The 141703-nt window shown below is 47.6% G+C and overlaps 3 protein-coding genes across 12 annotated transcripts in view; 2 read left to right on the plus strand and 1 right to left on the minus strand.

The window, feature by feature from the left end:
- Nucleotides 1-31487: 31487 nt before the first annotated feature.
- On the plus strand, nucleotides 31488-72459 carry CSNK2A2 (casein kinase 2 alpha 2). Of its 7 annotated transcripts, none has more exons than XR_010408210.1 (14): nucleotides 31488-31715; nucleotides 32511-32622; nucleotides 41369-41467; nucleotides 42036-42137; nucleotides 44497-44547; nucleotides 53839-53898; nucleotides 58916-58999; nucleotides 59807-59917; nucleotides 60174-60275; nucleotides 60804-60904; nucleotides 61742-61890; nucleotides 63769-63863; nucleotides 69604-69852; nucleotides 70919-72459. XR_010408210.1 is itself a non-coding variant. In XM_064581256.1 (13 exons), the coding sequence occupies exons 1-12, from the start codon at nucleotides 31612-31614 to the stop codon at nucleotides 63843-63845; spliced, it is 1152 nt and encodes a 383-aa protein (XP_064437326.1). In that variant the 5' UTR covers nucleotides 31488-31611; the 3' UTR covers nucleotides 63846-63863; nucleotides 69604-70055. The 7 variants fall into 7 exon arrangements, 4 of the variants coding, with proteins under 4 accessions (XP_064437326.1, XP_064437327.1, XP_064437328.1 ...); XR_010408211.1 differs by lacking the exon at nucleotides 70919-72459 and adding an exon at nucleotides 68183-68269 and having other exon boundaries at nucleotides 69604-70055; XM_064581256.1 differs by lacking the exon at nucleotides 70919-72459 and having other exon boundaries at nucleotides 69604-70055.
- A 4925-nt stretch (nucleotides 72460-77384) lies between these two features.
- CFAP20 (cilia and flagella associated protein 20) lies at nucleotides 77385-90532 on the plus strand. 4 transcript variants are annotated; one of them, XM_045891029.3, is made up of 6 exons: nucleotides 77385-77780; nucleotides 87009-87088; nucleotides 87832-87943; nucleotides 88728-88916; nucleotides 89481-89591; nucleotides 90090-90532. In XM_045891029.3, exons 1-6 carry the CDS (start codon nucleotides 77697-77699, stop codon nucleotides 90093-90095), a joined length of 582 nt encoding a protein of 193 aa, XP_045746985.1. In that variant the 5' UTR covers nucleotides 77385-77696; the 3' UTR covers nucleotides 90096-90532. The 4 variants fall into 4 exon arrangements, with proteins under 4 accessions (XP_045746985.1, XP_064438080.1, XP_064438078.1 ...); XM_064582008.1 differs by having other exon boundaries at nucleotides 77720-77780; nucleotides 87687-87943; XM_064582010.1 differs by lacking the exons at nucleotides 89481-89591; nucleotides 90090-90532 and adding an exon at nucleotides 89262-89474 and having other exon boundaries at nucleotides 77421-77780.
- Nucleotides 90533-130278: 39746 nt separating this feature from the next.
- The window catches only part of MMP15 (matrix metallopeptidase 15), a 21614-nt gene continuing 10189 nt past the window's right edge, over nucleotides 130279-141703 (minus strand). The window contains exons 2-10 of the mRNA XM_045891030.3: nucleotides 140727-140875; nucleotides 139913-140041; nucleotides 138320-138627; nucleotides 137803-137964; nucleotides 136549-136802; nucleotides 136038-136176; nucleotides 134971-135121; nucleotides 134767-134882; nucleotides 130279-133604 (exon numbers count right to left, since the gene is read on the minus strand). Of these exons, the coding sequence (XP_045746986.2) occupies nucleotides 133153-133604; nucleotides 134767-134882; nucleotides 134971-135121; nucleotides 136038-136176; nucleotides 136549-136802; nucleotides 137803-137964; nucleotides 138320-138627; nucleotides 139913-140041; nucleotides 140727-140875 (1860 nt within the window). The 3' untranslated portion in view covers nucleotides 130279-133152. The remainder of the gene's footprint in view (nucleotides 133605-134766; nucleotides 134883-134970; nucleotides 135122-136037; nucleotides 136177-136548; nucleotides 136803-137802; nucleotides 137965-138319; nucleotides 138628-139912; nucleotides 140042-140726; nucleotides 140876-141703) is intronic.

Consider the following 141703-nt stretch of genomic DNA (forward strand, 5'->3'; position numbering starts at 1 on the left):
CTTCAGTCCATCGTAAAATGGAAAAGTTCTGTCCAGGATCAAGTCCCACTAGGACCAGACAGCATGAGTAAGCTGCATGAGCAGGAAGTCCAAGCCAACTTGTCATCCACCACACTTGCACCAGCTTAGACTCATGACCACATTAAGGGAGGGGAGAGGGTCACGACCAGCTAAAAAGGAGGGAAAAGCCTGAGCTTGGTTTAGAGATGGGCTGGCTTAGAATGTGGGTACAAGTCAAACATGGAGGGTGGCTGCATCACAACCACATTCGTGGGAGGCCCTGAAAGACAGTAAAGCAGGAAAATCTTTTCAAGGGGCAAAGCTGTGAGTGGTTCACCTGGTCATCTATTTTGTATGGAAGGAGAAGTGATCTCAGGTGAGAAGTGGTTACAGGGACTCATCTAATGGGCAACTTTGGCTTAGGGACTCCCCATCTGCCTGGCTGAAATGCTGTTAGATGCTATCATCTGAAAAATTTCCTCTCCAATCCTCCCTCTTTTCTTTCCGTGACCTGTATTATGGTCTGAACACTCTCACTGGCTACTCCAGCTTCATCTCCTTTGTCCATCACAGGCATTTCCCCCATTAAATAAATTTCTTCTTTTGAATTCCATCTTGGCTTAGAGGACCTGAACTAATCCAAATAATAAATTTCCATCATAAAGATATTATTCAAATTGAGCTAACAACATAGTACATGTATGAACTGAAATCTGCAGTTACCAAAAAAATACCTTGCTCTTTGCACTCTGTTTCACTGCATTACTTTTTAAATTGTGGTAAAAAACACATAACATAAAATTTAACAACCATTTCTAAGTGTGCAGTTCAGTAGTGTTTAGTATATTCACATTGTTGTGCAACCAATCGCCAGAGCTTTTTTATGTTGCAAAGCTGAAACTCTGTACCCATTAAACAATAACTCTCCATTCCCCGCCCTCCTCCCAGCCTCTGCCAACCATCATTCTACGTTCTGTCTCTAAGCCCTTTGTGACTGCTTTAAATTCCTCATATAAGCTCAATCAGAAAGTATTTGTATTTTTGAGACTGGCTTTTTCACTTAGCATGATGTTCTCGAGGTTCATTCATATATAGCATGTGTCAATTTCCTTCCTATTAAAGGCTGAATAATATTCCATTGTATGTACATACCACATTTTGCTTCTCTATTCAGATGAATGGACACTTGGGTTGCATTCATAGTGCTTTAAGTTTTAAACACAAATAAACACAAAATTTCAAAACTTATTAAGTAGTACACTGTTCAATATTTAAATGTGTGCAGTGTATTGTATGTCAATTATACCTTAGTAAAGCTGTAAAGCAACCAAGCAAACAAACACACTCTCTTCTCTACCCCAGCCTTATACATCAAAACACCTACTCAGTAGCTGCACTCAGATGTGTAGTGAGCATGTCAAACTTGACATACAGCCACTAAACTCATCATTTTTCTCCTCCCTCCAAATCTGCTTTTCACCCATTCTTCTCCATCTCAATAACTGGCAACTCCATCCTTCCAGGGACTCAGGCCAGAAAACGGGGAGTAATCCCCAATTACCCTTGACTCCCCTCTTTTTCTCACCCTTATATTGGAACTGTGAGCAGATCCCACTGGCTGTGCATTCAGAATAAATCTAGAACTCTGCTCATTACTATGACCACCCTAGTCCAACCTACCATCATCTTTTGCCTGAATTATTGTAGTTGACCCCTCACTGTGCAGTTTGTTACATGTCAGTCATACCCCTTATAAAACCTAGGGTGAGGAGGAGAAAACACTACCTATTTGCCAAATTTTCACCCCTTTTGTACTTCACCTCCTTTGGGTCTTTGCTTAAATTAGTATCTGCAATGAGTCTCTCTTCATCACCGTTGGTAAAATTAAGCCCCCTTCCTACACCCTTCTCCACCCCACCCTTGGTATTCTCTATCCTTTATTTTTCCTGTAATGCTTATCATAAATAAATTACCGTATATGTTATTCTTTTTTAAAAAAGTATTTATTTATTTAGTTTGAGAGAGAGAACGTGCAAACGGGGAGGGGTAAAGGGAGAGAGAGAATCTGAAGCAGACTCCCTCCTGAGCATGGAGCCCGACTCAGGGCTCAATCCCACAACCCTGAGATCATGACCTGAGCTGAAATCAAGAGTCGGAGGACGCTTAACCAACTGACCCACCCAGGTGCCCCTTACCGATTAACTTTTTTAAAGATTTATTTATTTATTTATTTGACAGAGAGAGAGATAGCGAGAGCAGGAACACAAGCAGGGGGAGTGGGAGAGCGAGAAGCAGGCTTCCTGCCGAGCAGGGAGCCCGATGCGGGACTCGATCCCAGGACCCTGGGACCATGACCTGAGTCGAAGGCAGACGCTTAACGACTGAGCCACCCAGGCGCCCCCGATTAACTTTTTAAAAGATTTTATTTTATTTATTTATTTATTTATTTATTTGAGAGAGAGCACGCGTGAGCATGAGCAGGGAGGAGGGAGAGGAAGAGGGAAAGAACCCCAAGTAGACTCCTTGCTGAGTGTGGAGCCCAATGCAGGCTCCATCTCACGATGAGATCATGACCTGAGCCAAAACCAAGAGTCAGACCGCTTCACCAACTGAGCCATGCAAGCGCCCCACTTATTCATTTATCTGTCTTTCCTCCCCAGTCCCACCCTACCCCTAGCAACTAAAATATAAGCTCCACGGGGGCAGGGAATTTTGTTCCTTTTGCACACAACTTTATCCCCAGGACCTAAAACAGCATCTGGCATATAGTAGATGCCTGATATTTGTTAAATAAATGCAAGAATGCGAAGGCAAGACTATGAGGGGTTTAAGAGCTCAGGGTCTGGGATCAAACAGATTCAGGATGGAATCTGGGCATAGTCATTCCATTGTTGTATGAGTGACTCTGGGCAAGTCCCTCATCACCTCCGTCCCAAGGTCTCTTCCTTCAGAGAAAGGTCAATAAATGGGATAAATACCTAGCTCATGGGCAGCCGGGGAGATTGACTAAGGCAGAGGGGAGGTTTAGAAGAGAGGTGACAGAAGATGTCATTCTTGATCTAATTCTGACACTGCATTGCCACTGTCTTTACTCCCACCTGGGAGGGGACAGTAAACCTTGGGGACCAGCAGGGAGGCCATTGAGCTAGCACCAAGTTGAGAATTTCTAGACACTAGGGAGGAAAGCTAAGTCAACTGGGCATGCCTCCCTCTTCTGGGCTTAAATCAGATGTCAAATCCTCCCCTGAGGTGGGCTGGTAAGGAAGGAGAGGTGGAGGCTGCTCCCAAAGACAACCTTCCATGCTCAACCCCTTTTACCTCCTTCCATTTGTAATCCAGAATCCAGCCTTGCCAGATAAATGACAGTAGGTTCCTCTCCCCAGGATGGGTGGGTGTAGCTGGTCTCAGAAAGCATTTGCTTCTTCACAAGAGCACCGCCAAACTCAGCCATCTGACTGCCAGCTTCCCTGGCTCTCCCTGCACACTCACATCCCCACCCCCCCCCACCATCTATGCCCTTCAAAAAGCCAATTAAAGCACATAATCTCCTCACACCCCTTGTGAGCACCAGTTAACTGGACAGCTTGTTTTCAGAGGACATAAATTACTAGATTCAATTATCTTTCAAGGATATCTCCTTTTTCTTGCCCCCTATAGAGTCCTGGCAATTTAGCAAGCAAAATTGGTTGGCTTTGAAATAAACATTTAGGATACAAAAGATGGAGTCAATATGTTCAGGCTTCCTGCACATGACCAAAGAGTTCACACAAATATAGCCCACCATCACATCAACTCCTCACCTGTGCTGCTTGCTGATTCTACCTCTGCCCCCTTCACATCAGCACCCCTCCATCTTTGTGCTGGTGTATTTTCCACTCCTGCAACCCTATCCCTCCATCCTCTATGCCCTGGGAGACTAGTTCCTGTGGACTCCATTTCCCAGGCTCCCTTGCTGGCTGACTTCCTGCAGGCTTCAACCAATGAGAGGCACCCACAGGAGACAGGAGGGTGGGAAGAGAGAGCATCTGGGGGATTTCTTCCCTGCTGCTTGCCTGCTTGAGCACCACAGTCCTGGTGGGGCATAACCCCTCTGTGACCACACCTTCTGTCTGGCATCCCCTCAATCACAGTACCAGCCATTGATAGACACTGGTTTCACCATCCCTTCCCTTCCTTTCATATCTAAAGTGCTGCTGGTCCCTGGATACCTCACCATCCTTGTTGGTTCCTTAGCTCTGCCCACATGAGTGTAAATAGTCCCTTCACTAAGGTTGAACTGAGTGGAATTCCATTTCATTAGTCAGTGGAATTCTGACTAATAAATACAACTGGACTCCACCTTCCTGAAGAGTTCATTTCAGCTCCAAAAACTATCTGCCCAGTAGCCACAGATGTTTGCTGTGAAGATATCCTTGGGAGAGACAATTGTTAAATATGAAGATACTCAAAACAGTAGGCCATCAGCTCCCTTTCTATGAGTCAAGTCTTGTTAGGCAGGTAGTATCAGATATCTAAAAGAAGTGGGAAAGGGAGTAACTTAGAGGTGGGGGAGTCAGGAGAGGAGTGGTTTAGTTGGTTAGGGTTCCAGGCTGGCTTGGCTACTGGCCACTGAACTTGGATAAGTCACTCTGTTTTTGTCCCTCAATTTCCACCTCTGTAAAATGAGGATGACATATTTTAAGTGACTACCCTATGCATTTTACAAGTGTATTTTCAGGCTGAAATGAGATGGAGGAAGAAAAAGTAGTAGTTTGGAAAGTATGACACTAAGATGGGGACCCAGCAACTCTTCCATCTGGAAGGAGCCACAACCCCAGTTTGACAACCATCTGTAGTAGATTTTTTTAGAATTTTTTATTGTTATGTTAATCACCATACATTACATCATTAGTTTTTGATCATCTGTAGTAGATTATTAAGTGAAAGAATGACTCAGTTTGCAGGCCTTAAATAATAGTGATGATAATTGCCATTATTATTTCTTAATATATTTATTACCAATTAGGTAATATTATTATTGCTTAATGAAAACACTTATAACAATTATTCAGTTACTATTTATTGACTGCTAGCTATGTGTCGGACGTTGGGCTAAGCACGTTCTACACATTCTCTCATTGCATCAGTTTGATGGTTCTGTGAGATACAGATACATTCTTAACTCCCATTTTACCTGTGAGGAAACTGTTACTCAGAGAAGTTAAGCAACTTTCCCCAAATTACGTGGCTGTCCTGGGGCTGAAATTCAAACGCAGGTTCATCCTACTCTGTCCTCTCATCATATCCACCTGTTAGAGTAGTGGTTCTCAGTTGGGGGCGATGAGGGGGAATAGCACCCCCAGGGGACATTTGGCAATGTCTGAAGTTACTTTGTTTTAACTGAGGGGGGTTGCTATTGGCATCTAGAGGACAGTAGACAGTGGTGGTGTTTACATCTGTTCCCTGGGGCCGCTGTAACAAATTACCACCCACAGGTGGCTGAACACAACAAGAATGTATTGTCTCATGGTTCTGGAGGCTAGAAGTCCAAAATCAAGGTGTTAGCAAGGTCACACTCCTTCTGAAGGCTCTAGGGAAGAATCCTTCCCAGGTTTTGGTGGCTCCCAGCAATCCTTGACCTTCCTTGGCTTGTAGCTTTTTCCCTCCAATCTCTGCCTCCATCTTCACACGACCTTCTTCCTTGTGTCTTTGTGTATCCTCTCCTTTTCTTATGAGAACAACAGTTGTTAGATTCGTGGCCAACCCTAAATCCAAGATAATTTCATCTCACCGTCCTTAACTAATTACATCTGCAAAGATCCTTACTTCAGACAAGGTCACATTCTGAAATTCTATGTGGACATGAATTTGGGAGGACACCATTCAACCCACTAACCCTTCAAAACACAGGACAGCCCCCCACAACAAAGAGTTTTCTGGTTCAAAATGTCAGTAGTGCTGAGGTTGAGAAACTCTGCTTTAGAGGGAGGCATTTCTTCTCTGGGAAGCAAGGAGAATGTGCCTCTGTTAATCCACACCGCTACAAACAGAAGGGGTCTCAGAGTGCCTGAAAGTCCAGAGGTCACCCTCTCCTTCCACTTTTCTGGGATCACTCTTTCTTCTGAGAGCCTCCAGTCTCTCTATGTGGATGCTGCCCCCTGCCTGGCATTTTTACAGCACTTTGCATTTTGACTTAAGAATGATATGGTCAGGGGCAACTGGGTGGCTCAGTTGGTTAAGCGTCTGCCTTCAACTCAGGTCATGATCCTGGAGTCCCAGGATTGAGTCCCGCATTGGGCTCCCTGCTCAGCAGGGAGTCTGCTTCTCCCTCTGACACACACACACTCTCTCATTCTCTCTCTCTCAAATAAGTAAATAAAATCTAAAAAAAAAAAGAATGATATGGTCAGATCCACCCAAAGTATTAAGCTTCAGTCATAAATAAGAAATGCCTGGCTTCTTCTTTCCCAAAAGGGAAGATACTCAAAAACTAGAGAAAGGAACTGGAGCTTCTGGACAAGTGACTCTTTGCAAGTTATGGGAAAGGGACCAGCCCTGCGAGGTTGACCATCATCTGATGGCTGCCAAGGCACTTTCCTCCATTCTTTCAACAAATATTTGTTAAGCACCTACTATGTGCTTAGCCCTGGGGATGCAGTAGTGAGCAGCAAGGCTGGTGTGCTTGCTCACATGAACCTTCCAGTCTGGTATAAACACTTATAATTCAGTGTGTCAAGTGCTATAGGAGGGAAATCCACGGTGCTCAGATTTCAAGGGGTCATAAAGGGTTTTCTAGAGCAAGTGAGGTCTAAGCTGAGATTTGAAGACTGAATAAGATTCAAATGCAGGTGGGCCAGGCTCATTAGTCCAAAGTCAACCACAACTTTAGCCCCCAAGCAAAGACCAAAGGAAGAGTAGGATTAGGAGAGAAGAGAGAGCTTGTGCAAAGGCCCAGAGGGGAGAGCAAGCACGTTTAGGGAATTGAAGGAAGGTCAGTCTAGGCTTCACCCCCACAGAAGAACAAAGCAAAGAAGGTCATTGCTAAGGTCCACCTTCTGGTTTTCCTCTTTGTCCTCCAGGGACTCCCTTTGACCTCCCTTTCTAATGTGAGCTGCTATTGGATGCTTTCTCTTGGTGTCCATGTTGAATTCGACTCCCTTCTCAGCTTCAGGGACCCCCATCTAGATCTGATCCCCAGATCAGGACAAGGGCCTTTGACCTCATCCAGAAGCAGAAGGGAACATCAGGCATAACCAGGTATCTTTGGTGTCTTATAAAATGTGTAGAAATTGCTTTGTCCCAGCCAGGGTGAGGCAGAGGCAGAAAGTCCTGAGTAAGCACCAGAGCTGAGGCTAGTTCCCTCACAAGGTAGCCCCCACTTTGAAAAACAGAAGCAGAGGCATGAAGCTAAGGACCAGGACCCAGAGTCAACATCACTGTGTCTCGCGCTCTCTCTGGATCATGGAGGAGCAAAGATGTTAAGAGCCTGGGCTCCGAAGCCAACGACCTGAGTTCAAATCCAGCCCTAGACCATTCCTAGTTGTGTGACTTGAAACGAGTCACCTCATTTCTCATTATCATAGTGCTGCCCCTAGAGGAACATGTGTGTATGCAATTGAGGGAATCACAAAACCACTCCAGTAAGAGATTAGCACAGGACTTGGCACCCAGGCCTTTAGCTTCGTTTCTTTCTCATTCTTTGACCATGAACCCAGGCCCACCCTCCTCCTTCATCCAGTTTCCAGGGAAGCTCCCTGGGCTGAGATGGAGAAAGCAGAAAATGGAAAAAGAAAACCTTCCTTACACTAGGGTAGTCACTTTTAAAAAAATTCCAGTATAACTAACTCACAGTGTTATCTTAGTTTCAGGTGTACAATATGGTGATTCAACAATTCTATACATTACTCAGTGCTCATCATCTTCCCCTTCATCTACTGCACCCATCCCTCCACTCACTTCCCCTCTGGTAACCATCAATTTGTTCTCTATAGTTAAGAGTCTATTCTTTCATTTGTCTTTTTTTCTTTGTTCATTTGTTTTGTTTCTTAAATTCCATATATGAGCGAAATCATATGGTATTTTTCTTTCTCTGACTGACTTATTTCATTTAGCATTATATCCTCTAGATCCAGCCATGTTGTTGCAAATGGCAATATTTCATTCTGTTTTATGGCTGAGTAATATTCTTTTTTTTTTTTAAGGTTTTATTTCTTTATCTGACAGAGATAGAGATAGTGAGAGCAGGAACACAAGCAGGGGGAGTGGGAGAGGGAGAAGCAGGCTTCCCGTGGAACAGGGAGCCCGATGCGGGGCTCGATCCCAGGACGCTGGGATCATGACCTGAGCTGAAGGCAGACGCTTAACGACTGAGCCACCCAGGTGCCCTGGCTGAGTAATATTCTAATATATATATACACACATCTTCTTTATCCATTCATCTATCAATGGACACTTGGGTTTCTTCTATAGTTTGGCTATTGTAAGTAATGCTGCAATAAACATCAGGGTGCATATATCTTTTCAAATTAGTGTTTGTTCACTGGATCACTTTTTTAAAGTAAGCTTTTTATTAAAGAATATTGTTCATAATAAAAAATATATATAAACTGGAAAAAAGAATATTGTACAGGAAATTGTACACAAATCATAAATGCACTGCTTGACAAAATTTCAAAAACTGAACACACTTGTGTAACCAGGACACGGTTGAAGAAACAGAGTATTACCAGTAACCCCAAAGGCCCTCCAAATACTCCTTAACTGTCACCCCCACCTCCCAGGGTAACCATGACCCTGACTTCTGAAGCAGACCTTGGTGTTGCCTTTTTCTATTTATACAAATGGAATCATGCAGCTCATACTCTTTTGGGCCTGGCTTCCTACACTCACCATCATTTTGATGAGAGTCCTTTACATTGACGTGGGTAATCATAGATCATTCGTTCTCATGGCTGTACAGTATTCCACTGTGTTTATCCATTCCACTGTTGATGAGCTTTTGGGGAGTTTCCAGTATGAGGTTATTGTAATAAGGGTTACTATGAACATTCTAGTAAATGTCTTCTGGCAAACATACGTACACATTTCTGTTATGTATGCACTTAGGAGTGCAACTGCTAGGTCATAATATGTTCAGCTTTAGGAGATACTGCCAGTAGTTTTCCAGAGTGATTATACCAGGTGTTCACTTTTTAAAACAGTCTGTGACATGGGCCCTTGTGCCCTCCTTCCCCACAATCATTTCTTCACACACATTTATGAAGCCTGGATCTGTGCCGGGCACTGAATGAGCTCTCAGAAGGCCACAGTGGAAGTGCCATGGGCTAGTGGGGCCCTGTGTGCCCTGAGATCTATCTCCTTTCCATCCCCCCTCTTTTTTTCTTCCCTTTGAATGTGTATCTGAAGGCAGGGCAGGGGTAGCTTAGGGAGCCCTTCAAGCTGCATTTCCCAGGCTCCTGGGTCAGCTGGTGGGCACTGGCTGGAGCTCAGCAGACAAGAGAGAGGAAAAAGCTGGGGGTAAGCTGTTTCCTCCTTCTCTCGGCCTGGGACAATGTTTCTGTTTGTGGCCGCACTTCTTCCATGGCTCCAGCTCCCAAAGACAGGCCTGTTGTGGTTCCAACTTCCTCAGGGGACTCTTGCCCCTCTGGCTGATGGGGAGCAGTGGCTTTTTACACTTGGTGGCTCTTAGGCTTCTCCCCTCTTCCACCACCTGTGCATCCAATCAATTCCCTGTCTTCATACCCTCTTTAGTTGCTTTAGAATGATTTCTCTTTTCTAGGTTGGACCCTGACTGATTCTGGCAGAGACCTCCAGGGCCAGTGGGGAGATCTTCAGAGAAAAGGACAAGTCTCATTCACCAAACCCATTGCACTGATGGTAGCAGATGAGACACGTAGATGGGGGGGGGGGGGGGGCGGTGGCCAGTTGTACCTGCTCTAGGTTGCCTGGGTGGTCACCAGGAGGACCTCATCAAATAGGGTCAGTTGCTCCTCCCAGACCAAGGAGCAGTGTTGGCATGCCCACCTCCGTGCCCTACTGGCCGAGGCCACTCCTTCCAAAGCATCCCTCTGTCTGGTTCTATGGACCAGAGATCTGCAGGCTGCTCCTCAGAGTGAGTTGCCTGTGGTGGCTGTTTACCTTTGTGGGGAGTGGTTTCTGGATTGGAGAATGGCATCTTAGATTTCATGGTGTTCCCAGTGCCTTATGCACAATAAATATTAATAATTCCCACATGAGCATTGACTATGTGCAGGTATGGGTCTGCACGCTGGACAGGTCTTAACTCAGTAAGCATGTGGTATTATGATCACATTGTACAGATAGGAATTGAAGCATAGGAGCTAAAGTAACTGATACTCAATCGCTGTTTGTTGATGACAATAGCATCATTAATTAGTGTAGCAGAGTGCTTAAAAATGCTGGCCTTGGAATTCCAAAGACGATGATTTGGGGGCGCCCAGGTGGTTCAGTCAGTTATGCGTCCAACTCTTGGTTATGGCTCAGGGCATGATCTCAGGGTCATGATGGAACCCTTCCCCTGCCCCCCGACCTGTGTCAGGCTCTGCACTCAATGGGGAGTCTGTCTGCTTGAGACTCTCTGCCTCTCCCTCTCCCTCTGCTCCTTTCCCCGCTCATGCATGCGTGCGTGCTCTCTCTCTCTCTCTCTCTCATTCTCTCTCAAATAAATAAATAAATAAAATCTTTTAAAAGAAATAAAATAAAATGAATTCAAAAGACGATAATTTGAATCTGGATCCTGCCCCTTGCGTGTGTGTGATTTTCCTAAGTTTCTTTTCTGTAAAATAAGGTTGATGATGCCCACCTCCCCTGATTCCTGAGCAGATTAAGTAATGGGTGAGCACCAATGGTAGTAGAGCTTGCAAGATTTAAATATGTGTGTTTATATATACATTTGACATATAATGCAAAATTATACTTTAGTGTGTATATGTTAATAATTCAGGGTTTTGCAATCATATACTTATGATTAGTAATGGCCTGTAAATAAGTTATGACCTTCAGATTTAACAAGACAATAATTAATTTATTTTATCTGGCATTTATTCCATTCATCTGGAATTTGCCTATGTTACCCCAGACACCAACCTCAGATCATAAATTACCCTTTTTGGGATCACATTAAAAATCCCAATCCAAGAGGTGTATTTTTAATGCTGTGCTACCTTAAATTGTTTATTTTGAAATAATTTCAGTTGGAAAATATAATAAAGAATTGCCATACACCCTTTACACAGATATTCCACTTTACTCATAGGTTAACATTTTACTATATTTGTTTTATTATTCTCTTTTATTTATATATATTTATATTTGTATATATTTTATATATTATTTTATTTATATTTTATTTTTATATAAATATATAAAATATATATAATATAGAAAATATTTATAATAGTATATATAGTAATATATTTATTATTAAATAAATTATACATGCAATATATATAAATATAATATAAGTATAAATATAAATTTATATATGTTTGTCTATCTATAACTTACATATATAAATTTATATATGTGTCTATATATAAATGTATATATATACATATATACATGTATAAAACCAGATGTTGGGGCGCCTGGGTGGCTCAGTTGGTTAAGCGACTGCCTTCGGCTCAGGTCATGATCCTGGAGTCCCGGGATCGAGTCCCGCATCGGGCTCCCTGCTTGGCGGGGAGTCTGCTTCTCCCTCTGACCCTCCCCCTCTCATGTGCTCTCTCTCTCTCTCTCATTCTGTCTCAAATAAATAAATAAAATCTTAAAAAAAAAAAAACAACAAAAAAAACCAGATGTTGGTCTATATTCCTTACCCAAATGTTTCCTTTTTTCTGAAACATTTGAGACCAGGTGCAGATCTGATGTGTCCCCTTTATCCCTAAATATCTCAAGTGTGTATTTCCTAAAAGCAAGAACATTTTCTTACAAGATTATAAAAATCAATACATAAACATTAAATCAATGTTTAGGGATCATACCCAAGTTTTCTCAATTGGCCACTACTGCCTTTTATAGCAAAATAACAACATGAACTTTTCTGGTCCAGAATTGCATTAAGTGGTCATGTGTCTTTAGTTTCCTTTGATCTGGAACAGTTTCTTAGTCTTTGTCTTTTGTGACCTTGACATTTGTGAAGAGTAAAGGCTGATTATTTTGAACAGCACTCCACGCTTTGGACCTGTCCTATGTTACCTCGTGACATCCTATGTTACCTCGTGATTACGTTCAGGTTCTGCATCTTGGGCAGGAATATTGCAGAAGTGATGTGTCATTCTCAGGGCAATGTGTCAGGAGGCATGTGATACCACGTGGTTTTAACTTTGATCACTTGGTTAAGGTTAAGGTGCCTGCCAGATTTCTCTGCTGTAAAGTTACTATTTTTCTCTTTGTTGTTTTTAAGTATCTTGTAGGGAGATACTTTAAGTCTATGTAAATATCCTGTTTCCCATCATACCTTCGCCCACCAGTTTCATTCATTGTTGACTCTTGCCTGAGTAAATTGTTACTATGACGACTGCCAAATGGCGATTTTTCTAATTGGCGATTTTTCTAATTCCACCATTCCTTTTATGTTTCTTAAGGGATTCTACTTTATTTACTTATATCAATATGGACTCATGGATTCTTATTTTATTCCATGAGTTGTAATCCCTTACTATCATTATTTAATTTGATATTCAGTTTATACCAAATTTGGCCAATGGGAGCTCCTTAAAGCTGGTTCTTTTGTCCTTTTGACACGTTTCCACCATTTTTTGTGTGTTTGCTTACTTTCTGGCAAACTAGATGTTCATCTATATTTCCCTTACCCAAATCTGGAATCAGCCATTTCTCCAAACAGCCCTAGTTTCTTTTAATGGAGAATTTATATCTCAACTTTAAAAAACAATGAAGGAGAAGAAGAAGGAAAAGGAGGAAGAGGAGGAGAAATACCCAAAAGGGGGGCAGGGAGGTTTACAAATATTATAGTATGTGTTTTAATAAATCAATGTTTTTTTTTTTAAAGTTATTTATTTATTTATTAGAGAGAGAGAGTATGCGCACACATGCAAGCAGGGGAGGGGCAGAGGGAGAGGGAAAGAGATAATCCCAAGCAGACTCCCCATTCAGTGGGGAGCCTGACTCGGGGCTCGATCTCACAACCCTGAGATCATGACCTGAACTGAAATCAAGAGTCAGATGCCCAACTGACTGAGCCACCCAGGTGCCCCAATGAATCAATGGTTTTGAAACAAAAAGCATGATGCAAATATAATGGTGCTCCTCATAAGATAGTTACACCAAGTCTACATTTGAGGTTCTTCCTGAGTACAGGTCCAAATCACCTCCCTGCCTCCCCAGCACACTCCATATGGTTCTATGCCAGCAGTGCTTAAATGTGGGGGAGAGGGAAACCCACCGTGCAAGGGTGAACCTCAGGGAGCTGAGGTCTTTCTTCTCTGAACCCTGACCTTGACCCCCTCACCCCCAGAACAGCTGAGCTAATATTTGTTTTATATATTGATAGAATGGGATTTTACTCAGTTTTATTTGGGGACGTTTTAGGGCAGTGGGGTAGGGAAGGTGGTCAAGAAGAGCCAGGCTACTTGATTCCAAATCCTGGCTCTGGGGGTGCCCGGGTGGCTCAGTCAATTGAGTGTCCAACTCTCGGTTTTCGGCTCAGGTTGTGGTCCCAGGATCATGGGGTCAACCCCGCATCCGGCTTCATGCTCAATGTGGAGATTCTCTCCCTCTCTCTCCTCCTCTGCCCCTGCCTCTCTAAAATAAATAAATGAAATCTTTTTAAAAGCTGGCTCTGGCAAGTGACTTAACATCTCTAGGCCTCAGTTTCCTCATCTGTAAAATGGGGATTGTAAGAGGATTTTGAAGAGGGTGACACTATCGGATGTATGTCAAGCACAAGAAACAGCACTGGTACATGAGACTTTTATGTTGGTGTCATGACTTCCCTTGAAGGCTGCTGCCTTTAGAGACATCTTCCCATTCTAGATTCACCACTTCAATTGGGCCTCAGGATTCTCCCTGTCCTCAAGGACTGGAGCTCATAAACCAGAAGTCATGGCCCACTCCAGCCTTTCTTCAGTCCTGGCCACCTGCAGGCACCTGTGCATCAGACGTCTGCATCAGTCACGACACTTTCCAGGGCAAGTGACAGAATCCCAGCTCCTACCAGGTGACACAAAGTAAGGACCCATTGGCTCCAAGGGTGTTTTCTCCACCTTCAGGCATGGCTGGATCCAGGGACGCAATTACACCACCAATGCCCTCCATCTCTCTGGACTCAGTTTTCCTCTGTGTTGGCTTTACTTTGAAGCTTCACTTTTATGTGGCAGCAAGATGACCAATGGCCCCAGCCTCACATCTTACCAGCTGAGGGGCCCCAGAAAAGAGAGAGAATGCGTCTCTCCTAGGAGCTTTAGCAAAGGTCCTAAGGCTGATGCCTATGGGTCTGTTTGGGTCATGTGATGCTAGATATTTCCTATTTGCTCCTCCATGGCCACTCTCCACCCTTTCCACCCGCCTCTGTGCCTTGGGAGACTGACCCATGCAGACTATAAAAACAGACTCCCTTGCCTTTGGGGTTGAGGTTGGGCTCAGCAAATGGGAGGCATATGCAAGAGCCTGGAGGATAGAAAGAGGTTATAGTCAGGGTGTGGATTTTCCAGCTGGTTCCCTTCCAGGTTGCTCTGAGCTGGCTGTGTGTTTCCACTAAAGGTCCCAGCTCCTGCCAAGGGACCTTCTCCACACAACACCATTCTTCCTGGACTCTGCAATCAGTCCCTCTTCTTGCCTTTCTAGGTTAGGGGGGATGATGGCTACTAGCCACTGGAGGCCCCAGCGTACTACCAGCTCTTGTTGGTTTCCCTGGATCCTGCCTTCACCTTTGTAAAAGACCCTTCATTATACTTTCCTCAGTGACCCAGTTGAGCATGCAACCTCTGTCCTGTTGATGCCCATGCTCACCTCTGGAGCACAGGTGAGGTCTTCAGTGACCACAAAAGAAGGGACAGAGAGTGCAACAAAGATGTGAATGTCAGAGTGCCTTGTCAACCTCAAAGCATGGGGCCGTGGTGAGGGCATCAGTCTGGAAAGCCAGGGTCCCTCCTGGTCTTACTTTCATCCTCCTTCTTCTAAGTTCCACTGAGTGGTAGGGCGAGAAAGGGAACTGGATTTGGAGTCCAAGGCCAACCACCCCCTCTTTTTTATATCTCCCAATAATCGTGTGACCTGCACAAGGGACTCAGCCTCTCCGAGCCTCCCTTAAGTGAAGAAAACTTGCCTACCTCTCTCAAAGGGCTGCTAGCAGAATTGGATAAACTTGGCTATGGGGAGGAATGGCTGATGTCTGGAGTTCTCCATCTACTGTGTGTTGCAGGGCCTCAGGACTTATGGGGCACCCATTAGTACCACTGTCCCATAAGTACCATTTTCCCATAAGTACTATTGTTGTTCCGTTTGTTCCCATTTTGACCACAGAAGATCCCAGTCCTCTGTCAGCCACTTTCTACGTGACCTTAGGGATGATCTCCCTTACCCCCATCCCCCCATCACAGCATGCTATGAAGATCAAGAGCAATAATGTCTGTTTATGGTCTCTCTGGGCCACCCCACCAGCAGGAGACTGTAATCTCCTTGAAGGGGGGGACACCATACTTTGTCCCCTGCCATATGCCCACCAGCACAGATCAAGTCCTCAGTAAATACATGTTGAATGAACACAGGCAAACAGGCATCAAGAAAGACCAACTGTTGCTGTTTGACTCCTATATGTTAAAAAGCAAAATGAAGAAGCATAGAAATGGGGTTATAAAAATTGCCCTCATGGCCAGTCTGGCTATGGGAACACCTATATTGTAGGCTCGTTGTAAGACTGACGTGAGATTGTGCATGTAGGGTGCTTGGCGCCGTGCCAGCCCAGAGCAAGTGTTCCATCAACCCTGGGTGGATGCAGAAGCAATGACCCACTCAGAGACCAGTGCTTGTCTGAAGGTTCTTCTGCTCCTACTAGCCTAGCATCAGCTGCTTAGCTAACACTGGATCCCAAGGAGGGAAACCAATGCGTTGGACAGAGGTATCTTTCTTGTGTCTTAAGGAGGGACTCTGCAACAGATAAAAAAAGCAAAGAGGGCCTGTGGCCTCGCTGAGAGGACATGGCACACAGCTACTAACTTGCCCTTGCCCTTCAGACAAGTGGTCTAATATTTCAAGGTCTCAGTCGCCTCATCTGGAAAATGGGGATATTTACAACCAGTTCCGTTTACCTCACAGGTGGTCCTGAGGGCCAAATAAGAAATGGTTATACCTAAAACTCCTTTAAATGAAAGGTCACTAATGAAGCTCAACAGATGGTGAGAAGCTTTTGCTATCCCCAAACCCCCCTACACACCTGTAGGCCCAAGGGTGTTCAGATCTCCATTTTTAAGACTCGTCCCCAGCCCCCCTCCTTCCCTCCTCTTTTTCTTTTGCTCTAATCAATGAACCCTGATTGAGCAATATATACCCCCCCACCCCAGGCAGGCTCCAAGGGATCTTTGTGTAAAGGCCTGGGTTGAAATGGTCTCCTGTTTCTATTGATTTGGAAAGAACTCCTCCTTTAGGATTGCCAAAATAGGGTGCTCTGCAGGCTCCGGCCCCACGGGCCGCTCACATGGAAGAAGATGAGGGAGCCATCTCCACCCCTCCTGAAAAGTGAGTCACCCTGTCAACATGCCCTTCTGATGTCACAGCTGGTTCTACCAGATCCCCCTGGAGCTGGGCCCTGCCCCTGCCAAACCAGAACGCTCACCCTCGTCCTCTGTCAAAAGCAGGAGACACCTGCGAGCCAGAACTACCAGGACCCTAGAACCCCATTCTATTGAAAAGTCTTTCAGACTATCACAGTTTTTGTCAAACAATTCTTACTGACTGACACAGAGTAAAGAGAAACCTTTCCCTTCCTCTCTGCCTCCACCTCAATCCATTTCCTAGAGGAAACCATTATTAACAGCTTCATGTGGAACATTCCAGATTCTGTATAATACATATTCAATTTTCTTTATTAGGACTTCATTTTATTAGAGCAGTTTCAGGATCACAGCAAAATTGAAGGGAAGGTGTAGAGATTTACCATATCCTTCCTGCCCACATATGCCCAGCCTCCTTCATTACCAATATCCCCCTCCAGGGTGGTACGTTTGTTAGAACTGATGAGCCAACAGTTGCACAGCATAATCACCCAAAGTCCAAAGTTGACATTACAGTTCACTCTTGGTGTTGTACATTCTAAGCGTTTGGACAAATGTACAGTGATCTGTATCCATCATTCTGCTACCACACAGAGTATCCTCACTGCTCTAAACATCCTCTGTGCTCTGCCTAATCACCCCCTCTCTTCACTCCCAACCCCTGGCAACCACTGATCCTTCTACTGTCTCCACTGTTTTACCTTTTCCAGAATGTCATATAGCTGAAATCATACAGTATGCAGCCTTTTCAGATTGGCCTCTTTCACTTATGAATATGCACATACGTTTCTTCCATGTCTTTTCATGGCTTCGTGGCCCATTTCTTTTTAGTTCTGAATGATATTCCACTGTCTGGAAGTACCACAATTTATCCACTCACCACTGAAGGACATCTTGGCTGCTCCCAAGTTTTGGCAATTATGAGTAAAGCTGCTATAAACATCCATGTACAGGTTTTGGTGTGGACATAAGCTTTCAACTCTTTTGGGTAAATATCAAGGAGTGCGATTGCTGGATCATATGGTAAGAGTATACTGAGTTTTGTAAGAAATCGCCAAACTGTATTCCAGAGTGGCTGCGCTACTTTGTATTCCTGCTAGCAATGAATGAGTTTCCTGTTGCCCAACATCAGCTCCAGCATTTGATGCCGTCGGTGTTCTAGAATTTGGCCTCTCTAAAATATGTGCGATGGTATCTCATTGTTGTTTTAATTTGCATTTCCCTGATAACATATTACGTGGAGCATCTTTTATATGTTCCTTTGCCATCTGAATATCTTCTTTGGTGAGATGTCTGTGAAGGTCTTTGGCCCATTTTTGAATTGGGTTGTCTGCTTTCTTATTATTGAGTTTTCAGTGTTCTTTGTATATTTTGGAAATAGTGCTTTATCAGATATGCCTTTTGCAAATATTTTCTCCTGATCTGTGGCTTATCTTCTCGGTTTCTTGATGAATATTCAGTTTTAAAAATTTAATTTGATTTTACAAGTAAAACAAAAATATACTGTCTGTAGGGGAAAAAAATGAAACAGTACAAAATCTGCCTTGATGTTTATCCTCCAACTGAGTCCGTTCTCACTACAGCCCCTGGGTTATGCCTATTGTCTCTTCTGAGTGTATTCTTCCTCACCTTTCTCCACGTGTTTTTATTTGTACATCTTTCTATTTCCATGGGGGAATAAATAGCTCTATTTTGTGTGCGTGCAATTACAAATGCTGGCATATCACACCTATTATTTGCCAGTTACAGTCATACTGAGTCTTGAAAATTCATCGATGTCAGCACATAAACAACTACCTCATTTTAAGCATAGTGTTGTATTCCATTAAATGAACACATTACAACGTAATTAGCCTTTCCCTGTTGATAGATGCTTAGGTGACTTCTGATTTTTCTTTAGTCCCTTTATAAAAATGATCTTTTAAAATTTAGATCAAATGCATGTATGTTACTGGTATTAGAAAATCAAATAAGATTACAAGGTTTCTAGCAAATATCAGTAATGCAACATACACACACACACACACACACACACAACCTGAGTCCTGCTCCTCTGAGAAAATTACTTTCTACTCTTCCAGCCGTTTTTTCTGGCATTGACCTCCATATTTGTGAATTAGATGCTTATATGCTATTTCTTTTTTTTTTAAAGATTTTATTTATTTATTTGAGAGAGAGAGAATGAGAGAGCACATGAGAGGGGGGAAGGTCAGAGGGAGAAGCAGGCTCCCCGCCGAGCAGGGAGCCCGATGCGGGACTCGATCCCGGGACTCCAGGATCATGACCTGAGCCGAAGGCAGTCGCTTAACCAACTGAGCCACCCAGGCGCCCTTATATGCTATTTCTTGATTTATCCACCTGAGACATGATCTCCTGCCTTCCTACTGAGATAGGTATGCTTTGTACATACCACACCCACCCACTTGCTTCCTCTCTCTCTGTTCTTCCTATATAATTACACGACAATTTTTTGGTTAAATCAGTATTCTCTGTTTACATTATTGTGATTTTATTTTTTCCTGCCAACCCGAGGTTCTTAATGTTAACGGCACCCAGGGAGCTTTAAATAATCCCGAAGCCCAGCCTGCACCCCAGATCCATTAAGTCAGGCTATCTTCAACTTTTTCCTTGTCAACCTTCCACTGAATGTTTTACTCCTGCTCTTACATTTTTAATTTACAAGAACTCTTTCTTGCTTTCTGATTGCATCTTGCAGCAAACACTGTAGGCATAGGCCCTTAGCACTCACCCCTGAGTGCTGCCCAAGACTGTTTACTACAAACATCTGTGACGCTCTGCCCTGGGGGCTATTTTCTTCCCAACAGCATCTTCAGTCTGAGTGCAGGACAAGCTGGAAGTAAGAAGGTCACCCCCACCCTGGAAGCAGTTAGTGGATCCTTGGGCACTGGTTGCGATACCTCTGAGGCAGGTTCTATACCGGCTCCCAAGTTTCCAGAAATATCAAGCTCCAGGTGCTTGCAGTAGTAACTGCCTAGGATAACACACCTTTTGCTGGCTTCCTTCCCTTCCCTGCCTCACTCCCCAACTCCGCAACCCATATTTTCTGGGATTACCTGCCAAAAATCACTTGCACTGGAATCATTATCTCAGAAACGGGCATCTGGGGAAACCCAAACCAAAACACTCCTTTTTTTTTTCTTTTTAAATAGAATCTTGTGTTTCATGGATGTGATACCTTGTTATCTTTCTGAGGATATTAATTACAGTGAGATCTAACATTTGTTTAAAAAGTTTCACTCCTGCTGCTATATGGAGACTTAGCTTGGCTCATAATATCTACAGGTTAGTTTTCTGGGGTTTCTCCACAGGTAACTCTCCAGGTTCCTACTGTGATGAGGACATGTGCCTGACTGGTCGCAGCCTTAAGAGCGAGGGGGCTGAGGGGCAGAGTTCTCCTGGGTCATCACACAGCCTCTCACATAACATCCCTGTTTCTCATGTAGTGTCTCTCCTGCCTTCTGCTCTGCCTGGTGCCCTTAGGTCTGGAGCCTCCCTGGTTCCATTTTTCTGTAGAACAAACTTCTGCCAAGGTCAGGAAGGGGTAATTTATCTGAAAGGGGCCCTAAGTAGGTGGTTATTCCAGTTATAATTGATAAGTAAGAAATCACCCCAAACTAATCAAAACAACAATATTCATTTTTTAAATCTCTCATAGTTTCTGTGGCTGAAGTATTTGGGAAAAGCTCAGAATGGGCATTTCTGGTTTGGGATCTCTCGTAAGGTGAGAAGCTGGAATAACAGGGGCCAGGCATCTACCGCTCTATCTCTTTCTGTCTCTGTCTGTCTGTCTGTCTCTGTCTCTCTCTCTCTGGTCTCAGGGTCACTCCATGGGTTCTTCCATCTGGGCTTCCTCACAGCATCATGGTCTCAGGATAGTCCCACTGCTTATATGGAGTCTTAGGGTTCCAGCCAAGAGTCCCAGCTTCAGAAATTACACAGGATGGAAAAAAAAAAAAAAAGAAGAAGAAGAAGATAGCAGGAGGGGAAGAATGAAGGGGGGAAATAGGAGGGGGAGACAAACCATGAGAGACGATGGACTCTGAAAAACAAACTGAGGGTTCTAGAGGGGAGGGGGGTGGGAGGATGGGTTAGCCTGGTGGTGGGTATTGAGGAGGGCACGTTCTGCATGGAGCACTGGGTGTTATGCACAAACAATGAATCATGGAACACTACATCAAAAACCAATGATGTAATGTATGGGGATTAACATAACAATAAAAATTTTTTTAAAAATAAAAAAAAAGAAATTACACAGGGTGTTCTTTCGTCACAAGTGAGTCACAAGCCTGCCCCATTCAAGGGGAGGGGACATAGACCCCATCTCTCAATAGGAGGTGTGTCACAGTCACGTTGGGGAACACATCATGTGCAATGGGAGATACGGCTGTGGTCATCTCTGGAAAATCCAACCTGCCACAGCTTCTCACACAGGGTTCCAGCCGTGCTTCTGTTGGCATTCCCTCCCCATCTCTGACACATCATTCTGATTCAATTCCTGGCATTTTTGGGTTTTGGGCCATGAATCTGCCTGCTTCTTGTGGGGGCCCCCATGTGCAGATGCGCAAGCTGGGCAGCGCACGTCTAGCCTAGGGCTGCTTGCTGGCACCCCCTTCTGCAGGCATTTTCAGCTCTGCTCACTCTCTGCTCTCCACCCACCCCCAAATTTGTCAACACCTCTCCTCTGCTATTGTCCTCTCTCCTGTTCTTTTTGGTTCTTTTGTGAGCTAATAATACCTGTTTGGTTCATTTACTCTGATTTTGGTCAGGCTTTGGAGAGGGGGCAAAGGAAAATATATATCACCAATCTATTATTTCAATTAAAAGTGCTGTTTCCATTTTTTTCCCTAATAGAAATTGCTGCAATAATGCCTCATTATGCACATAAGCAAGTATTAGTACCTCTTTGTATAGTTTACTTTTACAAAAATGGATCATGCTATATATATATATATATATATATATATATATATATATATATATATATACACACACACACACACACACAGAAAAAAATATATAGAAATTTCTATAAATAGGGGTGCCTGGGTGGCTCAGTCGTTAAGCGTCTGCCTTCGGCTCAGGTCATGATCCCGGGGTCCTGGGATCGAGCCCCGCATCGGGCTCCCTGCTCAGCGGGAAGCCTGCTTCTCCCTCTCCCACTCCCCCTGCTTGTGTTCCCTCTCTCGCTGTGTCTCTCTCTGTCAAATAAATAAATAAAATCTTTTTTTAAAAAGTAACTTAAAAAAAAGAAATTTCTATAAGTAAAAAATTAAAATCTTCCCTCTGGACCCTTCTAGATAATCACTGATAACATAATTTTGGTGATTATTTGGACAGCCTTCCAGTCTTTTTTCCTCTCTCTTCCCCTGTGTAAAATATATATCTGTATATATACCTATGTGTGTGCATAAAATTTTAAGCAAAATCCTCTTTTAAAAAAATATGATAGGGGTGCCTGGGTGGCTCAGTCAGCTAAGCGTCTACCTTCAGCTCACATCATGATCTCACAGTCCTGGGATCAAGTCCCGCTTCAGGCTCCCTGCTCAACGAGGAGTCTGCTTCTCCCTCCCCCTCTCCCCCTGTGATCGCTCTTGCTTTTGCTCTCTCTCAAATAAATAAAATCTTTTAAAAATATGTGATAACATTGTAATATCTCTTCCTGCTTTAAGCAACAGAATCCTTTGGAATCACTCATTATTGGTGCATCCCGAGGGCTCTGTCCTACTGCTCGGGTTCTGATGGCACTGATAAGGAGTTCCCTTGCCTGTACCCATTGTCAAAATACAGCAAATGACCTCTGTTCCTTGTCAAAATATAACATGAAGAACATTAAAAACATGGTACCCTCAGACAAATGAGCACCCACCCCAGATATAGTTAACTTGTTAATGAAGGAATCAGCAGGATGGTAAAAACTGGTACAAAGGAGAAGTAGAGGAAAGGAGGTTATATAGTCCATCAGGAAAGGCATACGAAAATCAGTGTGCTGGGTTAGAGGCAAAATGGACTCATCTCCTACAGGGCAATAAAACCGTAACCTTTCAGGTTATCTTCCAAACGAAAATCATTTGCATCTCCACCAAAAAAAGTTCTACGACTTAGCACACAGCCTTACAGAATCAGGGCCTCAGTCAAGAGGAAAGTTCAAGTCAAACAGGGGTATATCCCCCAGATAATGAAATAATCCCAGGGTGGTCTGTTTGTTAGACAGTGTTCCAGTCTACACTGAAAGGATGTGCAGTCCTCTTTTTGCCTTATTTCCAAGTTTGGGATAATTTTTCTTAATATTCTCATTCTTTTCCCTGGTTCCCCAAACAAATTCTTTGCAAGATTTCCCTAAGGGAAAGTGGCCATGGTTTATGTGGTGCCCTTGGCACTCCCCATTTCCTCCCAGCCCCCAGCAACTGGTAATCTACATCCCATCTCTATGTATTAGTCTTTTCTGAACGACCTTTTCTACAAATGGAATCATACAATATGTGGGTCTTTTGTGTTTCATTTCTTTCATTTAGTACAATATTTTCAAGGTCCATCCATGCTTTGGCATGTATCACTACTTCATTCCTTTTTATTGCTAAATAATATGCCACTGGATAGATATACCTCATTTTAATCAGTTGGTGAACATATGAGCTGTTTCCATTTTGTCTATTAGGACAAATGCTGCTATAAAGCTGAGTTACAAGTTTTTGTGAAGACCCATGTTTTCATTGCATATCTACCTAGGAGTGGAATTTCTTAGCCATAATCGTAACAAATACCTAACCTCTTTAGGAGCTGTCAAGCTGTTCTCCAAAGTGGCTTTTATTTTCCCACCTACGGTGTAGGATGGGAAACTGGGGTTCCAGTTTCTCCAAATCCTTGTCAACTCTTGTTATCATTTGCCTTCTTGATTATAGCTGTCCTAGTGGGTGGAAGTGGTATTATGGTGCTTTCACGGTCTTGCTTCTTAAATCAGTCTTGCACAGAAAACAATTTTGCACACAGTCGAGGAATGGAGCACAGTGGCCTCATGGATCTAAGCCTCTACTGTGGGTTGAGTCTGATGGATGAATGAAGACTGCCCTGCTGAGCCATCCCACAGATAAGAGCCCCCAAAGGGGCAGGAGGCCTAGACCAAACTTTACCCACCTAGGAGGAAGCATCTAGAATGCATGATCTTCTGGCCAAACATGGACTGTACCAACCTCAGGGTAAAAGGAGGCGGTAAATGCCCAGGATTTTTGTGTGAGGCAAGGGAGAGGAGACATGCAGGCTGGCCCTGGGCTGGGCCCTTTCAAGAATGTCCCCAAGTTCTGCAAGGGGTCATTTGTGTGCTGCCCACAATCAAATGACCTCCTTCACCTCCTCCTTCACCACTCAGAATCACAGTCAGAGATTCTACCACATCCCCAAACTCCGTAAATAAGTTGATGCCTTTTGAAAGCGTGAATACCTCTGGGAGGCGTAAGCATCTTGCAAGAAGTCAACAGCTGGTTGTGAATGAGCTTATCAGATGCTGACCCACACCCTGCCGAGACAGGGCTCAGAGCAAGTGGGCGTTTTGACTCACTGGACAGGGTGGGGAGGGATGGGAAGGAGCCCTGGTGGAAAAGGGGTAGCTCTGCTCAAGAGGTAACATTCCAGGATGCCAGGATGGGGCCAGCATTGGATCTGCGGGCCCTTCACCTTCACCTTCATTCATCAAAGATAAACAGGGGTCATAATTAGTTTATTACATGCTGCGTGGTGTATTAGTGCTTTGCATACAATTTTTCTGTTTTATTTACGTAACAAGCACTTACAGAGCCCCACGTACTGCCACCCATCTCTCACACTCCATGTCCCACATCTATAATCTCATACAGATTCTGTTGGTTTCCCCTATAAAATGATTCCCTGATCTGACCATTTCTCACCACCTTCTCAGCCAACGCCTCCTCTCAGTCTTATTGCAGATCTCCCGCTGGTCTCCCTGCCTCCCCATTTTGCAGTCAGAGCAATCCTTTACCAAAGGACATCCCTCCTATATTTGAAATGCTCTGTTGGCTTCCTATCTTTGTCACCATCAAAACCAAAGTCCTTACAATGGTCTACAAAGCGCTACCTGAACTACCTTCTCTTACCTGGCTGACCTCATCTGCCCACTGGCTCAGCCACAGGAGTCCGGCTGCTCAGGGTCACCGCAGTGACTGCAGTGCTCTGCCTAGAACACCGTTCTCCCGGAATCTGCATGGCTTCTGCCCTCATTTCCTTCCAGTCTCAGCTTAAATGTCACCTCCTCAGAGAGACCTTTCTTAGCACACCCTCCTCCACCTAAAAGAGCCCCGCATGCGCCAGATTGCCCACGGTCAGAAAAGAGGGTTAGGAATATAGAAAGGGAGAAGACGAGAATGAATTTTATGGTGATAGATTGGAATCAGAGATATGGAGTGAACTCACAGTTTTCAATAGACACGGATATATATAGAAATAAATACAGATGGAAATGGGTGTGTGTGTGTGCGTGCACGCGTGCATACATATATTCTCTAGCTCAGGCCACTGGGAGCAGTGAACACACCTCATGTCCAGATCTTCACTTCCAAATATTATTCTCCACTAAAAGGAATCAGGACCCCCTTGGAGAAATGGTTGATTCCAGGCCTGGGGCAGGGAAAGTTCAAGAAAAGCCTGGAACATTCTTTGTGCCAAAAACTAGGAAAGTGCTGGGGTGCCTGGGGGGCTCAGTTGGTTGCACGTCTGCCTTCAGCTCGGGTCATGATCTCAGGGTCCTGGGATCGAGTCCCGCATCAGGCTCCCTGCTCAGCAGGGATCCTGCTTCTCCCTCTCTCCGCTCATGCTCTCTCTGTCTGTCAAACAAATAAATAAAATATCAAAAAAACAAAAACAAAAACCCGCTAAGAAAGTGCTCAAAGGATGGTGTGGCACATCAAAAGGATACAGGATCTAGCTTGAAGGGTCTCCCACTAGCCAAATAAAGGACAGTTTGAACATCAACATAACTAATGACAAGAATCGATTCTAACTCACTGAATAAACTAGAAATCCGAGAGTCCCTGCCAACACGAATAAATAAAAAGTTTGATGAGGACCAGGATAATTACACAGTTTTCAAAATAGCTCCCCATAAAATAGTTCCCTGTAAAATAGTTCTTAAAAAGGTAAAAAGTAACTTTACAATGGAGAAATCTGGCAGATGCTAGTCAAGTGATTGAAGTTAATATCCCAAGTAATGGAACAAATAGAAATTGTCCACCATCTGATAGGAGGCAATGAGAAGTACACAGCATTATTTCCATGATTATATATATATATATAATATAATATATATAACATATATATATCTATGTATTTTTCTGTGACATATGTTATTTCGGTGATTATATACATATTTTTCCTGTGATATGTATTATTTCTATGATTTCTGCCAAAGATATATAACCTAAATCTAATCATGAAAAAACATTGGATAACCCCAAATTGAGGAACAGATTACAAAATAACTGATAATCATCTTCGACAAGAAATGGAGGAACTCGGGGCGCCTGGGTGGCTCAGTCGTTAAGCGTCTGCCTTCGGCTCAGGTCATGATCCCGGGGTGGCATTATTCTGCTTACCACCATTACTTATGTAACTTTTATAAAACCTTTTTCAGGGTGCCTGGATGGCTCAGTCAGTTAAGCGTCTGACTCTGGATTTCCGCTCATGTCATGATCTCAGGGTTGTGGGATCAAGCGCCGAGTCAAGCTCCAACCTTGGCGTGGAGTCTTCTTGTCCTTCTCCCTCTACTCCTTCCCCCCTACTTGTGCTCGTGCTCGCGCGTGCATGCGCGCTCTCTCTCTCTCTCTCAAATAAATAAATAAAATCTTTTTAAAAAATAAATAACCCTTATTAAAAAGCCTTATATAATAAAATTTTTCTCATCACTAAAAGTTCAGGATAATCATAATTTTTCATGGTGCCTAATATTGTACTGCAAGAGATATAACACTATTTAAGTGGTCCTGCAATTTGGGATATTTGGGTTGTTTTGTCTTTCATGATTTTCATGATGAATGTCTTTGGTTCTTTCGGGAGGGGGATATGTAGAATTAGAAAAGGGTTACAGAAATGGAGTTGGTGGTCAGAAAAGTCTTGGTTCAAATCCAGGCTCTGCCTCAATTCTCCATGTCATTAGAGTCTTGGTTTCCTCGACTGCAAAAACAGGATCCTTACAACTTCAACCTCAGCATTTTTTTAACAGCTTTCTTGAGCTATAATTCACATACCATATAATTCAACCATTTAAAGTACAAATTCAGTGGGTTTTAGTCTCAGGGTTTTTGCAGGATTCAGTGATATTGAACACATGAATTGTCACCACTCTTAATATTTCTTTGATCGTAATTTATATTATTTTCTTGGACTAAGTTCTTAGAACTAGCCCTATGAGATAAAAGCCTGTAACTCTCTCAAATGTTCTAGAAATAGACCTTGTGAAGATAGATGTTCTTCTGAGGGTTTTATATTTTTGTGGGGTGTGTGTGTGTGTGTGTGTGTGTGTTTACATAGAATTTGGGAGCATAAGAGTTGGTATGAAATTGTTGGCCTATTTGACCCAAGATGCTCTCTTTCATTCTCCCTTGTGTAATCCTGGATTGTACTCACCCCTAAACCCACACACACGGTAATTAGGAGAAGTCGATTATGGTTTACCGTCATCCAACCCTGCAGAGCCACCGGCCTGTCCCTCTTCATATCCTGGTGAGACTTACTCCAGTGAGAACTGCATTGGTACCATCCCCAACTGCCAATCTTAATTCACACCAAGCACACCGTATGGTGGGCTGGCAGGAAGGAGAGGTGGTTGGTCTCCACCAAGGCCATGGGGACCCCAACCTACCTACCACCACACATCATAAAAACATACTCAGTGCTGCCGTGGGAGGACTGGCTGCAGGTTTCAGGGCTGAGTTAGCAAAGTGTTAGCCAAATCCAGGAGCGTGTTGCACCAGAGTGATGTGTGGGTGAATCCTCGGCATCCCAGCACGTGTGAGAGCAGGTTACGTGAGAAGGGTGTGGGTTAGGTGGTGAGGGAAGAGAGGAAGGTGCAGAGAGGGTGTGTGGGGTCAGAGGTGGGAGGGGGTGGGGGCAAGGAATGGGGCCCCCACTGGGGTTGGACCTTGGACCTAGTAGTCAGACCAGGGATTTGGAACCATTTTTGGGTCACAGCTTCTTTTGAGAATCTGATGGATGCTAAGGAAAGAATGCACACACATACACACACATGCATGCGCAGTTACCCACACATTTTGCCTACTGTGTCAGGGATTCCTGGAACCCAGGAAGCTCATCCAGAGGCTCAGGATTAAGAACCTCTGGCCTAAACTAGTTCACAGGGACTTGTCAGAAAAAAATCCAAACGCTGCGTTAAGAGCTGGAGAATGTTTGTGCCTTCTTGCGTGGAAGACATTTAGAGAGGTTTGCCGGTTTGGGACTTAAATTCCAAAGTCTACTTACTCCATAAATGCTTTATTTATCTTCTTCCAGCTTTTGTTTTGAAAATTTTCAAATCTACCGAAAAGTTGTGACCTCATGCAGTCTTCAACTATATTCTACAATTGTCAACATCTTTGCCTAATTGCACTCCTTTCCCATGTATGCTTGTGCTCTAGGGAACCCACATTTTTCTGGAGAACCATTTGAGAATAAATTGCAGATATTATGACACTTCATCCTAAACACTTGGCATGTAACTCCTAAGATCAAGAGACTCTCCTGCATAACCACAAGATAATCCTCACACTCACAAAATTTAACATTGATGCAATGCTATTATGTAACGTACATCCTATATTCAAATTGCCCCAGTAGTCCCATTCATTAGGGTCCTTTTTGCTGTATTTTTCCTTCCTCCCCTCCCTCCCTCCCTCCCTCCCTCCTTTCCTTCTTACCTTTTTCATTCAGGATTGAATCCAGAATTACACAGTTCTCTCTCTCAGGCTCCTTTAGTCAAGAGCACTACTCCAAAGTTTTGTTTTCTTTTGTGTTGTTTTCTCTTGTGACATTGACAGTTTTGAAGAGTACCAGACTTCGCTATTTTGCAGAATGTTTCCCAGTTTGGATTTGTCTGTGTCCTCATAACGAGATTCAAGGTAAGCATTTTGGGCAGATGCCATGTCCCTTCTTGGTGCATCACATCACAGGGTCTGTTGATCCCTTACTGATGATGTTAAATTTGACTTGACTTAAATTTGGTTAAAGCAGTGACCTCCACTTCCTAATTAGTTAGTGACCTATGGGGTTACACTGTATTCGTGGAAAGCCTTAAATGTGGCGAATGCTGGTGAGCCAGTGGTGAGCATCCAGATTCAGTTCTTGCTCTCATGCTGTTTTACACTGGAGGAAAAAGAATTACAATTACAAAATAAGCAGTTTTCTGAAGGATAGAGTGCTAAGATAGAGAAGTATCAACTCTACCATTTAAAGTGAACTTAAAGGGGTGCCTGGCTGGCTGGCTCAGTCCATAGAGATGCGACTCTTGATTTGGGGGTTTTGAGTTGAACCCCACGTTGGGTGTAGAGCTTACTTTAAAAAAAAGGTACAGATTTAAATAAAAAATCCATTAAAATTTTTTTTTTAATATGGGGCGCCTGGGTGGCCCAGTCACTTGAGCGTCCAACTCCTGATTTCAGCTCAGGTCATGGTCTCAGGGTTGCAAGATTGAGCCCCGTGTCAGGCTCCACGCTCAGCCAGGAGTCTGCTTAAGATTCTCCCACTCCCTCTCCCTCTGTCCCACTCAAATAAATAAATAAATAAATAAATCTTAAAAAAAATTTTTTTTTTTAGTAATCTCTACACCCAACGTGGGGCTTGAACTCACAATCCTGAGATTGCGTGGCATGCTCTTCCAATTGAGCCAGCCAGGTGCACCTAAATAAAAAAAAAAAAATCCATTAAAAAATAACAAAACTTTTTAAAAAAATTATAAAATGAACTTAAAAAGAGTTTGGGAAGATGGCGGAGTAGGAGGACCTTGAGCTCACGCCATTCCATGTTTACAACTAGATATAATATACATCCAAGGAAATAAGATGAGCCTAAAAGGTGAGACTTGAGGAGGAGAAAGAAGGCAGGCATGGGAAGGTGGGGATGGAGGGAGAGGAGGCAGCCATGGCCAAGCTTGGAGGGTGGAAGGAACCAAAAGCTGACCACATGGTGGTCTCAGGGAGGGAAAAGTGATAGGAAAAAGGCTCCGGGTGTGCTAATAATGGTACTGAGCACTTCGTTTTAAGTGTTTTACATGGTTTGCCTTTTCTGAGTCTCCCTATAGCCCTGTGAAGAAGGCCATTACTGTTTTTATGCTGTAAAATCTGCAGCACAGAGAAGCTAAGTTATCAGCCCAAGGTCACACAGTTTATAAGCAACACAGCTAGGATGGGATTTGACTCTACAGTCTATGCTCTTAACTATATCAAGAAGGAGAAGCAGGGTCTCACCTAGAAAACAGAATATAAAGACGAGTCAGAGCCGTCTGGACTGAGTCAGAAGTGCTGTTGATAAAGGATATGGAATGGGAAAGCAAGATAAAAGAAAGGCCCAGAAGATCAAAGAGAGAAGAGTGTTAGGAGCTAAAAAGCAACATAATAAAATAGGACAAAGTTTGGTTGGCCACCTCAATCCATGCCCAAAGGCTCGCCGGTCCCTTCAGGCAGGACTCACTATTCTTCTTCCGCTCTGTCCTCCCCCGCAAGACAGGACATTTTCATAGCCTCAAAGTGTCTCCGCACAGACTGCTTATGAACTTCAAAGGGAAAAACAGGAACTTTACAACGAGCTACCTGGCCCACTCCAGCTTAACCAAGTGACAGAAGTAAGCATTCAGCGGGTTCTCAGGGAAGGCTCTGGAAGGGAATTAGGGGCAAGTGAAAGAGAAGGCTTTTGTGAGGAAGGCTCTGGTTGAAGGGCGAAGGGGAAGTCTTGAGGTTGAGGAATCCATGGGTGATAGCGCAGGGTCCATCGGAGAAAGGGGGGGTGTCTCCGGGAGGGAGGGAGAAATCTTGAGGTGGGGGACGTTCTCGGTGGTAAGAGTGAGTCATTGGGGAGGGGCTTGATGGGGACGGGTTGGTTGACAGGAGGGTCAGAGCGGGGTCGGTACGGGGCGGGCAAACTCTGGACGACGAGAGGGTGGAGGGCTTGAGGTAGGGGTCTCGCCAGGACAGTCCTGAAAGGGCCCGCGACCCGCAAGGCTCAAAGGCAGCGGTCCGCGCGTGGCGGAGGCCCCGTGGCGGGCGCACCACGCCGCACCTCGGCGGGGCAGCTCTGGGAGGGGGCTCGGGGTGGCGGGCGGCCGGGGGCGGGGCCGGGGGCGGGGCCGGGGCGGGGCCGGGGGCGGGGCCGGCGCCGCCCGGCCGGTCCCCCCGCGCTGCAGGGGGCGCTGTGAGGCTGGGCGGCCCCGGGCCGGGCGGCGGCCGCTCCTAGTGAGCGCGGCCCCTTTTCCGGGTTTCCTCCTCCTCCTCCTCCTCCTCCTCCTCCTTCTTCGCCGCCGCCGCCGCCGCTGCCCCTTTCCCGGCCGGCGGCCGCCGCTGCTGGTGCCGCCGCCGCAGCCGCCGCCGCAGCCGTCGCCTCGGGGCCGCGAGCCGAGCGGAGGCCGACGCGGAGCGCGAGCGCCGCCCGCCTCGCCGCCCCGCCGGCCGCTCCAGGGCCCGGCCGGCTCGGCCGGCGCCCCCCGCGCCCCCAGCCCGCCCGCCCCCGCGGGCCCGGCCTGGCGTGGCCCCCCGCCGCCGCGCTCCTCCTCCTCCTCCGGCGCCCCGCGGCCCGCCGCCTCCTCCATCCGCCGCCCCGCGCCCCTCGCCGCGCCGCCGCCCTCTGCGCCCCGCGGCGCCCCCCGGTCCCGCCCGCCATGCCCGGCCCGGCCGCGGGCAGCAGGGCCCGGGTCTACGCCGAGGTGAACAGCCTGAGGAGCCGCGAGTACTGGGACTATGAGGCTCACGTTCCGAGCTGGGGGTAAAGCCGCCGCCCCCACCCCGCCCGGCCGCCCCCCGGCGCAAACCGCACTGGCCCCCACCCCGCGCGGTCTGCCTCCCCAGCAGCCCCGCCGCTGGCCGGCGCTTTCTCGGGTCTGGGGTGGGGGAGGCAGAGCCCCCTCCCCCCCCCCCCGCCGCCGCACATGTCCTCGTCTCCTTGTCCCCCCTTCTCCCCGTCTTGCGCACCCCTCTCTCCCCCTTACGCCAAAGAATGCTTTCTTACTGAGAAGTGTAGGGTCCAGGGACCGGAGCTTAATGAAAATGAGAGCAGCCCTTCCTCCTTACACTTCTGGGTTTCTATTTGGGGTGGGCAGTCAGCAGCTGTCCTCTGGAGCTATTAAAATTCTCTGTCTTTTTAGTTTTTGAAATGAGGCTGGGTGGGAGGAAATCTCTTAAAGACATCCACATTCTCAAAGCAGGCGCTGTCTACCTTTGGGGTGTGAGGTGTAAGGCAGTTGCTGTGGAGCCCCAGGCAGTGGGGCACCCTCTGAGCCTCCAGGATGGATGCTTTGCTCACCCTTCTAGATTGGCTCAGAGCCGTGCCTTCCTGCCTCTGCTCCCCAAGTTGTGATTGACCAATTAGGTTAGGAGCTGTGAGCAGAGTGAAAGGAGCCAAGTTTATGTTGTGGCTTTCATTTAGGGAATGAGTTGTGTCCTGACGTATAGACGTTTCCAATGCTTGATTAATGGAAGTGACTGGATGGGGGTGTAGAGTGGGCATAGGCTTGGTTAATCCCAAGTCCTGGCATTTATGTGTCACTCTTGCCTTTCACAGTAATCAAGATGATTACCAGCTGGTTCGAAAACTTGGTCGGGGAAAGTATAGTGAAGTATTTGAGGCCATTAACATCACCAACAATGAGAGAGTGGTTGTAAAAATTCTCAAGGTGAGTGCCTTATGAGTGGCATTAAAAATCTTGTGCATGGGTCCCGAGGTAAACTTGAGCCACATTGTAGAATGAGCAGTGCAAGCTCTCGTTTCACACATCTTCTGTCTGATGTCCCTTTGCTACTCCTCCCACCTGTTTTCCTTCTTCCTTTGAAGAAAGTATGTAGACCTGTTTGAAATCAAAGCATGATCATTGAGGAACGTACTTGTCTTGAAATGTCATTGTGGGCTCCCAAAGTGAAAATTCCAAAGGGGTCCATTTGTTACAAAAAGAAATAGGGATTCATATGAAAGAAAAGTTTTTCCAGTGAAGATCCCATCAATTCAAGGGCTCCTTGAGCACGGAGTTTGTTACCCTTGGTGCTTAAAATGATTCCAGAAAGAAAGTTGGAAGAAATTAGGGCAGCTCCAATGATGAGTTTGAAGCTTGGGTAGAAACACCTCAGTGGATGATCAGTTGATTCGTCTCCTTTGGCAGTAAAAGTGTGTCAGGTGGGGTTGGATATGGTGAACCAATAGTGCCCAGAAGGTTCATTGTTGCTTATCAAATAGTAAAAGTGAAATTGGGAACAGTAGAAGAGTACGCTTACAATCGCTAAAATTAATAGTTGAAACAAACAGTCTTTGTGTCTGGTTTAGTCGGGCTAAGTTTGATATTTTGTTGTCTCTTTGCTGAAGACAGGATCTTAATGAGCATGAAGAGTTGGCTAAATTCTCCTTCAGGTAGCTGGTTGGATGGCTTTAATAATATTTTATAGGGTGTACTAAAAAAAAAGGGTAATTCTAGACTCCGTGAAGGGTCGTCATCGTTGCCAGATCATTTAATGTGTGTGCATGTGATTCAGTGAAATATCGAAAAGACTAAAGAATGATTAATATAAGCACTTTTGCATATACAAGATTTCCAATGTGGCCATTTTGGAGAAGCTCCGTGAATAAGGATATGGAATTGGAAAGCTGTTTTTGTGTCTTAAGGATAGAGTTAGGGCAGCTGTGTCCCTGGTTAGTATGAGGGGTCAGGTTTACGCTGTCTGAAAATCAGTTTTCAGAAAAGTGATCAGCTCTGTTACTCAGTACCATCTGAGCCTAGTGATGCAGAAGCAGAGTTGCAGTAGACAGAAGTAGGCAAAGTTATCTGTGCCCTCAGAGGCACTGGGGGTTAGAAGTGAGGAATTGATACTGAAGATGTGGAGTTTGACTTTCCTCTTCCCCAAATGTGAATTGGACCTGAAAAGTCACACGGTCGTCTTTTTTTTTTTTTTTTTTCTTTACAAGCATAAATATTTAAAGAAATGTTCCCTTCAGGGAAGTCACCTGGATAAGCCATATGATTTTTTCCTTTATACATAAGCATAAATGTTTTTAATGTAAGCTGCTTAAAATCTTTCTAGGAAGTGAGCAAGGCATAAATTGAACTTAGGAATATCCATATTCCACTGCTGTGCATTTGGAAGAATGAACTGCTGACTCCAGAACAATTTCAGAAAAATAACTAAACTTTTATGCAATAGCAACATTTTTAGAATACGTGTGTAACTTCCTGTGGTGTCTTTTTTGGAGGAATGGCCTTTAGGTATATATATAAGTGACAGCACATTCATGCAAGAGAACATCGAGTTGCTCTTTAGTCTTCCTTCTAGAGATCTTCATAGCATCCGTTCCTGGATAGTTTTCCCCCTAAAGATTCACAGGATATGTTTAGGGAACCCAACGTGGAAGCTAAAGGTTATTTTTACAGACAAGAAACCTAGGCACAGGAAAACTTACCTGATACCACTATGTAGAAATGACCCTTAGCCAGAACTGTTTCCTACGTCTTCCTCTCTTTCCTCATTTTAGCATGGGTTTGTAAGATCTTCAGGATAAGTTCCCGTGTTCTGGAATAAGACTTGGGAGGCCCCTTGGATGCTCTAGTTAATGAAGTGTTTCTTGTATCTTTTCCATACAAGTTCTTTTCAGGGTACAGCCTGAACCAACTTCGTTGCCACTGGTGAAAACCACCCTCACTTCTTTTTTTTTTTTTTCAAAGCCCTGTGGCATTTCTATCCAGATTTTGTTCTATCTGAAGGATGGGGTAAGAATCTACTAATGGTATTGTGGTTTTCTCGTTTTCACAGGCTGCATTAAATTGGATTAAAAGTATTGTTTGTTTGTTTTTAAAAAAGGACAGGGTCTTGATCCCAAGTTGTGCACCCCTATTCAGATAAGTTATGACTAATATCTGCTGTTATGGTGTTTGGTCATAGGACATTAGGTCCTTAAGAGAGTACCAGCTGCCCATAATTTAGAGGAATTTAGAAAAAACTTCCTCTTCATAAAAGGCCTACTGTATTTCAACGGCAGGAAGGAACTTATGTATTCATGTACACACAGTGACCGAGATAGAAGGTATATTCCTTGAAGACAGGGCTGTCTTCCCTTTTGGTCGATAACATTTTCCTTCAGTTCTTTCCAGTATATGAGGATGGTCAGATGGTGAATGACCACAGAGGAATTCTATCACTTAATTTGTATCCATAGATTTTTTTTTTTTAGTATTTTTTTTTTGGTCAAAACATATTGGAGCTCTTAAGAGGTTTTAGGAATTTAGAAGTTGGTGAGCAAAATTTTACTGTCTATTTTGAAGTGAAATTCTGAAGTTGAAATTTTTAAAATGTTCCAGTCAATAGGAAGGTTATATCTTTTTTGGCCAAAATTGTTTTGAGGAGAAAAAAAAGAGAGAGGGTTGATGGGAAGGGTTAACAGGAGGGCAGAAATCCACTTTAGTGCTGAAAGTTTCATCTTTTGATTCCGAACAATCCATTGCTCAGTTCCTTTGTAGTACCTCTTAGGAAGGTATACATAGAAATAAAAGCATTTGGCCATTTCGGACAACTTGTAGCATTTTGTGGGCACCACCTATGTGTGGATTTCAGCTCTTCTTGGGATCCTTCAAGTGAAAACTACTATTTCCTAAATAGAATTAAGAGCAATACTGTTTTTAAATGTGTACAGTGTTTTGGACCCATGCTGCCCTGACTTGGAAATTCTCATATAAGAGAATGAGTTGGTAGTCTGTTGATAGTCTTATTTCATAAAGAGTTGGGCAAATCCATTTTTCCCCCGGAGGTCAGTTCTCAAGATTAAAACAAGGAATGGTGGTAATACAAGTTACTTTTTAAGTGGGCTTAGCATATTTGTGGATGTTTCTAAAATGTGCGGTGAGGAGGTGGTGTTAAAAGAAGGATGGGAGGCCTGCCAGTGACCCGTCTTGTGGGGTTACTTCAGAGTGAGCAGGCGACTTCTAGGTTGTGTCAAAGTGATGTTCGCTCATGCTGGTGCAGGGCTTTCTCCTTTATTTCTGCTTTCTCCGGTGGTAGTTTTTTTCCCCTCCAGGTACTTTGTTAGGCAAATGTACCAAGACATCATCTTCCTGAAGCAAGACATTAGTATTAATTTATCTGAAGTTTTTGTGATTTTTTTTTTTTTTTTAGTTCCCACAAATGTCTTATGGTGTAAAAGTAGTTAAAATGGTATTATGAAAGCGTTACTAACATCAAAAATAGTATAAATTTTAAAATTATGTGTGAACTAGTCAGTGTTGTTTCTTTTTTCTTTTAAGATTTTATTTATTTGGGGCGCCTGGATGGCTCAGTTGTTAGGCATCTGCCTTCGGCTCAGGTCATGATCCCAGGGTCCTGGGATCGGGCCCCGCATCAGGCTCCCCCCTCAGCGAGGAGACTGCTTCTCCCTCTCCCTGCTGCTCCACCTACTTGTGCTTGCTCTCTGTCAAATAAATAAATAAAATATTTTTTAAAAAAACTTTTATTTGATAGAGAAGAGAGAGAGATCACATGCGCGTGTGCAAGTGCAAGCAGGGTGGGGAGGGGCAGAGGGAGAGATAATATCAAGCAGACTCCTCACTGAGTGCAGAACCTGATGTGGAGCTCCATCTCAACGACCCTGAGATCATGACCTGAACTGAAACCTAGAGTCAGATACCCAACCAACTGAGCCACCCAGGCGCCTTAGTCATTGCTGTTTCCAATATTGTGGTTGTAGGGTCTGAGCTTGAGAGAGAAACAGAGTGAACAGAATCATGAAGTAAGGGAGCAGAGAAACCTTAAAACCCAAACCCTTTTTACAGATAAACTGAGACCCAGAGCATGCAGTTTGCTCAGAGTCACATGGTTAGGGGGTGGAAGCACTAGGGTCCTGGTCCTCTGCCCCTATCATGGATCTTGTAGATGTGAGAAGCAGTTTGGACATTTGCTGGGTATTTGGCTTCTTGAGGTGTTGAACTGTACTGGAAAGATGGATAAACACTCACTAGAAGTCAAATGAATTTGTTTCTAGTGGTTTTGGGGATGGGGATTCTTCTGGAAGGCAATGCTTGACTTGGACAGGTACTAGATGGAGTGCGGAACAGATGAATACCCAGAGAACTGTAGGGACCCAGCCAGGGGCTCTCTGGTTTGGGTCTGCAGCAGCGTGGTGAATGCATAAGTGAAATGTTATTTTGCTCTCTTGGTTTGAGGCCACAGTAACCAGTGTGTTTATACTTTTTTAACCCATACAGTTCCCTCATCATGATGACTTGCCAAATTTGGGTGCTAACAGCTTTATCCCTCTAATACATTAGGGTTGGAGAGTGAGCCATTTGTAAAAAGACTATCTTGACATAGAGGACCCATTTTCATGTGTACATTGTGGCTGTAGATAGTTTCTAGAGCCTGATTTGAGCATCTGCCCCCTCATGATGAGGGCAGTATAGTGTAAAGAAGTGCTGTAAATGGAGGGCAGGGGACTTGGGTTCTAGAACCAGCATCCTCATTTATACCCAGTTGACTCTTCGTATCAATAAAATGGATATATGTTTCTTGTGGAACTTACAGGTTGTTGGGAGAATTAAATGAGATCTGGAGAGATGGGGAGGTAGATGACAGTGTTTGAGTCATCTACCCAGGGCTCCTTTCCAGAAAGTGGCCCTGGAAGTAGACTGCCTGCGATCAGATGGGCATTCCCAACACTCTGCAGCTCTGTGACCTTGAGCAGTTATTTAAACTCTGCCTCAGCGTCCTCATGTAAAAGTGCACCAATAGTAACTCTTAAAATACTATTAAAAGTGGATTAAATGTGCTTAAAACAGTGCCTGGCACTTAGAAAGCAATAAGGTATGGTTCTAATAACAATATTTCAGTTGGGCCATGTGAATGATTTCAGAGGGCAAAACCGGTAGTAGAAAGGACTGTACCACTCTCTTGATGAGATTCAAAAGGCCTGCTGTATGCCTTGCTTTTTTAAATTAAAACACACCCACCCCCCTGACAATAAACAGTCTCAAGGAGTCGATAACGTAACTGGAAAGATGGGACTTTAAAGATTAAGGGAAGAGTTGCTGTGAACAATTAATATTGCTAAGGTAATGTTTATATTTGGGTCAGTTGCAGTGGATTTGAGAGATGCTCCCAAGGTAGTAAAATAAATGCTGTCATCGAGGCTGAACTTTTCTTCCTTACTCTGTCCTTCATCCCTGGCAACCAGTGTTCATTGTGATTGTTTACTGCAGGTCACGAAACTAATCTCTCTGTTGTCACCGTGCACTGGAATAAAAGTGATTCCAGATTTGGAAGTTCTACGCCACCCTCCTGCCTGTCTTGAATTTATTAATTCAGTTGTGCTTAGAAAGAAATGAAAATGGGACTTTGCCTGTTAACATTTGCTGGGACTTATTGAGGTCCTAATTCTTATGCCCTTTGTATATGTTAGTTCACAAATTCAATCACAATCAAATGCTAGTAGTTGAAATCATTCTCAGATCTGGCTTCTTAAAAATCAGCCTTAAGTAAATAGGACCGATCACTGACTTCATTAACTAAGCAGCCCATCATTAAGTTTCTCTTTTAAGTTTTCAATGTTAGTCAATAGGGAGAGAGAAGTAGTATCTTAACTCTTGGATTATGTTGAACAAGGTTGTCCTGAATAGCTGGGACTCTCCACCATGTGGGCTGAAACCTTTGGGAAAGTTCCTTCCTTCCACCTGTTCACTTTTCCTTTCTTTCTCTTTCCCTCTTTCTTGTTTTTTCCTTCTCTCCCTCCCTTTCCTTCCTCTCCTAAGCTCATGCACAGAAAATTTCAAATTGAGTTTTTTCCTTTTAAACATTCTCTCTAGGTGTGTGCCAGAATTCATTTATTACTGAAACTTGATTTAATACTTTAATTTCTTTCTTTTCTTTAGCGTTTTGCCATTTTGCTCTACTAGACTTTGAGTAGAAAAGAATATTGGGAAACAGCTGAACTGACTCATTTTGAATCTTTTTTTTTTTTTTTTTAAAGATTTTATTTGTTTATTTGACAGAGAGAGACACAGCGAGAGAGGGAACACAAGCAGGGGGAGTGGGAGAGGGAGAAGCAGGCCTCCCGCGGAGCAGGGAGCCCGATGCGGGGCTCGATCCCAGGACCCTGGGATCATGACCTGAGCGGAAGGCAGACGCTTAACGACTGAGCCACCCAGGCGCCGCCATTTTGAATCTTTTAAACAGATATTCTCTGAATTGAAATAAATGAACCTTAACTGGGAGAGACTTTGTGTAGCAGGATGAAATGATGAGACTATGATGGAAGTGTGTATTTTCTCTGTGTAGCTGCAGGTGGATGAATGCAAACGCTGGGCTACAGGCTCAAAGCATTCTTATTTTCATAAAATCCTTGATCTGTTTTCCATAGGATGTGAAGGGTCTTCCTTTATGAATTCTAACCTTTTCTCTTAATTCTGTTTACAGCATTAAAATGATCACTTTCATTCCCAGGGAGCTCATTGGTTTTTTAGCTTCTAGAGCATCTCCCAGGTTCGGAAGAATAAGCTTGAGGCTAAAGGGAGTTCCCTGTGGTCTGGTTCCTGTAGAGAATAGACGTCCATGCTTTGGAGGAGTATCCTGGGCTGTAGGTCACTTTCTTTTTTATAATCTCTTGGTCTTTTGTCAGGATGTGAGGACTCCAGGTGCTGTGTGAGTCCATTGTGCCACTTGAGAATTGCCCTGCTGTCCCCAGTCTCTAGGTGAGGAAGTTGTTGGACAGGTAACAGTTGGGTAGCAAAATACGCTCCCTTGCTCCCTAAATTACCTGAGGACGTAATGAGAGATACCTTAATCTCAGTGGCATTGTCCAGGAACCGTGTGCCTGCCTGACTTGTTGCTGACTAACAAGAGGGCAAAGCAAGACTTTATACGGGGCGTTGTCGTAAAGGCAACTTACTTAGTGGGTTAACCCTGTACTAATTCACCATTAGGGGGAGAGCAAGGTTTTCGGTGTATACAGATCTCTGGCTCTGGTGTATTTTTTCCTCTGTGACCACTCTCACAGATCTGTAACTGCTTTCCAACTCTAGAATTTTCTTACATTGAATATACTGGTAGCATTGGCTGAATTTATAGATACAATAGCCAGCTTTTATTCTTCTTTTAACTTTTTGACATAACTTTAGACTTAAAGGTTACAAGAATCCCCATATATCTTTCACCCAGATTTCTCAGATGTTAACATTTGCTTTATGCCTTCTCTCTCTCATATATAAACACACGTATATGTGTGTATAAACGTATGTAATTATGTAAATCACAGTGCTCCTTACTGTAGTATTTCCTAAAAACAAGGACAATTCTTATGTAACCCCACAGTGCCATGATCAAAAATCAGAAACTAACATTGGTACAATGCTGTTAGCTAATCTACGGCCCCTGTTCTCATTTGCCAATTGTCTATATAATGTTTTTATAGTAAAAGAAAATCCCAGGTCATGTGTTACATTCAGTTGTCATATCTTTTTAATCTCGAACAGTTGTTCATTCTGTTTCCTGACATTGACATTTTTGAAGCTTACTTATTCTGTAGTGTGTCCTTCTCTGGCTGTTTTTTTGATCAAGTTGTACTTCATGTTTGAGTGCTTTATTTCCCCCGAAGTCTTAAGCTCCCTAATTATGAAAAAGGGAATGAGTACGATTCCTAAGTGGAAGTGGGAGAGAGAGACAGTAGCCAGATCTACTCTCCCGGGAACCCTGACAAAGCAGAGTGGACATGAGTGTGGCAGCTGGCTTGGAAGAATGCAGCTAGATTCCAGCCTGTCAGTCAAGCACCCTGTTAGAGGTGATGCAGGTGCTCTGTGTTTCATAATCTCCCTCTGTTTTGTTATGTGTTCAAAGCTGTAGCTTAGTGACCAACAAAAGGTGACGGTGTCTTTGGCATGTATATATCTCTCCCCTCCCACCACCACACACACGCAGGCTTTTAAAATCTTATTTCGTTGAAAACCCATTGGACGCTCTTTGCCTGTGCTAGCAGAACTGTGTCTAGTGTCTTGGTGAAAGAATACTCCTTTTCCTTAGTCCGCTTTCTGTCATAGCCACACTTGGGAAGTGAGAGCACCGTGGCCAAGAGGGAGGCCTACAGCGTCACTGTCTAGATCGGAATCCTGCCCCCACCCTTCACTGTCAGCTGTGGGACCTTGGGCAAAGGGTTCAACTAGGCTGAGTCCACTACCTAGGAATTGTGTGGTTTGTCACTAACTAAAAACGAGAAAATAATAAAGTTCCCATTTATTGAGTGCTTACTACATGCCAGTCAAGTGTTCTAAGTACTTTAATAAAATGTAATTGATTGTGATGTGTCTCTTGTTCCAGAACTACTTACATTCTTCAAATTCTTTAAGACAAGAAATAACACGTGTAATGCTAGTATTTCTGATTGCAATCTTTAATTTTTCTATCCAGCAGATGGACAGGTTAGCAAGTAGCAGAGGTTTCCAGTCAGTACTGGATCAGAGATCCGTTTTCTCCTTTGCTGATCCATCATCTCTTTCTTTAGGAGTGGTATGTGTTGGGTAGTTTTAGTGGCTCTGGGCTGATTTCAGATTCTAGATGTTGAGGAAATGGGAGTGGCAACAGGAAATGGGAGCCAGCAGCTGGGAAACAAGTTTGTAACTTGATGTCAGTGAACTGGTCTTCGCTCCTGGAAGACAAAATTACATGTAACTCATTGGAAGAGCAGGTGTCTCACCATTTTGTTTCATTTTTTTCCGTTTGCAAGTGCATGATAATACAGCTGTTCAGAGCTATAACGCGCATTCCATTTGGCAGTTATCTAGAAAGCATTTTATTTTTAAAGTATGACATGGGTGTTCAAAATTTGTAAGTGCCCTAAATGTAACTACCTAAAGATCTGACACATATGCTATATGAGTGTGTATTTAACTTAATCTTAAACGTTCTCAAGGGCAGGCCCCACTTTTATCTTGATTTCTTTTTTCTAATTTAGACACACTCTCTTGACATGTGTACAAGATAGCGCAATAGCCACTCGATTAGCTGACATCGTTGTAAGGTTTTATTTATTAACTTCAAAAGGAATCTCACTTCTGATTACTCTTGTGTATTTAAGCCAGTGAAGAAAAAGAAGATAAAACGAGAGGTTAAGATTCTGGAGAACCTTCGTGGTGGAACAAATATCATTAAGCTGATCGACACTGTGAAGGACCCTGTGGTAGGTGCCTGACGGTTGGGGGAGAAGGAGAAAGTGAGGGCGTGCGTGCCTGTGTGTGTGACACAGAATGTCAAAATAAGGAGAAACATTACATAGTGGGAATGACTGTGTTCATCTTTACTACTGAGTAGTTTTGAAAACTAGAAAAAAATCATGGTGGCCCAAAGATGAAGTAGCCACCACCACTTTTATGGAACCTAAAAATGTGTATAGAAAAATCCCTATCCCAAGTTTATTACCTTGTTCTGATTCAGCCCACAAATGTTCGCTGAATGTCTTCTTTAAGCCCTTACTTTTCTTCCAGTTTTGAAAGCTTATTCCCACCAATTAGCCTTATTTTGCTTCACTTAAGTAAGCCTGACATCTGAAAGTCTGGGCTTACAGAAGGAAACACCGAATATCTCCACGTGGACACCTGGCATAGAGATCACAGCCCACAGACTCGTTGAGGACGGCATCTTGCTGTTTCTCATCCTAGGCCTTAATTCACTGTCTATCCCAGGGGCTCACATTGTATATGCTGATACAACTAAACTATTTTTGTTAAAAATGCTTACTTTGTAGCCATTTTAGATGTGCTCTTTAATTTTGTTTTCTCTTCTTGGGGAGTAAACTTAAGTTTATGATTAGTTACAGTTTTTATGTACCACCTCCCATCCCATTTCTGTTCTTCCTCTGTTCTACCTCACCTATTTTCCTATCTTCCCATGCCAGTGTTTCGTGTAAGAGGTAGGTCTTCTGCTGAAGACATCATAAAGAAACAATGTGCTAGCGAACATGGATTGACCTCTTACTCTGTGCCGGCACTGTTCTGGACCTCGCACAGTCCTCAGCAATCCACTGGAGTAGGTGCTGTTACTGGCCACATTGTTACATTGTACAGATAGGACAGCTGAAGGCTAGGGAGGTTCAGTAATGTGCTCAAGATTACACAGGATCATTAAGCTGAAGAATAAGGACAATTTTGCCTTTGGGACCCTAAAAAAGACTGAGAACAATGGTTGTATGCTAGATTCTAGCTAATTGGCATTAAAAATATATCCCGCCTGAGGAGCTCAGATTGATTTTAGAATGACTAACTCCGGACTCCATCATCTGTGAAAACGACCTGCAGTGTGAGCCAGCACATATTACTGGTGTAGCAGCGGCCTCTGCATTTTGGCTTTTTTTTTTTTTTTAAGTTAATAGAACTTAGTGATACTTGTCTTACTGATACTGTAATGTGTTGCTTAAGGCATGTGTGTGTTCTATATAAAATGGAACACAAGTAAATTAAAATTGGATGCAAACCAAGGGGCGAGCCCTCCTCCTCTAACTTGTAGGGAGATGGGCTCACTCCCAGGCAGTAGAGAGATCTGGTGGTCTTGACGAAGCCCCGTCCCTTCAGGCTAGTGAGGAACCCTTTGACCAGCGCTGCTGGGACTGCTGCTCGTTCTGACAAAGCCCCGTGTGCACGTACTGTACCCTGTTTCCTAGGTAACTTTCACCTGCTTCCTTGAGCAAAACTTCCCAGCCATAAAGATTTCCAAGGTGATTTTCTTTCTATAACCCTTTAAGCCCCTGCTTTTCTCTTAATTTTGAAAGCTTATTACTGCTAATGAGCATTATTTTACCTTACTTAAGTAAATCTGACGTTTGAAAAATTTATACAAGGAAATATTAGACATTTGGTACTCATTGCATTAAATGAGTATGATTTTGGGGGTTGGGGGGGAGACACATCTACCTTGTAAATTGAGACATTCTCTAGTGGTCTCTAGCCAAGGCAGTAATTTCACATTATAGCCTCCTGATAATCATAGATATTTTCCTTTTGGATCCTGAAAAGGCCTATGATAGATTCCCAAGACGTATGATAATTCTGTAAAATGCATCTGGCTCGCTAAACCAAGATGAAAACATGTCACTACTTTTGTGGTTGGCAGACTGGAACACTGCAGAGTATAATTCTTCACATAATGTGCCAGGCCCACTGACAGGTTGGTCAGAGAATACATCTCCTTTAAAAAAAAAAAAAAGAAGAAGAAGAACCTTATGAAAAATGTCAACTATTTACAAAAGTAAAGTGAATAAGATAATGAACCTCCCTGGACACATCACTCAACTTTAGCAGTGCCGCAACCTCGTGGCCAACTTTGTTTCATCCCCCTGCCACCCACTTTCCTACCACCCACCATCCCCACTTACTTCGAAGCAAATTCCAGACTCATAGTCTCAAGAGAATACTTTCTTAATAGGCTCTCCCTGATGAGTGAATCCCGTTTTCATTTAAGTGGGATTTGGGGATGGATCGGTACAACAGAAACAAAGCACGTTTATTGTTTGAATACTTACAAGGCATTACTATTCTCTCTTGCAGTCAAAGACCCCAGCTTTGGTATTTGAATATATCAATAATACAGATTTTAAGGTGCGTATATGCTTTTTCTTTCTGGCATGGGGTTAATGGGGGATGGGCAGGTGGCGATAAGTACTGTGGATGCTCCAGAACAAAAGGGGACCAGGAAAAGTCATTGGTGAGAGTGGGAAGTAACAAATCGGATTCCTTACCGCATGAGTATAAGATGCAGAAAGTGGGTAGGGTTCTTGTATTTGGTGAAATTACTCATTACCCTTTGCCTTGCTTACTCTGGGAATAGCTGCTGGGCTGGGTCTAAGCTAATGCCTCATCTATAACACTCCTGTTTTAGACAGCATTGTTTTAAGTAGATATTTGATTTGCATAGGAGTCTTCCCTTGTTGATAGGAAGTGGTAAACGGATACAGGGCTCATGTGAAAAGAAGCAGGACATGGGATTCAAGCTGTCAGAGTGTGTGTGTTCACGAACACTGTATACAAAGCAAATGACACAGAAAAGGTAGTTAAGTGTCGCTGTGCTTTAGAAAAGCCCTTTCCTGGGTTATTTACATTTCTTATAATGAATGTTAATTTAGACTTAAAGTGTTCTTCTAAAAGCATGGTTTTAAGCTGGTTTTTTCATGAGTTTTTTTTTATTAATCGTTCGGACACTACAACCTTAACTTCTGGTAAGGTTTTTGGGGCCAGTTATTCTGGACATGGTAGAGTGTAATATGAAAACCAATATAAGAACAAAATAGTGGTGTTGATTTTGAGGGGTGTTTGGAGAACTTTTAGATGATTATAACACTCTCAATGAATCAAAGACTTGTGATTTTGTTGTGATGGAAGTTAGGGCCAAAACTACATCAGCAGTTGAAAAATGCTGGTATCAGGAGTGAAGCTTTTGGGTGAAAATAAAAGAGCTTTATCTCACATTTAACTTTTCTTAGGTAATCACTCTAAAACAACTCTAAAATAGGGTTGATTAGTGGAAAATAAATAAACGGGACTATAATTTATGAAACAATAAGCAAGTTTTATATACAGTATAGCTTTTCCATGTGTAACAAGTTTCCCTGTTAGTCTAACTCCTTACAGGTGAAGTCAACAGTGAGCTCTTAACAGTAGGATGTAAATGTTTTCATCAGCCTGACGGTGCTTAGCCAGTAGAGTTTTTTGTGATACACATGGTTGATCCCAGTTTTGCCGTGAATGACCCAAGTTTATCAAGGTGTGTGCATTTCTTAGTGAAACCGAACATTTTCCTGAATACCAAAGTTTAAAAGCTGGTCTTAATGAAACCTCATATGAAATGCCTAAGTTTTAAATGCTACTGCTTCCTTAATGAGTTTTTACCAGTTGTCTGGCCACACATATAAAATTTTCACTTTAGCATTTTGTGTTTCTTAAATTGACAGCTGCCCTGTGGATTTAACAGCATGCAGAAGATGGGTTAGCAGAAATTTTTAACTCCTTGGAGAAATCTTACTTCTTTTGCATCTTAACTCTCAAAGGGGATGGTTTAATGGCACACATTCTCTAGGAGCTTCCTTTAAAGACATCATGGAAAATTCATGTTTTTTGAGGCTCTCATATCTGAAAACATTTTTATTTTATCTTCCTAATTAATGGACTTGCCATGGCATAGAATTCTGGGTTGTAACTAATAATTTTCTCAGAATTTTAAAGAGCTTTTTCCATCATCACCACTGAAGCCATTCTGGTTTCACCTTACGTGATCTGGTTTGGGTTTTGGTTTTTTTCTTTGGAAAGCTTTTAGAATTTTCTCTTCAGTCGCAGTCTGTGAAATTTCACAATGATGTTCCTTCGAATGGGTCACTTTTATCTTTTGTTCTGGACACTTGCTGGGCTTTTTCAATCTAGAAACTCATGTCCTTCCGTTTTAGAACAGTATTTTTAACATTCTTTGATTTTCTTCCCTTTCTTCTTTGTTCTCACTTTCTAGAACTCATTCAAATGTTAGACTTCATCTCTTAGCTCTATTCTGTTCTCAGAACTTTTAAAAGTAGTATCCTGTTCTTTTATGTAATATCTTCTATTCTCTCACTGAGAATGTGTGGGTTTTTCTCTCCCCCCCCCCCGATGTTTTCTTCTTGTGCTGTTTTCTCAGTTTTTCTTTCAAATTCTTTTTTGTGTGTGTGTTCTTCTTTTTGTCTCTGTTGCAATTGTCTGAAATGTCATGGTTTTTGACTGTCTCCTCTTATGAGTTATGAAATTACTGATGACTGCTTATCAGCTCCTTTCTGGAGGATGTGAGCCTGGCTGCGAGCCTCCCGGCCTCCAGCGGAGGAGCCCCGTGGGGAATGTTAACGTGCACTTTCACGTAATTCCCCATTTCCAGTGTGGTGTTTTAAACTTGTTTTCTTGTTTTCAGCTGAATCTGTTGACTCTCTTTCATTGATACCTGGGGTCACCGATTCCTGAGCCTTTCGGTAGTTCTTCCACGTGCAGTTGTCTGCTTCTGGACCCCCTCTGCTCTTGGCAGAATTTGGTCTGCTATGTCAGTTGGACATTTTTATCTTGCTTCAAGATGTTGTCATCTCTTCCATTCTGTTAGTTATTGGGAGTGAATCCCCCAAACCCCACTCCTTTTACTGTTACTTTAGAGGAGCGTCAAGAAGAAGCAGGGTAGGATGTGTTTGGTCTGCGGTATCACACTGGAGGGCCCCCGTGAGTGGTCAAGCAAGCCCTGCCATTTTAGTCAACTTACAAGATTGTTAAATATTAGGTAGCCGATGTGTGTTTTGGAAGAGCAAATCATGACAAGATGGTCATTTTCTGCTCCAGGTAGTATGACAGGCCGCAGATAGGGAAGTCAGCTAGTTTAATGTCCTCATGCCCTTCAGGCTTTTTATTTTGTCCTGTGTCTATCTTATTAGAAAAGCTTGTTTTTATTTTTTTCATTTTACTGTTAAGTGTATCAGAGCTGGATTTAAGGTATCGCTCAGAGGAGGTTTGTCCCAGGTTTAGTATCAGAGGTGAATCAGCAGTGATACAGCCCGCAGCCTGTTCTTTTCAGAATTTTTTATGGATGTAATTGATCATAAATTTTTATCCATAATTTCCTTTTATTGTAGATTCCTGATTATCCTAACTTCATAAAATAAGTTGGGGAGCTCTTCCTTTCTAGTCTCTGAAAGTTTATATGAAATAGGGATTATCTACTTGTCTTTTGGGAGAGAAGGGAGACTTTGGACTATACTTGCCTTTTCAGAATGTACATACATCTAAATGAAAGGCTTCTCCTGGTTTTTTGTCTCTTCGTGAGTTTGTTTGAATGATAACGATTTCTAAGGTCCACTTTCAATTTTATTTACATAAAGTTAATAGAATTCTCTTAGGGCTTAAAGACTTTGATGTGTTTATAATTATGTTTTCATTTACATTTTCAACATTATTTGGGCTTTTTTCTCTTTTCAAAAAATTACCAGTATTGCTAGAGATCTCTTTTACTAATACTTTCAGAGAATCAGCTTTTGGTTTTATTGCTCAAATGTTTCCTTGTTTCTGCTCCTATCTTAATTATTTTCTTTCTTCCTCCCTTCTTTCTTCCTCAACATTTTCATTCTTGGGTTTTCATTGTTTTCCCCCTAACTTCTTGAGTGGAAATCTGCTCATTTCATGTGTTCCTATCTTTCTTTTTTTTTTTTTTAATTAATTTTTTTTTTTAAGATTTTATTTATTTATTTATTAGAGAGCAAGTGAGAGAGAAACAGCATGAGAGAGGAGAGGGTCAGAGGGAGAAGCAGGCTCCCCGCCGAGCCGGGAGCCCCATGTGGGACTCGATCCCAGGACCCCGGGATCGTGACCTGAGCCGAAGGCAGTCGCTTAACCAACTGAGCCACCCAGGCGCCCTGTTCCTATCTTTCTTGATTGGTGGTGTGGGCTTTAAGTCGTGCAACATCAAGCACCGCCTTAGCTACATTCCATGGTTATGGAACTCACTTCTGTATCGTTTTCAAATTAGAAGTACAAATTCCAGGAGCGCCTGGGTCGCTCAGTCCCTTGAGCAGCTAGTCTCTTGGTTTTAGCTCAGATCGTGATCTCAGCGTCGTGGGATGGAGCCCTGTGTCGGGCTCAGTGCTCAGCTCAGAGTCTGCTCATCTTTCCCCTCCCTTTCTGCCTCCTCTCCTTCTCCTCCCCTGCGCACGCTCTCTCTCTCTCAAATAAATAAATAAAATCTTTATTTTAAAAAGAAGTACAAATTCCAAACTCGGGAATTTGGGTTTTTCTCCCCCAACTTTGTACTTTGCAATATTTTATTTATTTTTTTTTGAAGATTTTATTTATTTGACAGAGAGAGACACAGTGAGAGAGAGGGAACACAAGCAGGGGGAGTGGGAGAGGGAGAAGCAGGCTTCCCGCGGAGCAGGGAGCCCGATGCGGGGCTCGATCCCAGGACCCTGGGATCATGACCTGAGCTGAAGGCAGACGCTTAACGACTGAGCCACCCAGGCGCCCCTGTACTTGGAAATATTTTAAACCTACTGAAAATCGGAAGGAGTAGCACGATTAATACCCTCATGTTTTTCCCCTAGATTTACCAGTTGCTAATAATTACCACATTGGCTATTCGTTCTCGTCCCGTCCCCACCCTCCCCTCTTTATCTCTGTCTTTTTTGTTGAAATCCTCCCAAAGTAAGTTGTACGCATCGTGACACTTCACTTCTAAATATACGAGCGCTGGAGCTAGATGGGACCTTTTCCTACCTGCCAGTACTGTTAGCACAAGAAGACACAATACTTCTACGATAATGCCATCTGATACACGGTACAGAGTCCATATTCAAGAGTTTCCTGGTAGTTACTGTCCTAGGAATGTCCTTCCTAGCTGTGTGCTCGTGAATAATGTGATGGAGGAGCCACGTGGTTTTTCAACAAAAATATTCTTTTATTGTTGATTCCTAATGTGGCTGCACTGTGTCCAGAGGAACATGACCCATATAATGTTAGTTCTTTGGACTTTGTTGACAGTTGCTTTGTGACTCTAGTGCATGGCCATTTTTTATATCAAGCTTGTTAATTCAGTTCAGATCTTCTATGGCCTTACTCATTTTTCCCCTTGGTACTTCATTTTATGGTGGAGGTACTGGTTCGGTTGATTTCTCCTTGAAATCATCAGTTATGCTTCATATGTGTCAAAGCGATCGTAAAAGATACATCGTGACACTTAGAAAAAAAGACAAAACTTCCAAAAAAGTAGGAAAAGCCAGTCTCTAATAGTTGAAATGAATAGTTACAGAAAACTCTCAAACTTGACATTTTCTCAAGGAAGCTAAAGTACAGTATGTGGCAGTTTTCTATGCTTTTGGAAGAATATAAATAAAAATAAATACACATTTTAAGCAAAATATATCATCTGGACATTTTAAAGATTGGTAAGGCATCCTGAATAGACTGCGTTTGAGAAGATAGTAGGCCCATATTGCTCTGTGGTGAATTTCTTTTTTTTTTTTTTAAGATTTTATTTTATTTATTTATTTATTTGACAGAGAGATAGAGAGCACAAGTAGGCAGAGAGGCAGGCAGAGGGAGAGGGAGAAGCAGACTCTCCACCGAGCAGGGAGCCCAACGTGGGGCTCGATCCCAGGACCCTGGGATCATGACCTGAGCCAAAGGCAGCCGCCCAACCGACTGAGCCACCCAGGCGCCCTGCTCTGTGGTGAATTTCTAAATTACCCCCATAGACGTGGGCCTTGACTAGCTGATGTCTTGAGGCCTTGTTAATGCTGTTAGTAGTTCGATGTGGAGAGGATCTTCTTTAGAAGACATTTTCAAGTGATTAGTAATAACTTTGATTTGCTTGATTAGTGATTTGTTCTGCTTCCTTAAATTTCTGAAAATATTGACCTTGGTTTTATTCTGGATCTTGGGGTTACATGTTAATGCCAATGCTGATGAGACTGCCTTAAGCACCTTTCACTTTATATCCCACTCCCCCTGGCTTTTTTCTTCTCCCTACGTGGGGACCACTGGGATTTCTGGACACAGACTGAGCTGTGTGGGTGAGGGAATGTGCACGCTCTGTGTGCACGGTGAGAGTTTGCTGTGTCGGTGATTCCCACATGTGGCTGGGAACCTTCTTGAGCTGCGTAGTCCTCCTGAGTGACAGTCCTCGGGGATGGGGCTTTGGAACCTGTAGCTGATTGTGATGCAGCCGAAGTATACCCACAGTCTCTGAGGACCGACGACCATACAGCAAGAATGAGGCCCACATGGGCATACAACAAGAGTGAGGCCGTTCCGATCTGGGTGGTGGTTTTAGACCAAGGAGGTTCTGAGGCTGTTGACCAAATTGCCTTTTTTCCATTGTCCTCCTCAAAGTTTCTGAGGTTAATAAAAAGTCCCAGGATATTTCCACCTTGGGTCTTTTGAGCCATCCTGGAGTAGACCTGATTTCTGAGAAAATACCATGTGTTTGAGGCTTTGTAACCAGACTAGGATTGGTGAATAGTTTCTTCCTCAGCACCTTTGTAATCTTCTGGGAAGCATAGGTTTGTTTTGCTTTCGATAAGTCACTTATTTCATGAAAATATAAGCAAAGCTAACTTCCTGCCAACACTTTGCAGTTGGTTGGTTAACAATGTTCTCCACATAGCTGGCCAAGAAGAATGGAGGAAAAGTATGGTTCTTGTGAAATTTCCCTTTATAACTTGTCATGGACTCTTCACACTTGTGTTTCCTGGAAGACAGTTTTAATTTTGTTCCATTGACTGGTGAACATTATCAAAAACAAATATTTAGCGATTGCCTTCTGGGTACAAGCTGAGAGCCACCATTGATGGGGTGGGGTATATACCGCGTATGCTGCTCCTCTTTTGTGTTATCCGAGCACTTAGAATATGGACCAGATTGTATGGTGGCCCCTTGCATACTTGGGGGAAGGAAAGCAAAGATCTTGAGTCAACAAGTTGGTGACTACCACCAGCCACAGCACCCATTTTTCCCCATTGTATGTGTGCCTGATCCGTGGGGACGCTGACATGGGACTTGGGGTGTGGGCAGAGTGGAGCAGCCTCTTGTTGCTCACAGCCAAGTGAGGTTATCTTGAGAACCTCAGGTCACTGCCAGTACCTGAGTGCGGAACATTAACTCTGGGGACGTGGTTGCTGCCCATGTCCTCTGAACACCCCAGAGGACAATAAATAGGGGGTTCAGAGAAGGAAGGGGCCACTGTCAGCTCTCTTGACTTACAGGCTAAGGGAGAGGGGCAGGGTCTTCTAGACTTGGGGGGGAGGTGGGGACACTGGAGAAGGAAGAATGGGGAGGCCAGACAAGCAGATTTGTTGGCATTAGGGACGCCCCAGGGCGGCAATGGAGACAGAGTGCAAAAGTCGTAAGAAGCCAGACTGTGGACCCTGGCGAGTCCTGAATTTTAGGCCCAGGTGGTAAAATGTTACACATGTAATTTGGTCTCCTCCTACCCAGATCTCCTGAGAAATGAGAGTGAATGTCAGCCTGTCATTTGGGACTTCATAATGTATTAGACCTAACCACTATATTCATTTAGTGTTTTATATTACATAAAAATTGATATTGGTTGGAGTAGCTAGAAATACTATATTGGCAGGCCAAGGACATTTATTGTTATGCCTTAACACGAATCATTTACACAGATGTTTGATATAGATACCACACGATAGGAGATAAAAGTCCAAATGATAAAATAGTCCATAATTATTCTCTGGAAATAAAATAATCCAATCCTCTGAGGGTTAGAAAATGCTCGCTTCACTTTCATGGCCTGTTTATTGACTTGAGGTTCAACTTGGCACAGTCTCTGGGAGCGATCTTAATTCTCAGAGGAAGAGATGATTTGACACCCAAAGAGATGGTATCTTCAGCCAGTGTCTGTACATACTGGTTGTTGGTATGCTGGCTGAGAAGTCTTCCTTGCTGTTCAGAGCTAGAGGAGAACAGAACACTTGGGTGTTTGGCTGTTACGCAGTCAAATCCCTCCTGAGCAGAAGTGGTGGTGTGTTTGTGCTATTGTTTCCGAGTGTAGTTCCTTCCCAGCCCAGGCACCACGAGTAGACTGGTCTGTATGGTCTCATTCCCTCTGCTGCCCTGAGCTGGCTTGTGCCTGGGGCTGATGAAGGCAAATATTTTTACTAAGCTAGAGGGAGAACTACTTTTATTCAGCAGAGCAAATTTGAGAAAGAAGCTCAATCCTGGTGTTCTTAGAAGATGCTAGATTTGATTCTTGGCAAATTATCTTTTTGAACAGGTAATATATTTACATGGATCTAAAATATAAAATGGTATGCAATGAAAAATCTCCTTTATTTCCCTGTGCTCTAGCTGTCCATCCCCCACACGCATATATATGAAGCCAGGTTTTCATGTTTTTATATCATTCTTAAAACTACAAACAAACAAGGCTGTGTAGTTTTGCGACCCCCTCACACAGACACATTGTATAGCCCGGTCAGTGCTCCTTAGAGAGCTCTCCTCTATTGCCAGTCTTCCAATAAAGAAACAAAGCATGTTTAATAAAGTTGTGCTGACTAATTTTATAGAAAGTGCTGCTTTGGACTGATGGGGAAACAGATCTACTTGGAATTGAATACCAAAAATAATAGTATTAGTATAGTTTCTGATGAAGGTTTGTGATGATTTTAATGAACCTGGATGTATTAAGGCTACTCTGCCTCTTAGAAATGGAAATAAAAAAAAAAAAACAAACCTCCCAGTGGGTGTGTCTTTGTCCCAGTGTGAGAACTCTTTGTGTGTCCTTTGGCCTGGATCATTTTCAGTCCCTGGCTCCCTTTTTTTTCTCTCTCTCACTCCCCTACTCCTTTCTTAAGTCTCTTACCATCTCCTAGAGCTGGAGCAGTCACTTTCTTCCTGTTTCTTCTATGAGCAGACAGACTGTGTTGACACTTTTTACCACATGGGCCTTTGAAGTTCTTCAAGTTTGGCTCTCCACTCAGAACTTAGTTCTCTAACGGATGCTGTGCCGCTTCAGTGGGGTTAGTTTGTTTAAGTGTAGTGAGAATATGAGGACAATTGGACAACTTGGACTTCATCTCCATAATAATGTAATTTGGGGTGTTGAAATCATGGAGCATTGAACATGTTTTTAAAAGATCCACGTTGAATTAAATGTTTCTCTCCCTTGGAATTCCGCGCCCCCCCCCGCCCCCTAAAAAAGACTTTTGTATTACACCCTCGTCCTTGGTCTTTGTCCCCATTTGTTCCAGATCAGGTAGTAAAAAAAAAGTCCTCGGGTTCTTTAGTGACTTAAGCTGTAAGTGTACAGAGAATGATGACCAGTATTTGGGATGACAAGATGCGATGAGACTATATTAACTTTCTCTTTTCTGAAATCTGTTTCAGCAACTTTACCAGATCCTGACAGATTTTGATATCCGGTTTTATATGTATGAGCTACTTAAGGTAAGTGGCATTCATAAGCAGTGAATTTTTTCAGGTGTATTCGTTAAAGAAGTTTTCGAGAGAATGAAGGGAACTCAGGCACTCTTGATACTTAGAGAATTTAGTGAGATTTTTGTTTTGTTTTGTTTTCATTTTTGTTTTTAATTTTTTTTAAAAGTAGGCTCCATGCCCATCGTGGGCTTGAAATCAAGACCCTGAGATCTAGAGTCATATCATCTACTGACTGAGCCAGCCAGGCGCCCCAAGGCTTTTTTTTGTTGTTTTGTTTTCTTTTTAACTTACATTGAGATCTCTTGTGGGATCTTTACATGGAAACTTTCCAATGGAACTGAGAAAGATGGCCAAGTCAAGAGATACCAGGAACATTATGTGAGAAATCAGAGGCTCCTCTCATAGCTCTTGTTGGCCCTTGGGTTTTCTTTTTGCTGCTTAATTAATACTATTAGTTTTCACTGTATAACACATCACCCAAAACTTAACAATTTTTCAAAAAATTATTCATTATTTCTCCTAATTTTGTGGGTGAGTCTTTTTTCTGGGTCAACTTGACTAGGGCACATTGGTCCAGGATGGCCTCATTCACATATCTGGGATGGCAGCTGGAATACCTGAAGGCTCGTTCTGCAGGGGGTTAGTCTAAGTTACTTCTTTCCATGGTGGTCTTAGGGTTCCTAGTAGCACGAGAGGGCAAAGTTTGATGTGTAAGCGCTTTTCAATTCTCTGCTTGTATCATTGTCTCCTAATGCCCTGTTGGCCAAAGCAAATCCTGGCCAAGCCTAGATTCAAGGAAGGGGGAAGTAGACTTCACCTTTTGATGGGCAGAGCATTAAAATCACGGTGTGGAGGGACATGCCTACTGGGAGGGCAAGAATTTGTGGCCATCTTTCTCTCGCCATCACTCAGAATCCCCTTACCAGTCTACCCTCCAGCCCTGACTGACCTGGACACGAAGGGAGAGGTGATGGGTGGTCCTTCTAGCAGACTTAGTAATCTCCTTAGGTGGAAATTTTGAAGCATTACTGGTTGATGGAGGAATGATCTTTTTTAGTTTGTCTAGGTAAACAGTTAAAGAATTCTAAAATGGCTTGTAAAATGGAATAGACTAATGGCTCCTAATTTGTTTTGAGTCGTGGATCACTAGGAATCTAATGAGAACATATAAACTCCCCCCACCAAATGCCTGTATAAATATATGGTATTACATAAAGTATTATGGGGGGTGTGGCTCTCAATTTAAGAACCTCTGAAAGATAGACATGACTAAGTTACTGGCATTATTGAAGAAGATTGCCAAGATGAAGTCTTGATGGGATTGTGAACAGTTACTTGAACAAAATCCCAAGTTTAATTAAGGCTAAGCTTTAGGGAATGGGGGTTTGAAGAACTAGCTCTGTGAGGTAAATGTATTTTCTTAGAAGTGCTTATACAAACCACTTGTCATTAGTACCAAGGTGGCGGATTTAAGAGTCCACTCTTACAACTAATGGGTCTTTCCTTTGTCAGTAAGATCAGAAACATGTGAAGGTAGAGCTTGGTTCATCACACCTTTCTGCATGTCCTCTCCAGACCAGAATGGAAGGCGTCAGTGGGGAGGGGGTTTGCAGTGCTGTGGTCTTACGAGCTGTCCGGCTAGCTCCTTCCCTGCGGGTGCTTTCCTGAGAACCCCCTGCATCCACCCAATGAGAGCCACAATCCAAATCTCACAATTGGTTATTTTTTTTAAAGTAAGGTGTTAAGATTTTGTGGTTTTCACTTAGCACACCAAAGATGAAGATTGAGAACCTAGCACAGTTGTGCTTAGGTCAAGTGAAGACATCCCGATAATGCAGGTCTTCACAGGCTGGTCATTCAGACAGTACTGCGTGTCTGATTACCCTTCTGCTTTTCAGAGGTAGCGGCTAGGCAGTAGGGACCTTCTTTCTGCTAATGAGGCACAGAACCCCAGAGGAAGCTAGAAAAATGTCTTTCATGCGTAACGGTCAGATAATACCAGATTTTGAAACTGAAATAACTCCCCTAAGGAACTTAAAAGCATGTCCGCGACTCCACAGGGAGTCCGACTAGTGAACTTGGCAAAAGAATCAATTCCTTTACTATACTTGTTCAGCCTCTGCTCTCCTCAAGTGTTTCTCACATCCCAGGTATTATGGTCCTAATTAGTTAATTCCTTTGGGCAAAGACTAGGCAAAATAACAGAATCAACACTTGCTAAATTTTCTCTTTGAGGGGGGAACAAAATGGGGATGAGGAAGAGGAAATCTGCTTCATGGAAAATGTAGAAGAAATTGAGACGAGGGCTATTGAGTGGTTCCTGGGTACACAGTGCGGTCTCCCGATTCAGATCCGGGGAGGTCTATCCCCAGGAGCCCTGGTTTCGTAAGGCACTGCCACAGAGCCATTGTGGAATCTTGCTACACCTGTTGTTGTGAAACAAAACAAGGACAAAAGTCAAATTGAAGTAGAACTTCCATAAATGAATAAATCTTTTTTTTTTTTTTTAAAGATTTTATTTATTTATTTGACAGAGAGAGACCCAGAGGGAGAGGGAACACAAGCAGGGGGAGTGGGAGAGGGAGAAGCAGGCTTCCTGCCCTGCCAAGCAGGAAGCCCGATGTGGGGCTCCATCCCAGGACCCTGGGATCATGACCTGAGCCAAAGGCAGACGCTTAATGACTGAGCCACTCAGGCACCCCCATAAATGAATAAATCTTAAGTGTACAGGTTTTTGAGTTTTTACATAAGTGAAACCTTCACTGAGATTTATATATTGCCATGCTGCTGTCCAGTACAATAGCTGTTGCCCACAGGTAGCTATTTAAATTTTAATTAAAATTTAAAATTCTGTTCCTTAATCACAGTAGCCACATTTCAAGTGTTCAAAGGCCTCACGTGGCTAGTGGCTACCACGCTAGATGGTGCAGATACAGAATATTCCTGTCATTGCAGAAAGTTCTGTTGGACAGGGCTGGTAGAGAATATTATGAATACCCCAGAAGGCTCTCATACGCCCCTTCTCTTCAGGATCCCCTTTTCTGAAGATATTCTTCTCACTCCTACCACCATAGTTTAGTTTTGGCTGTTTTTTAACCTTCATCTATAAAGCATCATACACGGTCTACTTTTTTGTGTCTGGGGAAAGCAAAATTTGTTTATTCCTGGAATGCTGATCCTAGGGATCATTCTCTGACCTAGTCCAGTGGTTCTCAACCAGGTCAATTTGGCAAAATCTGGAACCATTTTTGGTTGTCACAATTGGGGAAGAGTGCTACTGGCATCTGGTGGGCAGAGGCCAGGGATTCCTTTAAACATCCTGCAGTGTGCAGGACAGCTCCCCACAACAAAGGATTATCCAGAGTTCAAAATGTCCAAAATGTCAGCAGTGCCGAGGTGGAAAAACCTTATCTTGTCCTGTGGAAAACTCCCCTAAAAGCACTCCGTGCCAAGCCCGTAGTAGGAAGCACAAGATGATGGGTTGCTGTGATTATTATTACCTAAGGAGTAAATCATGGCACTCAGATAGGCTGCAATGCTTTTTAAGACAAGCCAGAGGGCCTAATTTGAAACGTATGGGAATGGTTACTATGTTCAGAAAGGGAGAATTAGAAGCAAGTATTTGTATTATCTAAAACAAACCACCCAAAGAAAAAATGGTAAAAAAAAAAAAAAAAAAAAAAAGGTAAAGATTTGAATCCATATTTGTCCAGAGAAGATACAGGATGATCACTAACACCCAAAAAGATGTCAACTTGATGACCCAGTTAGGAAATACAATTCAAATCCACAGTGAGGTCCCACTTCAGGCCCACCAGAACGGCGGTAATCCCAAGGGTGAAACAGTTACAAGTTGTTGGCGAGAATGTGGCAAAACTGGAACCTTCCTGTGTGACTGCTGGGGATGTGAAATGGAGCAGGCACTTTGGAAAACAATTAGGCAGACTCTTAAAAAGTTTGATGTAAACTAACAGCTCAGCACTTCCACCTTCAAGAATCTGTGTAAGAGAAATGAAAGCCTGGGTCCTCTCAGAGACCTGCATGTAAATATTCATAAGCAGCGTTATTCATGATAGCCCCAAACTGGAAACAACCCAGATGTCCATCAACTAGTACAGCCCTACAGTGGAATACTACTCAGCAAGAAAAGGGGAACACCGATGAATCTCGGCAACATTATGCTGAGGGAAAGAATACTGTATATTGTATTATTTCATTTTATGAATGCCCAGAAAAGGGAGATCAGTAGTAACAGCAGGTTTGTGGTTACGGCTGAGGTAGGGGGCAAGGGGGGATGGGGATTGATCACAGGCAAGCTGAAGGGGAATTCTTGGGATGGTGGCAGAGTTCCAAGACTGGATTGTGGTGCTGGTCACACAACTCTGTGAATGTGCTGCTAAAAGAAATCATTGACTTGTACGCTTAAAATCTTATCTGCATATCATCTATCTTGTAGGAAGCAATATCTTCCTTTAGAGTAAAAATAGAATTCTTAAAGGCCCCTGGCTCAGGGGTTGTTTTTAAAAGAAAATACTAATACTAGAATACTTGGTAATCTCGAAGGTCCACATGGGGGACTGGGCTAAAAGACAAGCCACGTTGAATGACATGTTGTGATGTCATTCTTCATCCCCACCAGGGACTGTTGCGTGCCATTTGAACCATGGTGAGAGGGACTCTAGTGAGTTTCCCAGATCTGGTTTTAAACCCATCGAGTTAGACCAACAGATTAATGTAGGATTTCTAAATCCAGGTGGCTGGTGAAGTGTTACCTACTAACACCTAAGTAGGAAGAATCTCCGTGTCCCCTTCCTAACATAGCCCCCTTTCCACCAGCTGCCAGCCTAGTGTGCACAGAGAGCAAGGGGGGCCTTCTGAAGCATGCCTGATCTCCTCTGTTACAGACAGTAAGCTGCCCCTTGGGAGACTGTATCCAAGTCAAGCTGTCACAAATAATAGGAATATGCTTGCATTGGGGGTTGGTAGATGGTTTGCTTACTTTTCTGTGTGCTTTCTTATCTCATAGGCTCTGGATTACTGCCACAGCAAGGGAATCATGCACAGGGATGTGAAACCTCACAATGTCATGATAGATCACCAGCAGAAGAAGGTACCATTGCCGCCAGGAAGCAACAAGGCTTTCCGTGGGAAGCCTAGGGCAGACCACAACACTGGCCAGTACCTAGGTGGTACTGCAGACCCGTTGACTACTTTCTTCGGCAGACTTGTGTTACTGTTACCTCTTCAGTCTCCAGTGTTGCTTTCTACTTTGCATAAGCATGGTACACAAGGAAAGCAGACAGCCGAGCCTCACTGTAGTCCCTTGTTTGTTTTGGTCATGGTTTTCCGGAGGGCCTCGCAAAGAAACTCCAGCTGGTGGTTTCTACTTCTTCTAATGATCCTCAGACCAATCTATCTGCCTGGCCTTAAAAGTACACTTGAGTCCCTCCTGTTTTTGATACCCAATTCTGGTTGTCCCTGGTTGGTGAGTAAACAAATCAGCTACTAGGAGGTGAACGAAAAGCTGGAGCAGTGCTTCAATCCTGGACTGGGGCCTGCGTCCCCAACCCTTTCAGTTGTGGCTAGAGCTTATAATGGAGGCTGTTAATGACGGGCAAGTGTGTTACACACGCCAGTGATACGGACAGAGTGAAAAGCTTAAGCTTGATTGATCTGAAGCGGATGATAAGCCAGGATCATTTAAATTTTAAAAAAAGAAAAAGCACATAAGATTCTGAGTGCGCTGCTCTAGAAGTGACCTCTTCCACAATTGCTGAAAGTGTAATTTTTGCCAGTGCACTTGCTAACATTTTTCATGTGGCCCACGTAATTGTTAGCTAGTGTGATGTGGCCTTGTTCTAAGGCACGGGCGTCTAGAATCACTCCTTTACGTGTTTGATTTCTGTCATGTTTGTAGCTGCGACTGATAGACTGGGGTCTGGCAGAGTTCTACCATCCTGCTCAGGAGTACAATGTCCGTGTAGCCTCGAGGTACTTCAAGGGCCCAGAGCTCCTTGTGGACTATCAGGTAAAACTCTTAGCCAAGCACCTCCGCCTTCTTTGTGTGTTTCCTTAGGACTTCTCCTCATTTGCTGTTTAGTCAGTCAGTTTGGATATATTCAAAAGCCCAGCCCGAAGCGATAATTTCAGACTTTTCTCTGTGACTTTTTTTTTATTCCTTTGAATTCTAAAATATGTGCAAAGGTCAACTAAAGACTAGAAATCCAGATCAGAGAAACACATTTGTAATACCCTTCACTGACAGGCTGACCTTATTTCCCCAGATGTATGATTACAGCTTGGACATGTGGAGTTTGGGCTGTATGTTAGCAAGCATGATCTTTCGAAAGGAGCCCTTCTTTCATGGACAGGACAATTACGACCAGGTGAGCAAACACTGACTGGCTCTTCTCCCATGTGGGGGCAGATGCCAAGAAAATGGAGTCCTATGACAGGGATGCTATCCTCGAGCCAATATCACTCGACGTCTGCACAGAAGTTTTCCTTCAGGATAAAGAGTTTCATGACATTTTGTCTGTGGTTACCAGGTCCCCAAATGTAGAGAAAGATAAAGCTCTCTTATGCCCAACTTCAGAGTGAGTCTGTGAAGAAGTCAGGCAGTCCTTGTCTAACAAAACCAGACTGTAGTCATTAGATTGTGATACCCCCACAATTGGTCAACTTCTGGGAGATTATTGTCGTAAGTTGTTACCATTTTAAAGGCAGTTTGGAAATTGGATTTCTGTGAACATCGTGTCCTGGGGTCTGCCGTCTGTCGGCCCCAGGCTCCAGCCTACATCTGGTCCCTGAGGACTCAGTGATGTGGAAGTCCTCGATGCCTTGGAATAGCATCCTCAACAGGCTTGCAGTGAGCTCTGTGCTCAGTGATTTGGTCAGTTTGTTTTGTGTTTCAGCTTGTTCGCATTGCCAAGGTTCTGGGTACAGATGAGCTGTATGGGTATCTGAAGAAGTATCACATAGACCTAGATCCACACTTCAACGATATCCTGGGACAGTAAGTAAGAGAGAGGGCGAGAGAACGAGGGTTTTAGCGTACCCCATTTCAGAAGTGTGACTGTTCACCAAAATCGCTTGCTAATCATAGCAAAATTAAAATCTCCTCCTTTCTTCCCGTATTTTTTTTTTTTTAACTTGCTTTGAGGTATTTGGGAATTGTTTACATGTATCTTCTGATCATTGTACTTCTCTAAGAGATAACCTATCAGTCAGTAGAAAACGGAAGACAAAATTCTGTTACAGAAAAAAGCTTTCTGATACAGCATATGCTTATTTTAATGGAAAATCTTAGAAAGCTGTGATTCTTTTTTGAGTAAGAGATTTATAGTTTTTTCTTGTTCTGTGTAATGTATTTTCTACAAGGTAGCAAATTTTAAAGCCTATTTGCAGGTACAGTGCAATAGTGTTGATGCAATAGTGTTGAAAAGTAAATGCGCTGACAATTTTCAAACAGTGTTTTATGGAGCCTCTATGTTTCTGAGGCTAGCTCTCTAAATATTTCTGCTGAACAGCAAAAATAACTCTGTCCCCTCTGTGCCTCGCCAGAATGGACTAAAAGCCTGAGGCATAAGAAGTGATTTAAGAAGGTGCCACAAATTCTAAATCAGATGTCGAAGTTTTCACTCCTTTTATTTATCAGTCTGAGAGCACGGTTTTTGTTTCAGGATGCTGCGAGTGGCCCTGTGGGGGTGGGGCAGATACCAGTGAGAAGGAGATTTAACGAGCTTGAAATCAGCGCAGTCAGTATTCTAAGATTTTGTTGCCTTTAGCCCTAGTAACATCAGGATTCTTGTTGAATAGACTCTCGGTACTAATGCTTCCCTTTCCTTCTCAGACATTCACGGAAACGCTGGGAAAACTTTATCCATAGTGAGAACAGACACCTCGTCAGCCCCGAGGCTCTAGATCTTCTGGACAAACTTCTGCGATACGACCATCAACAGAGACTGACTGCCAAAGAGGCCATGGAGCACCCGTACTTCTGTGAGTCTCCAGGGATGTAATTTATTAAAGGAAAAGTTCTTCTGTTCTTTATCTTTGAGGCCAGTCAAGAGAATTCTAGGTATTTGGATTGACTCTTCCTTGGAATTTGTCCTCATTAGTTCTAGACTGTTGAGACAGCTTTGCAGTTCCGTTTTTTGATCTGCAGAGGTGTTTGTCCACTGCCTTAGCTCCTTGAGTCTGGTCTGCGGACCATTCCCTGTGGCCCTGAGTTGATAGATCACAAGTACCTAAATGTTGTTTTCAAATATATACGTCTGTGTGGAAACCTAATCAAAGATATTTTCCCCTCAAAAAACAAGTAGTTAGTTAAAAGTAATGAGGTGACCGTAGTATATATATGTTTTGGTTTTTTTTTTTAAAGATTTTATTTATTTATTTGACAGAGAGAGACAACAGCGAAAGAGAGAACACAAGCAGGGGGAGTGGGAGAGGGAGAAGCAGGCTTCTCGCCGAACAAGGAGCCCGATGCTGGGCTCGATCCCAGGACCCTGGGATCATGACCTGAGTTGAAGGCAGATGCCTAACGACTGAGCCACTCAGGCGCCCCCGTAGTATATTTTTAAAGAAGGAAATGAGTTAAATAAATAAAAGGAACTTGAAGAAAGGAAAGCAGGTGTGGAAAGACCCCACTAGGGCGCCTGGGTGGCTCAGTTGGTTAAGCGTCTGCCTTCAGCTCAGGTCATGATCCCAGGGTTCTGGGATCGAGCCCCGTGTCGGGCTCCCTGCTCAGCAGGAAGTCTGCTTCTCCCTCTGCCCCTCCCCCCTCTCATGTTCTCTCTCATTCTCTCAAAGAAATAAATAAAAGATTAAAAAAAAAAAAAGACCCCACTAAAATCCTACCTCAGTTAAAGATTTTTTAGGCCTCACTTCCAAGTGTGTGTATTGTATTCAATGCCTGTGGTTGCGTATTGTCTGCATGTGTACAGCCCTTCCCCCCGAAATAAAGTATGTCTCAAATAAACTTTCCCCTTAATTGCTGGCAACATAAGATGACTTAGTCCAGGCACAGAGGAGACTGGGGATAAAGGTTATGGGACCTGTCTCAGCTCACTCTCTGAATGGAGAAGAAAACCTTCAGCCTGTCTGTTGGCTTGTCCAGTATGGGATCTTCCTTTCTTTTCTTTCCGTCTGGAGATTAAGCAGATCTTACCTGAATAATATAAATCTTGAACCTGTCCGCCCATAAGCATTAGTAGACAACAAATTGGAAAGGTTTTACCCTTTGGCCTTCTAGACCTCGGACAAGTGCACCTCAGGGGTCCTCTTTCCAATTTCTGCCACCGAAAGCTATTTTCACCCTTTGAGTTAGATCCAATTAAGAATTCTGGTGTTTGCAATATGTAATTCATGATCCGTCCACTTTTCTGAATACACATCTTCTGTATTAAAAAAAAAAAAAGTGTTTCAAATGACTGTCGCTTAAAATTGATAGGTCTTCTAATGGCTCTTTTCATTCCTTTGCTCCAAAGTGCTCATTACCGCACATGATTTGAAGAAATTGGGGGTTGGATCTGACATTAGTATTCAAGGAAAATAACACATAAGAACATTAGTAGTGATTTTGAACAGTGGGAAGTCAGTGTTTGTGGGCCTCTCTTCTCCAGGAGTCTCCATAGTTGAACTTGCCCTCTGAGGGCAGTGCAAGAGTTGACTAGAAGAGCAGACTCCCCTGATTATTTTTCAGTGTCTGATTTTTCTCTCACCTTAGTTCTGTAATTTCTTTTGCCCTTCTGACCCTGGCTTTCTCGTCAGTCTGTCAGTCTCGCTCTATCCCACTGCGGAAGGGGGTTTGTCATGATGGTGTCTCCCACACCTTCCAGCCCGGATTCGCCTGACTTCCATCCTGTTTTCTTGCAGACCCCGTGGTGAAGGAGCAGTCCCAGCCCTCTGCAGACAATGCTGTGCTTTCCAGTGGCCTCACAGCAGCCCGGTGAACACTTGGAAGGCGACGGGTAATGCGGCATTGATGCTTGCCAATAATCCAACCAACCAAACACAAATCTGGAAGGAAAACTACAATGTGATAAAAAGAAATTCTAGTCATTCCTTCTAAATGCAAAGAAGAGTAAAGACCTAACTGTCTGTCAAAAAGCAAGAAATCCCCCAGTACTAGTTTGCAGGGAGCTGCCGCCACGGCAGCGTGACGATGCACATAGTTCAGGACCTGAGGGAACGCTCCCTTTGGAATGCATGGGAGATGAGAGACTCGGAGTTGTTGTACATTTACCTTTATTTAACAGGAGACCACTGTTGAATTAACCCGTTCAGTCAACAAGCTCTGAATATCTGACTTCCTATCTATTCCACTGCGGTCTGGGTTTCCTTCGGTGAGATTCAGCCTCAAGTTTTAGCAAAATGTCAGCAGTCTATACTGACACACCAGCCTCATTTACGAAAAGGAGATATTAAAACAGTGACAGTATTTTTTTTTTTAAGCTCTTTTACAAATTCATGTTTTATGTATTTTTTTATGACATGAGCTCTCTAGGAAATGTACGTCATCCCTGCAGTTTTCTTCTGAGTGTATTCATTTGGGAGCAAACTGCAGTCACTCACAAGAGGCCCCTTTGCCGTCAGCAGGCATCACTTGAAACCTTGTGACGCCGTGAACAGGTCCATCTGTCTCCTCAGAAGTTTGATGCGAAGTGCATAACTTGGAGCTCACTGTAACCTTCGTTGATTTGCCTAACCATAAAATCTTGTTGCTATTTTTTCCGTGTAGCCTTTTTTTTCCTTTTGCAGCCTTGTAAGGAAAACCTCACCATTTCCCAGCACATACATCCCAGTGTGTGTGCCTGTTTTCGTGCACCTCTCTGAAACAGAGGCTTTTTGGTCACAACCATAATGAAAGCTGGAAAGTCGGTCTTCAGGCAGGTTAGGGAATGAGAGAAACATCCTATTAGAATGTATTTAGGAATGACCTATTGGGTGAGAAAAATGTACTCCCACCCCCCACCACCACCCTTTTTTGCCTCTTTTTATCCCCACAAGAAGCAATTTCCCTCTGTAATCAGGGTAAGCTGCATCTTGACACTCCGAAAGGTCATGTGTGAACGTGATGGCAGAGCTGTCCTTCTCATGTGCAGGGACTGGGGTCATGTGTGCAGGGCCAGCCTGTTCCCCGAAGCCTGAGCAGAGCATCATACAAGGGGCCTGGGGGGTTAGTTGGAGTTCCTAGAGCCAGTGTCAAAGCTCAGGATCCATTGTGCCAGCCTCGTGTCAGCAAAGGAAGCTAGATTCTGCTTTGAAAAGAAAATAGTCAAGCTGATTTCATTTTGGGGACTTGTCACCAGTCTGGTTTGCAAGCAGTCCCCTCCCCCAGCAGCAGAACCATGCCACAGCTGTGGGGACTTTACAGCTAGGCTAGAGCTCGAGGTGTCTATCCACATCAGACCATAGGATTTCTTTATTAGCTATTTAATAATGCCATACATTTTTATAAGGTTAGATTGTTTGAAAACATCTGTTTACATTCCATATTCCAATAAAATCGTATTGGTATTGGTAGCAGGTCCTATCTCTAAATGTAGATTGTATTTTTGTCGTTTGGTGGGTGGGAATTTAAAATGCAAATAAAACTCTTAACTAGAGTTGAGCTTACAGATTGAAAATTAAAAATAAGACCCCAAAGCCAGAAAATGCATTCAGTTAAGATTCTCATACCAATACTACCTGCCTGTATTGCACATTCTGTATATTGAGGTATACATTTGTTCTACTTGAAAATCAAAGCCACGGCATGAGCTCTCAGCTGGACCTGTATTGGCATGTCAGGCCAAGGAAGCCTTCTGATGTGCCCTTCTAGGCAACACTGTTGGCAATTATCAGGGAGATGTGCCACTTTGTGTCTTTTTTGCCCCCTACCTCTCATCTCCTCCTCTGTCACTCACTCTCTCCCCTCCCACCTTTTTTTTTTTTTTTTTTAAGTTGCCTGTCTGGACCAGGCAGGGGGAGCATACCGGAGGGTCTCGGTGAAGTAGTAACCCTGTTTCTTTCCCTTGGGCTCCCCAGAGGCAGTGAAAGCACCTAGAGGAGTATAGTCAGGTGATGGACGTACCGCCTCTCTCCGTTGATCACGGGTTAGTCGGTGCAGACACAGCGGACCTGCCTTTCCTGGGGCTCCGTGACTGCAGCTTTGGCACGGGAGTAATTCTGGTTTTTGTGCATGGTTTGCTTCTCCACCACCTATGCTTTCCACTTCTCTTCCTGCCTTAGCATGACTGAGTTTAAAATGCCCGCCCCTTTCTGAGTCTGGTCTTGACACCTAGCTGGCTGGCTGGCTGGCTGTAGGTTGTTCTTTCCCAAACTGAAGTGAGTCCAGTCCAGACCTTTTCTCTTACCCATCTCCAGAGCCATTTTGTGGTCAGATGGACCTAGCTCCCCCCGAGATTTCAGAGTACTTAACCTAGGCTAGGAGATGGTCATGGAGAGTTCCAAAAGTGGGCGGGGGAGGGGGCAGGGAAAGAAGAAGGGGAGAGAGAGAGTGTGTGAGTGAGTGAGTGTGTGTGAATGAATGAGTGGGAGTCTCCTCTCAGACTCAGCTCTGGTATATTGACCCACCCAATACCCTTTTCGGTCAGCAGATTTATTTCTTAAGTTCATCTCAGTATTTTTGATTAGCCATTTTGTTTGCTTTGTTACCTTCTAACTGGTTAAAAGTGCCTATGATGAGGACTTCGTTATTTCCTAAAGAAAAGCAAAAAATGTGGGGAACAGGGTAGTGTTACACTATCATCTCAGGTCCTGCCTGTGTTCGACAACATAGGCCTGGTATGGTGAGAACAAAAAGTTCTTATGCCAAATACAGATCGGTCTGTCAGGGCTGATGGGCCACAAGTGAGCGTAAGTGCAAGGCTTGGCTTCAGCTGACAAGTCCCATGGCGAGAGCAGAACTGATGAGATGCCAAGTGATCTTTTCATCTGCAGGTTGCTTGCAGTTCGCTCTCCCCTGGATCGTATCAGCTGCCCGCTCCTGTGCCGTCCCTGTGGGAGGGGACTGGGTGGGAGAAGCCAAGCGGACAGTGCAGACCAAGCATTCCTGGGTCTTCTCACCGATGACAGCAGGGCCGATGGCGGCTCTCGGAGGCAGGCGCCTACGCACCAGCCACCACGCCAGGTCTAACAGACATTTTCTAGCACATGACTGCTCACAAGGCTCAAAGCTGCTGTGTTCCCTTGCAGAGAACGAGGTGACTCGGACTGCTTGGCTGGAGAAGGCAGAAGAGCTTGTAATCCTTGGGGGCTCAGGCAGGAGGTGGTTAAAAGAAAGGGAACCAATAAGAAAAACAGTCAAAGGGTAGATCTTGAGGGAGCGTGACGTCTTGAGAGAGTTAGGGGACACCACCTTCATGAGCTGGAATTGGGTCCTGAAATAGGCACGACGCCTGGAGTGGTTCCAGCGGGACCGGAAGGTGGTGCCCTCGAGGCAGATGCCCAGTCCCAGAGAGCTGGCGGCCGTGGGTCTCAGCCCACACCAACTCAGGGAAATGACTTAAATTCTCCCAGGTGCTGTAGTAAGGATGGAAGCAAAACTATTTGGGGAACACAAGCAGCAACTGGAAGAATTTTTATATATGCATTGAAATGGTTCTAAGAGAGCCCACTTAGCCGTTTCCCTTAATGCCAGTTCAGACCGCACGATTTGTTTAGAAACCTGTGTTACTGCATGAGCACCCACAGGAAAAAGCAAACTTCCCGCCTACAAATAAATAGGGGTGGATAATAATGGAGCAGAGTTAAGGTCATTGAAATCTAAGCCATTCCAAAAGCAAAAGCAGGGTCCACAGGAGCACACGAGAAGCCAGAGTTTGTCAGCGAGCTTAATCAATCTAAGATGGCATAACGTCCTGCTTTTAAAAAACTAACCCCAGGGTGGGAGTGGGGGAGGGGAAGCTGGTGGTGCAACATCTGGCCAAGAAAACCAGTAATAACATACTTTTGAGCTCTGTGGATGTGTTCATGGAAACAACTACGAGCAGGTGCCGAGGAGGCTGGGGAAAGTGATGTGATGGGTTATACAGCTGATGAGATGAGTACTTCTTTGTAGAGACTCAACAATGTGCTACAAATGTGATACTTAATCCTGAACTGCATGTATTGGGGATTGTTAAAAAAAACTTTCATTGAATCAATAAATTAACAGTTTTGCACTTGCTGGCTTTTCTTGCTGTAAATGGTGACTAAGAGGTTGGGACAGAAATCTTGACACCCCATGGAAAGCTTGGATAAATCTTCAAGACCCGTGGAGCCAACTCTTTCCTTCTGTTTGCAGGAAAGCACCACTGCGTGGGTTGTGATCCTTTCCAAGTGACCACTTGCGACACACTTGGCCACCTCTTTGTATCCCTGGATGACTGATGTATGACTGATGCCCTGCTGCCCTTAGATGAAAGACAAATGCCGTGTTCAAGCTTGTTTTCATAAATAAAAATGTTGATAACCACCACCTTCCCAAGCGGGAGACCAGCCACTGCTCTGGGGACCTTAGGCTTGCGTTTCCTGTGTCTTGGGGGAGAGGCGGGGTACACCTTGAACTGCAAAGATGCATGCATGGGGGATGCAGTGAATCCCCACCTTCGTGTGGAACTTTGCTTTATCGAGAGAGGCGGGGCCAGAGTGGTATCCCGGTGGGGTGCGTGCGGTTCCTTGGTACTTGCTTCCCCCTTGGGCACCTGCTTCTGGGACTGGCCCATTTCCGTGCGCAACTTTCACCTCTGTGGCAGAGTGCTCTGCGTTGATGAACATCTCTCTCCGCCCCCATTCCGTGCATCACAAGCAGGCACACGCTATTGTGTGTCTGCATTTGGCAGATGGTGGTGTCTTTAATTAGTGTGCTTTTCCCTGACGGATCCCTCTGTGGCGCTGGATGTTTGGAAATCAGTTGCTGAAGTGCTTAAAGGCAAATAGTCCTTCCTTTCTTAACCTTCCGCGCCATGTGGCCTTTATCAAGAACGTAGAACCCTTCCTTGATCCAGGGAAAGTTTTCATGAAACGTTTCTGTGACGGCTTCCCGGGGGCACAGTCCCTTCTCTTGTTGCTGTAGTGCCGATCTCTGAGACACTGCTTCTAGAATTCTGCTGCTGGCCTCTCACCGCCCACTTCACTGTGCTGGACATGGAAGGAGAAATGGGGTTTTCAGGCCATGCCACACTGCTACTCCCAGGGGAGAGTTAAAAAATATTTGAGCTCCCTTTTTGCTCTTTGTTTATTAGTGGACTCAGCGCTTTCCTGGCGTAAATACAGTCATCTGATTATTAGTCCCGAGATGTCCTCAGTAAATTGGGTCAGGGCTGACGGGGATCTGGGGTTGGACTGCTGAGCTTGTGGCTCGGCTGGCGCAGAATGGTCAAGAGGCCTCTGTGCTTCTAAATCCGTGTTCTGGACCCAAGAGGTGGGGAGGAGGCCTGGGGGACACACTCGATATCCGGAGCTTTCCCCTTGCTCTTCCCGGAAGACCATGCCTAAGACCGCTTCTGTGAGTGGTGATCACAGGAGGAAGAGGGTATTGCTTGAAACCTGAGACCATAAAGGTAGCTCTTACTAGGTTTTCCACAAAGTGGCATGGGAAAGTCCAACTTGCACAGTGCTCCCAGCACTTCCAGAGAAGGAAGCCACAGGCAAGTGAAGGCCTGTCCTCACTCCGGGTCAGATTGATTAATGCCGTCTTTCCCCTCCTCCCGTCTCTCTCCCCAGGTCTGTTGCGGTTCCTCCCACTTTTCCATAAGCAGAACAAGAACCAAATCAAACGTCTTAACGTGTGTAGAGAGATCACGTTCCGTGAGCAGACACAAAATGGTGGCAGGTTTGGCCAGCACGAACCAGACCAACCGAAGGGCAGCCCACCACCGTATATCAAACCTCACTTCTGAATGTAAAAGGTTCACACGCCTTTGGCTTCCTGTTGACTTCCTCCTGACCCAGAAAGCATGGGAAATGTGAAGGGTATGCAAAATGGTTGTTGGTTACTGTTGCCCCCCTGCGCCCCCTTGACTCAGCCTGTGGCCACCTGTTTTTCCAGCAGACCACGGTAACTAGCCAACCACAGACTCCACAGTGGGGACACGGGGGCAACATATGGCATGACGGGCAGTTACATATTATAATTTTAAAAGTATATATTATTGAATAAAAGGTTTTAAAAGAAATGTATGGAGAGTTTTCAGTGTGGAAGGGGCCATGAACCGAGACCCGTGGCCACAGAGGACTGAGTGAAATAGAAGAGCATTCGTGCCAGGTTCTAGCCAGAGGAAAGCAGGGGGAGTCCCGGGGGTGAGGAGGGTCAGTTTGAAGGAAGCTCTTGACCAGAGATGAGAAGTTGAACAGGTATCGTGAACTACTCCTGGGAATGGGGCAAACTGCAGGTGACTGCAGTAGACGGGGCGAGCCAGGAGAGCCATGTTTTCCCTTGACCCTTCTAACCCAGTGACTAAGTGGTAAACAAATGTCACCTCTAGTGATCTCCGGGGGATGCCTTAGCCCCTTATTTGCTTTCCTATTGCTGGGGTCTCCATAGTTCATTCTGCCTCCCCATCCGGCCCCTCTTCCCTGTGGCCCCTTCTGGAAAAGCGTCTTACCTTGGAGGCTGGTTGAGTCTGCGGTTGTGCAGCAGGGAACGGGTCAGGGGTCTCAGGTCCAGATCCAAGGGCTGCTTCTTGTGGCCTTCAGAAGCTCCCATGAGCTGGAAGGAAAAGCGGCCTGGTCGGCTGTGAGAGAGGGTACGATGGAAGCACCGGTTAGATTTGTTAAGTGAAAACGAGACCCGCTTTACAAAGCAGCCTTCCCCAGCTCCCTCGGGCCTGCCGTCCAGGACAGCCGTGCCGCGGGGAGCTAAAAGCAGCCTCAACCTGGTGGCCGCCAGCTTTGCCTCTGGCTGTGGCCTGCGCCCTCCCACAGCCTGTCGCGAGCAGGGGTGCCGGGCAGACCCCGATGCCCACACGCCTAGTTCCCCACAAAAGCCACTTGGTCCCACAACATTCCTCCTTCTGTCTTTGCTGCTTGTCCTGAACAGGTGACTGTGGGAACCCAGGTGTGGACACTCACAGTTTCTGAAGCAGTTGTGGGGGGAAAGCAAAGAGGCCCCTCGGGGTCACCACGGCGTCAGTGTCCCTTGGAGCAGCCTCTGTCGTCTCCAAGCAGTTCCACGGGTGTGGGAGCCCGGGACGCCAGCGAGGAGGGCCCACAGGCCCACTGCCAGCAGACTTTGTAAGGCCAGCAGGACGCCGAGCGGATGGACTTGGGACTTTTCCAGCAGCATCGCGGGCCTGGTTTTCTCACGCGGCCCTTTTGACTCAAGTCTCTGCAAATTTCTCGTGGCCTCCCAGGACTCTGGGAGACGGTGTCTCCATACCTCGACATCATGAGCACACCCCCGGAGCTCCTGCAGACCTGGTGCTTTGTGTGTGCGTTTATCTACACAGCACATCACCTCCGTGTTTACCTGCCAGCGTTTGAGAGCCTTCCTGGATGAGAAGGGTCTCTTCAGAGTAGATGTTGTTGATGGACTTGGGAATTCTTAGATGCCATGCAGAACTTGAATGCTAGCTCCCCATTTACCTTCTCAACCAAGGTGCTCTTTAACTTCCCCGTGGGAAAGTCTGGTTTTCCAGAAACCTCTCAGGCGTATCAGATAAGTGTCTTTTTTGTCGGTGATTACTACTGGGTGGGAGAGAGTTTGTGGAATGAAGGGAAAGGAGACGTTTTTGCTTAGGCTTTTTTGACCTTGAGAGAAGGGGACAAGGGACCTGCTTACCCAAAAACAGTCTATAAAGCTCATCCACAACGTGCTTGGAAATCCAGAACATCGATTGACATCTTTTCAATGCTCCTGCTTGAGTTTGGGCTGTTTAATGTTTGTTTAACTTTCCTGACCACCAAAGTAATAATACGCTCATGGCAAAAAATTCAAATGTTACCTAAAGGTCAATCATGAAACCTTCCCCCACCGCACCCGCACCCCCCCATCCCATCACATACACACACATACGAAAACTCTTTCCTCTGGAGGTAGCTGTGGTTACATCTGGCGTATACCTTGCGATTTTTTTCCTTCATGTTTACTAACAGTTAAAAAATCATGATGATTTTTATTTTTACAGATATGTCACCAGGCTATACATTCTTTTTTTGCAACTTGTGCTTTTCCTGAGTTGTGACAATTTCACTGTTAGCACGTATAGATCTACCTCACCCGTTCTCGCGGCTGGGTGGTGTCCCGGTGTGTGACCTACCAAAGGCAAAGCAGTCTGATGATAGACTCTCAGCAGAGCTAGTCCCAGTACTGCTGCAGTGAACACATTTGCACATACATTTTTACGCAGTACATTGTGTTTGTGAGATAAAATCCTAAAAAGGAATTACTGTGCCATATGTTTTGTTTTGTCTTAGGCATTGCCATGATTCAGAGAAAGCAGCCTTCTCTTTCCTTCCCTCCCTGGTGTAGGTTGGAACCGTGATGCCTTTAGCCATGGAATTCTTGTGGGGCTCTGTTAGGCGCTTGGGACACGGTGCCCAGAGTCGTTGAGCTTTCCATCAAAGCAGGAATGTTTGAAACCTGGGGAAAAAAAAAAAAAAAAGGTGTTGGCGCTCCCATAAGAAAGTTATAAAATGAAAAATTAATAAATGTAATTACATGTCTTTCCAATCCTATGAGCTTCATTGTTATTTGCTTTAAAAAAATATTTTTCTCATGATAGTGAAGTGTCGCAATCACCAAATCAAGTAATTTCAAAAGCAATTTTTAAAGATCTTTTCAAGAAAATACAGGGGAAAAGTTACCTTAAATATGAAAAATGGCTACCTTTTAATATATTTGAAATGCTTTGGGGAAGCCTTCAAAAGTAAGCATGCAGAGGGGGCGCCTGTGTGGCGCAGTCGTTAAGCGTCTGCCTTTGGCTCAGGTCATGATCTCGGGGTCCTGGGATTGAGCCCCACATCGGGCTCCCTGATCGGCGGGGAGCCTGCTTCTCCCTCTTCCACTCCCCCTGCTTGTGTTCCCTCTCTCCCTGTGTCTCTCTCTGTCAAATAAATAAATAAATCTTAAAAAAAAAAAAAAAAAAAAAGCATGCAGGGGGCTGGCAAGTGTTACAAAATATCCCTGGGCAGAGGGGTGGGTATAGAATGGTGGAGCAACACTTTGAGGAATATGCAGCAAGCTTTTAAAATGTCCATTTCAAACGCATGGTGCTAAGTGAAGAAGCCGGACTCAAAAGGCTACTTACTAATTCCATTTATATGACATTCTGGGAAAGGCAAAATGTAGGAAATGGAGAACAGAACTGTGGTTGCCAGGGATTCATCATGGCGGTTGGGGGGTGATAACAGGAGAAAATTTGGGGGTTGATGGAACTGTCTGTATCCTAAATATGGCGATGGTTATATGACTCGGTGCCTTTATCAAAACTGTACACCCCCCCCCAAAAAGGTACATTTTACTGTATGAATTAAAAAATAAAATTTAAAAATAACAACGTGCAGGGGCCCAACAGAGTCCATTTGAACTTCACTCTCAGATGAGCAGGAGCCTTATCTGCCCCACCACTGCATCTTTTACTGAAGTCGTCAGGACTGATGGTCTTTGGATATAACCGCTGGTGCTGGCATGCAGTGGTGCTCCATCCACTAGCTGAACACCCAGTTCCAAGACACTTCCATCTTTGCTCCCAGCTAAAGGGTGATTCTCCAGGCACAACTACTCCCCTCGTTGCTATACCTTCCCATCCTGATCAGCAAGGAGGGGTAGGGCATAAACTCTGTCTTGCAGTGTGTGGCAAGTCCCTTGTGTCTCTCGGAGGCCAGTGTTCAGAGTTTCTGGGCTCTGACAGGAACGAACACTGTCCACTGGGTTCTGGTGTCTGACCAGAGACTTCGCACGCTGAAAAGGTATTAAAAACACAATTACTGGTGTTTCTAATACCTTAGTTATTAAAGCTGTACATTTAAAATCTACTTTGTGTTCTTAACATTAATTTCCAAATCTTGTTCTAACTACAAACTCGTTAGTTTTGTATATAAACACTTTTGCTTATTCCTGGATTAATGCTCAATCAACTCAAAACTCTAATGGGTTACACTGTAAACATTGCTTGTACACTTAATCTAGTTTCCTTAGATATTTCAAAGTCAACCACATATTTAATCTGTTTGATTTCCATAAACATTTCCATTAGCTAATAAGAAAGACCTAAAATTGGGTGAAGCCTTCCTAAGCATTCAAATATGAACATCCTTAAACTCATAGATTTAATAAATCAAAATCTTTAAACAGTGTTTGTAAACTTAAAATGTCTTCAACATTTTTAAAAATTAAAATCATAGATCTAATTTCACATTCCTTTAAGTATTTCAAATGAAATTTAAAGTATCAGATTCTCTAATACATTTACCTTAAATAACAAAATACCACAATAATCAGAAACTTATTCCTCACTTTGACATGGGTTACTGATACCATGGATTTGATTTACTTGCCGTAATCTCTGAGTATGTTTTGATATCCTACCAAGGTAACCTATCTAAACTGAGGACTGTGATAGATTCATGGTTCGAGATTCTGGGCTGGTCAAGTACTGGTTGCTATTTCTGCAATGGTTTTACCCAAATTTCAAGTCAACAAACTAAGCCCCTTGCAGTAGTAATGGGGTTTTCAAGACTACCCCTATCTTGTACCTCACTCCATGATGGTTAGGATTGTTACCTCTTCTGAAGTTCTTAATGGCCTGATTTGCATCCGTTGAGCTTCCTCACCCACTACCCAGATCGGAATCCCTTTACTGCCTCAGTAAATTCTGCTTCCTTTCTATGTATTACTTTCTTAACTGACTCATCCACCCCATTCTAATTATAGAAATCATTGAAGGAAGCAACTCATTAGCAAGATTTTTCTTGTTTTGTCATTACATGACTTCTTGTTGATGAAGGGAAAACAATCTTAAAGAATTATAGTGTTTAATGCATTTTTCTGTGAGAGACATCTGTGGTTTTAGGTTAATTTGGGCTGCATTACCTTTGAAACAAAAGTAAATGTCAGAGATGACCATTTGGCTCTGGTCTACTCATCCATCCAGCCTGTGTCTGCCATGATGGTGGTACCGTGTACGTGCTAAGATACATGCACAGAAGAAGATAGTCTGCATCTGAAAAAAGCATACCAAATTTAAGTCTACAATGGAGCCAACTCACTAATTTATGTTCTCCAAACCTTGGATCAAATCATCTTTACTGTAGCCAAGGCCATAATCACAATCAACTCTGAAATCCAACATAAGAAAGAACTGAACACAGTTCAGGCAGACACTTACTGAGAATGGGTAGTTAGGAGAAGCAAACACTCATTTTCTCCATCAGCTTGCTCATTGATCGGCTATCTGTTCAAGGCCCTTGGGCCCACACTTGCTCAAGGTGTTCCATTTTAGCTGAGGAGAATGCATGGTTAATGAGAGAAATGTGAGCAGGCAAATGGGATAGGTGAGCCCCAATTCAGAGCAGAAGGAGATTTCTATTGGCTGGATGGGTGTGGAGCTACTGAGACCAGAAGAGACAGAGCCTATGTTGGGCCTGCAGTGACCAGGATCACTGGTCTGATTCACTGATTCAGCACATACTTACTGCATTCCCACTTTTTGCAAGCGCTTGGATTGGGTACTGGGAATACATCTATAAGCAAGACAGATCAAATTCTTTCTTCCAGAAGAACAAAATCAGTGGAAGGGAGATAGCAGTAAGTAACTATATAGACAATGAAGTGATGGTAAGTGCTATAAAAAAATAATAAAGTGGGGTAGGGGGACAAATAGTTGGAGTTGGGGGGGTGCCATTTCAGGTTGGTTGTCAAAGAAGTCCTCTCTGATGAGTTAGTATAGTGAGTTGAATAGTTTCTCCTCAAAATTCATGTCCACCCAGAACATCAGAAATGGGCATTTGTTTGGAAAGAGGGTCTTTGTGGATGCAATAAGTTGAAGGTCTCAAGATGATGTCCTACTGGATTCAAGGTGGGCACTAAATCCAATAATTTGTGTGCTTATAAGAGGAGAGGACACAGAGAAAAGCTATGTCAAAATGGCAGAGAGATTAGGGAGTGATGCTTGCCACAAGCCAAGGAACACCTAGGGCCATCAGAAGCTGGAAGAGGTGGGCGCCTGGGTGGCTCAGTTGGTTAAGCAACTGCCTTCAGCTCAGGTCATGATCCTGGAGTCCCGGGATCGAGTCCCGCATCGGGCTCCCTGCTCAGCAGGGAGTCTGCTTCTCCCTCTGACCCTCCTCCCTCTCATGCTCTCTGTCTCTCATTCTCTCTCTTGCAAATAAATAAAATCTTAAAAAAAAAAAATTTTTAAAAAAAAGAAGCTGGAAGAGGCAAAGCAGGATCCCTGAAAATTTTAATAACAATCAAGGGATAAATTGTTCACCGGCCTAAAGTATATAGAGTCCCCAGAAGTCATCCAAAAATAACAGTTTTATATAAAAAAATTTGATTTTCTGCTCTAATAAGATCCATATATTCCCACCCCCTCCCCCAACCACCACCACCATGTCTGGAAATTCTGCTTAGATTGTTCACAGGGTTGCTGTGAGAATTAAATGATTTAGTAAAGGCTAAAGCTCTTGGTATAGTGCCTGATACCTAATAAATGCTCAGATGATCTTAGCCATTTGTAGCTGTTTTGATGATGTTAACAGCAAACTCCTTTTCCGTCAGCCACAATACCCAGCACAGGCCTGGGCACACAGTATGATATTGAGGTAGATGCTCAGGAGTGGTTCGTCTCCAACATTTGGGATTTCTTCCACACGCGAAATAGCAGAGCTTATTTTATGTCTTTTTAAAAATGGTCTAAGTATTAATTGATTTAAAACAGCTGTTGATTCAACTCAACCAACTCAATTTATTTTGTTTAATTTTATTAATTTCTGCTTTTATCTTAATGTTCAGCCTTTTTTGTTTGCTCGTGCATTCCTGGTAATACATTTTCCCGAGAGCACTGGTTTGCATCCCACAAGATAACGCGATATATTCACAGTGACACTGTTGATAATTAAAGCAAGGATGCATATAAGGCGCTTAGCATAGTGAGTGCACAATAATGGACGGCTGCTTTAACCTTATCCCGCTCTTGGCCAACATCTATTTGACGTTCTCGGGACACCAGGTAAGCAGTTGCTTAGCCAAGCCACCTTACGCGCCTTTCTCCACTTTTCTTTTGCCCTTGTAACTCCTCCCAGTCCCTTAAGGGGCGGGGCCAGGTCTCCACGCCCCTGACCCCACCCCCACCACGTTTCCTTGACACCGTTCTCGTGTCTCACACATTCTATAATCCTCTGTCTCCTTCCGCCTTCTAAAAGCAACTCTGGGGGACTACGACGGAAAAAATAGTCCCTTGACTACAGAGTTCTTTCCACAAGGAGGCGGAACTGGGGCGGGGCTTAAGGGCGGAAGGGACCGGAAGTCCGTGATCCTTGTGGCAGGATTGGGCTCCGCGCGCTCAAGGGGCGGGTCAAGCAGGCGGAGGGATCCATGTTACGCGGCGCATGGCCCGCCGCCTCCACTTAAGGCGGGGAGAGCCCCTCGGGCGGCAGTTGCTGTGGTTTCCGAATTGAGGTTGCTTATTTCTTGTGGGAGCTGAAACTCGAGGACATAGCGTCTCGCGTCCGAGTTTAGCCGCGAGTGAATACAGATCAGGCGGTCAGGAGCGCAGCTTCTCATCTTCGGACCAGGGCCGGCCCCTGCTTTCCCTTCGCCACTTGGTGCCCGTATCTAGGTCGGCTCCGGCGCGGCTGGCCAGGCCGCGGGCGAGATGTTCAAAAACACATTCCAGAGCGGCTTCCTCTCCATCCTCTACAGCATTGGCAGCAAACCCCTGCAGATCTGGGACAAAAAGGTTAGGAGCTGGGGGGCGGTGGCTGGGCGGGGTGCTGGGGCCGCGCCCCCTCCTCGTCTGGGGGCTGGGGACGGGGTGGCGGGTAGTTGTGTCGAGTTGGAGCTCCGGGGTGGCCAGGCGGGCGCTGCTGTGACCTGTCCCCAGGCTGGCGTGACAGAGGCGCGAGGTGGGGACGTCGTGTCAGCAGCGGGGGGCGGGGGGTGCGTGTGGGGTGGGCGTAGCTGGGGTTTAAGTGTCCTGTGGCCGTGGTGTGGTTGGGACAGTGGTCCCTCGCCGCCGTCTTGACTTGGTCAGTCAGTTCCTCAGAGCCTCGGTTTCCCCATTTATACAGTGGGATCCGTGAAATGCATAAACTTACTTGAGATTGCTTTGGGAACACGCCGATGAAAGAAGCTGCTGTTCACTGATTTCACAAACATTTACTGATAGCCTGTTTTGTGCCAGGCACTGTGCTGGGCACAAGACACAGAGCCTTTGTTCCAGGCTACCTTATAGGGGCACAGCCAGAAGGCAGTTATGTTTGGATTTCATTCATTTGCTCCTTTCCTTCCAGTGATCTCAGACAGGGCGGAATTCGGGGGCCTTTGGCACCTGCTCCACATTCATTGCTTCTTGGGGTCTGTGCTGTGCCTTCCGTGCTTGATGTCTACATCAGAAAAATGGCAAAATTGTGATAAAGTTTTGTTTGGAGTAATAAGCTCAGAGCCGGGTACCAGCCTCATTATTTTTATTGAGGTATCCACTGGATAACATTTTCACTGACCCCGGGAGATGATGACCCTCTCCTTCATCTCCTGTCTTTTTGGAGATATTGAATAGGGGATGTGCGTGTCTAGCATGGTCTTGTTGTCTCATGCATATTCCCAGTCAGCTATCCCCCCCCCCCTTTTTTTTTTAAGGATAAGTTAAGACAGGCACTCTACTGTGGAAGACAGGTGATTCCTTAGGGGACAACTGAAAGAAGTGGTATGTTGAATGGTGTTTTTATAGAGATGGATGTGGAGTAATCTAAATAAGCAGTTTATTGGTAATGAAGCCAAGAATCTTGGATTTCATCTCAAAACAAGTCTTCCTATATCCACAGATAAGCGTTTTGGGCCACCCAGAGATTGGGTGAGAACACAGATAGCCTTCTGCCTGTCGTCACTAGGGAATTCTGCATTTCCAAAGCAGTTTTGAGGGTGGTGTGTTCTTAATGTCATTTTTATGAGATAGTTGAAAGATCTGAATATAGTGAGTTGTTTGGGCCTTATGCTTATGTGAAAAATCTGGCCAATTTTCTTTCCTCTTTCACAGTGCTTCTATCCACAAATTCAGGGTAATACACAGGAAAGCAGTTCCTTAATTTTTTCCCTACATTACTGAGGTTTTCAGTTCCTTGGTTTTGTTCACATTGGAATAAAAGCTGTAAACTGAAATCGCATCTCTGCAAAGAGAACCTGGAGTGAATGTACCTGAGAACTTTGTAAGGATGATGGCTTCCCAGCTGTGGCTTAACTTAGTTATGGGCTGTCAGGAGGCATGGAGAGAGTGACCTGTGTGCCGTTGAATATGAAATTGTAACAAAAGTGTCAATATGAGGCAATCGAACTAGAGAATGGGACTTGATCTAGGAGAGGTTTACAGAGCAGGTCGGAGAACTTCCAGAACTTCCAGCGGTAGAGAGGCCTCAGCATTTCTAGTAGGTGAAACTTACCAGAGTTGTCCATTTTAACCCTTCTGGGGCTTGATCTTTTGTAGTGTGTTTTATTTTTCAAATGCAGCTCTTTGACTAGTCAACATGTTTACACACGGAATATAAAAGCAAAGTAACCATGGTGCAGTGTGTCCCGTAACAACGCCAGTAGAGGTCGGATGGTACCCTCATAAACACGTGTGAAAACATTAGAACAACTGGCAGGGTTACATGGAGTAAATTAAACAGACATTTTGGCAAAGAAAACATTTAGAATAACACTCATTTTAATCAAAGTTCTTGTAATAGTAAAAGTTAATTACGTTTTCTACTTTTCGTATTTAGACTGAAAAGTGTTTAGGGGTGAATTTTTTCCGCTGGGGCAAGAAAAGGGAAGGGAGGAAAACGGCAAGTTTGAGGTCAGATCCATAGGCTTTGTTGTATGTGTGCCTTTTCTTGACTATATTACGAAGTCCTCAGGAAGTGTTGGGAATCCAACCCAGTTGGGGAAACACTGGGAATTGATATACTTATCAAAGATTTATTGAGCAACAGTTAAGTCACAGGTGCTGTGTAGATTTGGGGAGATACAAAGAGAAGAAGACATGTTCCCTGCTCTCAGGGAGTAAGGAAAAGTTTTAGTAAAGGCAAAGTTTGATGGAGGGAGGGATGGACAAATGACCCTGACCTTTGCCAGTAGGTATATATGGCTATTTTTGCTGTTTTGATTTCACAAACTTTACTATTCTCCTTCTCGAGTTTATGAAGACAGGATTTCTATAGTTTGTTTTCTGTGAAAAATTAGGTTTGGCTTCTGTTCAGGCTCTGTCTCCTTATGAACGTGAGGAGTGAATGCCATATTCTTGATACCAGTGAATGACAAACTCCATTTTCACAGGTGTGGTTACTAACATTTGTAACACCTGCGTTTATCCATCACTCTTTGAAGGTCATACACTGCCCCCATCCCATCCTTCAAATCTCAAGCATTATTTCACTGGGAGCTTAAGTTAGGTCTCCTGTGTGCGCCTATGGCCCTCTACATCACACTGTCTGGCAGGTGCCAGCTTATTGTGTATTTCCCACTAGACTGCAAGTTCCTTAAGGGGAAAAAAGTGTTTTACCTTAAAACCCCAGGGCTACAGTTGGGACAGTGTGGATTTGTGTCCTGGTTCTGCCCTCTGTCCTCTGCCGTGTAACCTTGGGCAAGTACTTACCTACTCAGTTTTCTCATTTTGTGATGATGCCACCTCCTCCCATGGTTTTGGAGATTAAATGAAGATGTATATAAAATGCTTGGCAACAGAGTTACGGCGTACAGTATTAAATAGGGTAGGAAACTGAGGAATTTGCTCAAGAGTAAATAAGTCTATACCTGATGCCTAGGAATAGGAAGTGCAGTAAAGTCAGACTTCGGAAATTAGAATAATTTTGTCATTTACCAGGGCTTTCCCAGTCCAGAAACCTTAACATGGCTCTCAGGCCACACAGCACGTGGTCTGGTGCCCGCTTCACTGGTTCTCCAGGCTCACCTCCCCCAGGTTCCCCCCTCAGCAGTGACCTCCCGCTCAAGTGAAAGAGGTCATGTTCTCGAACCTTCAGGCTTCTATACCTGACGGTCCCTCTGCTGGGACTCACCCTGCCACCTCTTCGTTAGTCTCTAGGTCACAGCGCAAAGGCACTTCCTCAGTTTACGTTAGTTTATATCCACTTGCCCCTCCAGGTTAAGTTCATTTATATCCCCTTATAGAATCTCTGCTTCCTTTTCATCATACTCCTCATACTTGAAATTAGCTTCTGAAAATCTCTATGCCTGGCTACACTGTAAACTTCCTGATAAAGACCTCTGCGATTTTTTTAAAAGACTTTGTTTATTTATTTATTTGACAGAGAGAAATAGCAAGAACAGGAACACAAACGGGGAGTGGGAGAGGGAGAAGCAGGCTTCCTGCTGAGCAGGGAGCCTGAGGCAGGGCTCGATCCCAGGACCCTGGGATCATGACCTGAGCCGAAGGCAGATGCTTAACCACTGAGCCACCCAGGCGTCCCAAATAAACTTTTTTTAAAAATTGCAGAGGCCTTGGGGTGCCTGGGTGGCTCAGTGGTTAGGCGTCTGCCTTTGGCTCAGGTCATGATCCCAGGGTCCTGGGATCGAGCCCCGCATCGGGCTCCCTGCTCAGCCAGGAGCCTGCTTCTCTCTCTCTCTCACTCCCCCTGCTTGTGTTCCCTCTCTCGCTGTGTCTCTCTCTGTCAAATAAATAAAAAATCTTTAAAAAAAAAAGTATAAAAACATCTTTAAAAAAAAAAAGTTTATTTGAGAGCACAAGAGAGGGAGGGTGGGTGGTGGGGGGAGGGACAGAGAGAGAGAGGGAGAGAAAGTCTCAAGCAGACTCCCCACTGAGCCAGAGGCCAAAGTGGGACTTGATTCCATGACCCTAAGATCATGACCTGAGCCAAAACCAAGAGTCAGACCTTAACCAACTGTGCCACCCAGGAGCCCCAAGGCAGCTAATTTTTCAAACCAACACGTTAGGAGAAATTAGGGGTTTCTTGATGTTCCCTTAACTTCTGGGACCAGCAGATAATACATTTACTAAAGGACTTTTATGTTTAATGTAGACATTACTTCTGGTTTGTAAAGAAAATACCAGATGGTTCTCTTCCCATCTATGCTGTATAAAGCATAGTTTTCATATTTCATCATATAAGTCTACTATACTAAAAGTCTACTAGATGAGAATGTTAATTCCTACCAGCCTCTCTGCCTTTCTCGCCTCTCACCTTGTCTTTCAGCTGCTGCTGATCTTCGCCTGTTCCAAAGCTAAATATTAGAACCAGACTTTTTGTGGTTGTTGCTGGATAGTATTAGATTCCCATTCCCCGTTCCTGATTTTATTTATTTTCCCTGTTCCCAATTTTAAAAATGAATTGTCTCCAGAAAAGTCGTTTCCACACCCTAGTTTTTAATTAGCAAACCTTATTGGTACGTTGTTAAACTGCTGTGGTTTCCAGTAGCAGAGTCGAGGGCATTTGGATGGGAAGGTAGTACAACTGTTGGGTTTTTTTTTTCCCAGACGTTCCCTGGATCAGTCTGATGATGTTTATTATTCTGAGTAACAGCTTTTACTATAATTGGGCGAAGGCATGGGTTTTAGTTATACTTGCCCTTGCAAGGCATTGCTAGGAAGACTGGTTAGCAATGCACTTAATTGACTCGTTGGAGCCTGCAAAGCCCTAACCTTGAGACCGAGCTATGCCCAGCTCTCCCCACAGAGGTCTCCCTCTGCCTGTTTTCAGACTTAGATCCCAGCCCCTAGCTGCGGGCAGAAACTTTCCTGCTGAAATGGACAGCTCTAATGGCTTAATGTAAATTGGAACATGTGTCATTAAGACTAGGATGCCAGATGGCTGAGGGCTCAGCTGTCTGCCAGGGTAAGTGGGTGGAGCCAGAGAAATGAAAGGTGGGGGTAGGGGATGCATACAACTCATGTGTTATTTTTAAAACACTTGAAGAAATACGGAGCATTGGCCAGCTTCCTCCCTATCCCAGGAGTACTTTTTTCCCCTCAGCTTGACCCTCCTCCCTGGAGCTTACATTGAAAAAAAAAAAAAAAATCAGTGTTCTTTATTAGTTGCCCCAGCAACCATGGAAAGCCTGGGAGAGTGATTGCAAGAAGGGCTTGAAGGTTCCCTTCCTGGTGTCTGCAGAGGCTGAGAACCGTTCTCATTTGTAATAGCTAGCAGCCTGGGTTCTGCAGCTCATAGCTTGGGGATGGCAGTTGGGTGGGGGCGGGAGGGAGCAGGTAGGTGGGGATAGTGAGTTCATGAAAAAAAATATAAGATTGGCTTTGTTTATTTTTTTGTAGGAATTAAACACTTGTAACCCACACCTTGATAGTGGGAATGTGTCATGAAATAAAAAAGAATTGAAAAGTCAAAAACAATTGGCACTTTCTCATTTAGAGAGGGAAGTAAAATAAAACCCACTTCTACCATAAGTAATAAATGCTGACCAGTTCATTTTTTCTTCATTTTAAAGCCAGGCCTGCTTAACAACCTCTGAACTAGAAGGAGCTAAGGAAAGGAAGTCCATGCTTTCTGAGGCCATGTATCTTGTTATATGTGTTTGTCAGAAGCTGGACTGAGGAGGGGGTGGCTTCCTGGAAGACCTTTACAATTTAAGGCGGTGACAGCCAGATTGCCAGGGCAGTTGGGAGGCCTTGCCCCCAATTGTCCATCCCCCCTTTCCCTTTGATCCTAGTTTTAGAGCCTAGAGAGGTTTTGGGAGATTTCCTTTAAGTGCTCATATCTCTGGTTGATTGCGCCCCCACCCCACCCCGCTTTTCCAATGAGTTTGTAGCCCTGTGAACTTAATAAAGGAGAAAAATCATACTTCACTAACAAATCAACTTAATTTGATTTCAAAGCTCTGGCAGCTGGTGATATGAGAATACTTAAAACTCCAGACAGACTGGTGGGCATTCCTTTGAAAAAGCTGCCTTTTTTCCTGAGTTCTCTTGTTTTATGGACTACGTTAATTAATTTTGTAAGAATTAAGTCTGAGTGTGGTGGTTGATGTGTTGTTGAGAGAAATTTCTCTTTAAGAAGTTATTGAAAGTCTAGCTAAAAATGAGCTTGCCTCTGGGGCAGAAGCAGAGGAGAATATACCAAGTCTGTTTTGGCTTCCAGTCTGTTGGCTTCTGCGTGCAGTGTAAGGCATTGTTTTCTTCTGTAAAGACTTGAATAATCGCATTTGCTGGAGTGAAGTCATCTGCTATAAACTTTGAGATGGGCAGAAGCAAGTTTCCTAACATTTCCTCCCTATGAAATCTGGCTGGGCTTTCTGAAGCTGAGAGAGAATTCTCACTGTGCTGGGAGAGACATAAGATTTGAGGCCATGCTTTCAAGCAGTGTTGGGTAAATTGCAACAAGTTGCCTTTTAGCTGTCCTTGAGCCCTTTTTCAAGTTAACCATCTGTTTGATAGTTGCATTATGTACCTTTTATTTTAATTTTATTTTTTTTTAAGATTTTATTTATTTGACGGAGGGAGACAGCGAGAGAGGGAACACAAGCAGGGGGAGTGGGAGAGGGAGAAGCAGGCTTCCTGCTGAGCAGGGAGCCCGAGGCGGGGCTCGATCCCAGGACCCTGGGATCATGACCTGAGCTGAAGGCAGATGCTTAACGACTGAGCCACCCAGGTGCCAGCATTATGTATCTTTTAAAGAAAGAATGAAGTTTTATTAGTTATAACTATAATTATATTAGCATAATTAGCAGTATGTCATAAAATTAGTGTTTGCATCTTGCTGGAATACTGGCGGCTCTTAGCAATGTGACTGCATCATGTTACTTGGAAATGGAAATAATTTCTCGTTTGATTCCTCCTTCACCAACAAGTCTGATTTTCCCCAGCAGCTGTGGGCTAGCAAACAGAGGAGGAATATTGCCACTTCGGTCCAGAGTGTTTATATGGGGGATGAGGTGGGCAGTGTTGGCATGTGCTACACAGACCCAAGGCTTTGTGCTCTTAATCTCCCTGGGAAAGCGGCCCAGAATTCGAAGCAGGAGGGCATTGGGTGTCACCAGCTTTGTTTGAGAAGCACTTCAATGTGACATTTGTGTCTTAAGAACCTAAGAAATGCTGCATTGGCAGAGATCTGGGGCCCATCCACCATGCATTCTGTCTCTGATAATGGGCACCAAAGGCTGATTTGTGGGAAAGCATTCTTCACACTGGCAGCCTCCTTGGCTTTGTGATAAACCCCAGGCTCTCTGGCTTCCTATAATAGTCCATGGTGGATATGTTATCCAGGAATTTTTTAAAAATCCTCCTTGAATCTATTCATCCTTGCCAACTCTCAGGGTGACAAATTCCAGAAGTCAGCAAATATTTGAATGCTTAGTTTATGCCTAGCATAGTACCAAGCATTGTGGAAGATACAAACGATGCTTAATACTTGATCCCTACCTTTGAGCTTAAAATACTTTTTTGAGGAGACAGGACTCAGTTGCATCTTGCAGAAAAAGATGGGCAGTGATATTACATATCCCATGGGAACACCAAGCACACCACAAGTGGATCAAATTCATAGTAACAGAGGTCACAGAGACTGAGGTCTAAACACAAAATGCCATATTAATAATCCGTTTTGAAAAATATAACTGTCTGTCAGACTTGGCACTGTGCTCTCTCTTTATATGCAAGCCTAGTGGAAGGCCAAAGGATTGAGTCATTGACTATGACAGGCCGATACAGCCATTTTCACTATACCTGGAAAAAGACTGCATGCTTTTGGTGCATACTGTTCTAAAGCTGCTTGATCTTTTTCATGTGTGAATACATTCAGCCCTAATAGGCTAGCCCCGTGTCAAAAATGCCTGTGCCTATCTCTGCTCTATCCATATTAGGTGCTTCAGAGTTTAGAGCTTGAAGGTAATTCTGCTTTCCTGAATTATTTTGAGAAGGGAAATCCGTATTGAGTATTGATCCCTCCCCATATTGTACCTCCTACATAGGCAGCAGACGATACAAAACAATGTGGGATGAAGTGCTAAATTATGTCCTCTAGGCTACATGAGCCGGACAAACAAATCAGAAAGAAGAGAGGTCGGTGTGGGATGAAATGCTAAAGAAGGGCTTCTGTGTATGGCAAAGATGAGACTTGAATTCTTACTTTAGAAAGTTGAAATTTAAGAGACTCTTAACAATGGAGAACAAACTGAGGGTTCCTAGAGGGGAGGTGGGTGGGGGAGGAGCTAGATGGGTGATGGGCATTAAGGAGAGCACTTGTTGTGATGAGCGCTGGGTGTTGTATCCCACCAATTCAGTGATTCACTGAATCCTCCTGAAACTAGTATTACACTGTGTTAACTAACTAGAATTTAATTTAAAAAAAAAAAGAAAACTTGAAAAAACGGAAATTTAGGGAACAGAAGGTAGGGAAGCAGGAAGTAGGAGCATAGTGTGAGAAGCATTGTGGAAGATAGAAATGATGCTTCATACTCGGGGCGTTATGCTTTCATGTTTTGGTTGCCCACCTCCTCCTCAGTGGCATCCAGCGTTCAGCCTTTCTGGCCGGAGTGCATGAGGCAGTGCGGGCCATGGAAAGCCTGGTCCTTAACCCTGACTCTCAGGATCCTCATTTGCATTACCCTGGGGCAGAAGCAGAGGAGAAAAATACCACCTACATCTGTAAAATACCACCTACCTTGAAGATTTTTGTTGTTGCTAGGATTAGTCAGAGAATATATAAGAACGTCCCTGGTGCACAGTGCGTACAACGTTATCCTGACGTACAGATTGCCAGGTCACCTGCAATTCCTGTACTGGTTGATGGGACCCCGTAGAGAGGTAACATCGTGGCTTACTTCCATACAAGCTCAGTCTCCCGTGTCGCAGAGATCTTTGCGTTATGCCCCAGTGGCTACTGTGGTCTTCTTTAAATGGTCCATTTGGCCTTCACAATCTTAAAAAGTTATTAAAAGTTATTTATAACTTAGAATTTATTGCCAAATATTTCAGTACTGATCAGTTTCATTTTCTTCATTGTAGGTGCGGAATGGCCACATCAAAAGAATCACTGATAACGACATCCAGTCCCTGGTGCTAGAGATTGAAGGAACAAATGTCAGGTAGGCAGCCTGCCTGTTCACCCGGAGACCCCCGCACCGGCGAGGCAGTACGTCGTGGAGGCTAATAGCAGGGACTGCGGGGCCGACCACCCACTGGGGATCCAGCTCTGCTGCTCACACCTTGCCCCGGGCAAGTTGCTTGATCCCCCAGGCCTTAGTTTCCTCATCTGTAAAATAGGGATAACAGGACACCTTCCTTACGGGGTTATTGTGAAGATTAAGTGAATTGTGTATAAACACACTTAGCGCCTGCTCAGCCCATAGTAAGTGCTGTGTGTTAGTTATGTTATTATACGTAACCAAGGCTCGTGGACATGCATGGGGCGGGGGGGGCCGGCACTAATCATCCAGTGGGTGGCCTGGGCCACAGTGTGGTTTTCTGGGCCACAGTGGTCTTAGTTGGGGTTTTCTATCACTTGATGGCTCTCTTAGACCAGAGGGGAGTCTTCTCTCACTGCAGGAAATTGCTCAGCTCACCAGCCTGGCTTTGTTTTTCAGGTATTTTGTTTTTCAGGTATTTTCTTGTTGATATATAGTTCTGTGTGAAGCTTGTGTTTCAGAGTCCACCATTGTTTGTTTGTTTGTTTGTTTTTTAAAGCATCCGGATTGAGGGATTATTAGATGATGTATCTGGATCTTTTAGATCTACTCTCCAATTTACCTCTTGGACCGAGTGTTTTCACGGTGTATACCACAGAGGAAAAGGCAACTGGTGTGTTTACTAGTGTCCCCTCTCTCTGCAGCACCACATATATCACGTGTCCTGCAGACCCAAAGAAGACGTTGGGGATTAAACTTCCCTTCCTCGTCATGATTATCAAAAATCTGAAGAAATACTTTACCTTTGAAGTACAGGTTAGTAGATGCACATGAATGTGTATACTCTTAGCTCTCCCAGAGGGATAGCCTGTCAACTTGCAGGAGAAAAGTAGCTCTAGGAAAGTATCCTTATTCTTTTGTGTGTCTTCTTTTCTGCCTCTGCTAGACACTTGATACGGCCATTATTACGACAACATAAATTTGGTATTAGTAATCAGACTTTCATGCCAAGTCTTTTTTTTTTTTTTAATGTTTTATTTATTCATGAGAGTCAGAGAGAGAGAGGCAGAGGGAGAAGCAGGCTTCCCACTGAGCAGGGAGCCTGATGCGGGGCTCGATCCCAGGACCCTGGGACCATGACCTGAGCCGAAGGCAGACGCCTAACCATCTGAGCCACCCAGGAGCCCCTCATGCCAAGTCTTTAAAGCAGCAGCAAGCACCTAGGAAATCTGAATGATAGCTATCAGATTTCAAAGCTTAAAGGTTAGAGTAGTGTCCGTTCCATACTGGTTATTGTTGGTCTCTGTTCTGATATTTGTGATTTTTCAAATGGGAGAACGTTTATGAAATCTTTCTATGGTCTGTGGGCCCTCGGCTGTGTCATGTGCCCTAAGAAGCTGGTGTTGTCTCAGCAACGGACAAGATAAACTTGCTACTTCCGGGCCATCTGCATCTAGTGTGACCTGTATCTGGTCTGTTTATTCTCCCTTGGGCCTCAGCCTTGGGAAATCGGGCTGTGGGAGCTCAGGCCCTTGCCTCACCAAGGTTGTTTGCTTCTTCCAAGGTAGAGTTAATGTGGCTCTTTTTCTGTGTTTCATAGGTACTAGATGACAAGAATGTGCGTCGGCGGTTTCGGGCGAGTAACTACCAGAGCACCACCCGAGTCAAACCCTTCATCTGTACCATGCCCATGAGGCTGGATGATGGCTGGAACCAGATTCAGTTCAATCTGTCAGACTTCACTAGGCGGGCATATGGCACAAATTATATCGAGACCCTAAGAGTGCAGGTACTGGCTGGCTCCTTTTCTGATGGAGCCCCAAACGGGAGAGGGAAGTCTGCTCTGCCTGTTACTGGCTTGTGGCCCTTGTGACAGAACAGTGTGGCTTTCTGGCTGAGTGCCCAAGTCACTGTCTAGAGGTCTCAGAGAGGTCCAGGACACATCAGGTGTGTGCTCAGATACAGTGGGAGAACATAGCAAGCAAAATATCCCTGTTGCCAGAACCCACCCCTAAGCCATGCTGAGGAGATGCCAAAGAGATGAAGCTTTGACAGCATCATGGGAGGGGCTTCATGAGAAGCAGGACAAGAGGAAGGCCAATCATATTTTGTTTCTTTTTTTTTTTTTTTAAAGATTTTTTTATTTATTTGCGAGAGAGAGAATGAGAGACAGAGAGCATGAGAGGGAGGAGGGTCAGAGGGAGAAGCAGGCTCCCCGCCGAGCAGGGAGCCCGATGCGGGACTCGATCCTGGGACTCCAGGATCATGACCTGAGCCTAAGGCAGTCGCTTAACCAACTGAGCCACCCAGGCGCCCCATATTTTGTTTCTTAAAAGAAGTCTTGCACCCACAGATCCATGCAAACTGTCGCATCCGACGGGTTTACTTCTCAGACAGACTCTACTCAGAAGATGAACTGCCAGCAGAGTTCAAACTGTATCTCCCAGTTCAGAACAAAGCAAAGGTAAGCCGCCTTCCTCAGAGGAGTCCAGATGGTGAGTTGGGGCAGCCGGAAAGTGCACTCTGCTGAGGCCAGCTGCAGAGCATCTCCATGTTGACCTAGGGGCCGGAGTACCTTTCATCCTAAGGTCTTCCTAAGGTCTTCTTCCACCATCAGCACTGAATCAGGATTAGTCCTGTGAAATGTTCTGTTACTGCTGTCTCCACCTCCACAAGGTGGTCTTGCCCCTCCCTGCCTCCTGCTCACAGGCCTTCCTTGGAGAATGTCTTCCATCCTCTTCCATCCTCTTTAGCAGCCCCAAATTACTAGCAGCCCATTGGTCTCCTCTGACAAAATGGCGGCCGCCTACGTGCCTGACTGCTGCTGACATTTCACATTTCCGTACAGCCCAGCGTCCCCTCCGGTGTCACCAGAGGTGGGAGGGGGGCGGTTAGTGGCACTGACCATCTATTTTCTGATAACTTAAACTGATTCCTCTTCTCTTTGTTTCTTTTTCTCCAGCAATAACTGGAATGCAACTCAAGGGATAGCCGCCGGACATGGCTCTTAGTTTAAAAAGGAAACTATCTGGAGGACAACGCAAAAAACAAATATTTCTATTAGTTTACTGTGCTGTGGTTCTTTTATCTATTACTCGGTGTCCCCTGTTGTGGACACCAGTGACCATGCCATAATGCCATAATTGCATTGTAAGTGCAGTGGGAATAAGCTGTCCTTTGGAACATGAATGCTGGAATTTATCCTGCTGCCTGCCTCAGTGTGTGGGGAGATACACTTAACCACGAACTTAACAGATTTAAAGATGTCCCATATGGCAACCTCAGACCAATATTTCTTCCTACGGTTTGTGCATTGTTTTATATATTATCTAAATATATGTATATGCTGTGTAATACTCATAATCTGGAAATGAATAAAATACTATATTCTTGGTTTGTAAATTTGTTCTTAGTTTATTTTCATTCCTTTGTGATGTGAACATAGAGCTCTTTCCAGAGAACATCCCATAAACTTATGCTATGGAATAGCTTGCAGTAAGCACTTAAAGAGCAAGACAGAGCTATAGATACTGATTTAGAACAACTCCCAAGATCAACTAAATGGAAAAAAATGTGAACAGCGTTATGACCAGTAGAATCATCTTATTAGGGGTTGGGGCCCTTGTTAAGCTTAAGACAAAGTGGCATCTAGTCCACTTTTTATTATTATTATTAATTATTTACTTATTTAGAGAAAGTGAGAGTGGGGGGAGGGGCAGGAGGGAGAGGGTGAGAGAATCTGAAGCAGACTGAGCTGAGTGTGGGGCCCGACCTGGGGCTCGATCTCATGACCCTGAGATCACGACCTGAGCCAAAATCAGGAGTCAGATGCTCAGCCGACTGAGCCACCCAGGTACCCCCAGAATGCTCTTAAATACCTTAGGAAGTTATCCCATTGGAGCCCCACATGCTCTTCTGTAACAGCATACCCAGGGTCCCTCAGCATGGCAGCCGATCCCCATGTCCCTATTTGAGCTCCAGATGAAGTACTTGCCTTGAATTTAAGGACTTAGAGGAAAAGTGTTTCTTTAAACACCTCAAGCACCTGAGAACTGAAACCGTACCCCGCTTTCCCTGCTCACACTTCTTGGGCATATTCTTGGTTAGTGGAATGACCCACCCTGGCACAAATAGTTAACTTTACAAAAGTGAAACACATGATGCAACTCTCCCATATGTAACGTTTCTGGGGGAAAGCGGTCTCGGGGCAGAGAAGAGCATATGCAGATATACCTAGGGCTTGAAGGATACAGAAGAACGAGCACAGTGATGTCTAGAGAGAATGGGTATTGTATAGACTTTTTGTACGGTAAAACTTGTTTGAAAAGTAATATTTATGGGGGCGCCTGGGTGGCTCAGTCGTTGAGCGTCTGCCTTCGGCTCAGGTCATGGTCCCAGGGTCCTGGGATCGAGCCCCGCATCGGGCTCCCTGCTCGGCGGGAAGCCTGCTTCTCACTCTCCCACTCCCCCTGCTTGTGTTCCCTCTCTCTCTCTCAAATAAATAAAATCTTAAAAAAGAAAAGTAATATTTATGTAAAAAGAATTTCCAAGTCAAGGAAAGGACAAAAGGCCATCTTAGATCCCGTGCTCGCGCCAGGGAACTCGCCCCGGATCTGGCTCCGTCCCACAGGGATGGCGCTGCAAATGTGCGCCCCGGCCATTTTGAACTTGGATGAGAGGTAAAAACAGCGCTGACTTCGACGTTGCCCTTGCCGCCTTCTGTGAAGTTAAATGGCAAGAAGCAGTGTTGTCGGGCGCGGTCGTCCCCCAGAGCGCGCGGCGGGTAAGCACCAGGACTCGGAGGCGGCCGGGGCTGCGCTGGGGGCGGGCGGTCTGGGGGGAACCGGGCTCCCCCACTACGTCGCGCGCCTCTCGGAGCTTCCTTTCTCCCCACGGCTGCTGAGGGCCTGACACTTAGGCGGGCTCAGTCAGGACAGCTCTGCCCTTTCTTTCCCTGCTAAAGACTAGACCGGGCCGCCTTTCTCATGGATGCTGCCCTCCCCCCCGACAGGCACCGTCCGCCCAGGTGACAGTGCCTCTTCTTTCAGGGCCAACGCCAGGCCCGGCTGAGTGTCGTCCCGCTTCCCCATCCTCAAACCTCCTGGCATTGCCGTTGTTAGACTCTATGTGCCTGTGTCCTGCGCCTTCAGGGTCACAGTACGGTTGGAATCCTCGGAAGTGGGTGGCAGTGGGGTGGCCAGGGACCTCACCAGAGCTCCCTGTCTCTGGTCACTGTACAGTGAAATCTTCCTTCCAATATGGGGTCTACTGTGGGATGAAAGATGCTTTTGTGGAGACGAGAAGACCCGGTTAAGTTGCCGTCGCTCCTCAGCGCCAGGCCATCAGTGAAGTGCTCCTGGAAGTCCAGAGAAATACAGTAACACACTCTCCTCCACACAGAGCCCCTTTCACCCCGAGGCACTTGTCCGACTATGTATGGGGATTACCTCACCTCCCTCTTTGGGGTGGAAGGCGCAGCTGTTGACTTCCCAGATGCTTTACATATCCTTCCAAGCGGAAGTGAGGGGGCGTTGAGGGTGATGGGATGTATTATCTACACTGGCCCCAGGCCAGTGTGAATTGTGGCCCCTTGCCCTCAGCCTTCCAGCTCACCAGCAAGATGGCGACAACAAGTTATGAGGCCGAGGGAAGGAGGAAGGGACAGGCCGTGAGGGTTAGCGGCCTCCTCCATGGTGCTGGGGCCAGAGTGACCTTAGATTATAGAACTCGAAGCAGCCAGAGTTGCATCATGAGGCTCCCGGCAAGGTGTGTTTTAGAAGGAATTGCCTTCCAACCGAGAGTGTTAGTTAATTGTCATGGACTCGATGGGATAGGTGTGCAACCATTCCCAGCAGAACTCATCTTGGGGGACAGTGGATCCACTATGGCCCTTATTCGCCACTGGCCCACTGAATGCTTTCCCTGTCGCCAGGCCAGCCCCCTCCTGGGGCATTTCTCAGGAAGACAGGCATGCCAGAGAACCACCTCCAAGCTGACTTCCCCAGCACCTCAGCGGCTTTCACCCAAAGCCTCAAGGGTCAAGGAACTCACTGAGGAAGATCTTGGCACTCTCCTTGTCTAGCCCTCTGTCCCTCCGTTTCACTGCTCAGGACATTGCTGCTTCGAGAGACGCGGGCTAGCCCCTCAGATAGTGGCCGGGGTGCAACAAGGACCCGGATCGCCTGACTGGAGTCCTGTGCCATCCCCATCCTCCTGGTGTCGGTGGCCTCCTGCCTCCTGTGTGGCTGGCTGTGCCCTTTTGGTAGAGGGCAGTGAGAAGTTGGAGAATCCCTCTGGGTGGCTGAACCAGGTCCGACGTTGCTGCTGGAGAGAGCTCGAGGACCAGACTCAGCTCGCCCTTGGCGGTGAGCGCTGGCCTGGTTGTCACTTCATGGTTGCATGTTAGTGGACCTTCAGCAACTGAGGCTAAAGGTACAAAGCGGTAGGGGCAAAGGTTTGTGTTTCACTAGCGGTTCACAAAAGTCACCCATGCTCGCGGGGAGTTTAAACCACACAAAGAGGGCGCCTGGGTGGCTCAGTTGGTTAAGCGACTGCCTTCGGCTCAGGTCATGATCCTGGAGTCCCGGGATCGAGTCCCGCATCGGGCTCCCTGCTCGGCGGGGAGTCTGCTTCTCCCTCTGATCCTCCTCCCTCTCATGCTCTCTGTCTCTCATTCTCTCTGTCTCAAAAAAAAAAAAAAAAAAAAAAAAAAAAGAATGAGTTGGAAATGGGCACCTGGGTGGCTCAGTCAGTTGTGTGTCTGCCTTCAGCTCTGGTCGTGATCTCAGGGTCCTGGGATCGAGCCCCAGGTCAGGCTTTCTGCTCAGCTGGGAGTCAGCTTCTCCCTCTCCCACTGCCCCTCCCCCCACCCCTGCTTGTGCGCGCGCTCTCTCTCAAATAAATAAGTAAAATCTTTAAAAAAAAATAAAGTGGTGGGCGCCTGGGTGGCTCAGTTGGTTAAGCAACTGCCTTCAGCTCAGGTCATGATCCTGGAGTCCCGGGATCGAGTCCCGCATCGGGCTCCCTGCTCGGCAGGGAGTCTGCTTCTCCCTCTGACCCTCCTCCCTCTCATGCTCTCTGTCTCTCATTCTCTCTGTCTCAAAAAAAAAAAAAAAAATCTTTCAAAACCACACAAAGAATATGAAGTAAGATGGAAGTCCTAGTTCCCATTTATGAACTGAAAGTATTTGAAGGGGCAAAGTTTTAACTGCTTCACATGCATTCGTGCTACTGCATTTTCACAGCACGGAAACAGGCCCTATTACTCTTACTTTACAGATGAGGAAACCAAGGCACAGAAATGAACGTGCCTGAGCTCCCACAGTGATCCCCCCGCCGGCAGAGGTAGATTTCAAACTCAGGCTGTCGAACCCCCACGCCAGCCGGGCTCTTAAATCACTCAACATCTTTGACCCGCTGTTTCTTCCTCAACAAAGCAGCCAGATGAGGCGACTTACCTCAGTGTTGGGCTTCAAGAGACGCCCACGAACGAGGGATCCGATCAGTTGTGTGGTTTTCACACGGCGGAATACAATACAGCCCCGAAGAGGGACACCGTGCCGCTAGGGGCAGCAAGAGCGGAAGCGCGCAAACAGCAAGGAAGCAAGGTACAGCGTGTTAGGAATGATTCCACTTCTCTCTGATTTCTAGATAAGCCAAACAGTGCACTGTTCTGGATGCACTGATGAACAACAGTCCCTAGTGACAGGCCGGGGACTGAGTATCTGTGAACTCAGGCGACTGCTCTACAGGGGTGGGGCAGGGGGACAGGAGTGATGGGAGAGGTGCTGCTAGGGACTTCTGAGGGCCACTGGGGCTTTATTTCCTAATCTGGGCAGCATTGACACACAGATGTTTGCTTCAGTACAATTTGAATTACACACACTGTTGAATATATTCTTCTGATTATACTTCTCATTTTTAAAAAGGTCAAATTTAGATTACTTAGCCCTGGCCTATTAAAATGCAGGCTCTTGGGGCCCAGCTCATTAAGATGCAGATTCGCTGGCAATAGATCTAAATCTGGCCCAGAAATCTCCACGTTAACACTTTCCCCTGGTGACTTTTGCTGTTTCTGTCACTGGAGAAGCTGCTCTAAGTTGGAGTGAGCAAGAGTTGAGTGCAGAGAGGCCAGATGCTGGGAAGAAAGGAAAGCCTGAAGCAAAGTGCCCCTCGAGCTTTAAGTTCCTTTTATACAAAATTCTAGTATGTCACTTATATCTCTGCCCCTTTTCCAGAACCTCAAATATGGAGTCCTATAATGCAAACCACCAGGGCCTCTGGGCTGTGGCATGAGGCACTCCAGATCGTAAATCCACAAGGCACTGAACATCTGGATGGAACATGAGCCTTGGAAAAATTGTGCTCCTTGGTATCCATGGTGTCTGAAGCAAAGCAAAACAGTGTGCAAGGGGTGGGATATGGAAGCACGCGGGATGGATCCCCTTACGAAGGGCTGGAGAATGCCACCAAGAGCTTATGCTCTTTCAGCGCATGAGGGGAATAAGGATGAACAAGGACTTTCATGAGTTCTCTCGTCACTTGGGTCTCCCCCAGCTCTCTTCCATCAAGGCTTCAGTTGTGAACCCTCCTGGTAGTTGGGAGGGAATAGAGTCAGTTCGGGAAATACAGGAGAATCAGTCCATTCGCACAATAGCATTTGGGTTCCAAGGAGCCCTCCGAAGCGGTCTCCCTTCCAAGACCGCTCTCATGTTCACTTGAACTCTGAAGCATAGAATCCTTTCAAGCCTCTTTTCTTGGTATTGGAAACCTACCGAAGTCAGCATGTCAGGGTCCTGGGGACTGTCAGGAGCCACCACCCGCGAGAGGTAACGCAGAGCTGTAGTTCTCTGTCCCTCGCGGCTGGCTACCAGGCGGGGTGCCGTTCTGAAAGCACAGCCTGGACCACGCGTAGGATGTTGCCCAGTAAGCAGGTGAGGAAGATTCCTGCCACCTGTTCCGAAAGCTTGGCCAAGTATCTCTTTGCGCTTTTCGGGTGCATTTCCTTGGGGCGTGGGAGGATGTGTGGCAGGGGATCAAATGGGAAAGCAGGGTCACAGGGGAATCCTCTGCAGGTCTCAGGTGGCTGGGCCTGCCAAATTCTTAGGCCCCATTTTACTGGGGACGCAGGTACCTGGATAACTTTTCTAGCCAGTCACGTATTTGGACTCATTTCCCCAATGAATAGGTATTTCTGAGATTCCTATATAATCACAGGGAGTAGAGATTCATTCCCAGAGTTTGTGCTCACGTTGGTTGGTGTGCTGGCACAGGGGTGTGGGAGGGGAGATGCTCCTTACTAGCCCCTGCCCTGGCCCCAGGAAATCCCAGCAACCTCAAATAAGGGAATTAGCCTTTGCTGTGGGAAGTGAGCATCAGCTGTCCCATTGTGCCCCACTTGCCTGAGGAAGTCACTGGGACCTGAAGGGCGCTTCGGGGCACCTCCCATCCCCCAGAAGGCTGAGCGCACATGGTATGGGGAACCCATGGTGGCGGCCACACTCCCCTCCCACTGGGGGCTCCGTGAACCTCAGAGGCACCAACAACTGGAAGCTCTCCAAACCCCGTACTTTAGAGATTTTTATGGAGGCCTTATCATGGAGGTTAACTCAATCTCCAGCCCCTCTCCCCTCCCCAAGGGGATGGGTGTTGGCCGCTGAAAGTTCCAAGCTTCTGACCATGCTCGGTTGTTCAGGGCACCTGCCCAGGAGCCTGCCAAGAGTCACTTCATTAGAACAAAAGACACTCCTGTCACCCAGGAGACGCCAAGGGATTTAGGAGCTCTGTGTCAGGAACCAAGGTCAAAGAGCAAGTATCAGAAAAGATGCTCCTTAGCACCTTTATGGCATAGGAAATTACAAAGGTTTTAGGAGTTCTGGCCAGGAACTGGGGTCAAGCACCAAAATACATATTTCTTTTGACATCATAACATCACATTGTAACAAGGAGCTCACAGCTGTGCAAATCCCCTGGACATGAAGGGAGCCCGGCTGCAATTTTCTAGGTGTATAGACCTTTAAAAAAACGAAGTAGATTTAAAATGCGTGCTAATACAGTAACCATTAGTGACCTGTGGCCATTTAAATTAAATCTTAATTAATTTAAACGTAACTTAAAATTCAGTTCTTTTGTCATACTAGCCACATTCCCCGTGCTCTGTAGCTGGCTAATGGCTACCATATTGGGCAGTGCAGATAGATAAAGGAAATTTTAATTGGACAATGCTGTTTTAGATACTGCATTAAAATGAAATAAGACTATCACCGCCAAAAAAAAAAGGCAGGCGGGTTCAATGTAGTATAATCATGTTTTTAAGAACAGGTTCGAACAGGTTTCCCAAATGTAATTGTGCATAAGAATCATCTGGGGATCTTGTTAAAATTCAAGTTCTGATTCAGCAGGTCTGGGGTGAGACCCTAAAATCTGCATTTCTAATAAGCCCACAGGTCGTGCTAATGCTGCTGATCTTTGGGCCACCCTTGGAGCAATGACGGATCGCTGGATTAATTAAAAACACTCAGGGTGCATTTTAAGTGATGAGCCTTGGGAATGGGACGCATGTTCAGAATTGCATGGTGAGTGATGAGCATCATCTTCTTTCACTCCTGGCTGGATACTTCGGCCACTGTGAACCTCATTCAGACATGATGTCTCAAGCCTAAATTTCAGGCCTGTTGTAAATGTAAGGCCCAGCCCATTTTCCAACGAAGGCTCATTTCCCAGAGGGCTAGGCCCTGGCATCAGCAACAGCTTCCCTACCCTCTCAGGGCCCCATCAGGCAGAAGGCCCCAACTTCCCGGGAATCAAGGGGACTTGCCATGACAGCTGCCTGGGACAGCTCCACCCAGAAGAGTAAACTGGATGCCTCCTCTCAGCCTCCCCTTTATTTCTTGTCTTTTTTCAAATGTAAAAATAGAGACGTTCAAAGCCCCCATAGTCCCACCACCCCAGATTACCACTGTTACAGTCTTTCACGTACTGCTTCCAGTGTGTCCCACGTATGTTGTGACAGCCTGTGAATGCAGTGGCCTGCAATGAACGTTGCCTCCTGGTATTGACGCCTTGTCTAGTGCTGGCCCTGTGACTTGCTTTAACTACGGGGTGTTTGCAGAGGTGACGCTGTGTCCGTTCCGAGCCAAAGCCTTAAGGAGGCCTAGCAGCTTCTGCGTTTTTACTGTTGGAAACACTCTTGGCTCTCAGCTGCTCTGCTGGAGCAATCATCTCTGCGACTGTGTGGAGAGGCCCCTGGACGAGGACGGACTGGGAGGCCCAAACTATGTGCAGAAGCATGGCCTCAGTTTCCAGCTGAGTGAGGCTACGCAGGTGCCTCCCAGCAAGACCAGCCAGGGAACTGCCCAGAGAGCTCAGCGAAGGTGCAGGAACCAGGAGCAAATAAAACAGTGGTGGTTTTAAGCCAGGAAGTTCTGGGGTGGTTCCCTAGGTAGCAACGGATTACCAAAACCTAAGTGACACAGGACACAGGTAACAGAAGCATAGCTGGCCCGTCCCCTTTAGTACCTACCCCTTCCCTGTGCTGCCACCTTTTTTTTTTTTAAAGATTTTTATTTATTTATTTATTTGAGACAGAGAGAATGAGAGAGAGACAGAGCACATGAGAGGGGGGAGGGTCAGAGGCAGAAGCAGGCTCCCTGCTGAGCAGGGAGCCCGATGCGGGACTCGATCCAGGGACTCCAGGATCATGACCTGAGCCGAAGGCAGTCGCTTAACCAACTGAGCCACCCAGGCGCCCTGCTGCCACCTTCTAAGACACCAAGGGCCTTCAGGCAAGGGTAGGAAAGGATAAATTAATGCACGGCACAGGGCAGATATTTATTTACTTGCTAACATATATCTCTCATCTCATTTAGTTAGGGGGTTGGGGGCAGGAGGAGGGCTTTCTGGAGGAGGACTTTGAGAGGTCAGGAGGCATGGACACCAGGCCGTTCCAAAAAGTATGAGGTGGTTTACCAAAAATACATGTAATGTAAGATTGTCTTCAAAGTTGGAAGAGTATGAGGGAGAAGCAGGGAAGGGGTGGAAGGGAGAAACAGGGCAGGAGGAAAAGTGCCGCCCACTAGGTGAAGGTCCGTGAGGATATGCCCGCTCTCGTGTTTGTGTGGGGTGCGGGCTCTGAACGAGGCCTTGACAGCCCTTGTGACCAAGACCTGGAGGAAGAAAGCAAGGATCAGGCTGCCCTAGGAAAGGGACGGCTGGGAAGGGGTGCGCAGCTCGGGGAGGGGCCGGCAGGTGGGAGGGGCCGGCAGGTGGGAGGGGCCGGCAGGTGGGAGGAGAGAGTGGTCCCTGGGCAAGATGGCGAGTCCCGGCCAGACTCCATGTCTGGCACAGAGGGCCCACCCTGAGAGAAAGGCAGCACCCTGGAAGGTAGGGAGCTCCCTATTCCTGGTAAGGCGTGCCTGGGGCGGGCACTGCGGTGATAGAGCCCTGCCCTGGGGACTCAGCCCCCACCTGACTCGGGGCCTCCCTCAGCCCAGTCATGTCTCCCCTTGTCCTTCCGCCTGAGCTAGCCCGGGGTGAGAGGTCATTGCTCAGAGTGAGGCCTGGCCGGTCCATTTCAACAGTGGGGTCCAAAAGAGCTCCGCATCTCCTCCAGTGAAGGTGGTTCTGCCATTTCAGTGTTGTGTCAAACTTGCCAGGCATCTGTTCCTGTGAGAAATAAATACCATTAGAGACGGTGTGTGGTCAGGTAAAGGCTGTAATTTCCAGTCTTTGAATTTAGTTAGGGGGTTGGGGGCAGGAGGAGGGCTTTCTGGAGGAGGACTTTGAGGGGTCAGGAGGCATGGACACCAGGCCGTAAAGGGAAGGGCAATCCGGAGGGAACAGCAGGAGCAAAGGCCCAGAAGTGGGCACTGGGCTTCCTGATGTAGAAAGAGCATGCAGTTCCTTCTTCCTGACTTCTGGGCAGCAACCTCAGGCTTGGAGGTTGGCCCAGTGGCCACCGGTGGGCCTGGCTGGGGTCCCGGGCTCGGGGAGGCTGCGGCCCTCCAGCTCCCTTCGTGCTTCCTGCTGGGGTGGGGAGGAGGACTTTCTTCCACGGGGTAAGGCAGCCCCGGACACTGGAGTAGGCAGCCTCCTCGGCCCCACATCCACTGCCTCAGCCTCCAGCTGTGTGGGTTTGGGCCTGGGTGTAGGGCTGAGGGTGGGGGGCTCTCTGGTTCTGTTCCCCACCCCTAATCCCTTGCAGCTGTTGTCCTCCCCAGCAAAGACAGTTGTGTTGGAGGCAAGGGAAATAGTTACTTTGAATTGGTCACTGGCTTCTGACCAGGAGACACGGCTGGCTGTGTTGGGGCCTGGCCGCAGGGTGGGCTGGAGGGGCCGGAGCTGGGCCTGACTGGAAGGGCAGCCCGCATGATTAATTACAGGGGCTGTTGGGTACAGGACATGGTCCTCCCTGAGACCAGGGCTGTAGAGGACCACGACAGGCCAGGAAACAGGCTGGAGATGGGGGATGCAGAACATGAAGCTAGTGTCCTGAGTATAGTCTGGATTGGCGGAGGGGGTGGGGAAGATGGACATAACCTCCCCATATCGGCCCCTGTGCCACTGGCAACAGTGGGGATGGAAAGAAGGTCCCTGTGACAGAGACGGGCTGCAGGGGAGCCGCCTGAAAGGGACTGAGCTGGCTGGGCAGCCTGTGGTCAGTGCCCAGACCCCCCTCCTTCTAGTCAGACCTCCCCAGCACCTCCCTCCCAGCAGAAAGCAAGTTTGGTGGAGACAGTACTCTCTGGTGGCACCTGCCCTTCTTGCCTGTGGGGTCACTGCAGGGCAATGAGACGAACAGATGAGAGCACTCTGGGCAGGGAAGAGCCAAGTGGCCAGAGGTTACGCCCTTCCCTCTAGGACATGCCAATGTGGGCTTGAGTCCTGGCTCTTACCCGCCCTGTGAACTCAGACCATAAAGTTGATCTCCTGAGCCTTCCCATTTTACAGAAACAAGAATTACAGTAGTGATAGGCACCTCATAGGACTGTGGGGATCCACTGAGAATGGATGGACTGTGCTTAGGGCAGGACCCATCGGGATCATCAGGATTGGCCTCCCTCGAGGGCCCCAGCAGCGTGTCTGCCTTCATAGAGGGTGCCAGGAGGGGTTTCATGAAGAGGAGAAAGGAAGAAATCTTCACCAGGGAGGAAGGCGGAGGTTCCCAGAAGCACAGGGAGGAGGGAGGAGCCCCCTGGCCTGTAAGCCCTGAGAGGCAGGGCCCGTGTCCATTTTTCACTGCTGTATCCCCAGCACCTAGGATAGGGCCTGGCACAGATCTGGGGCTCAAAGCACATCTTTTGAATGAATGAATAGACTTTTGGGTGAATCACTGGCTCCCTGTAGTGTCGACCAGTCCTGGGCTTCTGGTGGGACTCAGCCTTCAAATCCTTGTGCCTGGAATCTGAACACGGAAATACAGAGAGGAGGGGACAGTTAGCAGCAGGGGCTCAGGAAGCCAAAGTGAGAAATGGGGCCAACAGAGCAGGGGTGGAGTGGGCCCTTCTAAGGGCTAGGCAACCGAGACAGCATGGGGGAGAGTGGCCCCTCCCCCTTGCAGGCGCCCCCGAATCGCCCCAGCTACCTAAGTGGTCAGAGGAGGGAAGTGAGAGAGGGAGGAGCAAAGCGCTCCAAAGAGACCCTCCAGCATGGGGAGCTCATTCCCCTTCATCTGCAGGCCCCTCACCAAGTAAACCCTGAGTCCTGCTGTGTACAGGCCTTGGCACTGGGAGCTGGAGCTGAACGACAGCCCTTCAGTGTGGCCTCTAGGGTGGGTAGGAATCCAGAGAGGGCAGGAGGAGAGGGAGCACTCCTTGGGGGAGTCCATGTCTCCTGTCGGCACTGAGAATGGAAGGGTGGTACAGAGACAAAAAAGGGCAATGACTTTCCAGGCAGAAGGAACAGCGTGGGCAAAGACCTGGAGGCTGGAGAGGGCCTGGCCAGTTTGGGGAACTGCAGGACATTCCGTGTGGCTGGATTGTGAGTGGGGTGGGGGGTGGAGAGAGATGGGGTGAGAGGGGGCACTGGACGGGATCTCCACTCTGGAGTCAGAGGCTGCCTGTGCCTGAGCATCCGACCCAGCACCAGGAGGGGCAGCCGCACTTGAACGACTTGTCCTCAGAGCAGAGCCAAGGGCCCGGCCTTGGGGCTCAGCTCTGCCGCTGGCTGGTTGTGGTGGGACCCCTTCCTGGGATGATTCCCCCATCTGCCCAGCGAAGGGGCTGCCTTGCTGTTCCCTAAGGCCCTGTCCCTGGCTCAGAGGGGACTGGGCGGGGGGTGCACTGTGGGCTTGTGGACCTGGGGCAGTGGAATGCAGAGGGACATGAAGGCAGTCTGCGGGGAGGGTGCAGGCTGCCCCGTGTGGCCTTTGTCAGGAAGCTCCTTCCCAGGGACCAACGTGGTCCAGCAGGTGCTGCCAGCATCACTCCAGGTCGTTGGATCAGGCTCAGAAGAGACAGATTCTGATTGTTCCTGGCTGAGTGGCTTTGCTCTTCCCTGGAGAGACCCTCTCCACCTTCCCCACCCACAGAGGAGGTCTGGGTTCCATGGTGCCGGGCCCTGGGCTGCCTGGCTTTTCAGGGATGGCTCACTCACAGCTTTGGCAGTCCTGGCTCAGCCTTTTCCTCCAGCTGAGGGCTGAGGGGGACTGAGCCTTTCTCTGGCGTCCTTCCCACCCCTAGCTTCCTGTCAGCTTCAGGCCTTTGTAGATGGGGTGAGGGTCACGTTTTTATCTGGGGCTTTGCTCTCCAGGAGCCCTTTCCTGCAGATTTTCACCTGTGCTCCTCATAGATGCACCTGCCAGGCAGGTGTTCCCGCCCCACCTGGGGTGTGTGTGGGGGGGCACTAACGTCCCAGAGGGATCAGGAGCCCTGCCTGATGATGTATAACCGGGCAGGGTCAGACTTGCAGCTGTGAGGTGTAGAGAGCAGTCGAGCCACTCCCCGTTCTCACAGGGAGGGCGCTGTGCTGGAGGACCCCACATTGGATCCCATCCAACCTGCAGGGGAGGGATGGGGCCACTGGAACTCCAGAGCCGCTTCCCAAGGGCATCCTCAAGAACATTACCTAAGGGCTAAGCCCTTCTGTCCTTGGGATCCCACCAGGCAGGGGGCCCGGTGTGTGCGGGGTGCCCGCCACAGGGAAGCAGGGAGCACAGCGGTTAAAGGCATGGCTTTGGGGCTCAGCCAGCCTTGACTCTAAATCCTAATTCTACCTCTTTCTCAGTGCCTGGCTTGAGAGAGATGCCTCAGTCCCAGGCTAGAGAACCCCTGTGCCTCCCTCTCTGGGTAGGAGGAAGAGTAAATGAAAGGAAATGATCAGTTCATTCCCTCCTAGAAATATGCAGCCTGCACCCACCGTGGGTCAGGCTCGGGGGCAAGATAAAGGAAAGAAATGAATGGAAGTGCTCTCATGGAGCTTACCTTCTAGCTGGGGAGACTAACAGAAATTGCACCACGACAGAGGATAAGGGATGAGGCCAGCTAGAGGGCGAGCAGGTGGGGAAGGGCAGGTAGAGTGGGGAGCCATGAGAGCAGGCTCCTGGGGAAGAACATTCTAGCTCCCCCGGGGGGATGGCCAGAAGTTCCGAAGCCTTGAAGGCTGGCTGAGTGGCTGAGGGGTAGAGCAGGTGCGAAAGCCACCAGCGAGGAGGCGGGGAGGCCGGCCCTCCCCTGTGACAGGTCCGCAGGAAGTTGCCCCTCGGCAGCTGTGGAAGGTCAGGGCCTTCCACAGGACGTGGCAGCCTTGAGACCACTTCCTAGTGCTGCGGTGGGAGTGTGTCCTTTCTCCTTTCCTGCCACCACTCGCCTCTTCCTCAGGTCCTTGCGCCCGGCGGCCTCCCCCACTGTGGCCTGTGACCTCCCCCCAGGGCCGAGCACCCCTCAGCTGCCTGCCACCACCTCATGCTTGGGGCGGGCTGTGTGTCTGCTCCGGCCAGTCTCGGGGGCTCCACAAAGGCGCCTTTCACCAGAGGGCACCGTGGGGGGACTGGGCGGGGATGTGATGCCCTTCTGCCCGTGGGCATAAAGACCCCCTTTCTCTTCTGCGCCAGCCTCTCGACTAGCGGGTGGAGGGGCCAGTGTGGGGAGATTCTTGTCCTTCCCTTTTAAAGTATGGGCGAGACTGGGGCCGGGTAGACAATGGTGGTGATTTACAGTCTGCTGGGCCCCAGGGCCGCCTGCTGGGATGGCACTGATCAGCCAGCAGCGCCCCGAGAGCAAGGAACCGTGCACTGCTGGGTCTGGGGGTGCCTGCCTGGGACCCCACAGAGGGAGTCCTGACTCACCAGCTGTCAAGTGAAAGGTCTGGACTTGTGATTTCAGAACCCCTTCCCCCAGCTGTGTTATTCTGGAGTTCTGCCTCAACTGGCCTCCCCTTGGGTCGGTGAGGGATTCCTCCTGGCTAGTGTTTCCCTGGATCTCCCACCCTTAACCCAGGTCTCTCCACGGCGGCTTTGGCCTTCTCTGCTGGGCACATACCTGCCTTCAGAGGGAGCTGAGCTGTGAAAGCCCACGGGGTGGGGAGGGCTCCCAGTCAGGAAGTGAGTTGGGCGGGCACGTGGCTTTCCAGGTGGAGGGGACAAGTGCAAAGGCCCAGAGGAAGGACGAGCCTGTGGCCCGAGATGTGCCAGGAGTGGGTGGAGGCGCTTGGCAAGGGGGGCTGGGCCAGCGAGTCTGGCACCAGAGAAGGGACTTGGAAGGAAGGGAAGGTAATGGACCCTCCTCAGGGGTCTGGGATGGAGGGGAAAGAGAGAAGCCAGGAGAGGGGTCCAGGAGCAGGGGAGGTGGGAGAGAAGCCAGCAGGGACCTGCGGGTGGTGAAGAGGTGGCCAGGCCACTGCCCCGACAGAGAAATGCGAGGGAGAAAGGGGCAAGAAAGCTAAGGAAAGTGAGATCTGGTGATGGAGGGAGAAGGGAGAGGAAAGAGGAAGAGCACATGTGGACCAGAAAGCAGGAGGCAGGGAGGGAGTGAGGGGCCATAGCCACTCGGAGGAGCCAGAAGCCAAGGATGTCCCCCAGTCCTTCCTGGCTTAGAGCTTCCACTGCCTCCACACCAGGCACCTCCAGCCCAGCCTCGCTGGCCAGGGAGGGAGGCGGGGACAAGGCAGGGCCCAGTCTGTTCTCCAACTCACAGAGGAGGAAACGGGGATGATCCAGTTGGAAATAAGCAGCAACTTCTTGATTACACAACAGAGCAGGCCCGCAAGGGAAGTGGCCCCACTTTGGACCCCTGGCATTCCCAAGGCAGGGGACTGGTCGCCATGACCCGTCGAAGGCCATGGACTGAACCGTGTTCCTCTGGGTTGACAGGACTCAGTCATGGAGGGAGGTGGTTTTCGGATGTCTGCCTCGGTTTCCCTCCATGAGGCAGAGATGTACTTAGGAGCCTGGGTTCGCTGATGGGGTGGGGGGCAGGGGCTTTGGAACCCACACTGGGCCAGTGGCGTGACTGCCTGTGCAGCCAGGTGGGCCTTGGGACCTTCATTCCAGGAAAAGGAGAGGGGTGGAGGGCAGGACTCCATGGAGTGTTTCCAGGGAAAAACTGATCCTTCCATAGAATAGGCAGCCAGTGCCGCCTACCCCCACTTCACCCGTCCACCCCCATCCCACTCCCCTCCCATTCCTTCCTCCCTCACTTTCTGGCAGAAGGAGCCCAGCAGCTGGAAAAACCATGCTCTGCTCCCGGCTCCCACCCTTAGCTCTGCTGAGCCCAGGGCAGCCCTGCAGAGGGGGCAGGGGCGTGTGTGTGTGGGGTGCAGCCCGAGTGCAGGTGGGAAATGGAGGCGCCTGGCCATCACCATGCGTAGCCATGGGTGTGCGAGAGGCAGGGTGCATCAGTGCGGGAAAGAGGCAAGCCTGAGCTCACCACCCAGAGTGTCAGTCTTGTCATCTGAGACATGGGCATGACACCTGCTCTGCTTTCTTAACAGGGCTGATGTGAGGATCACAGAAGCCAAGGTGGGAAGGGCAGGAACATGTCCCTGAGCTCCCTGGATTATTAGCTGTCCTCAGACCAACCCTTGAGGCAGGTGCTGTTCCTGTCCTCATTTGCCAGTGAGGATGCCACATTGGAACAAGATTGCAAGGCACACCTGGGGCAGAGCTGGGATTCCAGTTTCCTGCCTGGTGGTCTATGTGGTGGCCTGTTTTTCTCTCTTCCTTCCTCCAAGCATGAACTGAGCCGATTCCTGGAGGAGCTATCAACACAGGCACACTCCCCTTCCTCTCTGTCTTCTGCCTGGCCCAAACCCTACCACAATTTCCCTGCCATCCGCAAATAGGTTGCTCAGTGAGCTAGGAATGCTGAGTGAGGCTTCTGGACACCCCCCCAGCCCCTACCCCTTTTATGGGCATGGGCCCCTCCTCCTGTAGGTTGCTCAAAGGGACCCAGCCCTTCCCCAGACGCCCCTCTCTGCACCCTGACCCCCTCATCCCAGTGTGAATACCATTGCCACATGGCTGGATGACCTAGGTCCTTGAGATCAGCCCCTGGGTTGGTCAGGCTGGAGACCTGACCACCACCAGCAGGGGGCAGGAAGCAGCAAGACCAGTATCACCTTTTTCCTGACCAGTTCACCTCTCCCCTTCTCCAGAGACCTGTGAATCCTTATCGCCTCCTCCCTCCATACTGATATGCCTCCCAAATTGTGGGCTTGGGGTGCCCCAAGAATAAGTAAGGAATCCCAATTCTGCCATTTATTTGTGACCATAAGCAGGTAGCACCACCTCTTGGAACCCCATTTTCTCTATTTGTAAAGCAGGTACTTACCCATTCACTCACATCTACCCATTCAGCCATCCAGCCACCCACCTACCCATCTCCCCAGCTATTCAGCCACCCAACTACCCAGCCAGCTACCCAACTCTCCACCCATCCATCCGTCTACCCACCCACCCACCCACCCTCCCATCTACCTAACTACCCAACTACCCATCCATCCACTGATACGTACTAAGTGCCAGGTCCTGGTGCAGGTTGTGGGGTGTTAAGTGAGCACATGAAGTATAGATTTGTTATCATTTAGTCCCCATTTCCATAATTAACCTTATTTCTGAATGTTGGAGACCTTGATTTCAAATAAGCACAATGAGCATAGAAAGGCAAAGCTGAGGCCAATACATATACTCACTTCACGTCATGCAGCCTCTCAACAGCTGGCCACCCGCCCAAGCCCATGATAACCAACCAGCACCACACTGAGGGTATCAGAGGACTGTGGGGACACTGCTGCCACCCCCCGACACAGGTCATCATGGGCCGGCACGGCCACCACAACCCAGGCAGGCTGGCTTCACAAGCTTGCACCACTACAGCAGGTCTGTCTCTGTGGAGGCATGATTGGAGAACTGGGTGATGTAAAAAAAAAAAACTCCTTTTAGAAAGGCTATTTTGGAGCTTCTAATATTTAGGCTCTTGCACAAACCATCTCCTATCATGTGAATCCCAAAGTTGTCTTTAGGGTGGGGAGTGGAGCTGAGAGGCCCCTTGGCTGGGCTGGGCAAGTCTGGGGAGGCTTCCAAGAGGAGGCAGCATTTGGGATCCTACCTGCCAGGCTAGAGGTGACCTGTGTAGGGATGATGCCTGGGCCTGAGAGAAGAGTAGAAGGTGGACAAGGCTGGGGACAAGCCCAGAACATTCTCTACCCAGAGGCTTATGGCCTTCCCAGAGAGCCTGCTCAACATATAGCCAGGCTGAGTAACACAACCAAGGGGAGGGAAGTGGGACACAACCAGAAGGAGATGGGGCCCAGGGGCATAGACACTAGTCCTGCTGAGAAGGCACTGGGGCTCAGGCCGTGGACTCAGCCAGTATCAGCCCTAAGCTGCTGCCCTTTCTGGGCTCAGCTTTGTCTATTGGATGCTAAGTGCTCTCAGGTGCCCAGTTCTGAGCTCCACGGTGCCCCAGACGCCATGCTATGGGCAGCTCACGCATGGTGGGGGCGCTGGACACTCCCAGAGGCAGGTGCTGTTCATGGCCACCCAGATCCCAAGGCTGGTGCCCCTTCCCTCGGCCGCCATGCTGTTGGCTGCTCTCTGCCCACCCCTATCCGAGGCTGACCTTGGCTGATGGGCGCTGCATTCCCTGGAGATGGCCTGGAGGTTATGAGCAATGACAGATGCGGGCATAGAGCAGCCCAGTCCCCATGCCTCCGGGGTCCACACATTCTTTGGTGCTGTTCATGCTCTGGAGTTCCCGGAGGATCCGGTTGATGCAAGATTTCTCCTGAAACCACATCTTGCTCAGCTTCTGCCTCTGCCCTAGTCTGTTTCCCTCACTTTCCTATGGATTGAGGCTTTCAATAAACCTCTTGCACAAGAATTCCCACCTTAGACTCTGCTTCTAGGGAACTTGACCTAAGATGCCCACAAAATTGATCTGGTGGTCTCTCCTTTAGAATGGTCTCAGGGCTGGGTGGGTTATGTGGCCCCATCTTGGGGGCATAGGAGAGCCTTCCAGAAGAAGCAACCTTTGAATTGGGGTCTTGAAGGTTGAGTAAGAACTGTTGAACTAAACAGCTAACTGGGGCTGAAAGTTCCATTTGATAAATCTTGCCTGATTTAATTGCTCAGGGTGAGGGAGGATGCAAGAGGCCAGAGGAGCAATACGAGCAAAGGCCCTGGGGCAGGAAAAGGCAGGGCATGTTCAAAGGAGAGCAGACCTGTGGCTGGAGGGAAGGAGCATGGAAGGGAGGTAGGAGATGAGACTAGAAGGGAAGTTGGGCCAGAGCAGAGGGTTGCTGTCACCAGGCTATAAGCTTATGTCACTCAGCACCACATAGTGGTCATGATGGATGGACTGTCATATTCTCTCTTCCTGAGTCCAGATAGAGCCTCAGAATCCTCACCCTGCACCTGGCAGTCTCCATCAGTCTACTGAATCTGCATCTGAGGTGACACCCGTTTACTGTCCTTGCCCCAGGGCAAGCCCAGGCTGGGTCTGGGTTGTGACACGTTGGCCAAGTCCAGAGGCTCGAGGAGGATGGGCCCAAGTACAGTAGGGGCCTCCCCAGGGAAGCAGCCATTGTGGCCCATAAATAGGTTAGGCGGTCAGGAAACGGGACATCCTGACAACACAATGAGGCCTAGGGCGCAGGGGTTTCCTCCAGGCTGAGGGCTGGACAGAGGCTGCATCTTGGGCCAAGAGCCCTGCTGAAGCAAGACTCCTTGATGGCTGGCCCCCATACCCGGCTCTTCCCACAGTCCTCAGGGGACTCAGGGCCCTGCCAGGGCAGCTCAGGACAGGGAGGACAAGCCAGGACAGGCAGCAGAACCCTGAGGGGACGGCAGTTATGGGCTCGGCTCCCAGTGGAGCCTGGCAGCAGGCAGCGGGGGCTGCTGGGGCAGCCAGGCCAGGGGCCAGGGGAATGGGTTGCCCCCCCCCCCCCAGAATCAGTGGGTGCTTGTGCCAGGCTTTCTGACCCCAGGAGCCTGCACACCTCTAACATTGGGTCAGCCGGCCTGTCCCTGCCCAGGGCTCCCCAAGGGCATAGCAGGTAGCAGGCTGACCCTACCTAGACCCCAACTATGGAAAAATCATGTGGTTCCTCATTAAAGAACCCGACAGCCTGGAAAGCCACATCCCAGAAGAATTTTAAGAAAATTGAATAATAAAACACGATGTCCTATAGGATCCCAATTTTGTTCAAATGCACACAAACATAAAAATCTGTGAATGTGTGCATGTGTGCCCAGATATATGCACAGAAGAGGCAGGGAGGGGGCCAACAAAACGTCCGAGTGGGAGGTTTTCAGGGGATTTTTATTTTCTTCTTTGTTCTTTTATGTATATTCTAATTTTTCTACAATGAACTTTGTCATCATCAAAAACCAAACAAAACAAACCCAAACACCCAAATCCTGCAATACCTCTTTTCTTTTAAGTACAGTGTTTACAAAGATTGTTTAAAGAAGTTGGGGAATGTTGATAATCTAATGCTGAGAAAACAGGATACGACACTGTATACATTGTATGTAAAGGACCAGCGACTCAGGGAAGGAAGGGGACAGGAAGGAAGCATGCGGGGCATCAAGGCCAATGGCTTTGGCAGGGGTTCTGTGACAGACCCATCCATCTAGAGTATATGAGAATCCCCACACCCTCGCAGACACTGAGTATCACTAGTCTTGAACATTTTTGGCAATTCAGTGCTTGGAAGATAGAGTCTCATTGTATTTTGATCCAATAGGTGGAAGATAGAGTCTCATAATTTGCACCTCCCTGATCACTGATCCTCTTTGCCCCCAGAACCATTTAATTATGGAAATTTCAGCATATGGAAAAGTAGAAAGAATTGTACAAGGAGCACCCATTTACCCACCACGTAGATTCTGCAATTAACATTTTACCAGACTTGCTTTAGCACATATTGATCTATCCATCCATCGATTCTTATTTTTTTGACACATTTCAAAGTAAGTTACAGACATCAGTACACTTCATCTCTAAACACTGGAACATGCATATCATTAACTGGAGTTCAATATTTGCTTATGATTCTTTTTTTTTTTTTGCTTTATATAAAATTTACACATGGTAATGCAAAAATCTTTTTTTTTTTTTTTAAGATTTTATTTATTAGAGAGAGAGCACACAGGAGAAGGACAAGCAGATTCCATCCTGAGCGCAGAGCCTGACATGGTGCTCCATCCCAGGACCCTGAGATCATCACCTGAGCCGAAATCAAGAGGTGGATGCTTAACTGACTGAGCCACGCAGGCGCCCCGGTAAGGCAAAAATCTTAAGTGTATCATTTGATTAGTTGTGACTATGCATACATTTGTGTAACCCAGATCTCGATCATGATACAGAACATGACCCCCAGAAGATTCCTTCTTGTCCCTACCTAGTCAATCTCTGCCCCATCCTTCAGTGGCAATGACGGTTCTTATGTTTTCCTCACAGATTAGTTTTGTCTGTTCTGGAACTTCCTATAAATGGAGTCAGACAGTTTGTACTCGTTTGTGCCTGGCTTCTTTCATTCCATATTATTTCTGTGAGACTGATCTACGTCATGGCAATAGTTAATTGTGATGTTGAGTAGTGTGGAATAAATCCAACATCCATTGCTTTATCTTTAGTGTATTGAATATCCATTGTATGGTATCCATTGTATGGATACACAAATATACATTCTCTTGGTGATGAAAACCTGGGCTGCTTAAGTTTTTATTTATGAATAAAGCTGCTGTGAACATTCATAGGCAAGTCTTTTTTGTGAACCCATGCTTTCATTTCTCTTGGATGAATACCAAGGAATGCAACTGAGCCAGTCTCTTTCTATGTTGGCTAAAGTTGAATTTTCCTTTTGCCTATTTTTTGGTCTTTTTCTTACTGATTTGTAGGCCAAGAAAAGCCAGGACAGGCATTAAGGTTGAACCCTTGGGATGCAAAAAAATGTTAAGACATAGAACCTATCCTCAGGTTGCCCACGGTTTAGCAACATAGACAGACATAGACATAACTGGGATGGGATAGGGTGGCTGCTGTGCATTCATTTATTCCTTTGTGCATTTAAGCTGTAAGTCAATCATGTTACTCCTCTACTCAAACCCTCTCTTGGCTCTAACAAGGCCCTACATGATCTCATGATCGAGTCCCCTAGACCTCTGACCTCATCTCCCACTGAGCTGCCCCATTCAATGTGCTCCAGGTGCTCTGGCCCCTTGGTCTTCTAGAAACCCCAGTGTGGTCCCTGCCTCAGGGTCTTTGTCCTTGAGATTCTCTCTTCCTGGAACATTCTTCCCCAGATTCCCACATGATTTATATCCTGTATTCGTTTCCTAGGGCTGCTCTAACAAGTTGCCACAAACTTGGTGGTCCAACAACAGAAATTCCTTCTCTAACACTTCTGCAAAAACCCTCTTCCCAAATAAGGTCACATCCATAAGTTCTGGGGCCTAGGACGTGGACATATATTCTGGGGGCCACCAATCTACTATACTTCCCAGTTCCCCTTCAGGCCTTTGCTCAAATGCTGTGTTCTCAGAAAGACTTTCTCTGGCCACGTTCCAGCTCCCTCTATCCTCTTTCCCTGCTTGATTTTTCTTTCTAGTACTTACTCTCAGATATACTACGTGTGGTTTCCTGATTCATTGATTTTTATTGTCTGTTCCCCTATTAGATTGTAAGCTCCAGGAAGATTGATTTTTGTCTGTATTATCCTTTGCTATATTCCTAATGCACAAAAGCACAGAAGGTGCTCGGAAAATAACTGTTGTAAAAATGAGTGAATGAATGATCATACTGAGCACCATGCTCTGCTTTAAATAGGATAGAAACAGTAGGAGCACAGGAGGAGGAAAAAAAGGCATTCTCTTTGGAGTCTGGTCCAGGCCAGCCTTACAAAGAGGGTATTTTTGAGCTGGCTGGGGTGGCAATGGGGAGGTATGGGGATCCCCAGAGGCAGGAAGGGCGGGACCAAGATCCAGAGTGTAAGTGAGAAAGGGTGAGGAGCCTGGTGTGGCCAGGGTGTGGAGAAGGAAGGAGAGAGCAGCAAAAGCATGGTGCACGTGAGGCTGGAGCCTCTTTAGCCTCTATCTCCCACCTTTGCCGCCCTGGTTCCCATGATGAGGAAAATATCCCCTGTCTCCCACAGGGAGACCCAGACCAATGGTCTGCCCCCAAAATGTATGGGCAAGGGAAGCCCCACAATTATTCTCAATGACCACATTTGTCAAGGTGCTTTGGTGCACTGGTTAGCACTCCATCGGCTGTAAGCAACAGAAGCCCATCTCAAGCTGGCTTAAGCTAAAAAGGACACTTAATTTGCCCTGGTATCTGAACAGTCCGAGGTGGACCTCACTTTAGGCTTGACTGCATCCAGGGCTCAAGGGGTCACCAATAATCAGTCTCCACTTCCCTGCTGAGTTTTCCCTGAGTGGCTCTCAGGCAACAACCACCAACACGCAGACACCTCCTGATGACACGAGAGTGGCCCGCAGCTCCACACCCAACAAGCCCAGGCGGAGAAGAGCCCCGTCTTCCCAGTAGCAGTGGCTGAAGTCTAGGGAAGACCTTAGATGGGGCTACTTGGATTATTTGATTATCTCTGAACCAATCACAATGCCCAGCAGCATGATGGTCTCTCCTGATTGGTCAGGTCAGAATCCTGTGACCAGCCCATATCTGAGGGGCGGGGCCAACTCCACCCGAACTCCGGGGACGGAGGATGGGACATCGGCTGTGATTCCTCCAAGGAAAATCCAGAAGCTGGTATGAGGAGAAGGGAGAATGAGTTCTGGAAAGCCACAAGGCCTGTGGCTACAGCGAGATGAGCTGCTGGGGTGCAGATTTTCCTGCACCAGTTGCAGCTCTTCCTTTGTCTTACTCACTCAAGAAGACACAACAGGGAGACACAATTATAGGGTGTAGCAGAGGCTCTCAGCCCCCAGGCCTTTACTGGTCTAGGCAGCTGCCAGCTCTGCGTTTCTGGTACTGCCCATGCACATAGTCAGCCAAAGGTGCCAGAGAATGAACATCCCAGAGCAGCCCCCAACCAGTTGATGGGTGATGGTGCATAGCGCCCCAGCTCCCCACCTCTCAGGTGGGATGGCGGATGCGTGTGCTACCCCACCCTCCAGAGTCCTCCAGGGGGATAAGGTCTGGTTTCCCACGTTGGTAACAAGTTTGATAACATGCCGTTTATTCTGTCTTCCTTACCCCTATCACTTTCTTGCTCTTGTTCCTGGATCACCAGCCATAAACTACAGTGTTTCCCTGGAATCCCTGTCTCAGGCTCATTTCTGGGGGAACCCAAAGTGAGACACAGGGGTCCCCTTGCAGCTGCTTTCATTGGTTTTCAAAAGCAAATCTCTGGCAAATTCCTGTTGAGACACCACACAACTACGTATGACGTGGAGCCCCCAGAGAGTTCCAAGCTTGGGGAGTGACTGTTTGAGAAAAATCCTTTGGGCTGCCTCTGTGGAGGGTAGGAGAGGATACTCGGGAGGGGAGTACTCTCTCCCGATACTCTCCCGATACACTCTCTGTGTCAAATAAATAAATACATAAAATCTTAAAAAAAAAACCCACACATCCACTGATCCAGAAATTTCACGTTTGGGAATTTAACCCTGAGATAGGCATGCTTGCACATGTATATTAATAGCAGCATATTGCCCTTACATATGACAATCTTCTATTTCCCAAAGAGATCAAAAACAGAAACAAAAGCAATGGCACATCTATTAGGCTATCATCAAAACCCAGAAAATGACACGTGTTGGAGAAGATGTGGAGAAATCAGAACCCTGTGCCTTGTTGGTGGGAATGTAAATTGGTGCTGCCGACGGCAAAACAGGGTGGGGTTCCTCAACAAGTTAATGATGGAGTTACCATATGACCCAGCAATTCCAGTTCTGGGTAGGCACCCCAAATAATTGAAAGCAGGGTGTCAAAGAGAACACCCATGTTCATAGCAGCATTGATCATAATAGCTAAAATGTGGAAGCAACTCAAGTGTCCATTAATGGATGAATGGATAAGCAAGATGTAGTATATCCATACAATGGAATGTAATTCAGCTTTTCAAAAGAAGGGGATTTGGACACATGCTACAATATGGTTGAAAGTTGAGAACAGGGCGCCTGGGTGGCTCAGTCATTAAGCGTTTGCCTTTGGCTCAGGTCATGATCCCAGGGTCCTGGGATCGAGCCCCACATCGGGCTCCCTGCTCCGCAGGAAGCCTGCTTCTCCCTCTCCCACACCCCCTGCTTGTGTTCCTGCTCTCGCTAGGTCTCTCTCGGTCAAATAAATAAATAAAATCTTAAAAAAAAAAAAAAAAAGAAAGTTGAGAACATAAGTGAACTAAGCCAGTCACAAAAAGATGTTGACTATATGGTTACAATCAAATCCATAGAGACAGAAGGTACAATGATGGTGGCCAGGGGCTGGGGGGAGGGGGAGTTACTGGGTAATGGGCATAGAGTTTCAGTTTTGCAAGAGGAACAGAGTTCTGGGGATAGATGGCAGAGACGGTTGCACGACAGTGTGAATGTACTTAATACCACTGCCCTGCACACTTAAAATGGTTACGGTGGGGGCGCCTGGGTGGCGACTGCCTTCGGCTCAGGTCATGATCCTGGAGTCCCGGGATCGAGTCCCGGGATCGAGTCCCGCATCGGGCTCTCTGCTCGGCAGGGAGTCTGCTTCTCCCTCTGACCCTCCTCCCTCTCATATGCTCTCTCTCTCTCATTCTCTCTCTCATAAATAAATAAAATCTTTAAAAAAAAAGAATGGTTACGGTGGTAAATTTTATGCTATGTGTATTTTACTGCAATTTAAAATCATAAAAAAATGAAAACAAGCCAACAACACATTTGTGGGCCAGCTTGGCTCTAGAACTTTCAGGTATCTTGGTTAAATATTCAGATACTTCAGATATTTAATGTATTGACTTAGCTACACACAGATATTTTAAAATCACATATTAGCTAAAACAATACACCACTTTAGAAGTGTAGCTTTGTCTGCTTTGTCATATTTCATTAAATAATGATGTTCTGGGGCGCCTGGGTGGCTCAATGGTTAAGCGTCTGCCTTCAGCTCAGGTCATGATCCCAGGGTCCTGGGATCAAACCCGCATCGGGCTCCCTGCTCGGTGGGAAGCCTGCTTCTCCCTCTCCCACTCCCCCTGCTTGTGTTCCCTCTCTCGCTGTCTCCCTGACAAAAAAAAAAAAAAAACAAAACAGTGTTCTACTTTCTGCATTACACTCCGCCCACACGCCTCTTCATCACTGTCACTGTGATCATGCTCTGAGTGTCCCCCTCCACTTTCCAGTGTGACTACCATCTAAAAGTGTTTGCAAAACTCACCTAAGACGCTGTCCCCGAAATTTAACCCAGGTCCCAATTAGCCATCTGCCAAATACTAGATGGTGCAGGTCTGTTTCATCTCTTCATATGCATGCAGAAAAACACACAAATATTTTGATGAATTTTTCAGAAACAGAACCCATCCATGTAACCAGCATCTAGATCAAGAGAAAGAACATGCGCAGCTCACCAGAATCCACCCTCACTCCAGATTCCCTCCTGGCCACTATCCCTCACCCAAGTGGAACCACTGGCCTGATTTCTAACACCACAGGTTGGTTTGACCTGGGTTTTTTTTTTTTTTTTAAATCCCTCCTCTTAACTTCATTTCTTTATTTGCAATATAGGGATCTTTTTTAAAAATGTTATTTATTGGGCGCCTGGGTGGCTCAGTCGTTAAGCGTCTGCCTTCGGCTCAGGTCATGATCCCAGGGTCCTGGGATCGAGTCCCACATCGGGCTCCCTGCTCGGCGGGAGGCCTGCTTCTCCCTCTCCCACTCCCCCTGCTTGTGTTCCTGCTCTTGCTATGTCTCTCTCTGTTAAATAAATAAAATCTTTAAAAAAAAATGTTATTTATTGTAGTAACTCATATATTATTAAAAAGTTGCCACCGAAACCATTTTTAGTTATACATTTAGTGACATTAATTATATTCACAACATTGTGCGACCGTCCTCACTGTTTCCAAAGCTTTTCCATCACCCCAGACGGACCCTTTAAGCATAAAGCAATAATTCCTTATTTCCCCATCACCCCGGACCCTGGTAACCTCTAATCTACTCTGTCTCCAGATATTTCATATAAACGGAATCATCCAGTGTTTGTCCTTTTGTGACTGGCTAATTTCACTTGGCATCATGGTTTCAAAATTTATCCACATTGCAGCAGGGGTCAGAACTCCATTTCCTTTTATGGCAAATAATATTCCATATAAGCATAGATATATGGATATACCGCATTTTGTTTATCTGTTCATCTATTGTTCCCACCTGTTGGCTAGCTTAGCCTGCTTTTGAATTTTATATAAATGCAGTCATTTATGTCACTTTACGTCACTTCCTTGACTCATGTTTTTGAGATTCTTCTATGCCATTACCTGCAGTTATAGTCTGTTCATTTCCAATAGTCTGTAGTAGGTGTATGTTTATACCACAGTTATCCATTGTCCTGTTGAGGGACACTTGGTTTGTTTGGCTATCACAGGTTGCACTTAAAAGAGTACTTAATAGTACTAATGCTGCTATGTGTTTTGTCCCACATCGCAAAGCAATTAACTCAATTCTGACATCATCTGCCTGGAGATAACATTGGAGCCCACAGGTTAAGGGCTCGGTCCTGCACGACTGCCCTCCCCCACCCGCTCAGATGCCCATAGCAAGTCCAGGCTGTTACCTGTGCTTTGGATCCACAGGTATCAGAGGTTCTAACGGCCCCTTCCTTGGGTTGGATTATTTTGCTAGAGTCACTTAACAGACCTCAGAGAAACATTTTCCTTCCTAGATTCTCAGTTTATTATAAAAGGATCTACCTCCGAAACCGATGGAAGAGATGCACAGGGCAAGGCATGGGGAAGGGGTGAACCTTTACAGGTTCAACAACCAGGAAGCCCTCAGAACCCTGTCCTTCTGGGGTTTTATGGAGACTTCATTACATAGGTGTGGTCCATTAAATCATGGGCAGGGGGTGATTGAACGCAATCGCTAGCCCCTCTTCCTTTCTGGAGGTGTGGGGTGGGTGGGGGACTAAACTTTCCAAGTCTCTAATCACTAATTGGTATCCCGGGCAACAAGCCCCCATCCATAGGTAACCTGGGGGCTTGCCAAACATCACCTTGTTAACATAACAAAAGATACCTTATAGCTCCCATCACTTAGGAAATTCCAAGGGTCTTAGAAGTCATGTGCCTGGAACCTTGAAGAAGACCAAATGTTTATTTCTTATTAGAAATCACAATAACACAGTGCTGCTATGAATATTCATACACATGCCTTTTCATGAGCAGGTGTATGCATATTTGCCGAGTCTACATCGAGGAGTGAAGCTGCTGGGGCAGGGAGTGTGGGTATGTTCAGCTCTCACAGATGATGCCACACAGTTTTCCAAAGTTTTGCCCTTTGTATTCCCATCAACAGGGTGTGAGAGTTCTGGTTGCTCCACATCCTTGTCAATGCTTGATAGTGGTTTTCTTTTCTTTTTCATTTCAGCCCTTGTGGTGGGTTAACAGTGGTATTGCATTGTTCTAATCTGAATTTCTGTAATGGTTAATGGAGTGTGTTTTCATACGTTTGTTGGTCATTGGGGTATCCTTTTTTAATGAAGTGCTGACCAAGTCATGTATCCATTTTCCTTTTGGATCATCTGCTTTTTTGTCTCATTGTTCTGTGGGACATCTTTGTATATTTTGGATACAAGTCTTTAGTTGGACATGTGCATTGCAAGTATCTTCCACTCTGTGGCTTCCTGTTTATTCTCTTAATGGTGTCTGGTGAATGGGTGCTCTTAATTTTTAAAGCATTGCTTTCTAAGGTAATTTTGAAAGGTTTGTTTACAGTGTTCTTTAACACTTGCAATTGTGAAGTCACATCCCCAGGAAAAGTACTAAATCTGTGTTAAATGTCTTTGCCTCCTTTTCTCCCCCCAACTTGTTCTGCTGGGTGTCCGCCATAAACATCCCAAATTAGAATTCGCTGAGGTCATTTCAGGCTATTGTGTCTTCTGCAAATAGTACTTCCTTGTTTAAAATAAAGGAATCAGAAAGCTTCAGGTAATGGGAGAGACTTTATCAAAACTTGTATAGAAAGAGACTCCTTTTCGGAGAGATTTGTTTGGAAGGAAGGAAAAAATGTATTCTAGCATGGCTGGTCTGTACGGAAGTGTTCGTGGTTCCATGGTTGGAATAGAATACTGACAATACCCAAATGTCCTAATTATGGTATCTTCATTCAGTGGAATACCAAAGAGCTATTCAACAAAGACAAGCTGCATTTATGCATAAGAATATAGACTTAAGGGGCAGCTGGGTGGCTCTGTTGGTTTAACGTCTGCTTTTGGCTCAGGTCATGATCCTGGGGTCCTGGGATCCAGCCCTGCGTCTTCCCAGCCCTGCGTCTTCCTCTCCCTCTGACCCTCCTCCCCACTCCTGCTCTTGCTCTCTTGCTCTCTCTTTCTGAACAAATAAAAAATCTTACAAAAATTAAAAAAGAATATAGATGTAAGAGCGGGAGAGGCCGGGAGTGGGACAGTGTGTGGGATAAACCCTGTGCATGCGTCCCTTCTTGTATATGCAGTCTGCTGGGAAAGAAATCACACCGGTGGCAGCAAGGGGGTGGGGGTGCAGAGGTGGAAGGGAGAGTCACATTCCTTTGCAAATTATTTGAGACATTCAAAATATTTTTTAACCCACGGCCATCTATTATTTAGTCCAAAAAAAAAAAAACTATTTAAAAATTTGAAAAATACAAAATATGGAAACTTGAAAAGAAATACTTTTTTTCAAAGATTTTATTTATTTACTGGAGAGAGACAACGCACAAGGAGGGAGGAGGGGGCAAAGGGAGAGGGAGAAGCAGGAGCAGGGAGCCCGATGAAGGGCTTGATTCCAGGACCCTGAGATCATGGCCTGAGCCGAAGGCAGACGCTTAACCGACTGAGCCACCCAGGTGTCCCGTGAAATACTTTCATCCTAAGAAATATATGCAGTCATTTTCTCTGAGCCCTGAATGGTTCCCTTCCAACCCATCAAACTTCTCCCTGCCCCCTTACTATTGGAGTAAGGACCAAGGTGAGGGCTAACCATAGGGATGTCTCCCTTTGGGACTTTACTCTGAGCAACGGGGGACCCAAAGTGTGGCAAACTCAGGGCCGATTTCTCCATGAGGCAGAATGGGTACAGTGCCTAGGATCCACAGTTGTTCTACAGGCCCATGGGAATGTTTTAATTAATTTAAAATCACGAGAAAGGAGTGCCTGGGTGGCTCAGTCAGTTAAGCGTCTGCCTTCAGCTCAGGTCATGATCACGGGGTCCTGGGATTGAGCCCCACATTGGGCTCCCTGCTCAGAGGAAAGTCTGCTTCTCCTTCTGTTCCTCCCCTCACTTGTGCTCTCTCTCTCTCTCAAATAAATAAATAAATAAGTAAATAATCTTTAAAAAATAAATAAATAAAATCACTAGAAAAAAAGAGAATACAATCCAGCCTGGATTATATTTGTCTTCACACCAATTCAGTCATAAAATATAATTTTATACAACTATGGGTATATATATTTTTTTACAAGGAAGGGGCTTGTGATGGCATAAACATGCCTAGAAAGTCATAACATGGCCCTAGCTACATAGTAAATACTTTAGGTTTGGGGACCATGTGGTCTCTGATGTGACTGAACCCTGCACAGTAGTACCCCCACCCCTTATCTGCGGGGGGATGCATGAAATCACGGATAGAAGTGAACCTGTATCTACTGTGTTTTTTCCTATGAATACATGCCTACAATGACATTGTTGTTGTTGTCGTTGTTAAAGATTTTATTTGACAGAAAGAGCACAATCAGGGGGAGCGGCAGGCAGAGGGAGAAGCAGGCTCCCTGCTGAGCAAGGAGCCCGATGCGGGGCTCAATCCCAGGACTTAAAGTTTTTTTTGTTTTTTTTTTTTTAAGATTTAAAAAAAAATTTGTTAAGTAATCTCTACACCCAGTGTGGGGCTCGAACTCACCATGCCGAGATCAAGAGAAGCATGCTCCATCGACTTAGCCAGCCAGGCGCCCCCAAGTTTAATTTATAAATCAGGCACAGTAAGAGATGAACAATAACTGATGATAAAATAGAGCAATTATAACAAGATACTGTAATACAAGTTAGGTGAATGTGGTGTCGTCTCTCTCTCTCTCCCTCTCGTCTTACTGGGCTGTGCGCACCTTTCTTCTTGCAATGATGCTGGGTGATAAAACGCCTGTGTGAGGAGATGGGGTGAGGCCAATGACCCGGGCATTGAGACGCCGCAGCATCGGGCTGCCGTTGACCTTCTAACAATTCCAGAGGGAGGATCATGTACTTCCGGACCGCGGTTGACCTCGGGTAACTGAGGCTGCGGAAAGCGAACCGCGGATAAGGGGGGACGGCTGTACACAGCCGGTGTGGAATGGCGGCGATCCAACAAAACTTTATTTACAAAAACAGGTGGGGGGCAGGGTTTGGTCAAGGGCCAACCCTCTGCTGTGAGGGCCGGTCCATTTCTGCACTTGTTAATGAGTAAAAGGACTGGGAGAGGGGGATTGCCACCAGGCCTGGTCCCTCTGGTGGTTGAGTTGGGTGGGTGGGTGGGTGGGGTAGGGTCCTGGGCTAGGGGGCACTTTGCGTGTCACCCCAGCCCCTAACCTGCGTAGGGGCCTTGAGCCAGCTGCCGTCCCCTGCCGGGCGTCGGCTCCCTGTCTGTCAGATGGAGGCAGTCCCTTCCATTTGCTGGACTATGAGGAGACAGTGAAATGGCACAGTGTACATGGAGGGGCCTGGAATAGGAACAGGAGATTCCCACCGAGCAGCGCAGGGCAGGAGCGGCCAGCTTCCTGGAGGCCTGGAGGCCCTGGGAACACACTTTGGCAGAGGAAAGAAAGAGGTGAGGGCAGCCAACAACGTGACCCGAAACACAAACAGGCCCCAAAGAGGGGCCGAAACTCTTAGGTTGGTGAAAACACGCTTGTCAGGTTTTTGTCCTGCCTTGGAGCAGGATGGGGGGGTGTGGGGGGGAAGGTGTGGCCGGCCGGTCTCCGTCGGCAGGGGCCTGGGCACGGGTCCAGACAGGTTCCCCGGGTGCACCCGTGTGCAGTGGGTGGTCAGCCAGGACGCCGGCTCCGAAACTGCAGCTTGCACCTCAGGAGCCAGACGCCCAGGCTCAGGGAGGGAGCCCCACGTTCCTGTCCCTCCCAGGGCTGCGCCACGGTCTGGTCAGGCCGTTCAGGTCAGGTGGTCTACCGTGACCTGGAAGGGCGGTTTGGAAGCGTGTATTAAGATAGACAAGACGCATTTCCAGGGGTCTGGGGATTTGACCTTCTCTCTAGTGTAACGAACGGAGCCCTGGCAGGATACCGAATTCACTCCAGGCAGGCCAAGTAGAACATGGAGTTTTCATGACTTACACGGGTGTTGTCAGGTGTCACTGGACGCCACGAGGGAAGCTGAGAGACTAGACTAGCCCAGAGGTCAAGGCGAGGGAGAGCATCACCTGAGCCCATTTTGAGGGTCTGCCTGCGGGGAACTGTTTACCACTGCCAGAGACTCTGTGAAGTGAAGTGAAGCCAAGCTGGGCTAGGGTGAGGTGGGAAAGGTGCCCAGCCCTCCTTCTCTTCTGCCCTACAGACAACGGCAGGCACCTTCCATTAGTGGGACAGAGGCCGGAGGGCGAGCGAGCCTGCCGGGAAGTGGAGTTGCAGGGCCAGGCTCCCAGGGCAGGTGGAGCAGAGCAGAGATGCGTGGTCGGGGGCGCATGGAGAAACGCCTGGAGAAGTGCTCTCCAGCATGCACAGGGAGGCGGGTACGGGAACAGCAAACTCCACCGGGGTCTGTAATATGAACACGTTAGGAGCAGCCTATCGGTGGAGGGAATTGTTTTGAAAATCGATTACACCCAGACTGCGTGGGTCAGCCAGGCCCCGGGCACCCTTAAGCTGCAGAGCTGACTTTACCCGACATCGGCATGATTTAACACACACAGTTGTGTTTTGCTTCGCCTACATGTCCAGTGCAGGTGAGGGTTGGGGGAAGGCGAGTCTTGTGCTCCACGCAGTCACTCAAGGAGCGACTCAGGCTGAGGCAGTCTCTGCCGTCGTAGAGGGCACCCCCTTCTCCACAAGAGGCTTCAGGGATCAGCCCTCCAGGGGGAGGGAAAAAGGGTTGGAACTGTTCTGTGTGAGCTGCCTCTCACCAAAAGTCCCACCTGCCGCTTCTACTGACAGCCCTATGTACGAAGGAGGTGGGGCCGCCTTCCTGTATACTTAGGACGGGGAACTTACCATACTTATCCCTAGTGATCTCTTCTACACAAAATGTAGAGCAATGAAAAGGAACGAGATCCATCTGTCCGTGCTGACATGGAAAGGTGTCCAGGACATAATATTGGGTGAAAACACATGCTGCAGAACACTGCACACAATATGGTAACATTTATGTTAAGCGAACAAATCGGTCATAAAACAAATACTACCTCAATGATGAATATATAGATATCGTCTATAAATGCACGGAAGTGTTCGGAAATGACCAACACCACACTGAAGGCGCAGTTACCTTTGAGCAGTAAGAAGGTTCTGGATTGTAGCCTTACCTGCAGTGTTTTCACTTTCTACACAGAGAATGGATGCCTATAGTGCAGGCGAGTAATTGAGTGAGGGCTGGGACCACCTTCCTCCAGGGACCACAGGACCAGGTCTGAGTCCAAATCTGCCACCAACTTTCTCTGGGACCCTGGGCAAACCATGGTGCCTTTTTGGACCTCAGTTTCCCCAATAGGAAATAGACCAGATGCACTTGAAGGCCCCTTTATGGTACACTATGGTGCTAATTTCCCTTCTCCTCTGGCCTCTGTCCTCTGTGGTCCCCAGCAGAGCCCTCCCCCACTGCCCCTGCCCCCCACACACTGCCCCTCTGTGGCCGGATTCCATGCTGCTGCATGGACAATTTCCAGAATCACCATCTATGTAAACGTGCTTGCATGCTGTTCCATCAAAGAATATGCTGCATCTTATTTAACAAATGTCCTGTTATTGGATCCTTTGGTTGCTTCCAGTTACTCCCACTGCAAATAAAGGTGAATGAACATTTTTGCACACAAAGGTCTTCTCATGTTTTGAAAATAGACTTCCTTCGTATTGGTTCCCAAATGGCTCGATGCATTTATGAAACTGAACAAGATCATGTGTTTGCAAAGCCTTCTGTTAACTTGCAAGTTCACCTGGCCGTGAGGGAAAGTGAGTGGGGCTGTGCGTCGTGCGACCTAGCAGACCTTGGTGAGCAGGGCACTGTGGCTGGGGACGGTGTGTCTGGGCTTCTAGAGCTGTCACTCTGCTCCCAAGTTGTATGTGACCTGAAGCAAGTCTGTTCTCACTGAGCCCCAGACTGGTGAAGAAGAACTGGATTAAGTGATGGTTGTGTTTGGCTGTATTTTTCTCAGTTACAAATCACAGAAATTCCAACTTAAATGATTGACTGAAGATAGTATTTATTGGCTCTTGCAAAAAAGTAAGGGTATTGACGTCAGGTCTGGCTATATCCAGGTGCTCAAACAATGTCATCTTTCTGTCTCGTGTCTCTGTTCCTTTATATGCTGCTCGCTTTCCATGCAGGCTCTTCCCACGTATGGGCAAAGGCCAGAGATGCCTTGGGTCACTGCCCAACCCTAGAAGGAATGCAGGAAGGGCTGGGGGACTCACTCCACCTGCTTCTCACCTGTCCTTACAGCTGGGGTGGGGGGGAAGGGCAGCCTTTCTGCAGGTCATCAGATGAGAGTGGGAGAGGGCTGGCTCTCTAGAGGAAAATCAAGGTGTGCAGCCAAGAAACAGGTGGATGGGTGCCGGGTGGGCAACACCACTGATGCTGCCGCAGTAAGCGGGGCCTCGTATTTGCCCGAATTTAAGTCCGCTGTTTAACTGAATCCCCATCTTACGGCAAGGGCTGATTGCTCATGAAAGTGGCCAGAGCTGGGCTCTCACCCTGAATTTCTGAGCCCTGATCCAGGACGTTTTCTGATTCATCCCACTACCCCTTCTCTGATGCCCCTTGCAAATGTTCTAGAGTCTGCTCCTGTTGTGTGGGGTGTGGGGTGTTTGTGTGGCCAGCCTCCCAATCAAATGGTGTGTCCCCTCCTGGCATCTGGGGACAAGGGGAGGACAGGAGCACAGCCCCCTCCCCCCCACACCCCACTCCACCCAGGAAACTAAATTCTGTTCTCTGGGACCCATTCTTTCGTGGGTGACATCACCTGCACACACAGCCCCTTGTCTACAGAATGGTTTCCTCTCCATTAGGAACTGAGTCAGAGGCTCCAGTGGGGAGTTGGGGGTGGAGACAGGGAAAGAACCTTATACACATCAGGAGGGGCTGGAGGGGGATTCTCACTAGGCAATGAACACAGCTGGCATGGACGTCCTCCTGGAACTAGCATGGCTCCAGAGAACTCAGAGCACTGACTAGGGCCAGTACCCAGTTTTGTTTAGGCCTCAGTTTGCCCATCTGTACACGAGGGGCTTGGGCTGAGAACTTTGTAGCTCTAAAACTCATTGCTTAACAAAAGGCCAATTTCCACACAATATAAAGAGTTCCTACAAATCAATAAGAAAAAACACCCTGAAAGAAAACTGGGCAGTGGGCATGAGCAGGCAATCTTCTCTTCCCTAAAAAATTCCCAAATTCTGCAAATTCAGCAGCAATCAAAGGACTATAGGTAAAACCAAGAAAGCAACATTACTTTCACCAATCATGTTGATAAAAATGATCTCATGGGGCGCCTGGGTGGCTCAGTTGGTTAAGCGTCTGCCTTCGGCTCAGATCATGATCCCAGGACCCTGGGATCGACCCCTGTGTCGGGCTCCCTGCTTAGTGGGGAGCTTGCTTCTCCCTCTCCCTCTGCTCTTCTCTCTCTCTCAAATAAATAAATAAAATCTTTAAAAAAACAAACAACAAAAAAGCGACCTCATACCTAGTGTGTGTTGTGGGGGTGGAGATGGGGATGGGCACTTAGTCACTAGAGAGAAGTGCTACTTTCTTTCTGGAGAGTAATTTGTCATTATGTAATAAAAGTCTTAGAACATCCTGGGCTAGTGATTTCACTTCTAGGACTCTCTCTGAAGGCAAGAGTCCTGGATGTTTGCAAAGGGAGCTTACCGAAATATATAGTAGCCAGAGAAATATTTTGAAATCAGAGATCATGCCACCTTCCTCCTAACTCCTTAAAATTCTCTAAAGCCTTCTTGTCAGGCTTAGAATAAATCCAACACTTGACTCCATTGCTTGGACCTGCCCCCACTCACTCTATCCTCACCACCTCCCCTTTGTCATGCTGCTTGTCTCCTTTCTTCCTTAAACACTCCAGGCCTGCTCCAGCCTCAGGATCTTTGCACAGCCTATTCCCTCTGCCTGGGATGCCCGTCTCCTTCAAATGTGAGCCCCATGAGGGAAGGTCTCTGTGTTATTCACTGCTGGATCCTTGGTCTGACTCCTGACATCAGCAGATGTTTATTGAATAAATGAACAGTCAAGAGCATGAGCTTTGGGGTCAGAAGCAGATGTGGGCTTGAGTTCGCCACTGATTAGCTGTGTGACGTTGAGCAAATTCCTTCACCTCTCTGAGCCTTGTGCTCTTCTGGTATGAAGTGGAAACAGAAGAACTGCCCTGCGAAGTTCTTATCAAGATCAACTATAGTAAAGCATATAATGGCTGGTGCAGAGTGAGCCCTTGAGAACTATTAGCAATAATTATGGATGTTTCTAAAGTATTATCTGTAATTGCCGTGGGTTGAGGAAACTCCTCTGGGACATCCATAGAATGCATTCATCAAAAGGATGTTGTAGAAAATAACCTGTGGACACAAAAAGGGGTTAAAGGTTTACCATTTACTCACTTCTTTCATCATTATGGGCATATATAATGCATGCTCAAAAAAATGCAAGCAACTGATAAAGTGAAAGTTTTCTCCATCGTATGTTTCTCATCCAAAGCTCATGCTATATTAAATGGGAAAGACGGGTAAAAAAACAACATGCCTGGTATGAACTCACTTTTTAAACATAAACTATGTTAATATATACTCATAAGGGGAAGGCTGTGGGTTTACATTCAAATGTTAGGGCTGTTTGGCGGGAGAGTAGAAATTGTTGGCATAGTTCGTTGTCATCTTTGCCTTTTCTATGGTTTCCTGATTGTCCTCGATGGCTTTGTATTACCTTTTGCAACCTGGAAAAGCCAGGGAACAGTTAACTGAGCCTCCCCAACTCCCCACACCTGCCACCATCTGGCTCCTTGATTTCCAGGGCCTCGTGGGAAGACTCAGGTGCCCCATGTTGTCTTAGGCAGCATTACTGAGGCTGGGGGGTTGTGTCAGGGACCCGAGAGAGAGGCCTGGTTCTCAGTAAACATTCAAGGGTTGAAGAGATGCGTGCCTTGTGGTCATGGGGTTTGGCGTTATCCTGTGAAGAGTCCTAGGTGGGCAAAAAGAAGGCGTTAAGCTAAGCACAAGTTTGGAACCCTGGGCATCAGTCAGGACAAAAATCTAAGAAGCCAAGACCCAAACCAATAACAGCCCACGCTGGCTTAGGAAATAAAGGGAGTTTATTGGTACATGACACTGAAAGCCTAGGGCCCTAGAGCTTCAGGCATTGCTGGATCCAGGTACTCCAATGGTGCCTTCCAGAATCTTCAAGGCTCTGTTTCCCTCTGTGCTGTCTCTGCTCTGAGGCAGGCTGTCTACACGTGGTGTCAGGATAACCCACTGGCTCCTGCTCCAGTAGTTCAGCAGTCTTTGCAGGCACAGGGCTTCTCTCTCCCAGGGACTCCAGAAGAAGTCCTAGGGAGGCCCTGATTGGCCCGGCATGGGTTTTCTGCCCACCTCTGAACCCTGAGCTGGGGTGCTGATTGGCTAGTCCTGGGTCACAAGATCATCTGGCCACCAAAGGAATGGGGTCAGCTCTACCAGAATCCGAGGCCTGAGAGGGAGGGAGGGGTTGTTCCCACAGGACAATGGGGGGGCTATTTGCAGAGGGCAGAGCTCTTCTCCACGATCTGTGCTCTGTGAAGCACAGACATGCCCTTTATCAGGAAGGCAGGATTAATCACAGCACCCTGCCCTCAGCTCTCCAAAGAGCAGAAGAGGGAGGTTCCCATGTGGGGATGGGGGTGGGGCGGGGAGGGGAGTAAAAGACTTCGGGGTGGGGGGGGTTGGGGGGGAGGGGAGAAGGGGGTGGAAGAGAGCCCTGCCTAAGACCAGAAGACTGTTTCAGGGTCAGCAAGGGACTGACCTCAGTCAGTCAGACTGACCCTTCCAGACCTCAGTATCCACATCTGTACAGAGAGGTTGATCTGACTGGAGCTGGCGGGTTTTAGGATGGTGCTGTGTGTTTTTGATGAAATGATTGGGGTATAGCTGCCTCTCCCTTTCCAGTGACTCGGAATGATTTCTTAATGGAATTCAGTTTATTGCTGTGATCCATGCTGACAGGGGACTGATACTGTTTTTTCCAGGAGGGGCCTTTTAGCCTGGCTGGAAATGAAGGGGGGTTTGGAGGCTATTTCTGGCAGATGGAGGTGGGTGAACAGTGTGGGGGTGGGAGGTGTCAGGGGCCCCTGGGGGGAAACCTGAGTCAGGGTCTGGGAAGAAGGGCTGGTGCCGAGGGCGAGGGCGAGGAGGGGCTCGGCAGCTGGGAGGGGAGCTGGTGGGACAGGAATGTCCCTCCTCCTGACACCTGTCCCCAGGCTCCTCGACCTTTGACCACATCCCACAAACACTCCCGGGGAGAAAGGCCAGGAGGTAAGCCTCAGTGCAGTCAGGTACATCCACACCTAAAATAGAGGTATTAGTAACAAACTGTTTAGAGTCTGACACGGGCCAGGGACTGTTCCAAGTGTTCACAAGGCTTCACTCGGTCAAGCCTCCCAAGCGTATGAGCTACACATGCTCTTAGCCCCATTCGACAGATGGGGAATCTGGGCTCAGAGACATGAAGTGCCCTGCTCAAGGACACACAGCTCCTGAGCAGTGGGGCCCCTGGGTGCTGTAAGGATGGGCGGGCTACCACTTGCAATGACATGGGTGGCGATAGAGTGTATTATGCTAAGTGAAATAAGTCAGTCAGAGAAAGACAAATACCATATGATCTCACTCATATGTGGAATTTGAGAAAGAAAACAGATGAACATATGGGAAGGGGGAAAAGAAAAAAAGGAGAGAGGGAAACAAGCCATAAGAGACTCTTAACAACAGAGAACAAACTGAGGGTTGCTGGAGGAGAGGGAGGTGGGGGATGGGCTAGGTGGGGGATGGGCTAGATGGGTGATGGGCATTAAGGAGGGCACTTGTTGGGATGAACACTGGGTGTTGTGTGTAAGTGATAAATCACTGAATTCTACTCCTGAAACCAATATTGCACTGTATGTTAACTAACTAGAATTTAAATTAAAAAAGAAAAAAAAAAGGATGGGTAGGCTAGGCTTGGAGACAAGGAATGGTCAGGACATGAGTGCTGGGTGAGCCAGAGGAGGAAGGAAACTCAACTATCTTGAGGAGGGAGGGTGGGAATCTGGAAAAGGCAAGCCTTCATCTGGGCCTTGAAGGATCAACACAATTGAGACAGCATGAAATGTGCAGGGAAGGGTTTTCCGGTAGGAGGGAACAGCATAAACCGAGGCATAGAGGCAAGCCAGGGCAGGGGACATTTGGGACAGGGCAAGCAGCCTGGCAGGGGTCTCTACCAGTGCTTTGTGGGTCACAAGGCACTTTCTGCCCTGAAAGTGCCTTGAGGCCTGGAATCTCCAGCATTTTCTGGGAGGGCCGAGGGGTGGCTGACCCCTACCCTCTCTTGTGGTTTCACGAGTTGGAGGGTAAAGCGTGGCAGCCTTGGGCCCCAGAGGCAGGACTGGACATCGTGGAGGCACAGAGAGCCCTGTTCCTCTCGGACCTACGTGGAGGAGTCCACTGCAGTCTGGGAGGCTGTGGATGGACAGGAAGCTGGCCATTCCTTCCCGTGAGCCAGAGAATGGCCTCTGTGTGAGCCACAACAAAAAGGCTTTTCTGCCAAGTCGGAGGGGGAGGAAGCGGCCAGCTTGGCCCCTGCCCCAGCCTGAAAGGGGGCTCTGTTGGTGTCCCTGGGGTCTTCAGCGCCTAGAATGTGTGGGGAGGGAAGACCAGGGTGGGCAGGGGCCTCCTCATCGCTGTCTCTATTCTCCAGCAACACCAGGGTAAGCTGGGGCTAAGCTGCTGTGCCAGTCAGTCTGTCTGGGTTCTTCTCCCAGCGTGGCCGTGTCCTGGCCGTGTGACCTTGGCCAAGTCACTTGAGCTCGCTGAGCCCCACTTTTCTCATGAATAAAATGTAAGCCGAGGAGTGTGCAAGTCGACACTGAGCACTTGCCATGTGCCAGGCACCGTGGTGGCCGGCGCTGTACGGTCGCCCATCCTCCGTTCACCCCCCCAGCGGCCCGTGCAGCAGGTCGCGTTACCCCCTCCGTGGCGATGTAAGCACCCAGGGCGTCGGGCCGAAGCCCAGGATGTTTTAGACTCTAAAACTCCAAGCTGTGCAAATGCGAGGGAAAAAAGGCTGGAAGAAACACACCAAACCGTCAACACTGGCCTGCGGAGAGATGACTTAGATTTTGCTGCTTTTTGTGTATCTATTAAGTCTTAATTATCTTACTTAGGAATTAGCAAGACAGGTGCTGTGGGGCCCATGGTGAGTTTAGGTGCAGCCACATTAAACAAAACCAATTTAAAGATGCAGGTTCCTGTTAATCCTGGGGGAGGGGGAGGGGGAGCGGGTGTCAAGTTGTGAGGCAGGGCTGAGGCCTGACACCATACCTCAGAGACCTTCACACCCATGGGCTCACCAGATGAGCTGTTCCTTCAGCCACGGGGTTGTTTTGAGATTTTACCAGAGCGTTTGGGGTAGAAGTCTCCTCAGGAGATTTCCTGAGAAGCCGAGGCCTCCTCTGCCAAGTCTCTTCCCTGGCCTGGGTTCTAAGGAAGAGCTCGGTGAGAGGTCTCGCGTCCTCTCCTTTTTCGTCCCTGTGCCCCCACTTGCCGGTGACCGCTGGCCTTCAAGCAGAAGGCAGACCTGGGCAGGGCCCTGTGGCTTCTGCCACAAGAAAGCTGATAAGATGCTGCCCGCCAAGGCCCCTGTGGTGGGGATGGTTCAGGGGCCATTTCCTAGCTGAGCCGGAGAGGCCTTTGGGGCTTTCTCAGCCAGTTTTCAACACAAAGAGAGGAAGGGTGGGATCGAGGGGGGCGGGGAGGAGGTCTGCTGCTGAGGGGAGGGTGGGGCCTGGAACAGGTTGAAGGACCCTGCCCCAGCTATTGTGGAGGCCTGGCCTGCTCCATGGTTGGGGTGCAACCCCACTACAGCAGACCATTGCATTTCTGGGGGTGCAGGCCAGTGCCCAGTAGCGTGGCCCAGAGGATGGATGTGGGGTCCAAGGCTTGCCAGCCATGCCCAGACCCCAGGGGCAGTAAAGCTTCAGTCTCGTACTCTCTTGGGCCTCGTCTGCAGGCTGCCCAGGGTGAGATCTGCTTTTTCAAAGATGACAAGGCAGATCTTGGGTGCCCCACCCCACCCCCAGCCTTTGAGCGGAGCATGTGGTAAGGAGAACTTTCCAGATCCAAAGCGGTACCACTTCCCATCTCTTGCCTCCAAGCTGGGTCTTCAGGCTGCCCAGAACCCAGTCTGGATGGGTGGAAGAAAGGTGGGGGGGCGTGGCCTGGCATTCCCACCCCTCCTAGACACACACTGCGTGTGGGAAGCTGGGACGCCCTTTCTCACTGTGAATGAATGTCCAGTAAATTCTGCACTCTTTCTCTGCCCCACCCCAGCAGGGCTAACCCCAGTCCCCTGCCCAACCTGCTTCTGGTGCCCTCACTCTTCCTCTGAGCTCTGCCCCTCCCAGGGCTACTGGGAAGGAATCCCGGAGAACTGGGAACAAGGTGTCTTCCGCATGGAGGGCAAGTGCCCTAATCGCGGCCTGGACTCCTGTCACCCACAGCCCCACCGGCCCAGGGCCTCTTACAATGAGGCCACACATGCCGGCTGTACAATTTAATCAGTGCAGAGTATTTACAGAAAGAAATGTATGGGGGTGGACACTGCCCTCCACCCCCCATCCCTTGGCTGGCTCTCCGGTTCTGAGGATGGAGGGGGGAGTAAGCTGCCAGACCCGACCTCCAGGCCAGTCCATGAGATGCATCTCCCTCCAGGGGCCTTGGGGGTCTGGGTGGCAGACCCGCTTGCTCAGGGCTGAGGGGAAGCAGAGGGGATGGAGCCGGCTGTACAGTACCATTTCCACAGCAGCCTTGCCTCCTGCTTACTTTGGGAAGGAAAAGGAGGAGGAAGCGTCCCTGTCCTTAGGGCTGAGCCAAGGAGAAGGGGAGTCTCCAGGCCACAGTGGGCTCCTTTGGGGGCTCCACAGCCGCATCCCGCAAGTCTGTGTGAGGGGCTGAGCTGCTGGCCTCTCTCCACCAGTGTCCCTCCTCCCAGTGCCCTGTGGGACAGGGAGCTGGAGGGGAGGAACCCCCAAGCCGGGTGCATGGTGGGCTGTGGGCGCCCATCAGCCCCCTATCTTCCTGGGACAGCTGGGAGCCTGGCAGCTGGTGCCTGAGGCTGGTGGGGTTCTGAGACCCCTGAGGACGGTGGTGTGGGTGAGGGAGAGTGGAAGCCCAGGGAAGGAGTCCAGATGGGTCATAGCTCAGAGAGGAGTGGACAGGGGCTGGAAGCCCAGCCTGGGGGGGGGGGGTGAGGCCTCTGGGTGGAGGGGCCTTGGCAGACCCCATTTGGTCCTTGGTAAGGCAGGCCCAGGGCCTCTTCTGCAGAGAGGGGAGGAGGTGCAGGCTCAAGGGGTATGTGGGAGCTGGGGAGTATGGGCCCCTCGGCTGGCCAGGGCCAGGGTAGGCGTTGGTAATGGGTTGACAGGGGTAGGCGAGGAAGGAATCAAAACTCCACAGGACTCAGGGCCAGTAGGCCACCTCACCCTTCTGTACCCTGTGGCCAGGGGCTGCCCCTGGGTGAAAACTCTTCTAAGGCAGAGATTCAGGTGGGTGGAGACCAGTCAGGCCCCACCCGTCTCCAAAGCCAGCCCAGGCTGAGGAGGGCCCAGGGCGGGAAGGAGCCTCAGAAACCCTTTAGCCACTTTCCAGCTGGCCTTCTGACCCTCTGCTCCTCTGGCTGTCGCCAAGCCAGAGGTGTGGGGGGGTGGGGGGTGGGGGGCGAGGGGCTCACTCCCTGTCCGGAGCAGGACTCCATTTAGAAAGCTCTAACCCCTGCCCGGAGGGACCGCTGCTCCTGGTCAGCAAAGTAGAAACGAATACTCAATTAGTGTGCAAAATCAAAACAAAACAAACCACAAACCACCAACAACAAAACCTGGGCATAAATAAACAACGGGGCGGGGCCGGCGGAGGGAGCCCTGGAAGGCTGCGGCTCGCGGCCCAGCGGCCCCGCCCCCGCAGCGCGGAGGGGGCAGGCGGGCGGGGCGCGGCGCGTCAGACCCACTCCTGCAGGGAGCGCTTGCAGTAGAGGAGCGCGCGCGGCGCGCCCTTGCGCTGCATCCGCACCAGGGCGTAGCTGAGGCCCAGGACAGACAGGAGCAGCAGCAGCGGCGGCACCAGCACCAGCACCACGCTCACCGTCCGCGGCACGTCCTCCATCTGCACCACCACGCGGCTGCCCCCGTCCTCGCCTGTCCCCTCCCCGCCGCCCGCGCCGGCCTCACGGCCCTCCTCGCCCTCCTCGTCGGCCCCGCCCGCCCCGGGCTCTGCACCCCCGTCGGGGTTGAAGGGCGGACGGGCCACATCGGGCCATCGGGGTCCCGGCTCCACGTGCTCTTGGCAGCCCATGAAGTCCCGCAGGATGGATTTGGGGTAGCCCGGCTCCATCCGCAGGCGCTCGTTGTCGAACTTCCAGTACTTGGTGCCCTTGTAGAAGTATGTGTAGGCTGCGGGGGGGGGGGGGGGGCAAGCGGGGATGAGTGGTGTCAGGCCGCGCCCCACCCACCCGCGCGAGACCCTCAAAGAAGACCAGGACATGCTGAAGGCGCCCCGGCTTTAAAGTACCCCCCTCCTCACTTGCTGGCCTGACTACTTTCAAATCTGCCCCCTCCCAACATACAGAAGCCAGACCGGGCTCAGAGACGGGCGGGTTTGGGTCAAGGGCCTGACTATGCTTCGGTGCTTCCTGGCTGGGCTGACATTGACCGGGGTGGGACGCGGAAAGGTCTTGCAGCCCGCTGTGTCCCAGGCTACAGTCAGGAGGCCCTGCTACCCTGTCCCAGGACTGGCTCCAGCCCACACCAGAGAGGCCAGTGTCTTGCTCAGGGCCACATAGCCAGCCTGCAGCTTGGGCTGGAACAGAGCCCAACGCTGCCTTGCACAAGCTCTGCGGCCTTGGGCACCTTGCCCACATGCCTTCAGCCCCAGGAAGGGTCAAGTCTGAACTGTGGGTGAGTCTATACTCTGCTGGACACAATGAGATCAGAGCGGCTGCAGAGTGATGCCATCATACACAGACGCCATGTGACCTGCCTAAGCACCGGCAAAGCCAGCAGGGCCTCCCCTGAGCTCAAGAACCAGGAACCTGAGAACCAAGACTAATGGTTTTTCTTAAGGTCGCCGGAGACCCCACTGGAGAAATAAAAGCCACAGCTCCCTGTTGCTCAGTTATAGTGACAGAGGTCAAGCTTCCTTTCCAGGTGGGAAAGTGGGCACCCTTGCCCCCCATTGACCTGAGCCAAGCTCACCCCCCTCAGGATTCAGGCTCCCACTGGGCTGCCCAGGCCCCGCTGGACTCTGCAGGGAGCAAGGCCATCCTGAGTGCCAGCTCTGGACACAGGCAGACCTGGGTTGGACTCTTGACTCCCCAACTCCCTTGTGGTGGGACTTGGGGCCCTTTACTCAAACTCGCTGGTTCAGTTTGACTGTCTGTAAAAAGGGGATGGAGACAATGCAGGAAGGATCAGGAGAGTCATGCTTTGGAAGCCCCTGGCCCAGGGCCTGACACAGTGTCCCCCATACCTGCCATCGCAATGCTGGGTGAATCCTGGGTGTGGAGGAGGGGGGATGGTGAGTGCTAGGCAGACTGCAGGGGGTTGGCCCTGGTACCTGCATCATTGCTCAGGAAGGCCCCTTTGGGAGAGGTAGGGATCCCTTGCCAGACACTAATGGGCTTGGGGTAGCCGGGGTCTCCACGCTGTGTCTCCTCATTGAAGCGCCAGTACCTGTGACCAAAAGCACCGGGTGTGGGTTTTCTTTGGGTGGGGGGGGGTTGGACTGGGGCCTTCTCGCTTTGGGGTAGGGGGTGCTCACCTGTCCTCCTGGAAGAAGAAGGTGTGACCTGTGGGTTCCCACCAGATGGCCGTGTCGATGTGGTCATAGGGGATGCCCAGGCCATAGCTGGTCAGTGGCTGTGGGTAGCCAGGCTCCAGGTTCGCTTCTCGGAAGAGCCAGTAGCGGTCACCTGCAGGAGTGGGGGATGGGCGAGGACAGGCCTGGGGCTGAGGGGGCTGGGTGGGGAGGGGACTCGGGGAATGCGATCCTGGGCCCACAAATCCATTTACATCCATGGCCACACTCACACACACACACACACACTCTCTCTCTCTCTCTTTCTCACCACACATACACACAATCATACCCCTACACATACCCAAGACAACGCACAATGCAACTCACTTGCATGTCACCCGCACTTGGCACTCATGGGCACCTGTGACATACACACATACAAGTCACTCACTCACACCTACACACACCACACAGTCACCCTATACATGGCCTGCATTACCGCGTGAACATCTGCCCGCCCCCATAAATAGTTCTTGTACTGAGAGAGGAAAGAGGGGGAGCCCTGCTTGGCCTCCGGGCCCGGGGGCTTTTAGCATGAGCTGAGGCCGGCAGGGGGCTGGGGACACAGCTAGCCCGTTGGGGGGTACTGCCCTTGAGGCCCTCCCAAGGGGGGTAAGGCCCCTGAGGGAGAGCTGGTGGTAGGGAGCTCCGTTGTCGCTGCTGGCAGAACCCAGAAATCCTGCCCGAGTGGACTTGGGGGATCTGTTCTTACGAGGAGGGGCTGCGGAGGCACAAGAGGCCAGGAAGGAGGGAACTGATGCGGAGCCCCCACTTTGCGGAGGATGGACTCTCACCTCTAATAGGAGCAGCCTCTGGCCCTCAGGGGCTCGGGTGTCTCCTGGTTTCTGTCTACCTCCCCCACCCCTGCCCTGACTTGTCTCCCCCCAAAGTGGACAACAGGATGACACATGCAATGTAGCCCTTTGCTCTCTTCCTCCCTCAGGCCGCTGAGTCAGAGGCCGGGTCAGAGGCCAGGCCAGAGGCCAGGGCAGGAAGGCTGCCCAGGCCTCCCACCTGCCCCAACTTACCTTTAAAGAAGACAAAACGCCCATCTTGGCGCTCGTAGGCAGCACTGATGTCACTGGGCAGACCACGCCAGAAGTGCCCGATGGGCATGGGATAGTTGTCCAGGACACGGTTGTGTCGAACCCGCCAGAACCAGCGGCCCTGGGGAAGGCGTGTGTGTGAGTGGGCAGAGCAAGCCTCCTCCTGGGAGAGGCATCTCCTTGATCCACCCCTTCCCAGGTCAGGGAGATCTGGAGGGGTAGCTCGGAAGGCTAGGGCGGCCCCGGGGAGGGAGCCCTGGGTGGGGCATAGGCCCCTGCAGGTCTGTGTCACCCTGGTCAAGCCCCTTGTCCCTCAGGCTGGTTTCTTCTTGGTCTGGGGTCTGATGGCTCCCCATAGGCTGCTCAGTGAAGGAGGGGTGGGGTTGCCTGGGCAGCCAGGTGGGGAAAGGCCCCAGGGAGTGGGATGTGGGGCTTGCTCTCCTGCTCTGAGACGGGGCCAAGGGGCTAGGGGAGGCATGGGCAGGGACCAGACCTTGAACACGAACATCTCCCCACGCAGCATGGCTACTGTGTCAAAGTCCCCGTCGCAGATGTTGGGGCCATACTGGTCAGGCCGTTCCGTGGCTCGGGGCTGGGCTGGGGGGCCTGGCTTTGGGGGCCGCTCCGGCTTCCCACCTGGGGGTGGGGCCTGGGGGGGCCTGGGGGGCCGATGATCTGGCCGGCCTGGTCGCCGGGGAGTCACGGTGGGGAGAGGCCGGGTGGGCTGTGGCTGGCCATCCGGGGTGCCTGCAGAGTGGGGTGAGGGGAGTGGGAAGTCAGCAGGTAGCGCCAGAACCCAGCCAGGATGCCAGGTTCTCCTACTCAGAACCAGGGGACCCTGGGGCCCCCAGCCCGGAGGGATATTTGCCTCAGTGGTAGGCCTAGCCACGGTGCAAGTCCCTGTTTGTCCATAGCAGACCCCTCCCCCATACCAGCTATCACCCTCAGGACCTCCATCCTCCTCCATAGAGCCCCCTCCTCGACCTCCCCACACTGGACGTGGGTCACTGTGCCCCTGAGGCTGCCCCTGACTCCACGTTCCCTCGGGGACAGTCCCCTCAGGACAGTAGCCTGCTTCAGTGGACCAGGAAGTAGGGACACATGCAGAGGAGAGAACACTGCCCTGTGACCTCTGCCGAGGGCCCATCTCGTTGCCAGGTTGCCGGGGTGTCTGTAAGGGACTGTCTGCCATGTGCCCCGCAAGGGCAGGTACCGCCAGCCCTAACAAGGGGCTCAGTGGGGCACTGGGCACAGGCCCTGACCCACAGTACTGGTCCTCAGGCGACCTTACCACTGGAGGCCTTCTTGGGTGGGGCCTGAGTTGGGGGTACCACCTGCCTCAAAGCCACTGGGCAGTGATAAGCCAACAACACTCACTGGAGAGGCTGGGGTTGGGAGCAAGAGTGGGAGGAACGGGGTCTGGGACCCCAGGGGCATTCCCAGTCTAATAATATTACCACTGACCCCGAGGAGGAAAGGAGGGGTCAGTGAGGGGCTTTGGGGACCCCAGCCTGGAGCCCCCATGAAGGCCCTGGGGGAGGGCCAGGCCCTAGAGTCGGTCAGCCCTGGGTGTGATTTCTAGCCCCATCAGTTACTCACTGAGTGATGTGGACAAGTCACTAATCCTCTCTGGACCTGTTTCCTCATCTACGAAACAGGGTTAGTGGTGCTACCTATGCCTCGTCGGGCTGGGAGTTGAGAGCCGGCGTGCAGAGCTCCCCTAGCCATACGCACGCTGCCCGCTCACCGTAGAGCTGCTGGATGCCCCGGAGGTCGTCCTCGGGCAGCTGGAAGGTGTCGGTGTCCATCCACTGGTAGAACGGCGCCATGATGGCACTGGGGTTGCTAGAGTGCTCCAGCCCTAGCGCATGGCCCAGCTCATGCACTGCCACCAGGAAGAGGCTGTTCCCTGCGGTGGGGGCGGGCAGCACCGTCAGACCTGGCCTAGGACCCGGCCACCACAGGCCCTGTGGGCTGACGCTATCAGAGAGCTGGCCCTTCTGCCAATCTTAGGAGAGGCTGAGCTGCTCTTGACTGCTGGGCCTCAAGCTTCCCCACCTGGGAAATAGGTACGATGATTCCTTCCCTTCCCTACCACCCCTTAGAGATCCTGGGACGATAGACTGAGATGGAGGGTCAGTGCTCCAGAGAAATGCGCAAGGGAAGCTCTCCCCTCCCAACCCTGTAACTGCTGAACCGGCTCAGAGGGCAATGCCCAGGGCTGGCTGTGCCTCCCCTCCCCTGCCCTGGCCAGGTGTCCTCACCATGCAGGTCAGTGCTGGAGAAGGTCCAGGGCTCATCTGCATCGAAATGGGTATCCCCGCCCAGACCAGGGCCAGGGAAATAGGCGTGAGCCAGAAAGCCCCCCGTGCCATCAAATGGTGAGCTGTCGCCGTGGAAACCAGAGGCAAAGAGTACCATGATGTCAGCCTCCTTCTGCCGCCGCAGTCGGATGTCCTCGTAGGGCACCTCCTGGAAGATCAGGGGTGTGGCCTGCTCCCACACGCGGAAGGCCCTTCGCACTGCCTCCAGTGAGTGGTACCATCCCAGCTTCTCTGTGTAGTTCTGGATGCTGCAGGTGGGCAGGGAGACAACGAGTGAACCCAGGGCCTACTGGGTTCCACTGTCCACTGCTATCACCCACTGGGTGGGGGTGAAGACACATGGTCCCAAGAGACATGCCTAAGATCTGAGCTGGTTCACCGACAGTGCCCATCAATACCAACCATTAGTTTATTCTGATGTGAATCTGAGAAGGAGAACTAACACTTCAAACCCGGGAGTTCATGAGGATATCACTAAATAAGGTTGCATGGCGCCCAATTAGCTTAAATAAGAAAACCATGAAGCAAATAAAAGAACAGGTGCTATGTAACTAAGAGAAAGAACTAGACGGTTTGGAGACAAATGGCTGAGGTTTAGGAAATACTGGCCAAGCGGTTCTGATTATTGGACTCTAGGGTCAGGCTGTCCCGAGTTCAAGGCCAGGCTCTGACATGATTTACATGACCTTGGGCAAGCGACTTCGTCTTTCTGTATTTCAGTTTCTGCATCTGTAAAATGGGAAAAGGAGAGTCCTGCTCTCATCTTGGGGAGCTGGGAGGATGACGTGAATGAGCTCATGGAGAACACGGGCCCCGAGTCTGCACGTGATAAAGGCAGGAGGAGGCCTGGTATTAGCCACATAAATCAGATTAAGCTTCTGTGTGCTGGACAGATCTCCTCCATTAAAAGCTGGTTGGGCCATGACTTCGCTCTGGGGGCCTGGGGTCTAAGTGGCCACAGGAGCCGCTCTTCCTCGGGAGATGAGCTGCGGGTGGGGCCATGGCTGGACTAAAACAGGAAGGGGATCCCTTGGGGACTGCCACGTGGCTGGGCGGCAGGGGGGGGATTCTTGCCAAAGGAGGAGGGTGCCTGGACCAGGGTTTTTGCTGGGGACTTGCTGTCTGCCCACTTGACAGATGCCTGGATTCCAACACCTTGCCACCCCCCCACCCCTTAGATGCCTGAAGCCCCGTGTGCCAGGCACTGCGGAGGCCCCCATCTGTGAGGCCAGCCCCCCAGCTGCTGGCGGGTGGGGCGGGGAGCCGGGAGGGAAGGAGGACAGAGCGGAAGCAGCTCCAAGGGTCCTGACCTTCGCTGGGGGAAGACTGCCTAGGATATGCGGCTGATCTTGTCAGCGTGGGAGCGGGTCGGACGGTCTATGCTGGGCACCCTGGGGTGGGCTTCTGGGAAAGGAAGCCTTCCAGACAAGCCCCCTGGGAAGCCTGAGGCCTCGGCCCAGGTGGGGAGGGGAGCAGGCAGTGTCTGGCCGATGCCGTGGGAGGGCTTCTGCCCTGGACAGCCGAGGTCCCTACCTGAAGGTCAGCTGGTAGCTGCTCCACCTCCTCCCCGTGAGGGCATAGCGTCTCCGCCGCCGTCGCAGGTTGGCTTTCACACGCACCCCAAACTGGTCTGGCACCCCGCAGCGGGGTCGCTTCATCCACCTGCATCACGGGCACAGAGCGTTAAGCCCAGACCCTCCCTCCTGATGCCTGCCTGCTTTGGCTCTGCCTCTTCCAGGCAGTCCACCTTCTTCCATCCTTTTGCCTTTGGCCTCGAGTTGCCCTTTGTATGGGTGTCGTGGGGGGTGGGACTCTCTCTGCCCTTCAGTTTCCTCATCAGAGAAACAGGCACGTTGACTCAGACTGGAAGACCGAGTGCCCAGCAGGGGCTCCACGAAGGTGAGCCCCCTTTCACTGGTATCACTCAGGAATGGGAGAGTTACTCCTGAGGCCCTCCGTCCGTGATACGTTATGCTCAGGCCGTGCTCAGGATGCAATTTTGGGTCCCGTCACCTCGGTCAGACTCAGCGCAGCACCAAATGTCCCAGCCAGGGCCCAGGGCCTGCGTGCTGCTTCCCCCCATCCCCCGTGCCTGTGGCAGACATCACTAATCAATCCCGTGCTCCTTGCCGCCCAGCCCGATTCGCCTCAGGAGCTTCCGCGACACAAAGCTTCAGGCCGCCTCTCCCAGCCAGTGAGAACGAGCACAGGGAAGACCCAGCCATCTGCCATTTCTTATCTAAGCCTCTCTGTTCTGGAAACTCCACCTGCCAAACCCCTGTCAGAGCAGGCCAGAAGGAGGGCAGGTGCCACTGGGGCCTGGGAAGGGCCCGACGGAGGGACTCACGCCTTGGTTTCTTCGTCGAGCACGCCCGTGACGGGAATCCCATAGAAGCGCTGCATCTCGGCCAGGGCTGAGGCCAGGATCTGGGCGGAGCGCATGGTGGACATGTGACGGCTCGGCTGGGGCAGGTAGCCATAGAGCCTCAGCCAGTTCTGCAAAGGAGAGGCCACCCCTGCCTCAGCATGACTGGCGCCACTACCTCTGAACACATGCAGCCTGCACCCGACGACCGCCTGCCATGGCCACCATCACCCTGCCAGGGCTGCCACCCCCTCCTGCTGCTGGTGACCGTGTGAGCCTTCGTACTGCTCTCCCCGTGTCCACTCCTGCGGTCTGTTCTCACACAAGAGCCAGAACAAAAGGCCTTTACAAGTCAGGTCTGGTCAATCTGCTTCTGCTTAGAATCCTCCGAAGACTTCCCAGCTCAGAGAAAAAGCCAGTTCTTACAGGAGCTGCCAGGCCCTCCTTACCTGCCCCCGGCCTCAGCCCTCAGCCCTCACTCCTACCCGCCTCCCCGATGGTCACACTCCTGCCTCAGGGCCTTTGCACTTGCTGTTCCTGCTGCCCAAATACTCTCTCTCAGGCATCTGTATGCCTCCCACCCCCATTTTCCTCGGTCTCTGCTTTCACCTCACCTTGTTGGAGGGGTCTTCTCTGACAACACAATGTTAAAAGAAGACCCCCAAGTGCATACTCTGCATTCTCTCTTGTCCTTCCCTGTACTTGTCGTCTAACACATTATATATTTCACTTTGCTGTTTATTGTTTGTCTTCCCCCATTAGGATGGGAACTGTGTCCGTGAGGACAGTCCACAGTAGCTGTCCTTATTATTGTACTGGCCGCTCCAGGGCGGGCCCCCTACCATTCCTGGCAGACTGCTGGGGACCCTGAAGGGTTCAGAACCTCTTGAGGTCTCACCAAGTAGGAAAACCAGCTCCTTGGTGCTGCTCCCCTGCAGACTGTAAGCCTCTCGGAAGAA

The sequence above is a fragment of the Mirounga angustirostris genome, unplaced genomic scaffold, assembly GCF_029215605.1.
Source record: "Mirounga angustirostris isolate CCGP_5_RB_7025 unplaced genomic scaffold, mMirAng1.0.hap1 SCAF_16, whole genome shotgun sequence".
Classification (NCBI taxonomy): domain Eukaryota; kingdom Metazoa; phylum Chordata; class Mammalia; order Carnivora; family Phocidae; genus Mirounga; species Mirounga angustirostris.

Coding starts and splice junctions, on each gene's coding strand:
- CFAP20 (XM_045891029.3), top strand. CDS start 77,697: ATGTTCAAAAACACATTCCAGAGCGGCTTCCTCTCCATCCTCTACAGC. Junction 77,781..87,008: donor TGCAGATCTGGGACAAAAAG/GTTAGGAGCTGG, acceptor TCTTCATTGTAG/GTGCGGAATGGCCACATCAA. Junction 87,089..87,831: donor ATTGAAGGAACAAATGTCAG/GTAGGCAGCCTG, acceptor CTCTCTCTGCAG/CACCACATATATCACGTGTC.
- CSNK2A2 (XM_064581256.1), top strand. CDS start 31,612: ATGCCCGGCCCGGCCGCGGGCAGCAGGGCCCGGGTCTACGCCGAGGTG. Junction 60,905..61,741: donor TTCAACGATATCCTGGGACA/GTAAGTAAGAGA, acceptor TTTCCTTCTCAG/ACATTCACGGAAACGCTGGG. Junction 61,891..63,768: donor CATGGAGCACCCGTACTTCT/GTGAGTCTCCAG, acceptor GTTTTCTTGCAG/ACCCCGTGGTGAAGGAGCAG.